Raw genomic sequence first — 133,537 nt, 5'->3', positions numbered from 1 at the left:
AAGATTTTGAGCAGGATGGACTGAAGTGTCACAAGTGTCTCTTGTTTTTTTGCTCTCCGTCCCGCACAGGCCAGAGAGCTGGCGGAAGATGAGATTGACGGTAAGGCGAACGCTCCTCATATTTTTCCTGCAGGAAGTGGGTTTGCTTTCTTCGGGTTTGGGTTTTAAGGCGATCTCCACACGCTTGTGCATCTCCGCAGAGCTTCGCGATGCCTTCAACGAGTTCGACAAAGACAAGGACGGGCTGATCAGCTGTAAGGATCTGGGCAACCTGATGAGGACGATGGGCTACATGCCCACGGAGATGGAGCTGATCGAACTGGGACAAAACATCAACATGAATCGTGAGTCCCCTTATTTAAAGAAAACGCGGCGCCGCTCCCGACCCGGGAGACGTTTCTGACTCGGTATCTTCCCCAGTTGGGGGCAGGGTGGACTTCGAGGACTTCGTGGAGCTGATGGCCCCGAAGCTTCTGGCGGAGACGGCCGGGATGATCGGCATGAAGGAGCTGAAAGACGCCTTCAAGGAGGTGGGTGTCGAACGGCCTCCTAAAAAGGAGGAGCCGCTCCGGCTTCGTCCGTTCACGTTCCCCTCTCTTTCTGCAAAAGTTTGACACGGACGGCGACGGCGAGATCACGACCGAGGAGCTTCGCTCGGCCATGATCAAGCTGATGGGCCAGCACATGAGCCGGACGGAGATCGACGCCATCGTGAAAGAAGCGGACGACAACGGAGACGGCACGGTGGATTTCGAAGGTACGAACTTCTGAACCTCCCCGCCATCTTCACCGAACCCCGAGAACGGCGTGACTCACCCGGCTGTCCGTCCCCTCCCCCCCCGCAGAGTTTGTCAGAATGATGTCCCACGAATGACGGGAAGCCGCCTCTGCACCTTCACGCCGTTACGCTCATCCCGTCTTCCTGAACAACGAGATCTACTTTGTATATATTGAACAGAATTCTCTCCGAATAAAGTGACGGCAGGCGACCTGGAGCTGTTGTGAAATGGCCTGGAATGGTCTCTACTGTATATAGTGGCAGCTAAAACGGGGTGGTTTTGTTTTTCGCCGTGTATATTCACCGAAGGGACGCGTCCGTTCTCCCGTCCATCGTTCTCCCGTAACTCCGACCGCAGCAGCCGACCTCGCGGCAGCCTGGACGCGGCGAGCTTTTCCCCGCGGGCTCGTTGTGCATGAAACCGATCGCATCGTTTATTATCGGATCGAAATTCACGGTTTATTCACCGATTCCAGAAATCAACTTTTCTCTGACGAGGAGCAAAATAAAAAGGCTGAAATACCAACCTCTCACGGCGTTTCTGATTATTGCACAAAGATTTTCCGTCCGGAGTGAATTCTACCTTCTGCATTGCAACTTATGAGTTACAGAACCGTGCGGTTGCATCATTTATCCAATGAAAGTGGAACGGGATTCAAGCGCAATCTGTTCTTCCTGTGTGGCATCAACTTCTGAAATCATTGCATAATAATGTTGTGAGACGGCGAAGCCGCCGACGGACCTCCCGAAACTCAGGACTCTGAACCTTTCTGCTCCGATTTGGACGGAAACGTGGATTTGCCGCCCGCCAAACATCATCTGAGAGTTATGACATCACGACATATGCATAACTCCCTTCAGATGGTCCAATTAAAAGGGGATTTATTCTGCAAATTTCTCTGTAAAGCTGTCAACTTCATGGAGATCCATTTAATCTCCTGCGTTCAGGTCCTCTGCTGATCTGCCTGTTGAATAAAATGTAGTTTCCATATGACTAGTTCTTGCATGTTCTAAAGTATAGGTATATACTTTCATTTCATTTAATTTCGGGACTATAAGCCGCTACATTTTCCACACGCTTTGAACAAGGCGGCTTAAACAACAACAATGCAGCTAATTTATAGATTTTTTTTGTGCTAACGAGCTTCACGCCGTCAAAACATTTATCCTGGTCACATCAAACCCATGAAATGACTGTGAAATTGTGAGGACGTTCAATTCCGACAGCGAAGAAAGACGACTTTAACGGTTTGAGTGCGCAGGAGGAAGATCAAGATAGACATCAGCTGGAGGAGGACAAGGAAAATGGACGGTTGGATGGACTTGGCCTTGTCTTATTTATTATTCATCTTTTTCATCGGCCGTGTTACAGGCACTGTTTGGAAACATTTCCAGTACGTATTTGTGTAATTAAAAGTAAAAAAATAAGTTTCTGTGTAAATATCTCATGTTACAACGTGGACGCTTGCGGCTTAGAGACCTACATATATATATATGAGTTCAGCCTATAAATCTTCACATATGTCTATTTTTTGCCTGTGCGGTTTATATTCAGGTGCACTTAATAGAAATTACGTTATACACACACTGCTCTAAAAAATAAAGGCAACACTTAAACAACACCGTGGAAATCCAAGCGTCCACTCAGGAAGCAACGCTGATTCTTTCGGACTTGTTTTAAGGACGTTACATCCACGTGGAATCAGCCTGTAGTGTGTTTTTACACTTTCATTTGGAGTGTAACTCCATTCATCCTGGTTTAGATGTTTGATTTCCACTGATCATTTTTGTGATTTTGTTGTCAGCACATTCAACGACGTAAAGAACAAAGTATTTGATATTTTATTCACTCAGATATAGGATGTGCTGTTTTAGAGTTCCCTTTGTTTTTGTGAGCAGTTTATATACACTGCTCAAAAAAATAAAGGGAACACTTAAAAAACACATCCTAGATCTAAATGAATGAAATACTCTTATGAAATACTTTGCTCTTTACACAGTTGAATGTGCTGACAACAAAATCACACAAAAACGATCAATGGAAATCAACTGTATCAACCCATGGAGGTCTGGATTAGGAATCACACTCCAAATTAAAGTGTAAAAACAAACTCCAGGCTGATCCAACTTTGATGTAATGTCCTTAAAACAAGTCCAAATGAATCTGTGTCGCTTCCTGAGTGGACACTATGATTTCACACAAGTGTGATTGACTTGGAGTTACATTGTGTTGTTCAAGTGTTCCCTTTATTTTTTTGAGCAGTATATTTCATATTGCGTTGTTGAGCCGCAAACACAAAACAAATTTATATAATTATCACTCCCTTCCGACACGTTCACGTCGTGGTTTCAACCCTGAAATAATCCCGGGAAAATAAATCCGAAACCATGATCGAATTTCTTTTCAATGAGCAGACGGATGTGGAATTCTGAGAAAAGTCCGACGAAAACCCGCACGTAAGAACCGAGCATTAACGGCGAGTCACGTTTTCCCGTGCCGTTTCTTCCCGGCCTGAAGAACGGGGGGGTTGAACGGCGGCCCGGGTGAAGCGGTGCAGCTCGGGTCAAGTCGTACCTGGGATGTTCTGTGCCCTGGCAGCAGACAGATGCAGGGCTGGCAGAACCTAAAATGGACGGACAGATGGTGGAAACAGACTTATAGTACCAATTAACAAAAACTAAGCCGTTCCCTCTCTGATTATTAAAGCCTAATATTAAAGAGCACATCTGTCGGCAGCACTCGGCAGATTGGATTTGTTTGCCAGCGGCGTTAATATGTTTAAGGAGCCGGACGACACGTTCGCGGCTTTCGGATGTTCCCGCCGGGCCTGTCGGACGGAGTCCACTTTAGCCGCGGCGACACCGAGGAGTCCAAAAGAAGAAGCGGATGATGTAATGCGAGCGGCCGGGCCTTTTCCCTGATCCTTCTCTGATCCCTCCGACATCCAGCGTTGACCTTTATGGCATTAATCCCAAATAATCTCTCTCTGGGTCGCTTTTTGACCCCGCCTCGGTTCTGAGGTAGCCACTCGGCGCAGCGGCTTACTGCCCGGCACGTAATGAGCGCCGCCGTTCGAACCCTCGACCCCCCCCGACGGCATTGTTAGACTTCCGTACCGTTTTTGGTTTTCGTCCGCACGGATTTAATTTGTTTCTTCCAACAGTCGCGGTAATCCTTCGGAGAAATGGCGTGGTGGTCTCCTCGCCGACCACCTGCCCCGCATGACTTAATACAGCTTATCAATGGAATCCTGTTCACATTAATCTGTGTGTTTGCTTTAAAACATTACATATGATCAGCGTTGCGTAATACAAACAGATGTACGACTATTTCTATCCGTCCATCCATATAGATTTAGGAATTGATGATTTTTACGTGACGTGATTTATTGGTAGGATTTTCATCCCAGTCGGACGAATGGGCTCGATCGTCTTGTTGTGTTTTCGAGGTTTATTTTGGTTAAATCCAAAATCTAAACTACACCCCATTGGTTCGACTGTTTTTATCCTCTTGCTATCAAAAGAGAAAGACGGACGGATCGGACGCGCAACCACACATTTCAAAAAACCCCGTGCAGATCCGGGGAGAGACTGAAAGCTGATAAGAAAGTTTGAAATGACCTCAGAGGGGAATTTCTCTTATTTTTCCCGTCGGGTCTTTGCAGCCACAGTTTTTCCAGCCTCATTGGAGTTGCAATAAGCCTTAATACCGCTCGGTGATTAAGCTCGATGTTGTTTGCTGCGGGAAGCATTGAATTTTTGAATGTATAATCATTTGTTTTTAAGGCGAATTTTTTTTATTTCTATTGAACATAAATAATACAACCAAATATACATATGTACAAATAAACATGGCAAGGTAAAACTGAATGTCAATGGGATGAGGAAGCAAAGGACATAAGGACATTCGTTCTGTATGTAATCAGAAGTTAATAGTGTTAACGGTTTGTGAGAAATGTTTAATGCGAGACGAAAAAGAAAGTACAAGGAAATACTTGAATAAATAGATAGACAAATAAAATTAAAAAGAAAAGGGGAAAAAAAACTTGCAAGGGGAATATAACATGTAATTAAGTTGGTGGTTCACTGACACATAGTTCATCTCTTTTGTAGCTTAAAAGTAAACCAAATGTTATGTCATCTCTTGAGAAGGAAACTGGTGACGATGGAAAATTATCTTTAACCCATTTTTGAGTTTTAGCCCGAAAGCCCTGTACTTTTTCGCATGAGAAAAATATATGATCAGTGGTTTCAACGTTGTCTTCACAAAATGTACAAATATTATCTTCAAAATTAAAGCGTATCCTCAATATTCCTTAGATGAGTAGATGTCATTCATTATTTTGAAGTGGTTCTCTTTTGCCTTGGGGGGGTTTGGGTGGAGTCAGATACATAGTTTCAGCATGGCAATCGATTCCTTATCAAATTTATTTAAAATATTATTTTTGTCTTGAGCGAAGATGCGCTGCAGCGCTTGATCACGTGAGCTACGGAAGCCCGGAAGGGACAAACTGCACGGACAAACACCGGTGAGCGCTGCTAGCTGGTATGCTAACTATTCCAGTTAGCGACTCTACATTATTTACTTGCAAATCTAGCAAAACTATCATCATTCATGCATTTGTTAGAAATATAGAATTGGATTTAACCCGATGAATATGTTGAGTTTCTCGTGTTTCACCTTGCAATGACGATAAAGTTGTTCTATTTGTATTTTAGCTAGTGCTAGCTTAGCTGTTAGCAGCCCATGCTGTCTGAGTTGAGGGTTGAACTTCGCTTCAGGATGAAGATGATCGATGGTCTGGAAACCGGTCGAAATGATCGATCGTCCGATCGGGTTCTAGAGGCGTGCATTTTAACGGTCATCACCTGTGGATATGATGTCAGGCGGCGAAGCAATGCGGGCTTCTTTGTTTATGTGTTGGCATTCAAACGGGCAGCCCTTGTATGCCACAAATATTGATTTCGTTATTGATCAGTTGGTTAATGAGTCATATTTCTCACCTGTCATCGATTTGCCGTGTGCATGAGAACCTGGCTGATACGGGATCTGAGGTGTAGATGTTTGAATGTCATTGAATCAGCCGATATTTTAGCTGCATTCAAACAGCTGGTCAGAGCAGAGATCAACCAAGGGCACAATTGAATGTTATATAACAAGTTGTATTTGCCGCAGAGGTCAGTTTAACTCACCGTATCAGAGCCAAGGAGGTGGAAATAAAGCCAGGTGACTGGTAAACCCCTGCACACAGAACCATATCGGCTGTTGCCGGTGATCGAACCCTGCATGGAACCACATATTAAGGACCGGATGGAGCTCAGAGCCTGATTTATATCAAGTTTTCTCTGGAAAGTTTCTTTGCAAAAGGGGAAAAAGCCCAGTGAGGAGACAGAAGAAGAGCCGATGAAGTAAAAGAAAGCTGCATTTAACGGACAACACCAGGAGACGGACCTCAGATATGGTGACGGCGGCCCGCTCTGCAGAACATGTGGCGACCGGCTCTCCGATGAAGCAATGAAGCCTTCAAAACTGCGTTGAGCACCCCGCATTAAAAAAAGCATTTTAAAAGAAAAAAGCAGGACTATTTTTATGTGTGAAAATATTGCATGAAACCAGAAAAAGTTGTGGACCGCTGATTTAGGTCACAGTTTATAGAATTAGAAATGATTTCTTGAAGGGGTATCAGAAGAGAGAATACCGTTCCAAGTTTTCAGAAAGTAACCGCTTATATTTTTCCCCATTGTTGAGAAGATAAAGCTTCAGTATTGCGTTCTTCTCGGACGCGAATGACTGCTAAAAGAGAAGCGCTGTTCTCTTTCCCCAGATGTTGGCCGGATGCCGGAGACTTTCACCCCCGGCCTGCGTTCGGATCAAGCGGATTGCGATCTCAGCGTCGCCTCTCCGCTCCTTCACCTCGACGACGACCGACATGGAGCTGAAGGACGTCCTGCGGGTCCTGGAGCAGCTGGCTCCTCTCTCGCTGGCCGAGCCGTGGGACAACGTGGGGCTGCTGGTGGAACCCGGACGTTCTCGGCCCGTTAAAAACATCCTCCTCACCAACGACCTGACGGACGCCGTCATGGACGAAGCGGAAAGCGTGAACTGCGATCTGATCGTCTCCTATCACCCTCCCTTGTTCCGGCCCATCAAACGTCTGGTCCAGAAGGACTGGAAGCAGCGATTGGCCGTCCGGGCCGTGGAGGCCGGGATAGCGGTCTTCTCCCCCCACACTTCGTGGGACAGCGTGAAAGGCGGCGTGAACGATTGGCTGGCGGGAGGCCTCGGTAAGACGCCGCTCGCAATGGAAACCGCGGTATATTGCATATTTAATGCCGGAACGCCGGGACACCCGAGATTCGGTGAGACGCGTTTTTCCGTCTCCGTTTCCGTCCCGCAGGCGGCGGCCAGGTGTCGGTGCTGAACCAGGCCCTCAGCGGCGCCGCGCACAGCCACAAAGTGGAATTCACCGTCAGGAACGGCGAAGAGCTGAACGCCGTCGTGGAGGAACTGAAGGACTGCGGCGTCGCGCCGCAACGTTCGCTCAGGTTGTGCACGGATCGCCTGCCTGCCGGGAAAAATATTAGATTCTTCACCTCTCCACCTTCTCCGTGCAACCTTCTTCTCTGGGGTTAGGATTAGGGTTATGGGATGTCAAAAGAAAATGGACTGTGGTTTTTAATAACCATCACGTGATTTAAGAAGCGGAAGGAGGAGGAGGAGAAAACCTGGAGCCTCCAGCTGGGTGACCTTCGCCTACTGGTCCCGTTGAGTCGAGCTAATACGCTAATGCTAAGATCACAACAATCTTCTTCTTTCAGGGTCTCCATAGCAAACCCACCTTCTCCAGCTAACCCTATTTTCTGGATCCTCCTCTCTAACTTCATATCCTCTCTCACTTTTGTCCATCAATTCTCTTTGGTCTTCCTCAAATTCCAGAACCAGTCTACCATTATATTATCTGTCCAAAACCATCTCTCCAAAACATCTCGGAGTTCCCATCAGTGAAATAATCTTATCAAACGGGAACGTTCAAGCTATATTTGAACATCTGGAGGGCCGTGTTTAACCGACGCTCGTGTTCATCCCCCGCACAGAGCCGACAACGGCGAGGTCCACGTCAGCTTCGCCTGCGGTGACTCGGCGCTGACGCCGGCTGTCCAGAAGCTGCTACGGCCCGGCGCTCCCGGCCAGTCCCTCAGCATCGTCCAGCTGGAGAAGGTACGACGTCGACGCCGTTGAAAATTCCAAATTTCGGAAATCTTCTTATCGTGGCGACCCGAGAATCCTCCGGGATGAGGAGGGGAAACGTCTTCGAGTGAAGAAGTCCAAGTCCGGTTGCCACGACAAGAAGATTCGGACACCGTGACCTGGACGACGGAGAACTTCCGCAGACACGTTCCTTTATATTGGATGAAATTGGAGGATTCTGATCTCGCGTTTTCACCGGTGGCTTCCGACCCCGAAGCCTCCTCTCCCAGGCCACGGCCAGGGGCGACTCAGCGTGTTGGAGCAGCCGGTATCCGTGGCGACGGCCGTCCAGAAGATGAAGTCCCACTTGGGTTTGAGTCACCTCCGCCTGGCTCTGGGACGAGGACGCACGGCAGGTGAAGACGTCGCACAGGTGGAGGGAGGAGGAGTTTTGAACTTCTATTTTGTATTTTAGACCTAGAAAAAGCATAGGACAGGATGCCAAGAGAGGAGCTCTGGTATTGTATGAGGAAGTCTGGAGTGGCAGAGAAGTATGTTAGACTGGTGCAGGACATGTATGCCCGCTGTGAGACACTGGTACGGTGTGCTGTAGGGGTAACAGAGAAGTTCAAGGTGGAGGTGGGACTCCATCAGGGATCAGCTCTGAGCCCCTTCTTGTTCGCAATGGTGATGGACAGGCTGACAGATGAGGTTAGACAGGAATCCCCATGGACCATGATGTTTGCGGATGACATTGCGATCTGTTGTGAGAGCAGACAACAGGTAGAGGAACATCTAGAGAGGTGGAGGTATGTTCTGGAAAGGAGAGGAATGAAAGTTAGTCGCAGCAAGACAGAATATATGTGAGTGAATGAGAGGAACTCGGGTGGAACGGTGAGGCTACAGGGAGTGGAGATCAAGAAGCTGGAGGATTTCAGGCACTTGGGGTCAACAGTCCAGAGCGTAGGAGACCATGGATAAGAGACGGGTTCCAGCAGGTTGGAATGGGTGGAGAAAAGTGTCAGGGGTACCAAGAGATAGAAGACTTTCAGCCAGAATAAAAGGAAAGGTGTACAAGTCAGTGGTGAGACCAGCGATGATGTTTGGACTAGAAACTGTTACAATGACCGAAAGACAGCAGGCAGAACTAGAGGTTGCAGAGATGAAGATGTTGAGGTTCTCTTTGGGAGTGACCAGGATGGAGAGGATCAGGAATGAGTCTATCAGAGGAACAGCACATGTTCGATGTTTTGGAGAGAAGGTCAGAGAAGCCAGACTGAGATGGTTGGAATATATTGGTAGACGGATGCTGGAATTGGAGCTGCCAGGCAAGAGGTCTGGAGGAAGACCAAAGAGAAGATTTATGGACGTCGTGAGAGAAGATATGAAGGTAGTTGGTGTGAGAGAGGAGGATCCAGAGAATAGGGTTAGATGGAGGAAGTTGACTCGCTGTGGCGACACCTGAAGGGAAAAGCCAAAAGAAGAAGAATAATTTTGTAATGTTTTCCTTTTGCTCTGCCAGAGTCGCTTGTGTTCACCGCCGCCGTGTGTGCCGGCTCCGGAGGGTCCGTCCTGAGCGCGGCGCGAGCGGACCTCTTCGTCACAGGTGCGGGGGTCGGAATCCCCCTCGTGCACGACGCCGCCGTTTTGTTTTTCGCGCCGCCGGTTGAGCTTCGTTATCTCCCTCCAGGCGAGATGTCCCACCATGAAGTCCTGGACGCCGTGGCCAAGGGAACCAGCGTCATCCTGAGCGACCACAGCAACAGCGAGCGCGGGTTTCTGAGCGTGTTCAGGGAGCGGCTGGCCGTGCGGATGCCCGAGGGCGTGCACGTGGCCGTGTCCAAGGCGGACAGAGATCCCCTGGAGGTCGTCTGACGGAGCTCCACGCCACCGATGGAGCTCCACGCCACTCCTGGATGAGGACGTAGAGGAACGTCGGGTCGGCAAACTGAGCCGCGTGGATTGGAAACACGCAAAGACGGTGTTCCAGCGGCGGCTGGGAGGTTTTTTACTGTGGTGGAAAAATGGGAAATAAATTCAAAACGCACGGAGACGTGTTTCCATCGGCGTTCTTTAACGCGAGCGGTCGACATCTTGGGGCGTTTCTCCGGAGGGAGGACGCTCGGGACGTGACAGATGAAGATAAATCTTCTGCTCGGGCTGTGAATTGCTTCTGCGTGGAGTGGATTTTTGTTAAACAGTTTTTTAAATCCTAATGCTCAGACACGTCGGCGGGGCGAGAGGAGGGAGGGGGACGAATGTTCCTTAAAAAGGAAGAGAAGGAACAAAAAAGCTTATGGGATTAAAAGGCTGGGTCGGGCGGCGGGTCTGAGGACAGGAGATGAAGTCCCGATGCAGATCTTCTCCTCGGCCGGTCGTCCGCCTCCATCTAACCATCTCCAACTCACGTCCTGACCTCCTCCACCCTCAGCATCCTTCTACCAACATCTACACCATCCAGGAACATCTACCATGTGGTGTCCATCCTCTCCGTCCTCCTCGTTCCACAAAGTGGGGTCTTCACCTCTGCTGCCTCCTGTCTTCTCTCACCTCCATCTTCTCCAAGCCAATGAGAAAGCAAAGCTCTGATGGACAGAGAGGACGAGATGATCGGCTTCTCCGGAGGTTTGGAGGACAGCGACGCTCCAAGAAGAGTCCAGGGTTTTTCAGAGAATTGACCCGAAGACCTCGATGAGCAAACGTTAGCGGACATCAAGCCACTTAGCACGTGGCTGCCAAAGAGCACGGCTTTGGTGACGCTTAATGCACTGTAAACACACACACACACACACACACACACACACGGCGGCGGAAAAGAAAACACACACACAAGTGCCAATCCTCATTCCAGGCTGTTAGAGAGTCTGCTGCTGCTGCAGGAGCCCAAACACACCTGTCGCTCCTGCGTAAAAGCGTTGATCGCTCGCCGCCCCCGTCGAGGTAATGACCTTTTTCTTGCATGGCGTTCACACCTCTACTTCCCCTCAGGGGCCCACGCCGGCTTTCATCCCCTCACACACACACACACACACATGTGGACACAAATGGAGAAGGAAAACAACAACTAGAACAACATTTAGATTCTCCTCCTGTTAAGTGGCTCCAGTTGTCGCTCAGCGAGAGCGTGCAGGTGAGTTTGCAGGACGACGGCGCGCAGGTCGGCGACAGGACGGCTTCAGGACGGCCCGGCGGCGCCCGGAGAAGATGGCCGACGGCGGCCTGGACGTGCGAGGCTGCAGGGGTGAATCCTGAGAGCGAGACCAGAAGGTCGTCGCAGGTTAGTGTCGAGGAGAGAAAGGGAGCGCTGGGATCTACCTTTGTTTTTGTAAAGGCCAAACTGCAGCCGCGGGCCAGCTGGCTTCCTCCTACAGCAGAGGTGCTGGACTCCCTGCTGAGGAGGCCTAATACACACACTCACACTCACACACACACACTGTGGAGAGGAAGGAACCTGTCATCAAGTCATCACGCAGCCACAGGGGAGCGGCCGGTAAACGGCTTCTCCACCGGGAGGTCGGAGATGAGGAAGAGCGTTTGTGGATAATATTTCCCTCGGTCGTGATCTGTAGTCCTTATTCAGAAACTACAATAAAACACGCCATCTTGGAAACGGTGGACGGGATGGTGCTTTTTGGGAAGCGGAGATGATCGCACACAGCTTTTTGCAGAAGATCACAGTTCTGAAAATGTGGAGGAAAAAAGAAATCAAATTTCAATTTCCAGTCGTCTTGCAAAAACACATTTGCTCGCTTGCATTTGTGTTCCTGCAAATGTTTATTTATCATTCACCCGGACCAGGACGAATCACGGGGAAATCCTCGTTTCCGCCAGGAGAGCGTCTGTGGGCCGTAAATGCGACCGAATGAAAGTTAAGGAATTAAAGACGGATAACGGCTGCAGAAAGACAGGCCGAGACACAACGTGTTTACGGGGCGTCGGAGGCCCCGCAGGCCTGAGAGGGGGACGGTGTGAAAGTGAAGCCATTTGGCTTTCACGCGTGAAGACCCGCACACCTATTTAACCGAGCCGGCCGCCGCCGCCGCCGCAGACGCTCCACGTGACGGACGCTCGTGATGTTGCTCTGAGGAGAAGAAGTGCAGGAGAATGCTCAGCGTGGAGATGTTCCCCAGCCTGGCCCTGGGGCCGCAGAGGATCGGGGACTGCTTCTACAGGGGTGAGTGGACGCTTTTCTTCTTTCCGATCCGTAGTCGTCCTGAAACGCTCAGTTATCCGGCTAACGGTAGAAGGCAAGGTAGTGAGGACGACAGAGGATGAAGGAAGCAAGGCTTCTTCTTCTGCTTCCTCCACGGCGAAGCCACCTCCTCCGTCCAACCCTGATCTCTGCATCCTTTTCGTCCTTGAGCGATCTCTCTCTACCATCTAACCTCTTCTCCTAACCATCTGACGTGTCCGTCATCAACATCTCCAACATCTCCAAAGCACGCGGCGTCACGGTCCTTCCGCCGTCTTCTCCACCTTTCCTTTCATACTCTTCACTTTTCTCCGCCTCGAACATGTTTCTTCTGCCGTTCCCGCCCTCCCCTGCAGAGCGGGAGCCCCATTTGCCGCTGTTCCCCCCGACGTGCGAGGCCGCCAAGAGCCAGAAAGACGAGGTGAAGATGGAGCTGGAGAACTCGTCCCTGTGGAAGCAGTTCAGCTCGGTGGGGACGGAGATGATCATCACCAAGAAGGGCAGGTGAGAGGAGGTCGGTCCCGGGAGGAGGACGCCGGACGCGTGAATCTGACGGCGACGAATCCCTCTCCCCCTCCCAGGCGGATGTTTCCGGGCTTGAGGCTGAAGTTGTCCGGGCTGGACCCGTCCCTGCGCTACATCCTGCTCCTGGACGTCCTCCCCGTGGACACGTCCAGGTACCGCTTCCAGGGCGGAGGCTGGCAGGTGGTGGGAGGCGCCGAGGCCCGGCTGCCGGACAGGGTGTTCATCCACCCGGACTCCCCCGCGACCGGCGCCCACTGGCAGAGCCGCACCGTCTCCTTTCACCACGCCAAGCTCACCAATAACACCCTGGACACGCAGGGGCACGTAAGTCGCCCCCCGACCTCCCTCGCCGTGAGACCCGGTCGCGCCCCGAACCTCACGACGGCCGCCTTCCGCTCGCAGATCATCCTGCACTCGCTGCATCGCTACCAGCCGCGGGTGCACGTGATCGAGGCCAGGGACGTGCTGCGCTGGGGCGGAGGACGACACTCCTTCGTGTTCCCCGAGACCCAGTTCATCACGGTCACCGCCTACCAGAACAATAAGGTACGGGCCGCCGGCGCCCCTCAACCCTCCGGACCACCCGAGCCCCCGATGACGGGTTTGTTTGCCTCCAGATCACGGAGCTGAAGATCAACGCCAACCCCTTCGCCAAAGGCTTTCGTGAGGAGGGCATGAACAGCAAGAAGTAAGTCCAGTCCTGACGGATCCGCGTCTCGTTCTCCGTCGGCGTCCTGACACCTTCTCCTCCGCAGGCAACGGGACGCCAGACAGAAGCGCAAGATGGCCGTCCTGACGGAGACGTTGGACATAGGTGACCCGGAAGACCTTCCCGGAAGCCACGACCGGCGGGGGAAGACGCCGACCCCCTTCTTGTCTTCCTCGGCGAGCTGCGATCCGTGTGAAGCCCTGGCTCTGGCCTCGCTGCCGCCGTTACCGGGCCGGCCCTGCGGCTACGGCGCCGAGGACGCCGCCTACCGGGACGCGCTGGTGCCCGAGCAGCCTCTGGACCTGGGAGAGGCGTTCATGGCGCCGCAGATGACCCAGATCAGCGAGGTCGCCGACGGCATGATGGAGAGGTGGGTGTGGAGAACCGGGGGTTCCGGAAGGCGAGTCACTTAAAAGCGTCCGTAACCGCCATCTTTTCTCCGCAGGTCTGAGAACCCGGAGGACCGGACGTACCCCTCTTTCCCCGCCGCCCCCTTAACCCAACCGCCCCCGACCTTCCCCCCCGACGCCGCCGACCCTCAGTCCTCCATCCCCGCCATCGACTACCCCGCCATCCTGTCCTCCTCGCCGGCGCTGACCTCCTCCACGCCGTCGTCTCACCAGCAGACGTCCTTCACCTTCCCCACTCCGCCCCCGTCCAACTCCTCCTCGCCGCAGCCGCTCGTCTCCCCGCCCGCCTCCGCCTACCAGCCCGTCGCCGCCGCCGCCGCCGACCACGCCATGATCCCCCCCCAAGCCTGCGCGCCGCTGCTGCCGGCCCAGCCCGGCCCGGAGGAGCCTCTCCAGGCCCAAATCCAAGCCGGCTTCGCGTATCCCAACCTGCCGCCCGTAAACGCGGATCCCCAGGTTCTGTGCGCGCCGAACCAGCCCACGCCGGCTCAGAGCGCCGCTTTCGCTTTCCCCGCGCACGTGCAGAACCTGTCCTACCCCAACGGCGGGGGGCTGAACCCCTCCCACCCCCACCCGGCCCTGCACCTCCCGAACCTGAGCCACCAAACCCAGGCGGCAACCTTCCCCCCGTCCTCGCTCCCTCACCCTCCCTTCCAGCAGCCCCCGGCGCCCCAACCCCTGCCCGCCTCCTCCTACGCCCCGGTGGATCTGGGCGCCAACCCGTACCGCTCCGACGTGATGCTGCACCACCCGTCGCTCCTCCCCCAGCTGGACGCGCCCCTCACTTCCTGCCTCCAGGCTTCCCCCGCCGCCCCGCCGCTCTACCCCGCCTTCTCCTCCTATCCCCTCCGGCTGTGCCAGGACCCCCACGCCTCCATCCCCATCCCGCTCAGGCACCTGTACAGGCACCAGCACGCCCACGCCCAGGCGTCCTACCTGGACCTGGGCGCCAGAACCGTCTTCTAGAAGCCATCGGTGATCCCCCCCCCCCCCCCCCCCCCCCCCACAGCGTTCGTGTGCCCCCCCCCCTTCCCAGTAGACGATAGCAGCTGTAAATAGGTTTGATGATCTTCTGTCTATTTCAGAGGGAAGTAGGAAAATAAAATGCTTGAAAACGGCTCCGGTTTGGTTATTTTCACCAGGAGGAGCTGCTGGGCCTCCACCTCGAGACGATCGGCCATGAAAAACCTCCTTGAGAAGAAATCAGAATGACATCGGTGTGTGTGTGTGTGTGTGTGTGTGAGATAAAAACCGAAATGCGATGGTGAGGGTTTCTGGGAGCTTCTCAGAGGTCAGAAAAGCAGCGAGGGCCTCGTTACATCACATCCCAGTCATTTGTAAGTTGTTTTTATCCAAAACGACTTACAAAAAGTGCAATTCAGTCACCGAAGATCTGAAGTAACAGTCGGAAGTCAGAAGTGACCCCTCAACCGAGTAGCCATCTCACAACCACATACTCATTTATTTGTTTTTTTTTGTTTTTTTTCCGGGGGTGTCTAAGTGGGGTTAGTAGTGTAGTGGTTGGTGAAGCGTTACGTCCCGATGCTAAGGGTCAACTCGCTGTTTGCTCACCCGTCCCGCCGGTCACTCATTAGCCAGAGGGTAAACCAGAGCGTCCTGGATTCCGGGGGAGCCTCGCAGCCGAGCTTCTCCGCTTAGGACGGGTTTCTTCCCTGGACAGAAGGTAAGGTGTCCCTCCAGAAGCTCCTTCAGACGTCCGGAGGAAATGAACTCTCACCGTGTATCCTACCAGTTCTGGAGATGATCTTCTCCGCGTTGCGCCCGTCGCTCTCGGGCCTGTGTCTGCTGAGGCGTCCGAGCTGGACCTCCTGCAGGACGGCGGCGAGCAAACCCCCGGGCTGCCTGTCCACGGCCCTGACCTTCCAGGAGCCCGGGGCCTTCAGCGTGAAGACCTCCGGGGAGCTGCTCCGCGCCCTATTTGTCTTCCGCTTCTGCTCCTACCCCGTGCTGGTGGACAACTGCGGCAAGGTGAGAGGAGGTCCTGCCGCAGAGGCCTTCACAAGGCCACATCTCCTCCCGGTCCATCTTAGCACGAAGGTGTGAAACCCGAGGAGCTTCCTCTCGCCGACCTTCTCCCTTCTGGTCCTCCAGCTGATGTCGGTGGCTCGCTCGCTGCTGGGGAGGAGGTTGTTCTCCATGCTTCTGCGCCCCACCGTTTACGCCCAGTTCGTGGCCGGGGAGAACGAGCGGGAGATCTCCAGGTCCCTGGAGAAGATGAGCTCGCTGGGCTTGAGGCCCATGCTGGCCGTGCCCATCGAGGAGGACCTGGGAGAAAGCTCTGGGTACGAGAAGAAAACAGTCAGTTCATCTTCTCCACGACAACAACCTTAACGCACCACCTTCTCAGATCCTTCTAGACACACACACACACACACATATATATGCTCTCGCCGTGCTCTTTGACACCTCCAGGGAAAAAAGGTATGATGACAACATGAAGATCATGCTGGACTGCGTGAGGATGTCCCACAGCAACGCCTGGAGCAAAGACCCCATGATGCAGCTGAAGATCACCGCCCTGCTCAGCCCGGAGCTGTGTGTAAGGCCTCCTGGAAGCACCGTCTTAGATATTATCTTACGGGCCATATTTTAGATGATACAAGCCAACAAGATGATCTAAAAATGACTTTATCACCAATACATGCCAGCACCGCCCCCAGTCTGGATTACGCAATTATATGTTGGGAAACGAGTATTTTTAGCAAAACGACTGTTAGGAAATCATGAGATAAAATATGAATATGTTTGAGCTGGTAGGCGCCATCTTGAGGAGAAAGGAAATGACTATAATTTGACAGTAATTATTCGATGGAAACCAGCCTCCTGCCTTTTGCTGCGGCGACACTTGAATTTCTTCGAATTTCATTTCAGTGAAGGTGCGCAAAAGCGCTGTTTTTCCCGCTCTCTGAACCGTCTCTCTGTTTGCAAAGGTGAAACTCAGCGACCTCATTGGCGAGCGGCCGTACGACCCGGCTCTCCTGGTCAGAGCGCTGGACGGGGAGGTGAGTCCCCCCCCCCCAAGGGTCACGGGGTCACGGAGCGGCGGAAGCAGTTTCATAATAAAATTTTTTTAAAAATCACCCTTCAACTTGGCCTTCCAGACGGTCGCCTTTCCGGGTTTAAGCGACGGCGAAGCCTCGCACTTCCTGTGCGGCCTGAGGAGGCTCAACGCCATCGCAGAGGTGCTCTTCATTAGCGTCGAGCTGAAGACGCGCATTCTCACGCCGGGTTAAAATACAGTCGCGCTTTTTTTTTCTTCCCCCAAACCCGCTCCCCAGGCCGGCGTGGACAAAGTCCGCATCCTGGTCGACGCCGAGTACACCTACATGAACCCGGCCCTGTCCCTCGTTACCATGGCGATGATGATGAAGTTCAACAAAGACGGCGCCTGGATCTGGAACACATACCAGTGTTACCTGAAGGTGACTGACCTCGGGGGTCTCCTCGGTCGCGTCCGGCGCGGGTTTTCTGAACGCGGCGTTCCGGTAAGCTGTATGTCGGGCCCGTCAGGAGTCGGGGTCCCTGCTGCTGGAGGCCCTGCGTCTGTCCGAGGCCCGGGGTTTCTGTCTGGGGGTCAAGCTGGTTCGGGGCGCCTACATGGACAAAGAGAGGAAGCTGGCGGATAAGGAGGGCCGTGAGGACCCCGTCCATAAGAGCTGGGGGGACACCAACGACAGGTGGGCAGAACACAACCACCACACAGGGGTGTTGTGGGTCAGACGCCTTCACCGTTTCTGTTATTTTTGTGTGTGTGTGTGTGTGTGTTGTTACAGTTACAACGGCGCCATGGGAGTGATGCTGGAGGCCATCGCCAAGAAGCCCGAGCGCTACAGGATCATCGTGGCCACGCACAACGAGGAGTCCGTGCGAAAAGCCGCAGAATGGTTCGACACACACACACACAGACACACACACACACACACACTAGAAAAGTACCACTCTTGGAACTACAACTTCTAACTGTATATTTTAACATGATGTCAATCATTCGTTTGAAAGGAAATCAGCTAAACAGTAATTGAATGAGCCTTTGCACGACTTTTAAAAATTTGCACCCCTCAGTGATTATTTAAAATTTGATTCTTTATGCAAATAATGTCTAAAAGTGGCAAAAATATAAATAGCTGTGTAAACCGGACACAACAGGAGGGATATCTGTGATATAATCTGATGAATTACGAGCCTGCACGGCGGCTGAAAAGCCTTATATAACCACGGAGATGATCCTGAGGTCTCAACTCCTGGTCCTAAAATAATAAAACGACGTTTGCATCTCTCCTCCTAGGATCGCTGAAAAGGGCATAAACAAAACCGGGGGATCCGTGTGCTTCGGCCAGCTGCTGGGGATGTGTGACCACGTGTCCCTCACCCTCGGTAAGACGTCCCACGTCCACGCCAGGAGCTCCAGGGTTCATACTAGAGGGGTTTGACTTCAACCAGGAAAGACCTCATACATTGAATCACACAGTCACACTGGTAATAACGAGAGTATAAAACTATGTTGAGCTTGGACGCGCCGCGATCTTCCCCCTCTCCCCAGCTAAGGAGGGTTACGCCGTTTACAAGTCGGTGCCGTACGGCTCCGTGGAGGAGACGCTGCCCTACCTGGTGCGCCGGGCTCAGGAGAACCGCACCGTGCTGCAGGGAATCCGCAAAGAGCGCGACTTGCTGAGGCGGGAGCTGCGTCGCAGACTCCGTCTGAGGCCGTGAAGAAGGGAAACCGTGAATGATCACATCCCCTGCTGCTGAACCGCTGAACACACGTCGGAAGAAGGCGGCGAAAACCTAATCGGGACCTCCAGACATCACCGATTGGAGGCGTACGGAATAAAACAATGTGAATTAGGAAAGGCGTGGAAGAACATGTAACCCCGCGGGAGAGCGGGTCCATCGGAAAACACCAGGCGGGGTTTTATCTCAGCACATTTACCCCTTGTTGTAATAAAACCCAGGGATGAACGAAGCGTCTGTTCGCGCCTGCTGGATCGATGCACCGGTTTAACTTGACTAATGTGACAACCTGTTAGGATTTAGCAGCGGGTCCTTTTTGTCTCCTCTTGCGAGTCGCTCCGGACAGCGTTCGCTTGAACAGACCCGGCAGATGAACCTGTCATTTGGGGCGTTTTCAAGGTGGCGTTCTGAAGGACAATGACAGGAGATTCTGCTTCAAAACAATTTATTTCTGTTCGATTGACCGACTACAATGAGTGTTACCAGGATGATGACAAATCAACTGCACTGCTAGTTATGTTATTCAGCCGACGGTAGCCTGGGGGAGCTGTTGCAGGTTTTCCAGACGTGCGGTCCACTGAGGGGGGGATGCAGACGGCCGTTCACAAAAAGCTGAGTTGGCGGTGAAGGAATGAGAGCTGGCTGGAGCTGCAGAGCTCAGTAGTTGCTATGGTTTTGATTCCTGTAGCCTCCTCGCTGGTAGCCGGACTGTTTCTGCGAGTAACCGCCTTTCTGGTCTGCGGACGGGAGAAGAAACCGTCTCATATTTTGAACTTCAATTCAGAGAGCCGATTTTTCCCCCATCCTTCTTTTTCACCTACCTCTCTGGTAAGACTGCTTATTTTGGTATCCACCTTTCTGGTCTGGAATGCAAGAAAGAGAGAGAAGATAATTCATCTTTTCCTCGTACGAACTGTTGAGCTGCGATGAACCCGGACGCGGGTTGAATCCCACCTCTGTTGAAGTAGCCGCCGTAGACGCCCTGCTTCAGGTCGAACACGCGCTCGTTGTTCTCCACCAAGCCGCCCAGCTTCTCGGCCAGCTGCAGGGCCATGTTCTGCAGGGAGGTAGGCTCCGTGCGGTGCATCACCACCGTCTGCGTGGGCTGGTCGAGAGACGCCTGCAACGCACAGAACATCGCTTGGACTCAAAACCGTGAGGAGAACAACAAGTTCAAATCAGCTTCACTGTGATTTTAATAACAGGAGGAGGACCGGACTCACCATCAGCTCCTCGTTGATGATCATCTTGCTGATAATGCTATGAACTGTGTGTATTTCCAGCTGGAACATCTCCGCGAGGGTTTCCATGCTGTAGCAGACACACACACACACACACAAAATCAGGTGAAAACCGGTTGCCGCAACAACATTCGGGTTGCAAATATCCTCGCAAAGCGGCGACGGCGCGCTCACCTGATGGAGTCGTACACGCTGCTGTACGTGAACAGGTACGTCCTCAGAGACTCCTCCTGGATCTTCCTGCAGAGGAAACATCCGATCGCGCTGGATTAATACACGGGGCGCGACTGGACGGGTATTTCGGGGAAAAGCGAAAGAACGGGAATAAACAGACCTGACCAGCATGTCGCGAACCCGCTGCGTCTCGGGGAAAAGGTCCCAAACCTTACAGTTCATCTTCTCGTTGATGATGAAGGAGTGGCAGGTACGCCAGTCTCCCATCTTCATGGCTTTGCTGGCGGCCACCACGTGCTCCCTCATGCTCTCCGGTGGTCCTGAGGGACAAACGGGTAGCCGGTCGTCAGCTCGGGTTGTTCTGCCGAGCTGACGGAGGGTTGCGAGGCGAGGCGGCGCTCACCTAACAGCGGCTGCCTCTCTCCCACCCGCAGCTGGTGGTGGAACTGCTTGCTGATCATTCGGCGGCGGGCGTCGAACTCGTGGGCCGCCATGTAGGGGATTTCCAGCAGCATTGCGGAAACCAGGTACACGCACTCCAGCAGCTCCAGGTTGATGTGCATGTGGAACGGAACCTGTCAGAGATGTCAGATCCACGTCACCGACCGAGGACGACGCCAAGTCTGCTTTTCCGGCCGAATCGTGCGGCTTACTTGTCGCCTCTTTTCGATCTTCTCCTGCTCGGCGTTCCTCTCCTGCATGTTCCTCATGAGCAGACCCTGACCGAGCAGCTCCTTGGCGCGTCCGGAGGACTGGATGTCCAGCAGGGCGTTGTGGGCATCCTTGATCATTCCCTGCCTGAAGGCGCAGATGCCGAGCTGAACCATGGTTCTGTTGTACAGGATCTGGGGAGGAAAAGGGGCGGAGTCAGGTCTTGAGGATCCGGCGTTCCGCGACCGTTTGCGCGCGTCTTCGTCTCCGGACGCCGACCTGCACGGGAGGATCGGCGTGCTGGATGTTGTCCTGAAGGTGGCTCATCAGCATCAGGTCCCGGGCCTGGTACCAGCGGGAATGCAGGGCGTGGTGGTAGATGTGGCAGAGGATGGCGCACGTGCGGATGCGGTCGGTGCGATCCTTGGCGTAGATGAACTTGCAGAGGCGGTCCATCAACACGGCGCTGTCCTCGCCCTCGCTCTCCTCCTGGTCCTGCTCCGACTGCCGAGCCAAAGGAAAGACACGTTCTCTCGAATTTGTCGAAAAAGGGAAAACGTTTCCTCCTTCGCGCGCGGCGGCGATTCCTCACCTTGGACTCTCCCTGCACGCCGATGGTGCGTCGGTGAGCCTTGTAGTCGAACTTGTAGTAGGTGTGCATGATTCTACGCAGGTACACGCGGCAGATCTCCTCCGTGCTCCCCTTGTTCTCCAAGTAGTTCAGCAGCCGGTCGACGATGCCACACACCCGCCCCTCGTCTTTGAGATTGTCCACGTATTCTGCAATGAGAGGCGGACGCAAACGGAAGGCTAGTTTTAAACCTGAGATATTGTTTTTGGGTCACGTTCAGGATCCAGAAATGTTTCCAGACCTTGCGAGTGAGGATCGGTGTTCTGCATGATCTTGGTGAACTCCTCGTCCATCCTCTCCACCAGCGTCAGGATGCAGCCGCGCACCCTGAAAGGCTGATCCCCGTGCAAACGTCACACAAGTTAAGTTTGCAATCTAAATTCTCTGGAAACGAACAGCTCGGTCATTCTGAAGTCATTCTTTCAAACCACAGCGGTTGGGCTACCTGGTCCGAGATGGCCAGGTTCTCACTGTCCTCCGCGATGTTCTCCCCGATGAAGATGTTGCTGTTGGCGAACAGGATGTCCAGCAGCTCGTCTATGCAGTCCAGACACTTCTTCCACATCTCCGACTGGGCGGGAAGGCGAACGTATCCGGATTACGTTAATAACACCAGGACGTGTGTTTACGCATTGTTTTAGCAACATTATTTTCCTGAATCAGGTGTGTAACAACTCAAGACCATGGCAGCTGCTGTGATTGAGGCGGCAATGGAATTAGCATTACTAGCAGTAAGACTGCATAGAATACAATTTGGGAAAAAACAGACTGAAGTGAACCACACTCGGTGACAAAAAAGAACGTGGTCTCCTACCTTCATGTAAGCGGCTAAATTGGGATTGTAGTCATACAGGGAGGCGATGATGTTGAACTTAATCTTGACCAGGACACCTTCCCCCAAGTTATGCTCGGCGGCGATGGCTGCCAGAGCGTGAAACAGTTCAATCTGAGCGGCCCTGTCCGAGAGGAGGGGGAGAGGCCGTCACAAACAAAACAACGGAACTAATGTTTCGCTAAATCGTTCCTGTATTAGCATCGTTCGACGCCCTCTGGGTTGCGGATGAAGGACGTACCCCGATTAACTATGAGTATAACACTCTCACTCTCACACGTTTGAAACTGACCTCCGAGGATCTACAGAAACCTGATATTGCTATTCGGTTAGCTGGATTGCGTGACCGGCCGTCTGGACGGCACTCAATCGTTCATCTGTGCCGCCACAACCTCACTACCTCAGCCATCCACACGTGTCACACCCTGACTTCGTTGTCTATTTTCATCCTTGTTGGTCTCAGCCCATTCGCATCCTGCTTATTTTTTATTTACGTCTGTCATTGCTATTGTCACTGTTTTTGTTCCTATACTGGTTGGTCGTTTTGGCGATTTTCAATTGGTTGTCTATTCTGTTGTCAATTTTTATCCTTAATGATGTTGTTGTTGCTCTCTCTGCTGTCTATCTTCTAATTGCCTCTTTATTAATATTCATAATTCTTGATATTATAACTGTTACACTGCTGTGACACCAGAATTTCCCCTATGGCAGGGGTCGGCAACCCGCGGCTCTTTCATCGTGACACTGCGGCTCCGAGTGGCTTGGGAAAATATATCATAAATATTTAATTGAAGAATATTTCCTTTGTGTTGATTCATTTTTTTAACTTTTAGTTCTAAGTTGGAAGATTATTGTGATCTTGAAATATTAAATAAAATCATATTTATTATTTTTCGCCGCTCAAAATAACGTCACACTGGCGGAAGCCGGTATACCCGCCGGCCGGTAAAGTCCCGATTTGCAGATGCTATGGGCAGAAGTTCAGGAGCAGAAGTCCCATAAACCAGGTAAAAGAAATATTTATGAAGATATTTTGCAAATATTTATTTTTCTTGTTTACTGACACAGTGATTTTTTCCCGATTTATGTTTGAAATTCAAGTCAAGGCTCCGCTACACGCTCTGAAAGGCCAAAGCTCAAAATGGGTTCATTACATAAATAAAATTTAACTTTCTCTGTAATACTTTGTGAATTTCAGAAGCAACACACTACACACTTGTTTATACAAAGTGTAAAGGTAATAAAAAGCAATATATACAGTGGTACCTTTATTTTAAACGTCAAAAAGTAATTGCGGCTCAATAAAGATTTTTTATCTTATGAAGCCACGCTGTTTGGACTGACACAGCGACGGCTGCCGCTCGCCTAACCCTGCAAAATCTGTGCGTTTGCTTCTTAATTCTTCAGATCCCTTGCAAGTAAAGACAGAGCACAACCGACCGTCTCGACGCGGTGTTTTTGTCAGGAGTGGTTCTGAGTGCGCAGACGGAGCTCCACCGAGGGCCGGACGGTACCTGTCTGTGCCCTTTTTGCCTCTTGCTTGGAGGATCTCATTCAGCTTCTTCACCACCACGGGGGTGTTGATCTCGGTGCCCTTGGCAAACATCTTGGGCTTCTCCTGGTGAAATCAGGGGAGATTCATTCGTGATGATAATTTAGGATAAGGTGTTCCACCTGCATATGCTGACTGGTACACACAACATTTCCGTTGTAATTTCTTTTGTGTAAATACTTAAAGACCAGGTATTACTTTAATTCAAATACTGCTCGTACGTGTCATTAGAGACTTTCTTAATCTTTCCTTGTTTGCGTGTGCTTATTTTACATTGGTCGGGTTCTTTGCTGAGTGATTGATATCAAAGTATCGATCCTGAAAACCCTTATTTGAGGTGTTAGAATACGCAGCGTGTCTCAGTATTTTGCAGACATTCTGAAAGTGGTGTTGTGTTCATGAGCTCTGCAGGATTTTTACCTTGACCAGCGGCACTCCGCCCTTCACTTTCTCCCAGCCGCCCTCAACCTCCTCCCCGCCCTCCTCCTCGGCCTCCTCCTCCAGCCGCTCTTTCTTCTTCAGCTTCTTCTTTTTGGTACCCTTATCCACGGCCTTATCTTGCATCTGGGGCCTGGACAGAGCGCGTTCATACGCTATCACACGTCAAGCGCAGCGGATGTTCCTCTCTGCCGCTGCATAGTGGAAACCACAAGCACATCGTGGAAAACGCAGGAATGTCCCGACTTACTTTTTGAGAAAGTGGGTGGCCAGGGAAGCGCTCTTTCCCTCCCCGTCGTCAGAGCTCTCGCTTCTATTATCCACAGAGTCTGAGCTCCAATCTTCATCGTCATCGTCGCTGTCGCTGGAGGAAGACCCATCCTGTCGTCAGGACGCCGGCAGGTTTGAGAGAAGTCGATTAAAGTCTTCACTTAATATTGACACGCCAAATCATTTCAAACTAAGCTTATTATTTCAGAGAGTTGCCACAAATAAGAGACACTTTTCTTCAGCACCAGACGACATCTTCACATCCCTTGAAGAGCAATCCTTGGAGGAATTCTAACACGTCATCTGATGCTTATCAGAGCCGGGGGGGGGACGTTTGGCCTTTTAAACTCAACCTTTTCTATTTGGTCCTCTTACCCCAGATCCTTTGGCGGACTTAAGGAACTTGCTGGCATCGGGGGCACCCTCGGATTTTTTCTTCAGGAAGGCTTTGGCTGTCAAACCTTCTCCACCTTCCATGTTGCTATCAGAGGAGGAGCCTTACGGAAAAAGAAATGGATGAATTTTACCTTCTCATTGGAATCACTCGGGCCACAGCTTAACTACTTTCCTCAAAATAATCCTAAATAAGCTATTCATCGTGATCGTTATCTTCGACCTTTGCATCAGACGTTTATCGGCAGTCCTACCTGAATACTCTGGTCCCTTCTCTTCCTCCTCATCTGCAGACTCCTGGGGGTTCTTGGAGAAAACACATTGAAATTCTTTTTATTTTCACTTTTCTTTGGAGCTGTGACTTTGTAAAAAGTGCAGCTCAGATAGAGATCAAGCTGAACAAACACAATTGGGTAAGAAGCAGAGATTACACACTCAATTCACAAAAAGTGATTAAAAAAGTGTTTGGTTTTTTTATTACCTCCTTGTAGGCAGAAATTTCTGTTTCATAATCTCTGTTGTACTTGCGGATCTTCTGACGCAGCGTGCTGAGGGCCTTTGCATTGTTTTTATTCATTTTCTTCTTGCCCTCTTTGTCCTCCCAAAGCTGCAAAGATATAACATTGCCAAATTTAATGATATTAAAATCACCAACCTACTTAAGGTGTTATCTGAATGCACACTCAAAAAACTTGAGTGATTATGTTTATATGGCGCATTTGGACGTCTGACCTGGTTCAGGTAATCCTCCAGGTCGGCCAGAAGTCTGATATAGAAAGAAGGAACCCCTTCTTTATCAACTATAGTCTTGCTTTTGAGGAAAGCTCGACATAACTGCTCAAACTCCTCCAGACATTTGGCCATGTCTCGGATCTTCATGGCATTGCGGATGGTCTTGATAAGGTTGGTCAGCTCCTCAAATCTAAGGATCAAGAGTATTTGTATTTAAAACATGGACGTAACCTGCGTAGTTTTACAGACGTGCTGTTGAAAGACGGAGAATCAATTCACATCGAAAACAGCCCCACAAACCTTTTGTCTTTGGCGCTGCGCACCACTCTCTTGGTGTCCTCTTCATCATCGCTGAGCAGCAAGGACCTACGAAAACGGCAACGGGTTTGTAAAATTAGACACATTATATATACAAATCTCCACTTTTATGACTGGATTAGGCATTAATGGCGCTGACTGCTTGAAAGTTGTCCCCGGTGCTTTGACGGGGAGCTCATCTGCGGACGAGGACTCCTCTGACTCGCTGTCAGACCCGGTGGCGAAGAAACGAGACATTGCTGAAGATTAGCTGTCAATCTGTGCAGAAAGAATACAAAGGTTTTAATGTCAAGCGCGGACAGTCTTGGCTCCGGTTAGGAAAAAATTCTGTGATACAATTCTTTGACAAATGACAGGGAAAAAGACATTGAATTGCTGTCCATGTTCAACTATGCGTCGGTGAACAAATGTGCTGCTTTAGCCAAACTGGATGTTGGTTTAAGGCAATCAGATAAAGACAGTGGCGTAGTTTGATGCGGTTCAAGAAGAAACACCTTATGGTACGGTGTGGTTTTTAACCTGTCTTTGGCAAAACTAATATTCATTTGGATTATTCAGAGTGAGCCTGTCTGTAAGATTAAAGGAAATTTAATGATGTGATCAAAGCGCTAACAGTACAAGGCAAATATATATTACCGGCGGCAAATTGGAAACGGCACATCATTTGCATTGAACAGAAACGGTTAAAATTGTTTTACACAACTATCACAATTTATAAACACTGTCGTATTTATTCCAACGGGGATGCTAACCATCAGAAGCTAACCCACCCGGCGGGGCCGGCTAAGCTACGGCTAGCATCTCCAGGGAGCACCGGGCCTCTCCGCTCCCCACCAGCCGGTGAATAACCTCGGACACAGCCGTCAATACCCTGTCATTTCCGAGTAATGGCTCGGAAAACAACTCACCCGCGTTTCTGGGTTGTTGTGCGGTGAACCTGTCAGTTAAGAATCGCTTTAAATATCCAGCATTGGCAGAAGCGCTGCGCTGGCCGGAGAATCACGTCTCGCCGGGGACTCGCCTCGGAGAAAGGAAGTGCTCTTCTTCTGGGTCTTTTGGCGGATCGTGCGCCACCGAATATCAGCACAGCGCCACCTAGTGGATGGGAGGATTAAATTGTGATGTTTACATTATTAAATGCAACATCTCTTGTCTGTTTGCTCTTCATAACCCCGTATTTTTCCATCCTACCATCTTCTGCTGCTTATCCTGCATTAACTATCCCAACTGTCATCTGACGAAAGGCGGGGCACACCCTGGCCAGTCAATTGCAGGGCCACATACAAAGACAGACAATATCTACTCATTTTTGAAAGCGATTTTCCCATTTTTTTTCCCAAAAAGCTTTTTGAAACGTGAGAGGAAACTGAAGAGAACCCAGTGGAAACTCTTGCAGACATGGGGAGAACATGCAAACTCCATACAAACTCAAGCCAGGGTCCTTCATGCTGTGAGGGTGAAGCCCTAACCACTGATCCACCGTACCAACCCGGTATTTTTCATATTCTGTTATTCAATTTTTTGTTAAATGTATATTAAATGCCAACAAGTGTTCCCTTTTTTAACTTTTTAGTACACAAGAATGACTTTTTATATAATTTATATACCGCATTTAGAAAAAAAAATTATGTGTTGATGCAATTGACCTGTGTCTGCACCGGAACCTGTTCTTTTCCTGCTGGCTGGAAAACAGGATGGCATTTACTGAATTTAGAGCCTGTTTTTACCACTGGATTTGAAATGGCTACAGTGGAAAGGCCTATTGAAGGGGTTGCATCAGTGCGTGGTCATTCTTCAAGATTCAAAGTGTTTGGTGCCATGTGTGTGTGCAGTGTGGAAACACGTTTCCCTGTACAATGAAATTATTATTTTGCTGTCCACAGTACATTTTGATGTGAACATGATAATAAATAATAGTAGCGATAAACATACAGTTATAATCCATAAGGGTTGGAGGGAAATGAAGAAGATAGCGCAGGAGAATGTAATTATCATAAATATGAACAGTTTTTGTGTGCATGTAAACACGCATGCGGTATCTCAAAAGGCAAATCTCACATTTTATGTCTGCAAGCCAGAATCCCTCGACCGGCCTGTTCAATGTCACGTGACTGAGGACATTTCATTATTTGGTTCTCAACAGATGAACCAAATTTTGCCTTTGAAAACAAACGCTTACTTTCAAGCATCATTTGTAGTGGCGACAACAGGTTCAGCACAAGAGTCATTAACATTAAAATGTCCTTATTTGCTTTAAAAGGGTGAGTGCCCTGATGCCGTACCTTGTGTCTCACCGGAGTGGATGTGACCCGTTACGGCTTGTCAAACAGTCAGCTAGAAAAAGGGACAATCTTTTCAAGGAAGGATTCCGGTGAAGCAGCGTTTCCTTTTATTATCATTAAGATCATGTGGCACAGTCTGGTTAATATACCTCAAAACAGATATTCATGCACAGATGAGATCATATCAGTACAATCAGTCTTATTATCTAATTCAACATTCTTCATATTTTTTTGTTCTTCCGAAGCTCTGGAAAGAAGGGAAAAGCACAAATGAGAAGGGGTTAATAACATTTCAACCTGCAACAAAGACCATTATAGAAATAAGTAAAATACTAAATGAACTGAAGTTGTTTTTCCAGGGGATTTGTTTGCACACTTTGAGTGACGTGTGAATAAAGTCATTCTGAACCGCCCTCAGACACAGGACCACAATCCAGTTGAAGTAAAAGCTATTTCTCAAACAAACACACACACTTGCTGTTTATCCATGTGAATGAACCATTTGGAAAACATGCAAAAGAAGTTGCTGGCTTGTCATGCACAACGTATCCACAGGAGCCATACCTTCTTTCAGTCGCTGTATTTCCTTGGATTGCATTTTCAATTTTTCCTCGAGTTCGGCACAATTGGCACAGACTGCAGAACAAATCGATCAAATTACCGATCACAAATCCGATCATCTGCTAATCCAGGGGTCGGCAACCCATGCGGCTCTTTCATCTTTACACTGCAGCTCCGAGTGGCTTGGGAAAATAAATTATGAATATTTAATTGAAGTGTATTTCATTTGCGTTCATTCCTTTTTTTAACTTTTAGTTCTAAGTTGGAAGATTATTGTGATCTTGAAATATTAAATAAAATTATATTTATTATTTTTTGCCCCTCAAAATAACGTCACACTCGCCGAAGCCGGTATACCCGCCAGCCGGTAAAGTCCCGCTTTGCAGATGCTGTACGCAGAAGTTCAGGAGCAGAAGTCCCATAAACCAGGTAAAAGAAATATTTATGAAGATATTTTGCAAATATTTATTTTTTATTGTTTACTGACACAGTGATTTTTTCCTGATTTATTTTTGAAATTCAGGTCAAGGCTCCGCTACACGCTCTGAAAGCCCAAAGCTCAAAATGAGTTCATTACAGAAATAAAATTTAATTTTCTCCGTAATACTTTGTGCATTTCAGAAGCAACACACTTCACACTTGTTTATACAAAGTGTAAAGGTAATAAAAAGCAATAAATACAGTGCTACCTTTATCATAGACGTCAAATAGTAATTGCGGCTCCCGGTGTTTTCTTTGGGTGTTCAGGGTTGCCGACCCCTGTGCTCGGCGGAACAGGTGGAACTTTGCTGCACCGCCAGTGGTGGTGTAGCAAAACTGAACCTTTTTTACACTGAATGTACATGAAAAATGAGAGCAAACAGGCTTTTTTTCTGAACGTACCCTCTCTTGGGGTCTTGGATTGTGAAGCCTTCTGACATGCAGCAGGCTTTGGAACATTACTGGCCGAGTCGGCGGCGTCACAGCTGGAGGCTTCGGCTTCGCACAGAGGAGCATCTGCAGGGATCACATGAAGACAACGGTTACTGCTATGAGATTGGTTGTTATTTTGCTTTTCTTTAAAAAGGTGCCAGCAGCACACGTCTCGATGCCGTGGTACCGAAGAAGAAGCTGACTGGCTCGTCTACTGCAAGGTTTTGAGGTTAAACGTGTCACTGGGAAAACTCTACACCTACCCGTCTTCTTTTTCTTTGCCACTGGTAAAAGTTCACACCGGGTTAAAGGATGCCTCTTAGTTTGGGAAGTCTTGGATGGAATATTAGAAGTGGTCACTGCGTAAAGGGGCAAAAATGGGAAACCGGTGATGCGTTTGTCAGCTCATACGGGAGACAAAGGGCTTCCACCCCTTTTCATTCACATCGAAGAAGTGACCGCAACTATACTGGGACATAAAGCAACTCTTTGCAGAAAGACCGAGCAGTCCCTTTAATTCTTACACTGCCGTAACTAAGCAACAGAAATCCTAAAATGAAAAGGCGCTAACCTGTCGACACGTTTTTCACGGCCGGTGGCCTGAGACCCGCCGCCGCTCTCTGCGCGCCACACGGCCTCCCGCCCAGCTGACGCTTCTGCAGGCCAGAGCTGGGCTGCTTGGATGCTGGGCGTGACACACACACACACACACACACACACACACACACACACACACACACACACACACACACAATTCCATTTACTGTAGATTCAGGACACCACTTCCATCCCCCAACTATAACCCCGGTGCCATAAAACCTACCTTCGGTCGCGGATCGCAGCTTGTAAGACGTCAAAACGCCGGAGGTCTTAAATGAACACAACAGGTGAACAAATATTGTGCGTTTGTCAGTAACACCATTTGTAGAATTCATGGCAAAATAAGACCATTATAAAACTAATAAGGTGTTCAATTAAATTAAAAAGCACTGAAATGACCAGAGTTCCCCATACTTCTCAAACTAATTTCAGTTGTTTCTTGCCATTCAGGACAAAAAGGTATCAGTATCATAGCAGCACAATAACCCCCCCCATTATGAAATACTCTAAATACAAACAGAACACAGATACGGCGAAGAACACGGCTCGGTCTGTTTTACCGAGCCAAAGACAATCAACATTTTTCTATACTTCGCTTTGACAGCAAGGACATATTCCAAGTGTACCTCCTGGGAAGCAGCGGGCGCAGCTGCGCTCAGAGCTTTCGCCTGAAGCCTCCGCCTGGTCACGGGCAAACCGGAAACCGGGGGCTCGGTCCGCCCGGGGAGCGCGGCGGACGTTTTGTATCGTAACAGCTGGGACACGGGTTTTGAGGCGGGCAGCAGAGATTTAGCGGCGGACGGTTTGAAGAACGTCTGTCGATCGGAGACGATGTTTGACGGAATGTCTGAGGCCGCGGTGTCGCGTCTAGCGATGGAGTTGGTTATTCTACCGTTTGTCATCGGCGTGGACGTCAGCAGGGAGGCGGCCTTCAGATCGAGGGTGTCATCCAAGTTGAATGTATTGACTTTGTTATCGTTCTCCATGTCCATGCTCTGATGTGCCAAAGAGTCAGAGAGGCCATACGTCATCAACAGCGATTGATCCTTCGGCTCAGATCTATCAGCTCCGGGGTTCGGGTTTATCATTGGATCGGCCTCAGACGGGCTGGGTTCGGGGTTAACCACCTTGGGACTCGTCTCTGTGCCATCGGGCCTGCCCTTCCCGTCCGACAGCGGAGGACGTTTCTCATCAGATGCGTCGTCTTCAGAGTGTGTTATTGCATTAACCACCTCAGGAGAGGCTTTATCATTCTGGTGACTTTCACTGGACTTAGGAGCTTGACCATCAAAAGTGCTGTTATCGACACAGAAAGTTCCACCTGCTCCACCCAAAGCAGCATTATTACTAGATTTTTGAATCTCGTTACTATCCAGAGTGGTGTGCTGGACATCCTGCAAGCCAGTAGCTTTTACAGCTGGACCCAGAACGGGACTTTCAGCCGCGGCGCTGCTTTTATGAACTGAACTGGTCGCATCCGTGGACCCGCTGGCCAAAGTCGGCCCACTGACATCCGATGAAGTCAGATCCAACGTTTTATTCTGACGACCACATATTTTGGACGAGGAGTCTAAATCTGTGGTAACACTCAGCTGGTCGGACTGAGGAAACTCACATGCTTTTTGGGCAGGCCGTGCCACCTCGCTGGACAATTCTGCATCACGGCTGGTTTGAGGCACTCCGGCGGCAGCATCTTTTGGATTTGAGGCCTCCTCGGGTTCAGGGTTAGGCTGCTGAGAGGAGAGGTTCTTTGAACTGTTGCTGTCTTCCAGCTGGAAGCTCTGTGCTCGTGAGGGAGGACACGAAGCGGACATGTCATGAGACGAGTTTATGTCACAGGTTATGTTAGCAGGTCGGGTAGCAGCTGCGCCTTCAACCGTGTTTTTTCCACTGAGCTCCAGTGACCCGGTGCCGTTCAAAGAAGAAGACACAGAAATATCTCGAGTCACTTCTAAACAAGCCGTTGCTTTTTTCCCCTCCACAGACTTTAGATCAGACCGTTCGCTGAATGAAATTGTGGTGTTGTTCCCATTGCAGGTAGAAGTACTTGACAATTCTTCTGCCGAAGTTTGAATTATATCCACCGTGGCCCCTTCCGCCCCGGTACGTCCGCCGGGAGCCGAGGAGGATGTGTTGTTTTTAGAAACGTCCAATGTGGAAATATTTGACGTGACCTGTGAGGAGGACAGTTCGCCTCCTTGCGATAGCGCTGATTCAAGCTCCAATTTAGGGATTTGAGCAGAGCTTAACTTTGAGTTCAGTTTCATATCAGCAACCTGCTCCGTCTTCTTGATAAACTCCCTCCGATTTACCGGAGTCGCAGGTAGACTGACGGGAAGAGTTAGTTCATTTCCAGACAAACACATCGTGGAATCAGTTGTGACATCAAGCAGCGTAATCTCCGGAAAGAATTCATCATCCAGCCATTTCACAGGAGCGGTCGGTCCTGAATGTTGGCCGGCATTTCCGATCGGCTTCAGACAATTGGCTGCGGTATTGCCAAAGGGAAAAAAAGATACAGTCTGATGAGCTCTGTATCCGTTATTTCCACCAGACCGTGCATTTTGATGTTCTTCCATACGGACCGATGGCTTCCCAGTCCTGGACGGGTATGTGTCTGCAGGCGGAATATTTTCTTGGCATTTGTCGGCCTCTAGGTTTTCCCCAATATTCAAAGTGTGCATTGTTGCCTTATTATCCATGCTATCATGCGTTGCAGAACCTGCTGAACGAGATTGCCAGGACACGTTTCTTTTCTGACTTCTGAGATTAGTGACTGCAGCCTGCGAATGAAATGACTGAAGATTAATTGATGTCAATATTTCAGTTGACACTATCTCATCTAACTATAGTCATGAAAACGGTGTTTGACCCTGTGTAATAAACACCACAGATGCTAAGTGAATTAGGTTAAGAGGAACCAAATGCTACCAGTATTCATTACTGAACGCTAGCTGCGTAATGTGACGCGAAATTGCGTTATAACATGATTTATGAATTTACTAAGGTATAAAGACACTCTTCTCGAGATCTTTTCAATCACAGACGACCCAGATGACTAAGACCTTTAACATAAAATTAAACCGTTAGCGTTGGAACGTGAACTAGCTTAAAGTTGCTGTCATAACTCTAGCTAACCGCTCGCTAGCCTTAACTTGGTAATAAATCGACATCGACAGGTTCTACTTACTCTTCTGAGCAGTCAATAAAAACTGCAGATCCGTGAATTAACATGAAAATTCGCATAGATTTGACTCCATGAGTTCGGATGTTTCATCTGGAAAGAATAAATTACACGAACTCGTCACCAAAACCACTTCTGGACGTCACACAGTCCGGCTGGATTTGAAATTCCGTTCCGGTCACTGATTGGACAGTAGGTTCCAGCCAATCAGCATCGACCTTGTCTTCTTCTTCGGTTTGTCGGAGCGACAACCAAAACAACAGCAAACCGCCAGCTTTTAACAGCTGTTTTTCAAGAGTTTTAGTAATTTACTTTGTACAGGGGCTCTTTTTAAAATGTTACAGTTAAGAAATGATATACTGCCTCCTGCTGCCTTGGAAGACCAAGTGAGATAAAAAAAAAAACACACACACACTTTCATATGATGACATGATGACAAAGATCATCATCATTGCTATTTTAATGATTTTGATCCCACCATCAGCAAAAATCTATTCATATTATTTAGCTGTGATTTTAAAAATAAGAATAAGAATGGGAACAACTTTATTTATCACGAAGGAAATTGTTGTGCCAGAGTTTCAAGTAAAACATAACAATAATAAATAACAGTAGGAAATTGTATAAACAGTATAAAAAAGGGGGAGAATAAGAAAGACAAATAAAAGCATGAAGCGTCTAAGTAACAAGTCAAGGCTTTAAAGTGTCTAAAGGTCTTAAGTACAAAGATTTTGAGATTCCCTGCGGCTGAAGGGAGAGGAATTAAAAAGATTTTCCCCTAAATTGTGACAACTGCGTATTCTCTCATGCTTCCAGCGACTACTCCCTCTTTAAAAAGAAATCAAGAGAAACTTGCTCTTAAGCATCTTTACATGCGCTTTAACCAAAACTAATTCAGCCTAACTCATTGTTTTTGTGACAAATTTACAATTTTTTGTACGTTTGCACCGTGGGTCTGAGAGTAATGCCATTTCAATGATCTGTATGAGTGAAGGTATGGTAGTATTGACAATAGAGTTGACTTTGACAATGAATTCGTGACAGATGAGAGCTCAAATTATGGTCCATAAAAACAAAATATTCTTTATTTTGTTGCTTTGGTCTTTGCTTGCAGAACCACGGCACATCTCACCACGCACTAAGAGGATGTACTTACGATGGTTAAACCTTAAAGTCGAAGTTCTGAGGACAGCGGTCAAACCTTGTTGCAAACCTTTTTTTATTTCAGTACAATATTTTGTTTAAAAAAATCATTTTGAAATTCTGTTTTTAAAAATCATTCCACCAAGATTAATGATTTCCAGTCGGACTTTAATACAAAAATGTCACGCATGACTGTACTACGTTTGGTCGATATCTCAAATCAAAGTATAATATATACACACAAAATCATTTCATTTCTCTTCTCAGTCTTTTGAGGTTTTCTTTAATTTGTGCTTGAGTTCCGACATCAGCGGATTTCCAAATCTGAAAAGAAAAGACAACCGATTGAAGAGACAACTCTTCTGTGTACAAAAAAAACCCGTCATCACGACATGTTTCACTTGTGGTTCCTGGATATAATTTACCCCGGGTGTCTCGGTGGCAGCCATCTTGGTGCTTTCACCGCCTCTTCTTGTGCAGGAGTGTCACCTTCCTCCTCCGATGTTGTCTCGGCTGCCTGTTGATCAAATTCGAATTGAGCAAATTTCTCAACGAAACAGAAAAGAAAAGCGGCATTTCAAAGGGGACCAATACCTGCCGGGTGCTTTCAGGGTCACGGCTTTCTGTCTCCGCCCTCTGCGTACGCTTCAAAACCGGAATTCCACCACCGAGACCTTGAAAATACGACCGCAAACAGACCGTTAAGAGTGAGCCTGAGGTTTTATCGCGATCTCCGAAACAATCCATCGTCCTTAAAGACCTACCGGGAAGTTTTATTCCAATGCCCAAGCCTCCTAGAGGCACAGCTGCGAAGGCTTTTCCAGGCCCGTGTGGAGAGGCGGCGACTGGATCCACCGAAGGCTTGTGTAAAAGAGTCCGGGGATCTTTGGGAGGTCGAACGTGAGGGTTTTTCACCGCAATTCTTGCCCTCTGAGCTGAGAAGTCCAATGCAAAACCATCAACCTGCAAAGTGGAAGACAGCTACGTTGACTTACACATCTATTTAAGTTATTCACTTTTCTTTTATACGTGCCAATCTGTTAAGTGGTAAGTGATACCTCGGCCTTTCTGGGCACAGGTGCCGTTTCGGTCTGTTTCAGCCATTCGGCGGTCGGTTCATCTGATGACCTTTCCTGGAATCCATCCACGGCGTCTGTCCGTGTGACCCCCTGCTCCGACAAAACCGCCGAAGCCTCTCCGTCAGTTGCGTTGATACTGGACGCATTTATCTCAAGAGGTTGATCTTCAGCGTCCGTTCCTTCTCCGTCATAAAGAGACGCCGTTCTCGCTGGAGACGAAACGTCCGCATCTTCGGCCGAACACAAGGATTCGGTTTCATCTTGCTCCTCAAGAGCTTCCTCTTGGGTGACGCTCAGCCCTTCTTCTGGCTGCGCTGTCTGAATCCACAGGTCGAGGAGATCTTCTCCGATCACATCGCGCTGCCCGGTGGTTTCTTCATCTTTCTCCTCCGTGCAGCGATCATCCGACTGATGTCTCTGCGTTTGCTCTGGTGATTCCATCTCATATCCGCCTGTCGTTAGATCTTCGGCCGCTCCAGCGTCCGTCCAAATGTCCCCCTTGGGTGTTTCCGTTATCGTATCTTTAACCTGAAATTGGGTTTCTAACTCCGTCTCAGTTGGTGTGAGGCTCACATCTGCTGCTCTATCTGGCCGAGGGTGAACTTCATCTGGTAGGAGCCGGTTCTCGAAGCCAAACCTAGCTTCTTCCATGTCTATTCCGTGATCTCGCAGGTCCACTGTTGATTCTACGAGCAATTCAGGCTCCGTTTCACCCGAGAGGAACTCTGAGTCGGGGAAGTCTTCCGGCAGACTCGAAGCCCCGCTGCTATCTTGCTCCGGGTCTAAGGCGTTTACCAGATCATCGTGGAAGGAGGTCTGTGTTAGGTCCAGGACTTCGGCATCGTGAGGGACTGCAGCCACGGCACCCGCTGCGACGCACGTGGAAGCTGCCGCCTCTTTCAAACACCACAACCCTTCACCCATTTCCAGTCCAACCAGTTCTCCGGACTCTTCTTTTTGCTCTTCTGTCTCCTCGGATTCTATATCAGAAGGCTCCTCGTCCAAAAGTCCAGTCCCTGTCTTCACCGAAGCGTCCACTAGCTCATGCGTAAATATTATCCCTGATCCTTGAACGCCTGGTTCGGCACCTGGTTCCTCGGCCTGCGGTTCAGCGCCGGTAACGCTCTTCATGCCAGCATCTGTGAAGGCATCACATATTTCCCCCCCGGTCTCTGTGGTGGCAGGTCTTCCGTCTTGTCGCTCCTCCGAATGCCGAACCTCGAGAAAACAGTCGCTGTTTTTAAGGCTCTCCGGCTCCTCGCTCTCCTCCTCTTCTGATAATTGGGTGGTCCAGCTTTCCCCAGTACCTCCTGATTCCAGGAACCATTGTGTAGTATTTTCCTCCGTTCCGGACGTATTGTTGTAATCAGGAACTGCCTCCTGGGTTTCCTCACGCTCTTCTGCGTTCGGCTCCTGCTCCTCCTCCTCCTCCGGCCCTCCGCGGTTCACGGTCGATACGTCGGTCGTACGTATCCGTTCCACGTCATCTTCCGGGTCGCCGTCGGGATCCGGACCCCCGTCTTCCATCGCACCCCAGGACTTCACCCGCTCGTTGCGTTTAACCTCATTTACATTTGTTGTTTCTCTTATTTCGGTTTGCGCTTCGGTGTCGGTCGCCGTGTTGACGTCCGTTAGAGGGGGAGATCCAGCGAGGCGTCCCGTCGCGGCATCGTGGAAACCGTCTTCCTCCGGCGTGGATCCGACAGGGGGTTCCTCCTCGGGGCTTTGGGGCGTCGGCAGCTTGTTTCGCGCGTCCACCGGCTCACCGCCAGCCTCTTCTCCGGGCCGCGCTCGTCCCTGAAGATCTCGACTGTCCGGCCCGTCGCGGGTTTGGCCGCGGGTCAGAGTCGAGTCGGACGAGGTCACGACGTCTCCGCCGAGAGCCGATAACTCGCCACATCCAGGGGAGCGGTCTTCTGCTTGTCCTGCTCGTGCGGCGAGATCTTCTCCAGACCTGTGGATGCTTTCAGAAGCCCGCAGATTTCCGCGGTCGTATTTGTTTACTCCTCCGTACTCGTCCGTGCTCGCGTCACCTTCCCCTCCTGGAGTCAGATGTGGACCCACATCTTCTGGGCCGCTCGCATATCGGACTTCCTTCACAGCCTCGATCGTCATTTCTCCGTCTTCTTCTCGTTCTGGGATATTTCTGATGGCGTCGTTGGGTTTCGACTGACCCTTTTCTGGCATTTCCTCCTCTTCAGCGTTTGCTTTTTCTGTGGTTTCCTCCGCTTCTTCTGCAAAGTTTACCGACCCGGCATTTGCGCGGATGTTCACGGTCAAATCCTTCTTTTCCTCTTGACGCTGTTTTGTTTGTGCATCTTCCACGGTGCTCCAGCCTGCACCTGCCAAGATCTCCTCCACCTCCTTCTCATCAGCGGCTTCTGAGGCTGAGCTTTCATCGCTTCTAACCGTCCTGGCTTGACTGTCTAGACCTTCACCGAAGCTAATGTCTGCGGTGGATGTATTCCAGAAGGCCGGCGTGGAGCCGCTCGATCCCGAGTCCGCCGCAGGAAGCCGTTTCTCCTCGAGTTCCCCGACGCCGGGTTCCTCCTCGACGCCATCGTAGTCGCCGGCTTCGACCGCGGGATCGCAAGGAGGATTCAGGTCATCGCCGGCGCCGTCGACGGGCTCTGCTCGCAAAAATCTGCTCACCGCTCCGGTGATGTAGTACTGGGAAAAAAGATAGAAAGAAAGAGGGATAGTAAAATATCCCTTCATCACATTGTTTATTTGACCGATGAAACTTTCGCTGCATTCTATCGTTACAAGGAATGTCGATCAATACAGCGACTACTTAACCCTAGAATAACATCGGATGATTTTCACCCACACAATTCTTGTCATGCGATTTTCATTTTGTTGCCATTGTCTGAGTTTACGAGTCCTTGTGTAGCTTCAGGCTGCTCACTGATACTATTAATTGTATACTGCTCAAAAAAATAAAGGGAACACTTGAACAACACAATGTAACTCCAAGTCAATCACACTTGTGTGAAATCATAGTGTCCACTCAGGAAGCAACACAGATTCATTTGGACTTGTTTTAAGGACATTACATCAAAGTTGGATCAGCCTGGAGTTTGTTTTTACACTTTAATTTTGAGTGTGATTCCTAATCCAGACCTCCATGGGTTGATACAATTGATTTCCATGGATCATTTTTGTGTGATTTTGTTGTCAGCACATTCAACTGTGTAAAGAGCAAAGTATTTCATAAGAATATTTCATTCATTTAGATCTAGGATGTGTTTTTTAAGTGTTCCCTTTATTTTTTTGAGCAGTGTATGTTTGTTCCCCTCCTCCCATTGGCCATCTATAAATTGATGAAAACTGTATTTTATCCAGGATTGGGTAAAATATACCCAACGTTAGTGATGGTGTTACTTATATGTGTTATGAATTTTTTTTTTTACAAATGTTAAGACTCCAGCAAATGTTATCCTTGAAATACAAAAAAAAAAAAAAAGCAAAAGGAATCGATAAAGGCAATGAGACCTTCCAAGGGAGTCACTTTTATGTCGCTAAAACCGACATCTCTTCATGACGACATGGAAAAACTGCTTCTGATGTGGGTGAAGGACAAATACCATAACGCAGACAATCAGAAGTGAGAAAGCCTGCTCTGTATATCGTGATTTAAAACGGAGTTTTAGAGGAGAAAGTTTTCTGAAATTCATTTAAATTCCCATCTCAAGGGGCCTCCTGGGGTTTGAAGCTCCAGGCGGAGGCCGGGTTTCCCATCCCTTCCACAGGATGCTGAAGCAGCTACTTCCGCCCTGCTGCTGCTGCTGCTGCTGCTGCTGCTGGCTCAGGGTTTAAAGATCCATTTTGAGAGGCAACACTTCCGCTTCCAGTGCAACAATAGAGCGGTTTAAAAACCGAGAAGTACAAATATAGTCCCACCGGCCTGACTCGCAAAAGCGTGACTCATCGGCGTTCGGAGCACAACCCCTTTTAAAAGCGCTAATCGTTCATCACACGGCGGCCTTATCTTCCTTATCTTCCTTGTCTTCCTTTTCCACGCAAGTCTGTCCTCAACAAGTCCAACGGGAAACGGGGGCATGGTTTTCCAAAGATGCGGGCCGGTTCCGGAAAGTTTTCTTGGACCGATAAAAGCCGTAGCGAGGGAGTTACTGACACTGCCTTGTTGAAAATACACATTTGCATGGGTTTGGATGAATAAATCATATCGTGTACGACGGCTGTTCTGGCAGTAAATCAGAAATACAAGTCTTGTTCCTTCCTCAAAATCCACATGTCTTTCACAAGCGCTTGTTTTTCCCCATCCTGGGTCGGCGTTGCACTTCTGATTTCTGGGTTTGCAGAGCCAACAGAGAGGCTGCCGTCCGGCGCAGCCTGACGAGTTTAGAAAAAAAATAAGCGAGCTACTTCCTCTTCGGGTTCACCTCAGACCTGCTGGGATCACACGAACTTCAAGGGAGTATTGATGCACCACGACCTTCGGAGGCGACCTGGGTGACCCACCACCCCCACCAGCAGATTGAGTTGCCCAGCTGCACCTGAGCCATGAAGGTCCTGGATGGACACACTCCTTTCACTCTACACTGAAAATGCACTAATATTTGCAAGGAAGCAGAACAGAAAACAGTTGGGCCTCTGTGTGTGTGTGTGTGTGTGTGTGTGTGTGTGTGTGTGCATTTCTGCAGCCAAACTCACCCAAAAGTCCCAGAGGGTCCTCTCCACCCTGGCTGCGGGGCTGTCGGGCTCCATCTCCGCACTCCGCGCTCCGTGCCCGCCTCTCCCGTCGTGGACGCGCAGCACCCGCGGCTGCAGACCGGAGGTGAGTCGCTTCAACTGCGGACTCGGTTTCCGCACTCGGCCGGCAGGCGTGGTTCTCTCATAACGCCGTGTCCGCGTCGGTAGGAGGAAGAGGAGACCGCGGGTGGGCGTGCGTGTACGTGCGTGCTCGGAACCGACGTGAAGTGCGTCGTTGCAGCTGCGCCCGCCCGTGCAGGTGTCGGAGAGAACCGAGCAGAAGAGCTCAGGTGTGGAGTTTAAAGATAAATATACTGTAAATCTGACAGGACTCTGTTGTGAGATGTGAAGATACACGTGGACGTGAAGGTGGAGGCTTCAGGAAGGAGAGCACCTGGTGCATATCTGCTTGGGTTTTCCCTTCAGGGTCTCCACAGAGAACCCACCTTCTCCATCTAACCCTCTTCTCTGGATCCTCCTCACTCACGACGTCCATCCATCTTCTCTTTGGTCCTCATCTAGACCTCCAATTCCAGCTTCCGTCTACCAATATCTTCACTCTCCCTCCTCTGTCCAGGACCCAACCATCTCTGACCTTCTCTCCAAAACATCTACCATGTGTCGTCCCTCTGATGGACTCATTCCTGATCCTCTCCATCCTGGTTGCTCTAAAGAGAACCTCCACATCTTCATCTCCGCGACCTCCAGCTCTTGTTTTTTCCCCCCAAAAAGGACTCTTGTCTTCACTTTTTCCTGGTGTTTCTTCTTCTTCTTCTTCTTCTCCTCCTTTCATAGGTCTCCACAGCCAATCATCTGGCTCCTCTAACCCTCTCCTCTGCTTCCTCCTTCCTGTGATCCAGAAATCACGTCTCTGGTCGTCCTCCAGATGTCCTGCGAGGAAGCAGTCCTGCCATCCACATCTCCACCATCCCACCTCTGTCCATGACATGACCATCTCAGTCCGACTTGATCTCCAAAACATGTGTCGTCCCTCTGATGGGCTCATTCCTGATCCTCTCCATCCTGGTCGCTCCCAAAGAGAACCTCCACATCTTCATCTCTGCGACCTCCAGCTCTGCCTCCTGTCTTCTGGTCATTGTCAGTGTTTGTAGACCATCTCACCTCCGTCTCCTCCACCTTTCCTTTCCTTCTGGCTGATGTTCTTCTATCTCTTCGTCGCCCCGACACTTTTCTCCACCCGTTCCGACCTGCTGGAACCCGTCTCTTCTCCACGCTCTGCTTCGCTCTGGACTGTTGACCCTAAGCACTTGAAATCCTCCACCTTCTTGACCTCCACTCCCTGCAGCCTCAGCGTTCCACCAGGGTTCTTCTCATTCACACACATTCACTCTGTCTTGTTGCAACTGAGCAAGTTTCTTATCTCTTTTCCACATGTGAAGTGCAGCTTGTGTTCATCCAGGTTTGATATTTGCGTCCGCTGCTCCGGGTGGAAGCTCTTCAACCTGGAGGTGAAGCTACGGAGGAGCTCCTCGCCCTCCTGAGGCTCCTGCCGCTGTGGATCTCTGACAGGAGAAACCCAGGAGGAACCCTTCTCGAAGACGGCAGCGAAAGAAAAGCACAAACTTCCACCACTTTATTACGTCCCATTCTGTTTTTTTGACGTGAAGAAGCAGAGCTGATGTTTTCGTCCATCTTGTCCAGAAGTGTTGGTGTTCCGCTTTCATACATTCACTTATTATTTACAAACATGCAACCGCTCGCCCTCCCACCAACATCTGGACACCAAAGTGTCTCCAATGAACCTCCCGCAACCTCTGCGGAGGAGCCGCGAGAACCTGGAAGACCCTCCTGCGGCCACGTTGAGAACATGGAGATTCCAACCAGGGACCTTCTCGCTGTGAGGCGGAAGCGCTCGCAGACCTCCTGCAGTATTTGGAGTATCTGATCCTCTGGTCTCATGAACATCCTCTCTGGTCTCCTTCCAGACCTCCTCCGGCCTCAGCATCCTTCTACCCAGATCTCCACCGCCCCTCCTCGGTCCGATTTGACCTCCGCTCGGTGTGATCTTCTCAGAAGAGGAAGTCGGAGCGGCTAAAAACCACGACATTTGACATCCTGTGAGAGGCTGCGAAATGTGTGTCGCGCGTGCGGTCAGAATTAAAAAATACAAACCGTGTGAAGAAGAAGAGGAAGAAGAAGAAGAAGAAGAAGTGTGTTTTGAAATGAGAAGTTGTTTCAGATCCAGCGTTGGGGAGATTGAGTAAAGCTAACGTGCGTTCACGGTGAAGGAAAATGGACGCGTCTTTTTAAAATGAGATTTAATTCCCCGCCTCGTGCCGCGTCATAAAACCCACAGTGAGATTATTAACATATCTGTACAAAAATATAGAGTGTAATAAATTAGGAGAGAAAACAAAAGGCGCCAAACCAGATTCGATCGCGTAAAAAAGGTGTGATCAGATAGCTAGTTTTAAATGTACACACACACACACACACACACGCACTGCCGCGCTTTACCGACGTCCTCACGCCGCCGTTTCCTCCCCGGGTTCTGAAAGAAGAGACACAAAGGTGGAGTTGGAGAAGGTTCTGCCCGTTCAGAAGGACACGTTTCCATCAGCGACGGAGGCCGAGAAGCAGAAGAGATGACTCCTCTCACCCGTCCAGGTGCGATAAGCGGGCATCTTGAAGGCGGGGTGTGTGACCTCCACACACACTCTCAGACGCCCGCCACTCCTCCGGTCCACCCTGTTGATGTGCAGCGCCCCGGATCCCGGCTCGCCTTCGCCGCCGCTGTCCTCCTCCGGATCCGACTTCGTTTCCTCCTCCCTCTCGATGTTGTTGTTCTCGCCGTCCTCCCTCTCGTCGATGTAGGCTATCCCCTCGGCGTCCGGGTCTGTGACGGCGGACTTCGTCTCTAAGTGAGAAAGGGTCGATGTTCAGATGTCGGGTTTTACGGACGTGACCCTGAAAGCGGCGGCTCTTCGGAAGAGACAGAAAACGTTCGTTCGTCCATTTTTTCACTCAGGGTTCACCACACCGCGGACTGAACGTAGGGCCACATATAGAGACATACAACTATTCACCCTCTCTTATAATGAAAAACAGACATTCACCCTGTCAGTCACGTGTCATTTTGAGACATGCAATATTCACCCTCTCATTCAAGTCAAAGAAAAAACATTCACTCATTCATTCAAACGTCATGCAGCCATTTACTGTCCCATTCACACATTATTTAGAGAAATTCATCCATTTACTCTCTAATTCACTCATCATATAGTGACATCCGGCTATCCACCCTCTCATTCATACAGACGCACAACAATTCACTCATTCATTCAAACATCACACAGAGAAATTCATCCATTCACCCTCTCATTAAGTCTCATATAGAGAAATAAACTATTCCTTCCCATTCACACCTCATAAAGAAAAAACAACATTCACTCATTCATTTAAAAATCAGAGAAATTCATCCATTCACCCTCCCATTAACTCGTCATGTAGAAAAATAAACTATTCCTTCTCATTCACGTCTCATTAAGAAAAACAGCTATTCACTCATTCATTCAAAAATCAGAGAAATTCATCCATTCACCCTCCCATTAACTCGTCATGTAGAAAAATAAACTATTCCTTCTCATTCACGTCTCATTAAGAAAAACAGCTATTCACTCATTTATTCAAAAATCAGAGAAATTCATCCATTCACCCTTTCATTAAGCCTCCTATAAATACATACAGCCGTTCACCCTTTCATTAACTCATCATATAGAGAAATAAACTATTCCTTCTCATTCACACCTCATAAAGAAAAAACAACATTCACCCATTCATTCAAAAATCAGAGAAATTCATCCATTCACCCTCCCATTAACTCGTCATGTAGAAAAATAAACTATTCCTTCTCATTCACGTCTCATTAAGAAAAACAACTATTCACTCATTCATTCAAAAATCAGAGAAATTCATCCATTCACCCTTTCATTAAGCCTCCTATAAATACATACAGCCGTTCACCCTCTTGTTAACTCGTCATATAGAGAAATAAACTATTCCTTCTCATTCACACCTCATAAAGAAAAACAACCATTCACTCATTCATTCAAACATCAGAGAAATTCATCCATTCACCCTCCCATTAACTCGTCATGTAGAAAAATAAACTATTCCTTCTCATTCACGTCTCATTAAGAAAAACAACTATTCACTCATTCATTCAAACCTCATATAAAGACATGCAACCATTCACTTTTCTATTCACGCATCATCCATCCATTCACTCTTTAACTCTTCACCGTCTCATTCCAACACCCCATAAAGACATACAAGCTTTCCCTTTCCCATCCAGAAATCCATCCGTTCGCTCTCGTCATGGAGACGTCACATCGAGACATGCGGCATGCAGGAACGTGTCCTGGATTTAAGCGACAGTTACTTATTGCGTGTCCGTTCTTCTGCCTCTCCGGTCGGACGTTCCTCTCCAGGGCGCAGACGCTCTTCATCTCCCTCTGGCCGTCGTCTCCGATCTCCTCCGTCTCGCTGGACGCCAGCGGCGCCAGGGTGGCTGCGCCCGCCGTCCACAGCAGCGCCGCCCTGGGGTGACCTCCCTTCAGCAGGAGGGAGAAGACGCCGACCCCCTCGCTGCTCCAGCACACCGAGATGGATGGAGGGACGGAGGGGGCGACTGCAGGAGAGAAGAAGATACGCGAGGAGGTTGAGGTTAGCTTGCGAAGGTGGCGCGTGACGGCGGCGCGTGGCGATCCGCACCGATGTCCACGTTCCTCCAGCGCCTCTCGATGGGTTCCTGCAGGGAGCAGTGCTCCACCCTGCAGACGATCCCACCTCCTCGCTCTCTTTTCTCCTGGCCGGAGGTCCTCCTGGTCAGCGTGGCCGTGGTCCTGTAGAGTCTGGGACGGGTCTCGAAGGGACCCCAGGTCTCCCCGCCTTCGAGGACCTCCTCCTCTCTGTCGTCTCGCTCGCCGTCCCTCAGCTTCAACCAGGTGATGGATATTTTCGGAGGGTAGAAGTCCGTGATCTCGCACCCCAGGGAGAGGATCTGGTCCGAAGAGGCGGAGGAGATGATCTCGGACACGCCGGGCCTCCTGATGAATCCTGCGTGGACGCAAAACGGAGGCCGGAGCTCTCGTTTCTCCAGGAACGGAAGCGGCGTTCGGTTCCCGCGTTCTTCTCACCTCTGGTTTCCCGAGTGACCGGCTGCTTCAGCGCGACGTGATGCACGCTGACCCAGACCTTGGTGCCTCCGCGCTCCAGCTCGCCGCGCGGCAGCTTGCACTGGCTGAAGGCCGAGAAGAAGCCCTCGGAGTTGGGTCGGGGCGCCGAGGAGGCCTGGGAGGCCACGGGGCTCAGCTCTCCGCCCTGGCAGAACCAGCGGAACGTGATGACGTCCGGGTGGAAATGGGACGCTCGCACCGTCAGGCTCATGACATCTGGGACGAGAAGAAGTACGGCCGTCAACTTCTACTTCGTCATCAATTCATTCATTCATTCATTCATTATCTATTACGCTTGTCCTTCAATTCAGCCCGGATTGGTCCGTCACAGGCTCACACACAGCGGCGTTCACTCGGTCATTCACACATCACATATTGACAGTCGTTCACTCATTCATTCAAACATTCATCATAAAGTGGCACAGCCATCCACTCATTTATTTGAATATAATACATAGATATAAGGCCATGCACTCATTCACTTATATGTCATAAAGTGACACAGCCATTCATTCATTCATTCATTCATTCATTCATTCATTCACATGTCATATAGAACCATACAGCAATTCATTCATGCATCCATCCATTCATTCATTCATTTACATATCATATGCAGACATGCAGTCATTCACTCATTCATTCATTTAATCATTATAGACAAAGGATCGCTCACTCATTCATTCACATGTCATATAGAAATATACCATTCATTACGATATACCATTCATACGATTCATTCAATCACTCATTCATTCACATCATACAGCCATTCATTCACATGTCAAATATAGACATACAGTCATTCACTCATTCATTTCAACATAATATATAGATATAAGGCCATTCACCCATTCATTCACATGTCATATAGAAACATAAGCCATTCATCCATTTGTTCATTTATATTGTTCATATATAGACACACAGTCATTCACTCATTCATTTAATCATTATAGACAAAGGGTAATTTACTTATTCATTCCCATGTCATATAGAAACAACAGTCATTCATTCATTCATTCATTCATTCACATCATATGGTGGCATACAGCTATTCATTCACATGTCATATATAAACATACAGCTGTTGCCATGTACAGACAAAGCCATTCACTCCTTCACTCACGCATCATAAAGTGACACATTCATTCATTCATTCATTCATTCGTTCATTAATTCACATTTCATATAGAAACATTCATTCATTCATTCATTTACATTTCATTTGTAGATATACAGTCATTCACTCATTCATTTAATCATTATAGACAAGGGGTCGTTCACTCATTCATTCACATGTCATATAGAAACATCCAGCCATTCATTCAATCATTCATTCATTCATGCATTCACATCATATGGTGGCATACAGCCATTCATTCACATGTCAAATATAGATATACAGTCATCCACTCATTCATTTAAACATAATATATAGATATACAGTCATTCACCCATTCATTTAAATATAATATATAGACATAAGGCCTTTCACTCATTCATTCACATGTCTAATATAGACACACAACCATTCACTCATTCATTCACGCGTCTGGTCAATGAAGGGTCTCCAGTGAGGATCCATCATGTCTCTGGAGTGCGGGAGGAACCCGGAGAACCCTGAGGAACCCTGAGGAACCCTGAGGAACCCTGAGGAACCCCACGCAGACACAGGGAGAACATGGCGACTCCACGCAGGAAGGAAGACCTCCTGTTGGGATCCAAGCAGGGACCTTCTGCTGTGAGGAGGAAGCTCTATAGATCCAGAGCGGTGGATGTGTCCCACCTGAGTCACTGGGCGTCTCTGCCAGCTGGATTTCAGACACTTCCGGAGCAGCTGCAGGGGGAGAAGATACAAACCTTCAAACCTTCAAACTTCTGCGCTCGCAGATCCAAAAAAACCAAATAACAGCAAGACGTCTTACACAGGATGGTGAATTTCTCCGACACTCTCTCCACAACGATCTTATCCTTGCCCAGGTAGGACACCTGACACTTGAACACGGCCCCTTTGTGGACGGAGATCTGCGGGACGAAGGTCAGCGAGGAGACGAGCTGCTGGGCGCCGCTGCCGGAGGAGTGCAGCGGCCCGTGGGAGTGCAGCTTGTAGTAGCCCATCTCCCCTCTGGATGACAGCAGAGGACCTTTCTCCGACGCTGGGGATTTGAGAGTTAGACCGTAGGGGAGATGGATGGTGGTTAGAGGAGTGTGAAGGCAGTTAAAGCTGGCTTTGGAGGACACACCATCTTGACGTTGTTAGTAGAATTAAAATGTTCGAGGGGAAAACACAGCAGATTTAGAGGCGAGCGCTCATTTCACATTGTGTTTCTTCTCGTTTAAGAACTACGGATGGGTTTTTATTTCGATTGATATCTACGATTATTGAAACCCGCCCTCCTGCCCGGCTTAGAGGAGACCTCGTTGCATCTGCAACCACGAATACCACGGACACCTCTGCTGCTGCTGCTGCTGCTGCTCACACGCGTCGCAAAAATAATCTCCAGCCACCACATCCTGTGCAAAATTATATTCATTTTAATTTTAATTTTATCGCATTTTATTTCATTATTATTATCTATCTATTCTATTCTATTTTATTTCATTATTATTATCTATCTATTCTATTCTATTTTATTCTATTTTATTTTATTTCATTATTATCTATCTATTTTATTTTATTCTATTTTATTTTATTTCATTATTATCTATCTATTTTATTTTATTCTATTTGATTTCATTTTATTTTATTTTATTCTATTTTATCTTATTTTATTTTATTTTATATCCCCTGCACAAGGTATTTCTTTATTTCTTTTTTTCTATTTTTCTATTTCCTATTCTGTTGTAGCTATTTTACATAGATTTGCTTTATTTGTATATATAATTACTATTTGCACATTTTTCTACCCTCATGTTGCAGTGACAAGCGAATTTCCCCAATGTGGGATCAATCAGATCTTATAAGAATAAGAACAACTTTATTTATCCCGAAGGAAATTGTTGTGCCAGAGTTTCAAATAAAACATAACAATAATAGATAATAGTAGGAAGGAGGGAGGATAAGAAATACAAATAAAATATAAAGTGTCAAAGTTAAGGCTATATATCTTATGTTATGCCATGTTATGTTATGTTATGTTATGTTATATTATCTTATAAGAGCTTCATGGCTCCTCTGTGCATCATAAACAGGAAGACAGTCTTCTACAGCGTGGCAATGGATCTTCACGCCGTGAAGCTTCATCGTGCAGAAGATCTCCTCTGAGTGCAAGTCTAGCAGCTTCTCAGACAATATCAGAGATGATTTTCCTCCTCTGGACGCACGGCGGTGGATTCCTCGTGCTCTCCGGGTCGCCGACCTTTGAGGAGGCCGACCCGAGGTCATCTGGACGCTACCGGACGTCCTACCTGTGAGCGAGGTGTCGGAGATGGGGGTGTCGTTGAGGAACCAGGCGGCGTGGACTCGGTCCACCCTCCGGCCCTCGATGCTCAGCGTCACCCTGCCTTTCTGCCCGACGACCACCCGCGGCGGGAGGATGATCCCCGACACGCTCAGCGACTTCTGCTTCTCTGCGGAGAAGAACCGAGAAGAAGCCGATGGAAGGCGGACCCGGAAGGGAACGACGACGAGCGACGTTTTGGACTCACCGTCCCGTCTCCTCCACGAAAAGCCGAAGCAGAGCAGGAAGACCAGGACCAGAGAGATGCACATCAGCGCCACGGAGGCTTTGGCCGATTTGGTCAACACCGGAGACTGATCTGGGGGAGGAACTCGTCAGCGCCGCCGTCTTCTCCTCACGGATTCCAGAAGAAGAACCTCACCCTTCGGGTCCAGGATTTCCAGGTCTGCGAATCCACGCGCCGGCTCGGCGTCCCCGGGCTGATGGACGGCGCACTCCACCTCCCCTCCCCGGGCTCGCTGCTCCGAGTCCAGAGTGTAGTAGCGCCGGGTTCTGTAGGTCCCGTCCGGGTTCTGCTCGGCCGCCGGCTCCTCTGGGAGGACGGTTCCGTTCTGCAGCCACGACACCGACACGTCCTCCGGGTAGAAGCGCTCCAGGTCGCAGTAAAGAGTCAGGGGAACGCCGGGCGAGGCGGACGGCGCCGCCGACAGACGGACGATGGCGGGATCTGAAAGGAGAAAAGACGATTCTTCTTATTTTCCTTTGGGTTTCAGCGAATCCACCGTCTCCGTCTCTCACACCAACAACCTTCATGTCCATCCATCCTCTCTTTGTCCTTCAAGCGAGCTTCACCATCAGGGCAGCCTATGATGTCCTGCCTTCTCCTGCAAATCTAAACCAGTGGTATGGCAAAGACCCTACATGCCCTCTATGCTCAAGCACATTGAAGCACATCCCAGTGGGATGCAAGTGGGTTGAGTGTCTCACCCTGAGATACTTCGGCATGCAGACAGGAGCAGGTGGGGATCAAACCAACAACCTTCTGATTGAAGGGACTCCCGCTCTACAAGCCGGGACTCAACCGCCTCAAACCAGCACTTAACAAGTAGTAATCGATGACTTTTAACGAGCCTGTATCAGGGATATGCAGTGAGGTTCATGGCCGGTGAGGCAGGAGAACTGCGTGCCTCACTCATGGCTCTTTGCAGACTTTTTTTCTGGTCGCTCAGCACAAGAAACTAGTAACACACGTACAAATTAGAAATGTAGTTGATCTAGTAAAAGTGTGTAAACATTTTAATAGCGACATATAGAGAGACGGCAGTCCGGTCTCAGTGCAGAGCATGCCGGCATTCAGCTATCAATGAGGCTCAACAGTCGGCAGCCTCACCGGTATATGAACAGTAAAAACAGTAAATGTGAAAATCCAGCCGTTTTGAATAAAAAAAAAAACCAAAACATCTAAATACAGTGATCCCTCTCTATAACGCCGTTTACTTTTCACGGTTTCGCTACTTCACGGATTTGCATGGTGCATTGTGTTCTGCATTCTGATTGGCTAAAAGGTCACTCCGCTTCTTCTCTACCTGTGCGTCAATAACGTTGCAGTTTAATATGTACACGTACCTAAAACAGCTTGCCAAATTTACATGACGTACGTGCAAATTCTCTTGCGATTTCGAGTTTCTCTAAAACCCATAATGTTGACAAAACGCTCTGGAGCGACAAAAGGGTCCAAAAGGCAGCGGAAGATGCTATCTATGGCAGATAAAATTAAACTTCTGGACATGCTAAGGGAAGGTAGAAGCTATGTGGCTGTAGGTCGGCATGACGGAATGAATGAATCTTCCGTTCGTTCCATAAAGAAGGAAGAAAAAAACATAAGGACGACAGCGGCAATAAGTTTCAATAAGGATGCAAAAAGGGTTGCAACTGTCTGCAACAAGACTATGGTAAGGATGGAGTCTGCATTAGCTGTGGATTAATGACTGCAGGAAAAAAAACATTACGTTGGATACAAACGTTATCTGCCCAAAAGCGAGAATACTGTATCAAAACTTTGCTGACAGTGACAGGGTATTTAATTGTATATTAATTGTAAAAAAAAAAAAAAAATGAAGGCTTCTACTACGGATTTTGCCTATCACGGGTTCTTTTTGGAACGTAACCCAGGGAAAAACAAGGGTTTACTGTACCACTGAAATACCTAAAACACCATCGCAGCGCAAATCGCTAATAAACATAACCATTAAATTCTTTGTTTCATTTGACATGTTTTTCCTTTCAAGATTAGCAGGTGAGGCACGACCTCTCCTGCCTCACCTGCCTGCACGGCGTACACACTTACGTGTGATATTGAGGTGAAAGTGAAGTTCTGTTGAGGAACCGTTGACGGACGCTCTGCAGCCGAAAGTGGCGTTCTGGTCCTGGAGGGAAGGGATGAGCGTGATGTTGCCCACCGCCCTGTAGGACCCGGCGGGGGTCGGCTCGCCGTCCAGCCGCTGGGGGTCGCTTATCACCCGCCCCTCTTTGGTCCAGGTGAAGGAAACAGGCGGGGGGTAGAAACCATCTGCAAGGCATTCGAGCCGGCTCTCTTTCTCCAACACCGCCCACTGCTGGGGGACGGACAGGGAAGGCAGCGCTGCAGGGGGGAGAAGATGGAGAAGGGATGAAGGTTCGCTTCAGGCTGCGCCGAGGAGTTCCAATCGCCGGTTTTACCGAGGACGCTGAGCTCCACGGAGCTGTTGTAGGTGGTGGCGTCTCCTCTGACGGAGCATTCATAAACCCCCCGCAGGTCTGGGGTCGTCCTGAGGACGCTCACGGAAAAGTCTCCGTCGTGGAAAAGGCTCGTGTTCCAGCCGAAGGCCGGGTCGGTGCGCGATACGCCCTCCGCAAACGAGGCCACGTGGGAGCCGCTTCGCGTCCAGCTGACCGCGACCAGAGCTTCGTCTTTGTCCAGCTCCACCCGGCAGGGCAGCGTGGCGGCTTCATTCAGGCCCGCCTGGACTCCGGCTGCAGACGCTTCGAGCGGGAACGCCAAAGACAAAATAAGGACATGACTGAGCATCGAGGAGAGGCTGGACTCTGAGCTCAGAACACTGGATTTATTTGTCCGACTTGACAGAATGAATGAATGAATGAATGAGTGAACGCTTGAGACGCTCCTTTGTGCTCGCCGCCATCAGACTGTCCAACAGCAGTCTGGACGGCGCACAACTCTCACCCATTCACGTGTCATGACCTAAAACCGCTGGCTTTTTTATCCTTGTCGTCCCCGGCTAGCATAAGAATAAGAACAACTTTATTAATCCCGAAGGAAATTGCTGTGCCAGAGTTACAGAAAATAAAACAGTAATAAATAATAAAAGGCAGAATTAGAAATAAAAATAAACTATGAACTATAAAGTGTCTCAGTGAAACTATAAGTGTCTTAGTAACAAGTGAGGTAAGGAGTGCACAATAGTATGATAGAAGGAAAAGTTGTAGTGTAGCTGTTATGAGATGATGGCATGCATCTGCCTATTTGTGTTTCTTTATTTTATTCATCACTATTGACACGCTATTTATATTGTCGTTTAGTTTTTCATCCTCACTCTTGCAGTTCTCCCTGCTGTCTGTTTAGTCATGGATGTCTTTGCTATTTTCTGTCTACAATTTGTCTGTCTATTTATTTTTGACGGTATAAACTTGTATAAACTGTAATGCTGCTGGGTCAAAATAATTTCCTCTATGGGGATCAATGAAGTTTATCTTATCTTTTTCTTATCCCGAATAAAATGCATGAAGGAATTCCCTGTCACACCTTCACGGTCATCCAGGTAATTTTTCTCTGCGCAATAATTCACCGTCGTGACCCCAAAGTCTAAATATGCCGACCATTTGTCTTATAAATAGTCAATACTTTTGTGTCTGCGGACGTTGATTGTGAATTCTCATTGGTTTTATAGGTCATTAGGGATAAATAAAGTTGCTCTTATTCTCATTACAACTGAATGTCTTCAAGTGAAGAAATTCAAGTCCGGTTGCCAAAACAAGAAGATTTCAACTATACTTTCCTTTTTCCAACCCTTTATTCCATATCGAGCTTCATTAAAATGTAATCTTTTGTTTTTAATATCGATCTTTCTATCGCAAACATAGGTTTTATGTTTATTTACGTCGAACGAAACAAACGACAATACCGCCGACGCGCCGCTTTTATTTGAAGTCCCTGTTTGACTTTCACCACCTCCTTCAAGTTCCCCGTCTTTTCTTTTCATCCCAACTCAAACACGCATCTCCTGGAATCGGCTCGGCTCCGGACGGACCGTCAGTTTAATCAGTAACCGCAACAATAAATACCCGCGGCTGCGCTGGGGTGAAAACTTTCTTTGTCACCCTTTTTTTTGTGTGGCACCTGTCGCTGACAGTGATGGATTTGAAAGGTGAGGTTGGAGGACGAGGAGCCGGGGGGGGTTTTGTTGTCCCTGTCTGGTTAGATGTGACGCTGAAAACCTATTTCAACATTGTTTTGAAAGACTATTAGTTTAGGTTGGGAGTAAAATAGCGATGGAGCCGCTGGTGTTACGGATGATGGATGAATGAATGCGAGTCATTTGCTTTTTATACACAATATTATAAGAATTAACCACGACCTGGGTGACCGAGAAGCTCCATAGACATATAAGAACAATATATCTGATCATATCTTTTCAAAATAATTCCATATACAGCGGACCCTCGATAATTTGCACTACTCACAATTTCTTTTTGTAATTTGGTTCTCGCCATTTATCTTTCTGTAGCGTTTTTTTTTTTTTTTTTTTTTTTGCAGTACAGTGATCCCTCGCTAGAACGCGGTTTACTTTTCACGGTTTCGCTACTTCACGGATTTGCATGGTGCATTGTGTTCTGCATTCTGATTGGCTCTGATTGGATTTTGTCTATCACGGGTTCTTTTTGGAACGTAACCCCCGCGAAAAACAAGGGTTTACTGTATTTGAACATTTTTGGGGGAATAAATAGCCATATTCTAGCCTAAGAAGAAAAAAAAAAAAACAGTAAAAATAACGTAAAATTAAACTAAAATTGATTTTATGAAATAAATAAAAAACAAGATCTCCTTTGCTAAACCGAAATAGCCAGCATCATAAATTCTCACTCCTACAGTTGTAACCACGCGGAATAACATTGGCTGAGTCGATCCGTCCTCGGCACGCTATTGGCCGATTGAGCTCCGTTCCTCAAGCTGATTGGTTCACACAGAACCAGCAACCTTGCAGGTCGTGGCCGGCATACAAGGTCCTGATCCACTTCGCCGCCGTTAGCGTGAGCGTGAACGCTGTCCACTTTGTGCTATTTAGTTTGTGAAAGACCATCGCTGAAAAGATAAAACTTCTCAGTACGTTAAAAGAGTTGGCAAAAGAGTTGCAAAGCTCTCATTGGCTGTGCGGCGCCTTTGCGGTTCGAAAAAGGGTTGAGTTATATCTGCAAATACCATCAAAATGATCAGGAAATTCACTTTTCGCAAAAAAGTGAGGTTGCGCCGTAAACGGACAAATAAGTCATTTAGCATTTACTGGTTTCCCCAGAAAGGCTTAAGACACGTGGTGTCATCTTGGCAGATGCGGAATATTTCCCCCCCGGGGACGAGGGTGTCAGTAAACGCACCGTGGAACGACCCGTGTCATCGTATACGCCGATGACAAAAAGCTTTTCTACAAAGTCGGTAAAGTCGTCGCTGCGAGCGGAGGAGGGGGCGGGGCGGCGGGGCAGACTTACGCAAAATGAAATAAGCGGTAAAAATGTTACGCAGGAGCAGACGTGCTCAGTATAATCTAGCAAATGCAGAGATAGAGCTTTAGCGATATGATGCTAAAACGTCCCCGGCTTTCATACGTGCCATCAAGAAGAATGTGGATTGAAACGAAACTCCACAGTTGAGTAAAATTCAGAATAAAACTCAAAACACCGAGATTCTCAGAAGCGAGCGACTCGCAATAAACCTCCAAAGAAAACAGTTTTGAAATTGTGCAACTTGGGTGGGGAAACGGCGATGCAATCAAGCCCGTGACGGTATCGGCATTCTACTCACCTCGCTTTACGAGAGCCAGGAGGACGAAACGTACGAGGACTTTACACTGCATGGCCGGGCTTGTCTTCACACCAACTCCTTATCATCAGGGCCCTCTGCTTTTATACGCCGCCGCGAGCCGACAGTGGGTGGGTTTGTCCCGCCGGAAGGGGGGGAAGCAAGAAATATTGTCCCCGGGCCCGACGGCAGAAAAAGGAGGCCCCTGTTATGTGCATGCTGACCTAAATAGGCGATGGGGCAAGAGAGAGACTTAAAGAAAAAAAAAAAAAAAAAAAAAAAGCTGGGAAAGGAGTGAGATGTGCAGGGAAGCACAAGTGCAGAACAGAAAGCGGGTGATTAAAATTCAGTCGGGCCGCGGGCCAAGGCTCCGGGGCTACTTTACATTGGCGCGGCGTCGCCCAGAACAAACGGCGAGGGCCGTCCAACCGAGCTTATGTGGGCAAACACTCGGCCGAGACCCCGGCCCTTTTCTTTCAACGCCGGGAAAATTATGGCGGCGGTGCATTCAGGGGGGGAGAAGGAGGAGGAGGAGGAGGGTGAACCAGAACGCCGGTTGTTTATTTCGCTTTTCACAAGCCGCGGCGAGCGTCCGAGGTGGCCTTTCCCCTTCGCCGCGGCTTGTTTGGCGGTTTGCGTTTGGAACAATGGGCTTTGAAGACGAGCCGTCGCCCTCCCGGCCAATCATTAACAGCGTTATCTGTTTGGGTTTGTTTGACTTTGCGCGCTAATTATTTGTCACGCACATCAATCTCTAAACATTGCTTCAATCCCCTGTTTGGAGAGCGTCGGGGATGTGTGCGTCCAAAGGCCTCCCTTTCACCCCCCGCCTCGGAAAAAAACGTCCAAATCTGAGGACGGTTTGTCCGATTCTCCGCGAAACCTCGCTAGACGGCGTCACCCGGAGCGAAAATGCAAGTCAGCGTTGTTGATTTGCCCGAGTGGAATTTTTCACAATCTTACACCGGCGTGGCTTTTCTTATGTGCGAGACGTCAAGTGGTCGGAGGCGACGGCCGAACAAAGAGGCGGAAAGACGTGTGCGGAAAGAAGAGGCGCCGTCACATTCGGGATTCAGAACTGGACTTTGAAACGTATCCGGAACTCAGATTCCACCACAACCCCACGTTGCCGAGGAAGAAACGGTCGAGTGTGTATTCGGAGTCGTGAAAACGTTGAAATCTGCCGTTCTTGTAGACGCACGAGACCAGAGCAAAGCTTGTTTGGTCTGCTTTTTAATTCAAATCATTATGTTATGCATGCTAGATTTTCTGTCTGTTAGTTTGCTCCAATTCCTCCTCCCATGTTTCTAATATTATTCTACATATATTCTACACTGTATGCTGAAGCCCTTCCATCAAGAAGGCTATTTTTTAGTCCCCGTATCGGTATACAGGTATCTGTACATATGAGGGAAAGTATTGTTTTCTTGGTTTAGCTCTCAAATAGCGCTGAAGCTAATGCTATGATGCTAAAATGTAAATATAATATATCCAACAAAAGGAGACTCCATCAGATGGTCATTCTCATTAAAAATGGCGCCACAATAATACGTTTGTTGACACGCATCTCCGGTAGGCATCCGAGGAGGCGCCTATGTTTTGCTCGAAACGTCACGCATGTGAGAATATGTTTTTTCTATTATACATATAAAATAAACCATCTTTCTTTTCGGAGCACTTTTGCTGTGCAGATTTGTTCCAACTCTACTGCTTCAGGTCTTCAGACACCCTCGTCCAGGCGAGCTGGCCGGAGATGATCACACCCCAACTCGTGTCCTGCTAGCTAACTGTGCTACTGCTAACTGCGCTACTGCTAACTGCGCTACTGCTAACTGCGCTACTGGTCAGATGGGTTGAGCTGGGAACTTCAGCTGTCTTTCATTCACACGTCATACAACTGTTGGCGTGTCTGGACAACGCGTGAGGAAGGAAACCTGGAGGAACCTCACGCAGAAGCAAGGAGAACATGGAGACTCCACACCAGAAGAATCCAGCTGGAGACTTTCTGGACGTGAAGGGGAATCAGGAGTCCTGCAGTCCAGCTTCTTGTTTGTTTGCAGGCCTTCAACCAAGCAAGCTTCTTCTTCTTCTCCTTTGGTCTTTTCCCTTCAGGGTCTCCAAGGTGAATCCACCTTCTCCATCTGACCCTCTTCTCTGGATCCTCCTCTCAAACTTCCAATCCTCTCTCTCTATATATCCATCCATCTTCTCTTTGGTCTTCTAGACCTCCAATTCCAGCATCCGTCCACCAATATATTCACCCTCCCTCCTCTGTCCATGACCCAACCATCTCTGACCTTCTCTCCAAAACATCTACGATGCGTCGTCTCAGGAATGGACTCCTTCCTGATCCTCCCCATCCTGGTCGCTCCCAGAGAGAACCTCCACATCTTCATCTCTGCCACCTCCGAGCAGCCGGGCGACTTCGCCGGCTGAGATGATGTCATACGTGAGGGAGCAGAAGAGTACCCGCATCCTCTCTTGCCGGCAAGAAAAATATGGCATCGGTACAAAGAGCAGGAAAGCAATCTGTGGCATTAAGACAAACAGGTTTGTTATTATTTCAATACAATGAAGACACACACACACACACACACACACACACACACACACACATATTTATATTGTCAGGCAAAGAAAGCAGCTCACTCAATCAGATTTGCTCGTCAGCTGCAAGTGATGGCACCCTGGAGGACGCTGGCTCTTCTGGTCTGTGGGCTTCTCGTGGAGCACGGTGAGCTGCTTATTTACACACACACACACACACACACACACACACATACAGATGTTGAGAGATTTGGCGAGAAAGGGCGGCGAGGTCACTGGAGAATGTCGTATCATCATTTCATTGAAAGTGTGAATTTGTGTGTGTGAGCCTGCCGAAGGAAGACTTTTTATCGCGTCGTCCTCCTGGCAGAGCCCGTTCTGCATCAGGAGGCCAAAAAAACATCTAGTTATAAAGTGGAGGCGGACATTTATTTCTTTTATTTTTTTTTATTCTCACTTCAATTTGACCTTTTTTGGTTTTTTAACAGTACATGTATTGTATGCTCCCTCCATATGGAGCTGTACTGCTCTGTAGCCTTGTGACTGCAGTCATACTGTATCGAACACACACACACACACACACACACACACATACAGGAAGCATTTGCTGTTACGATACTGTTCAAAAAAATAAAGGGAACACTTGAACAACACAATGTAACTCCAAGTGAATCCCACTTGTGTGAAATCATAGCGTCCACTCAGGAAGCGACACAGATTCATTTTGACTTGTTTTAAGGACATTACATCAAAGTTGGATCAGCCTGGAGTTTGTTTTTACACTTTAATTTGGAGTGTGATTCCTAATCCAGACCTCCATGGGTTGATACAATTGATTTCCATTGATCATTTTTGTGTGATTTTGTCGTCAGCACATTCAACTGTGTAAAGAGCAAAGTATTTCATAAGAATATTTCATTCATTTAGATCTAGGATGTGTTTTTTAAGTGTTCCCTTTATTTTTTTGAGCAGTGTATAATTCTTATGTCTCTCTGCCCGCAGGCTCGAGAGCCCAGGGTAAGTATGTTTAGCTTGTATGACCATCGGTTTTAGCGTGGCGCATGAACATACGTGAGCTGCGACGCGCTCTGCTGTCGTCAGATTGCGGCGAGGCGCCTCTGAACCCCAGGATCGTTGGCGGGGAGGCGGCCGGAGCCGGTTGGTGGCCCTGGCAGGTCAGCGTGCAGGGCCAGGGAATCTTCTGCGGGGGGACCCTGATCAGCAATCAGTGGGTTCTCACTGCGGCTCACTGCATTGTGGTGTAAGACACACACACACACACACACACACACACACACCTCCTTAAACTCGTACGTCTGGTTTCCTGTGCAGGAAAGAGAGCCAAACACTCTGAGCCACGCCTTTAGGATTGAAATGATCGCAGACTTGAATTAAATAATCCAATTTCTCGGACGAAGCCCGGAGCTAAACCCGGTCTAACTAACGGTCTCGGCAGTTTGCCTCACAGAATGATTTATAAATATTTAAGAAGTTCAGGAGCAGAAGTCCCATAAACCAGGTAAAATAAATATTTATGAAGATATTTTGCAAATAATTATTTTTTGTTTACTGACGGTGATTTTTTCCCGATTTATTTTTAAAATTCAGGTCAAGGCTCCGCTAAACGCTCTAAAGCCCAAAGCTCAAAATGAGTTCATTACATAAATAAAATTTAATTTTCTCCGTAAAACTTTGTGAATTTCAGAAGCAACACACTACACACTTGTTTATACAAAGTGTAAAGGTAAAAAAAAGCAATAAATACAGTGATACTTTAATTTTAGACGTCAAAAAGTAATTGCGGCTCCCAGTGTTTTCTTTTCCGAGGAAACCGGGTCCAAATGACTCTTTTGGTGTTACGGGTTGCCGACCCCTGGTTTAGGGTTATGGTTGGTTGTCGCATAACGGCAAGAGTTGATCTGCAGAGACGAGGTGTAAGGCGGTTGGCAGGCTGATGAGGGTGTTGTTCGTTGGAACAAAAGAGCAATTTTGTGGATTGGAATGTGAAAAGGTAAAGCTAAACAAAGGAGACACAACTGGGATCTATACCAAGATGGATTTGCACACAAGGACCAGGACCTTCTGCACCCTCCAAACAACCAGGAAAGACCCACCACCAGAAGGAGAACAGGTTTCGCTCCTTTGTTTATCTTTAGCTTTTCACATTCCATACAGGACGTTAGAAGCGAAGAAGCCTCTGGGATGAGGGGCGAAAGGTCTCCGAGTAGAAGACTTGACAAGACGATAAGATTTCGACAACCGTTCACCCTCACGTTGACCCATCTGGGTGAAAGAGTCTCCGGTTCTCTTGCTGCATGCGTTTGGACGTTGGGAGGAACCCAAGCAGGCAGGGTTTAGGGTTAATGTCAACAGATCTGTTTGAAGATCCAACCTGTACTTCCACTTCTGCAGTGACGGCGATGATAAAAATCGAATATGAACTGAGTTCTTTACCAGCTTATCTCTTTTGGTTCTATTTAATCTAGAACAACCCCCTCGGTGTGGAGGGTGTACCTGGGAAAACAAAACCTGACGGGCCCCGACGTCAACGAGGTCGTCAGCGCCGTGTCGCAGATCCACGTCCACCCCGACTACAACGAAATATCGATCGACAACGACGTCGCCTTGATGAAGCTGAGAGACCCCGTCACGTTCACGGACTTCATCAGACCCATCTGCTTGGCGAGCAACTCCAGCCGGGTGCACGGCAACACCACCTGCTGGTCCACCGGCTGGGGTCAACTCGGGGTCGATGGTAAAAACAACCCGCTCCGGTCAACTTCGCAAAAATCCGAAGCCCGTGAACCAAAAGACGTCCCGCCTCTCCTCCGCAGACCCCTTGTCGGAGATGCTGCAGGAGCTGGAGGTCTCCGTGGTCGGGGAACGGCAGTGTCGCTGCAGTTACAGCATCGCCTCCCAGCCGATCACCGACAGCATGATCTGCGCAGGGGGAGCAGGTCAAGGAGTTTGCCAGGTTGAACAATGACTCACTGTTTGGGCATCTGAAGAAACATGCATGTCTTGTTCTGAAGTATTAATCACTTCCTTGATGTAGCGTTGATTAGAAACTCAGAGAACAATACATAGTTGTCACCCGGTAGGTGTTGCTGGAGAATCTGCTCAGACAGAACGATCCCTGAGCCGTCCTTGTTTCCCCTCTTGGTTCTCAGGGGGACTCCGGCGGGCTGCTGCAATGCAAACAAGGCTCGGTGTGGATTCAAACGGGCGTTACCAGTTTCACCGTGCCTTGCGGCGTGCGCGGCTTCCCCGACGTCTACGCTCGAGTGTCACGGTTCCAGACGTGGATCACAAGCAAGGTGGACGAGGCCGGAGTGACCTTCGTGACCTTCGACTCCCCCGGCTCTGACCCAGACTCCAGCTTTGTGTGCCAGAACGCAGATGCAGATGCAGATGCAGATGCAAACTCCAAGTCCACGACCAACCGGCTCCCGTTTCTCTCCGTGGCGCTGGCAGTGTCTCTTGGTGGTTTCGGTATGCTGTTAGACTGACCTTGTGCGTCGTATCTTAGATTTGTAATGTGGGCTAAGTCTATTTGTAGTGAGCAAGGAGATCTTCTTGTGCTTTGGGCTTTTCCCTTCAAGGTTCGCAACAGCAAAACACCGTCAATTTGTCGAGACTATCAACCCCAGGTTGGCAAAATATGGAGAAATATAAGCAAAGAAAAATATTTGAAGAAAATAGAACATTTTGTAATACTTGCATTATCTCTGACGTGAGTGGCCTACCAGTATGCCTAATTTGTGGAGAAGAACTGGCTAACAAGATACAATGGTCCCTTTATCTTAGACGTCAAAAAGTAATTGCGGCTCCCAGTGTTTTCTTTTCTGTGGAAACTGGGTCCACATGGCTCTTTGGGTGTTCAAGGTTGCCGAGCCCTGCTCCAGACCTCCAATTCCGGCATCCGTCTACCAAAACAGTGGGGCAAAAAAGTATGTAGTCAGCTACCAATTGTGAAAGTTCTCCCTCTTAAGAAGATGATAGAGGCCCGTAACTTTCATCATAGGTACACGTCAACTATAAGAGACAGAATGCGAAAAAAAAAAGAAAATCACTTTGTCTGATTTTAAATAATTTATTTGTAAATGATAGTGGAAAATAAGTATTTGGTCAAGAACAAAAGTTCATCTCAATACTTTCTTATATGCCCTTTGTTGGCAATGACAGGTCAAATGTTTCCCGTAAGTCTTCACAAGGTTCTCGCACACTGTTGCAGGCGTTTTGTCCCATTCCTCCATGCAGATCTCCTCTAGAGCAGTGATGTTTTGGGGCTGTCGCTGGGCAACACGGATTTTCAACTCCCTCCAAAGATTTTCATGGGGTTGAGATCTGGAGACCGGCTAGGCCACTCTTACGAAGCCACTCCTTCGTTGCCGGGCGCTGTGTTTGGGATCATTGTCTTGCTGAAAGACCCGGCCGTGATTCATCTTCAGTGCCCTTGCTGATGGAAGGTGGTTTTCACTCAAAATCTCAGCATACATGGGCTCGTTCATTCTTTCCTTTACAGGGATCAGTCTTGCAGAAAAACAGCTCCAAAGCGTGACGTTTCCACCGCCGTGCTTCACAGTAGCTATGCCGTTATTCAGATGCAACTCCCTTCTCCTCCAAACACGACAAGTTGAGTTTTTACCAAAAACTATTTTGGTTTCTTTTGACCATAGGACATTCTCCCAGTCCTCTTCTGGATCAACCAAATGCTCTCTAGCAACCTTCAGACGGGCCTGGACTTGTACTGTCTTAAGCAGGAGGACACATCCGGCACTGCAGGGTTTGAGTCCCTGGCGGTGCAGTGTGTTACTGATGGTAGCCTCTTTGGTCCCAGCTCTCTGCGGGTCCTTCACTAGGTCCCCTAGTGTGTTTCTGGGATTTTTGCTCACTGCTCTTGTGATCATTTTGACCCCACGGGTGAGATCTTGCATGGAGCCCCGGATGGAGGGAGATCATCAGTGCTCTTGTATGTCTTCCGTTGTCTAATAATTGCTCCCACAGTTGATTTCTTCACACCAAGCTGCTTAGCTGTTGCAGATTCACTCTTCCCAGCTGGTGCAGGTTTACAATTTTGTTTCTGGTATCCTTTGACAGCTCTTTGGTCTCGGCCATAGTGGAGTTTGGAGTGTGACTGTTTGAGGTTGTGGACAGGCGTCATTTATTCTGACAACCAGTTCAAACAGGTGCCATTAATACAGGTAGCATGTGCAGGACTAAGGCGCCTCTTACAAAAGAAGTTACAGGACTGTGAGAGACAGAAATCTTGCTTGTTTGTAGGTGAACAAATACTTATTTTCCACCACCATTTGCAAATAAATTATGCAAAAATCAGATAATGTGACTGTCTGGATTTTTTTTTTTTCTGCATTCTGTCTCTCATAGTTGAAGTGCACCTATGATGAAAATAGCGAGCCCACGATCAGAACCTACCACTTCCTCCTAGGATGTGGCAGGTCCTGTTTGTGGGCTGGTTACAAAATAGTGTGAATTGACGCAAGACGCAGACAGAGGCATTCGGTTGAAATAATTAGCGCTAAAACCAGATGGATTTGTAAGGTGACATATAAAATGCACGAGGGTTGACTCAAATGACCACTCTTCTGCTATGTATGCCAATTAAAGTGCTTTAACCTCTTAGACGACATTCACATAAAACACCTTTACTTACCCATAACGCTGCTCAAAGGTCTAGAAATGAACGAGGCGCACTGGGGTTGGACTGGAAGGCGAAAATGTTCTTGTTGGCGTACGGAGAGAGAGGAGAAGTTCCTGTTCCATCACACCTGCTAGCTTGAACCGTGACACCATGCAAATGCTGCCCCCTAGAGGCCCGGAGCCTCTCGGAAGCCGCTGGAAACACTGGCGAGCGCTGAGAGCCGGAGGAATAAACCAATCGGTGGCGCTGAAAGCAGAACTTGCTCTTGTGTCATCGACCGTTCGGAGGATTCGTAAACGTCGCCTCGTAATTCACTGGTTCATTATCTCCACCGCTCGTCCAGCAGTCGGGGTTACGAGCCAATCCCGGGCCATCGTTGGGCGAGAGGCGGGTCCAGTCTGGACCAATCGCAGGGCCGCAAACAGAGACGTACAACCGTTCAATGTATGTCATATTGAGACAAAGAGGCCGTTCCCCTCTCGTCCACACCTGTGGAGGGTCTCCTGAGAACCTCCTGCAAGGTTTGGAGTGGTTGGAAATCCAACCACTGACCTTCTGGCTGTTAGGAGGAAGCGCTAATCCCTGCGCCGCCAGACACCTAGCGTTAGATCAAATAAGCAACTCCTCAGTTTTTCGCCGGCGTCCACGGCTCCGGTGAGCCCTTTAAGTTTGGCGGAAAATAATATGCGACTCATTTTCATACGTATTTTTGAATGCGGTCTCCGCATCTCTCACTATCTGATATACTTCACAACAAATCAGGTGGTTTCCTGTCTTAAGAAATATCTCTGATTTATTTGATTCAAATGTAGTTGTCCGTTGCTTTCATGAGAAGATAAGAGGGAAGTGAAACAGGAGCTGAGGGTAAATAGTTTATTTCATTGTCGAAGTATGAAACTTGTGTTGCACTTGGTGAAATCCGATGTGTGAGAAAATCATACGACTCGTGTAAAACTATTTTTTGGGGGGAATCTTCACCTGAAAAAAGGTGTTTAGAAAAAAAAAAATTAAAAAGGAAAGGGAATGGAGGCAGAACAGTTTCCCGAAATCTCCTTCCAGTTGCAACAGCCCACCGTCCACCAGGACGCTTTTGATAAGTGACGCTATTCTCACATGTTGTGGTGAAGAATAAGAACACGACATGTTTTCCACCGCGATGTAATGACGAGAGGGCGGAGGACGGTCACGCTTAGTAAGCGTGGTTGGCCACATACAGCGACTCTCCTCCGGCAGCGCTGCTTCCACTGCTGGTGTATTTGCCCTGGCAAGCCTGGCTGTTGGCCTGCAAGAGAAGGAAACAAGCGACTCTTGAGTACCGCGACCCAAAGCTGCCCTACAACTACCTCGCGTGAGGACGCTCGCGTACCAGAGCTCTCTTGATGAACTCCTCCTGGCAAGCCTTTCCGTTCTCCTTCTTGCCTCCCCAGGCTTTGAGGGCGGAGGCCTGCAGGGCACGGCCATACGAGAAGGTCAGGGCCCAGGGCCTGTGCAGGGGGCACTGGTTCATGGCGTTCAGGTTGACGGAGGCTTCCTCCTCACTCTGACCGCCAGACAGGAAAGTGATACCTTCGAGAAAGAACGTCGGAGACGTTTACCGAGTGGCCCTCGGGGATACGGCGCGCAAAAGTGTTGCCGGTTCGTGCGTCCGGCTTACCGGGGACCGCGGGGGGCACTGTGCGGCGCAGGGCGGTCACGGTCGCCATGGCGATCTCCTGGTTGCTGTACTTGTGTGAGCAGGAGTGTCCGGCGGTGACCATGTTGGGCTTGAGCAGGGTGCCCTCCAGGTAGACGTGGTGGTCAGACAGAGCCTTGTAGACGGCAGCCAGCACCTTCTCGGTGACGTACTGGCAGCGCTTCAGGTCGTGGTCGCCGTCGGGGAGAATCTCGGGCTCCACGATGGGCACGATTCCATGCTGGAAAGTGGAGTGTGTGCAGGATTGTCAAGAGAAAAGGAACTCATCAATCAAGATGTCCAGTATCACCGGGTGAAAAGGTGTTTGTCTGCACTCTCCGCCCTCAGCATTCCTTCGCTCTCACTCAGTTTCGGTCCGTTGTGACGTACCATCTGGCAGATGCTGGCGTAGCGGGCCAGCACGTTGGCGTTCTCAAGAATGGCCAGCTTGGAGGGGGTGGTCTGGGTGATCTTCAGCACGCAGCGCCACTTGGCGAAGTCGGCGCCGTCCTTCTTGTACTGGGCGCAGCGCTCGTACAGTCCGTCAAGACCTGGAGGCCAGAGGGTCACAAAATGGGTCGTCCGGACCGGTATTTGCCGGACGTCCCGGTCCGTTCTCAACTCACCTTGGGTAGTTGTCTCGCCGTTGGTTCCGGCCAGAGGGACGACACCTTTGTCGACCTTGATGCCGACCACCATGTTGCGCTCCTTCAGGTACTGGGGGAAAGTCTTGCCGTTGTCAGCCTTCTGGTACATGGTCTCGTGGAAGAGGATGACGCCACCGATGCATGGGTTGATGCGGTCGTCAGCGGTGAAGAGGAGCTGACGGTACAGCCTCCTGTTCTCCTCAGTGTTCTCAGCATTGATGCTCTGGAAGCGTTTGGCTACGCTACCTGGAGTTGCAGGGGGAAATAAGAGCGTGCGTTGACCAGACTTTTTGACACGTCAGCCATTCAGTCTTCAAATCGAATCAAATTCTTCCAAAAAAGTGACCGACTTTTAGAGGCGTGTCTCCAAAAGCTCTTATTTCTGGTGCATTGGATTATTTTCAGGAAAGAACATGCTTAAAGAACATGGTGGTTATGGTGGACCGATGCTTTTCCGAGGGCTTCTGTCCTCTGGCACTACACCCGCATCACTGACATACCAAGTTTCTCGCCGATCTTTCAAACTGCCGGTCGGCAAACCATCTAAAACTAACATTCACCAAACACAAGAGCCATAGTTGTATGCTCGAGGTCGGTCATTTACCGGTGGACTCATCTGCAGCAAGGATTCCCTTGCCGGGTGCGACGATCTTGTGAGCGATGTCACTGAGCTCCTTCTTCTGCTCAGGAGTGAGGAAGGGGTATGCGTGAGGCATCTTGTCTCTGGTCGGGAGGAGAAGGACAGGGATGAGCTTACATAAGGACGTCTCGATCGCCCGTTAAGTTCACCTAAACACCTACTGGGGTTTGTCCTGCCAATAAGGCGAGCGGCGTTATGTACTCGGTGTTCTGGACAACCCGGATCCGGTGTCAGGCGGCCTCTGCCCCGCCCCCCTCGTCAAGACCGCCGCAACCAGGCGCGTGACCTTTTCCCTATCCTCGCCTCTTATCTGTGACCTTTCCCGGCAACTTCCTGGGTACTCCTGTGCATTCCAGCCCCTTCCCCCCGCTCCTTGTTCTTTCAATGGGCCGCACTAAATATAAAACGTACAACTGCAAAGCCCCGGCGGCTGAAGGAACTCTGGTGTCGTTCCCGGCACTCTGGTACGAACAAGCTGGAAAACATGCGGGTTCTTTTGAAAAATAATCTTAGTCACGCCGGCTGAAACTTTTAATCTAATGGAGGTAAAGCATGATGCGTCGAGTGGGATGATACGCGGCGCTCGAGGAATCAGGCGTATTTATAATTTCACTGTTGTTACTGATAATCGAAGATTGTTTTAATTTATTAAAAAGTTGCCACGGATTGGCTGCGACACCCCATAATGCTCTCAAATAGAAGCTAACTATTACATCCTTATGTGAGAAAGCCCATGCATTACAATCCTTCATTATTATTACTATTTTGGACCCCAAAAAGTCCAAATATGATGTTTTTCCGCGCCCCGGTCGTCAATAAAATACGTCCTTTTACCTTCGAGTTCAGAAGGAGAGCTGGGAGAAGTGAGAGGGGAGAAGATCCGGCCTTCGTCTGCGACGCCCCTCCGGCTCGCCGGCCCTCGTATTTATCCTCCCATTGTGACCCCTCACATTTCAGCTGCTCAACTATAAAAAGAAAAGGGTGCAACCAGAGACGGCTCGTGACATTCAGAGTGGCCGGGGCCGGAGTAACGTGGCGGTGAGCAGCCGGTGAAAGGGCAAAGAGCGCTTCAGTCTCTGGGAGGAGGAGGAAAAAAAAAGAAAAAAAAAAAAATCATATCAGGGGAAAATGACAAACGGGAAAAAGGCGTGAAGTCAAAATATCAATGTGGAAACTATTTGTCGGGATAAAATCATCAGAAATCGAACGCGGGTGATCGGTGCGACTGTACGCTTTGACCGAGAGGAACCTAGACTTTTCGGACTTTATTCCGATGCGTCGAGTTTGAAATCCGTCATCTCAGCATTTGGAAAGCTCTGCGGGGACAGACGGCGTCTATACGTGACGCGCCGATGTTAAAAACACACTTTCTGACAGACGCACGGGGAGAGCATGTGACCGCATTGCTAACCTGCCCTTAGAAATCCAATCTAGACACACGGACACAGACCGTGGATCCTGACCTTTTCTTGACCTTTCTTGATCGTCTTTTGCGCCGCGAGGAAGGTTAGGCCACTGGGCTCCCCACACACACACACACACACACACACACACACACACTGGGGTTGCCCGCAGCCTTATATTCGATCCACTTAATTACCGAGCTGCATCAGCAAAAAGTAGAAGTCGCATCTTTGGGGGAGGGGATCTGCATTGCGTTGGAAATTATTGTGCAGTCGGAATCAGAAAGGTTTTTTTGTCCGGTTTGACGGCCAGGAAGTCGATATGCACGACGAATACGGGAAACAGATATGATCTCATCAGCCCACTCGCATCCTGCCTCTTTCTGTTTGTTTATTTTATTTTTGTCATCGCTATCGTCACTCTGTGTTTCGTCATTCTGTGTTTCGTCTCGTCGATGTTTCTATGTTTGGTCTTTTTTATTTTTTCATTATTATTTTTGTTTGTTATTATTATTATTATTATTTTAATTATTTTTCATTTTTTTATTTCATTTTTGTCATCGCTATTGTCACCCTGTTTGTGTTTCGTCTCGTCGATGTTTCTAATAATGTTAAGTCTTTTTTTATTTTTCTATTATTTTTTTCATTATTTTTCATTTTTTTATTTTCATTTTGTCATCGCTATCGTCACTCTGTTTGTGTTTCATCTCGTCGATGTTTCCATCTATGTTTAGTCTATGTCGTCTATTTTTCACCCTCACTTCCTTTTTTTCCCCTCCATTCTGTTGTCCGTTATTTCAATTTTTTAATCTTATTTAATCTATTTTAGTTTATGCTTGTCATTGCTATCGTCACTCTGTGTTTAGTCTCTTCGACGTTTCTATCTATCTTTATTCTTTTATATTTTTTTAATAATTTTTCAATTATTTTTTTTTAATTATTATTTTTCATAATTATTTTTTATTTTATTTTTTTTTAATTTTTTAAAAAAAAAATTGTTTCTATTTTCATTTATTTTATTTTTGTCATCGCTATCATCACCCTGTTTGTGTTTTGTCTCGTCGATGTTTCTATCTATGTTTAGTCTTTTTTATTTTTTTATTATTTTTTAAAAAATGATTTTTCTCATATTTTTTTTTATTATTCGTTATTTTATTTATTTATTTATTTGTTTATTAATTTATTTTTAATTTACTTTATTTTACTTTTGTCATCGCTATCGTCACTGTGTTTCATGTCATCGATGTTTCTATCTATGTTTAGTCTTTTTTATTTTTTTATTTTTTTTTCTTTTTTTTTCTTTTTATTTTTAATTTTTAATTTTTATCTTTTAATTTTTTATTTCTATCTTTATTTTTATTTTATTTATTTTATGTTTGTCATCGCTATCGTCACTGTTTTTTGTCTGGTCAATGTTTCTATCTATGTTTGGTCTATGTCGTCTATTTTCCACCCTGACTTTCTTTTTTTCCCTCCATTCTGTTGTCCGTTATTTTCCTTTATCTTCTGTTTTCTCTCTGCTGTCTATTTGTTTGTGGATGTCCCCTAAAGATAAGATAAACTTTATTGATCCTCATAGGGGAAATTCCTTTGTCACAGCAGCGTAACAGTTATGATGTCAAAAAAAAAAAAAAGGGAATAATGAGTATAAATATGAATAGAAAAGCAGAAGACAGGGAAGAGCAAGACAAAAAAAAAATCCACAAATAAATAGTCAGCGGATAAATAGACAACAACATCAGGGATGACAATGGGCAACATCAACGAACAGTGAGGGTGAAAAATACACAACTGAAATTGTCTAATTAACAACTAATTGTCTCTCTTTTTATATCTATATTCATATTTATTGACACAATAACCGTTTCGCTGCTGTGACAAAAACATTTCGTGTATGGGGATCAATAAAGTTTGTCATATCTTATCTTATTGGATCTTAAAAGAGTCGTGTTACTTCAGCAGACTCATGTTTTCCTGTGTGTGTGTGAGGACATTTGTAAAGCCGGACGAGCGCTTCATCAAACTTCTGCAATTAAACACGTACAACGGAAAAACTAATTCCGCAACGCCTTGATTCAACCTCGACAGATCCGTCGCGCGGTCGAACAAAGACCAGCGGACATGCAAATGTGGGCGTGGAGGTTTTCTTGCATGCAAATGATTTTAAGGACTGTCCCCTTGACATTGTTGCATATCCAAATTTGGCGCTGCTGTCAACACTTTGCTCGCTTCGCTTCACGTTCACGACGTTTTGTTCCTCCTGTTGGAAAACGAACGGTGTCTTCGCGCATACCTTCCAGTCAACTTGAGAGGTTGTGGAACCTAGATTTGCTTGCAGAGAGGAAGTAAAGACAAAAAGAGGAAACGGTCTGTCTTGTTTATCACCGAGGCAGCGGCTGTCCGGTCTGGAGAGGTGCATCACCTGTCACTTACAGCGACAAAGAAAAGGATCTGAACAGAACCTGAATTTCCTTTGTCATGTCATCATTTTTTTGCTTAAAAGTGACCGATGGCCGAAGGGTCGGCCTCCGGAGAACGACACGTGAAAAAATACACTGAAAAATACAGCTTTTTCTGCAAACCGGGTCACCGACTGCCGCCGTTTTAGCAGAGCAACACATGTAGAAGTAGAACCTACTCATTCACAGGTCATATAGAGACACACAACCGTTGCCTCTTTGGACGTCTCGGCTTCCTCAGCTTCCCAACGATGGACTTGCAAAGCAGGAAGCGTCTTTCTGTGAGCCAAAGCGTGAAAAAGCGTGATGCTTCACAGAAAGCGCTGCCCCTCCCACTTGTCACCCACCAGCCTTCGACAAGAGTTCTGCAATCTTCTCTCAACATCTTACTACTTGTCAACTCCCCGCTATAACCGTCTGGTGAGGGCGGCATGAAGGTACATGGGTGGATCACGATGGACTCGGTCCTTTCTGCAGCCACGCTCTTGTCAGGTAAGGTGGTTATTTTGTTAATTCGTCGGCCGACTCGTGCCGAATGAAGACGATCGTGCGTTAAATTCTCGGTCGCCTTATTTTCTGGTGTCCTTTGCTACTCTGCCACCATGCAGAGCTTTAAAAAGAGTGTCTTTGAATAAAGCAAAATAAATCCCAAGAGGTTGGATTCTGACAGCGATCAAAATACCGAGCATTTTTCTTGCCATGAAACAATCATGGGGAACATTTTTCGAAATGCAATCAAATAAATGAGTGACCGTGTGTTCATGTTTTAAAGCTAAGTTAGACCGAGAAGCCCTGCTTTCATGAGTCGTGCAATTACTCCGTATGTTGTCAAGGGATTCGTCATTTCACAAAATTCCGATGTTGCAATGAAACGCATTCTAAAAAAGGGAAGAAACCGCAGGAAAAAAAACCTTCACGAAATGATGAGCGACAAGAGGAAGAATCCCAGACAAACTCAGTAGATCAACAGATGTGAGGGCACAGAAAAGAAACAAGAAACAGGCAGGAAACCAAATACAGGTTTGACCAATTTTTGGGTTCGGGGTTGGTTCGGCCTCTCCTCCGCACGGAAAGTAGAGCAAACTTATCCTCGAATCTTTGGCCATCGATCCTGCATTTGCAAAGTTGCAATGCCCAGAGCGCCAATCAGGTTTCCTCCCGTTCTATCCTTCAGCGTTGAACGCGGCGCTGTGCTTCAACATTGACCCGGTGGCCTGGAAGTCCCTGCAGAACCCTGCAGCGGGCTTCGGATACCAAGTGGTGCAAAGACCACCGTTGTGAGTAAACACGCCGCGGGATTTTCTACCACGGCCGCCGGCTCGCCGCCTCCGAACCCGCCTGTCGACCCCCGCCCACCGCAAACCCGCTCGATGCTTCACACCCGGTTCACAGGATCAGTCTTGATGACAGGTTTTACTTCCTCAGCTTACTCATAAGTGCCCCGCTGGAACAGCACTCACGAGACAGAAAGGGGAAATTATTCCGATGTACCACAAATGTCTGCACTGACCTGCCGGTCCAAGGTGAGCTCTTGGAATTCCTCTATCTGACATTGCCACCTCTTTTTCTGATGAAATTGTCCACTTGCGGAGCGCGAGAAAGTCGTCCGGCGCTGCAGTGAGACCTCGGGGTAGATGTTTGTGCCGGTAACCGACCGAATCTCTATCGAAACGCAGTACCGGACTTTGCAGTCAACATGTCCCTGGGTCTGTCCATGACCAGCGACCCCGTCACGCAGAACGCTGTGGTAAGTAGCTTCGCCTGAAGCGACAATGCAAACAACCCAACCACCACGCAGGCTCAAACAGACAACATGGTGGTGGATTACAGTTCACTTGATTCAGAAAAAAATAATAAAATATCTGAACCGGACCATCGCCGACGGCTCCACCATCCTGGAGGATGTTATAAAACCTTGCATTCAGAGAGTTTTATTTCTATCGATAGCGATGATGCTGTCAAACCCTTCCTTCTCCCCAGGCGTGTGGTCCAACCATCCCGAAGGCCTGCAGCAGCATCACCATGTACCAGGGTGTGTGTGTCCACATCGACCAGAAGGATACTATCACAGGCCCTTATCCTTCTGCTCTCGAAGGTGTGTCTTTTTGTCTGCTTTCATTTCCTGTAGATGGAAGCGGTTTACGTACGTAGATCTTTTATCACCTGTGCTTGTCAACCGCCAGAGTGTCCGGCCCTGGCAGACATCGCCTTCCTGCTGGACGGCTCGGGCAGTGTGGTCCAACAAGACTTTACGAGGATGAAGGATTTTGTGAAAAGCATGGTCACATCGTTTCTGGGGAAGGATGTTCGGGTAGGACGGGAACGCCCTTCCTGGGTTGTCGGAGGAACGGACTCCTACCCGCCTCCATCGCTTGTGACAGATTTTACATTTCTTCCCCCAGTTCTCCATTACGCAGTTTTCACAATACACCACCATCCATTCCTACTTCAGCAATTTCTTTGACGGGAATTGGAAAAGAAAGATTGATGGAATTAAGCAGTTGACAGGGCTCACTAACACGGCTGCTGCCATCAGGCGTGTTGTGTAAGTGACGTTGCTTCCTCGGTCCCAAGGAGAAGGATACCTTACTTACAGTTATTTTACAACCCTCAGAAACAAACACTTATTTTAGACCTCTTCTCGAACAGCAACGACGTCTTCGATCCTAAGGCCGGGTCCAGGTCAGGTGTGACCAAGGTCTTGCTGGTCATTACGGACGGGGAGTCCACTGACTCTCAGTTCTTGAACTCGGCAGTATCCCTGGCTAACCGAAAAAACATTGTTCGATTTGCTATCGGGGTGAGTTTAATCCACGCATTTCTGGTGCCCCCCCCCCCGCGCCACAGCCAATCATCTACCTCCATTGAACCCTACAGCCAATCGACAGCCTCCGTTGTTTGCTTTTGCTAGATCTATGAATGCCCAGCGCTAAGTCAACATATCCATCATATCAGCAGCGCATTTCTTCTTGATTTACACCGATAAAGCATTGCTAAAGCCTCTTTTTGGTCAAATTTACAATTGTTGACTTTTCTAATCACTTCTCTTTATATGGAAGTTGTGATTTTGGAAGCTTCGCTCACAGAGGGGAATTTCTGTGCTGCAAAAAATGAAAAACCGTAATAGCTTTTCTCCACATCCTCAGGTAGGAAACGCATTTTCTCATTCCAAGGCAAGAGAAGAACTGGAAACCATAGCTTCGTCAGTAAATAACGTCTTCCAGGTGGACAACTTTGCTGCTCTTGACCAAATTAAGAACACTTTGCAGGATCGGATCTTTGCAATTGAAGGTACGTTTTGATTTTTTAAGTTTATTAACGGGAAAAAAAAACAAAAACGCATCCCTACACATTGACCCCCGATCAGAGACGCCGGCCCAGGCAAAGGGTTTCGTGGCCTCAAGTTGGGCAAAAAAAAATTAACCTTCAAAAATAAGAAAAACGAGTTGCTACTATTGACTCTTAAAAATGGAAAAGTTGATGCAAATGTAAAGCAATGTCCAATTTATATTACTACAGATGAAAATACCAAAAAGTTCCCCTCGCTACCTGCTTGCAAATCATCATTTATCATTATTAGGGTATTTATCACTTTTCAGATTTTTTTTCTTAAGCATTACAATTGAATGCTGTGCATTATAAATTAAATACGACGTTAAAAAACAATGCTATTTCATCTGTTTTGCAAGTGTACGGAAATTGCCGACGGAGGTGGGGCCCATATACAGGACTGTCTCAGAAAATTAGAATATTGTGATAAAGTTCTTTATCTTCTGTAATGCAATTACAAAAACAAAAATGTCATACATTCTGGATTCAGTACAAATCAACTGAAATATTGCAAGCATTTAATTACTTTAATATTGCTGGTTATGGCTTAAATCTTAAGAAAACGGTAAGAAAAAATCCGATCTCAAAATATTAGAATATTATGAAAAAGTAGTTTTTGTTTTTTTTTATCGCAGTATAGAAGATAAAGAACTTCATCACAATATTCTAATTTTCGTCCATTTGGACCTGAACTCACCAAGAGAGATTTACCAGATATTTCCCAATAATCCAATTTATAATTTTGCACATTTTGTTGCTGCAGGGTCTAAAACGGGCGGAGCGACTCTGAGGACGGAAATGGCCCAGCTGGGATTCAGCGCAGCCTTCCTGCTCGGGGTGATTAAAAAAAAAACCTCACACACAAGATACTGGAGTGTGTTTGCCACCTTTTACGTCCACGAAGCGGAAACATCCGTATTTGATGCGTCGGCTCAACGTTTCAGGCCTTCCAGCTGGCTGTCGTCGGAGCCAACCAATGGAGCGGAGGGTTCATGGAATACACACTGCAAGGCGGCAAGATGAAGTCCTACATGCCCGCGGACCTGCAGGCCGACAGTTATATGGGTAGGACCAGAAGATCGAACGCGTGATGTGACGGAGTTTGGAGGTTTCCTTTTTGTAAATAGCACATTTTGAGACATATTTACCGTCTGGCACGGTTTGCCCGTTCTAACCGGACGTCCAGGTTACTCCATGGCGGTCGCAAAAACGCAACAGGGCCCGCTGACCGTCACCGGCGCTCCTCGATACCAACACAGGGGCATCGCGATCGCGGTCGACCGCGACCTTCAGGAGCAGAGGATCGATCCCTTTCAGTGGGAGGTAAAAGTCGGACGTCGGGACGAGGCGAAGCTCCCGCAGGAGGGCCTTTGACTTGAAACTCTTGAATCTGTTTCTTTGCTCGACAGTTTCAGGTGGGGGAATATTTCGGGGCGGTGGTTCTCGCCATGAACGTGGATCAGGATCGGTTTAGCGACGCGGTTCTGATATCTGCCCCCATGTTCATGGAGGACAACGGGGAGGGAAGGGTTTACGCTTGCAGTCTGGTTGTTACGGTGAGCGGCGCCGCAAATCGGATTCTTTTATTCCCACCTCGGCTCAAACTCTGACTCTTACCGCTACACTTTCACCAGAAAGTGGACTGTCACTTCGATACGCCGACGATACTGAGAGGAGATCCGTCAGAGATGGGAAGGTTCGGCTCTTCTCTGGCTGAACTGCCTGATCTCAACGCCGATGGTTTCAGGGATTTGGCGGTCGGGGCACCGCTGGAGAACGACGGCCAAGGGAGTATCTACATATTCCAGGGCGAAGGGAGAGCGAGGATAAGTCCGTCTTACTCACAGGTCAGCCCAGCTTCGGTTTGCCGTCTCCAAATGACATGTACCTTTTGTAAATTTAGATTCTGAAATACAGGACAAAACAGAGTAAAGGAAGTTCCCGGATTCTGCAGCCAGGGTTTAAGATTTTAAAAAACGGTTTTTAACTTTCATGATTTAAATGCCTTCATGCCCCAAAGTCTGTCATTATGTAGTTGCACAGCACTTCACACACACACACACACTCACACACAGACAGAGGCAGAGCTGCCACGCAAGATCATCTGGAGCATCTGCAGCCAGGAGGAGCTGCCATGAAACCGCCAACCTTCCAGTTGGATGGAAACCTTCTCTACGGGGCGAAGCATGGCCTGTGAGCCTGCAAAGGGGGGAAAACAGTCCCTTTTTTTTTTTTTTAAATGTAGAAATAAATAGCTTTAGTGCCACTGTAAACGACAAAGTTCCATAGTTTGATTCTTGAAGATCCTTTCACCTCCTCAGAGAATCGCTGGCTCGGAGGTGGAGGCGGGGCTGAAGTTCTTCGGCCTGTCCATCAGCCAGTCGTCTTTTGACCTGAGCTTGGACGGTCTGCCGGACCTGGCTGTGGGATCCAAGGGAGCAGTGGTCCTGCTCAGGTCAGTCCAAGATCCTCCCTGCTCCGCGAACTAATAGATTGACCTTCATCGCGGTCTGAAGTCGAGACTCATTTCAGACCGTGGACGATGTCAAGGAGAAGATAGCTGCTCCTAACAAGAAGATAGAGTCCTGACATGTACCTCCGTTTTCAGATCGCAGCCCATCGTGATGGTTGAAGCTAAGGTGTCCTTTCAGCCGGACAAGATCCCAGTTCAGACCACCGACTGCTCACAACCACTGAGAGCAGAGGCCAGGCTCACCTTCATAATGTCCCGACCCTTGCAAAACTTCTTGGGCGCGCGAGATGGTTATTTTCCCTTCCGCCTACGTCCCTGTATCTTGGCCGACATACGAGACTTTTGAAATACCGTTTTCCATCTCTTCCAGGCAAGGCGAGGATTAATTATACTTTCACGGTGGACGCCACGCGCACGCCTCCCAACAATCGAGCGTACATCCAACCGAAGAACCAGAGGGACGACGGGTCATTGATACTCAGCTCGGCGAAGCCTGAGGTCGCAGGCGTGACGTTCTTCATTGAGGTGAGCCCTTTGAACCGATCGCAAACATCGATGCAAGGGAAAGAGTTTCATCATTCGGTGGCGATGTGATTCCCGAACACTTCGTCCTCGCAGGCTTGCCCGGTAGATGCTCTGAATCCACTTAACAACGAGCTGAGATTCACCTTCGAGGGTTTACCTTCGGCCGAAAATCTCCGCCCCAGTCTTGCCCAACAAGCTCAGATGACAAGCCATCACCTTGTGAGTTGTTTTTGGAGACGCCGTTTCTCAATGAGCAGCAGCCTCTGCTGGCAGAGTGGAGTAGGAGATGGGATTGCAGAGAGTGACTGTACTGTAGTGGCCGAGGTCTAGTTTTCCATCGGTAAAAGACAGAAGGTCACTTGCTGATCTGCTGTCGTAGTCGTGTCTGACTTGTATGCTTACGGTGGAAGAGGAGTTGCTGCGAAGATGAAGAAGAACGGGGGCTTTGAGTTTCGGAGTGTTGCAAAATATGAAAATGACCCAAGTTTCTTTAAAAATCGGCAGCATATGAAAATTTCATTTCTCTTTGAAACGCTCTATTATCACTCTTTTTGCGCAACAGTAAAATGCAAGATTGAGTCTGAAGTATGTCCCAGAAAGGTCTTACTATTTAATCGAAGTTGCTCAGTCTTTGCTGAATGACTGTTACTGACAGGATTCAAGGGTTTTGAGATGGTTCAAGTGCATACAGTTGAAAAACAGCCGACGTGCTTATTTAAAAACTACAAATTCATCACAATGGCTCAAGGACTTCAGTTGGCAGTGACACCAATCATTAGTATACAAAGACTCTGTGACGTCTACTTCATACTTGTGTGATTTCACTGTATTTGTGTTTCTCAAACTTCCACGTTTCCCTTCCTTCTGACCTGCGTAGTTAGGATTTGAAAGGAACTGTGGCACCGACAACAAATGTGAAGATAACCTGAGGGTGGACTTTAATTTCACAAGGTGAGGCAGTCGCTCTCTGCACGGTTCCCCTTCTGCTTCCTGAGCTACAGTTGCAAAAACTCCGCCTCCACCTTCGCGTCTCTCAGGTCCACGGAGGTCAGGGTGGGCATCGACGAACTGCTGAACATCACCGTGTCTTTGGAGAACATCGGGGAAAACTCTTACAACACCCGTGTCCTCCTGAATTATCCGTCAGGGCTCTCGTACAGGAAGTTTGAAAGCCTCCTGGTGAGAAGCGAACCGTTCCGATATTTGGTTCGCTGCCTCAGAGCGATAGAATCGGTTATTTTACTACTGGTTGTTTGTTTATTACAAAGGGAAGGAGTGAGTGCACCTCCTTGGACAGCAGCACGAGCGCAAACCCAGGAAGGACCACGTGCACCATCGACAGACCCATTTTCAAGAGCAACTCAAAGGTTGAAAACCGCCTGTCCAAATCGCGCTCATGAAAAAATCTGCTTTTTTGTTTTGAGCTTCATAAAAGGTCCGAATGAAATTCTTTCATTTGAAAAACCTCCAGAACGTCTTCATCGTATCCTACGGGATCGAGGCCGATATCCTGCTGGAGAGACAGATTTTCATCAACGCCTCGGCCGAAAGGTAGCTCTCCTGTCCGCAAGAGGAGATACCAACATGCCCACGTGCACGCGTGATCTTTCCACCTCTATTCCAGTGGGAACCAGGAACATGCTCCGTCGAGCAAACTCTCCAAGACGGAGGTCATAGCCGTGAAGCACAGCATCTATGTCACCATGGAGAGGTTTGTGTTGTTGAAGATATGAAGGGTTAGGATCATCGAAGAGCAAAGGGTGGTTAATCTCAAGATGAAACATCTGCTCAGCTCCCACAGCTACACCAACTTCACCTTCGGAAAGAACAAGTTACAGAAACCGACGCGGCAATCGATATTGGTAATATATTGAGCGATATCAGTCATTTGGACTCCTTCGGGCTTCAGCCGTTCCACCGAGCGTGACCACTTACATCCCTTTCTTCAGGTGTCTAATGTTGTCAGAGCGGTGAATTTGACCCTGGTGATTAGGGTGCCAATAAAGCTGGGCCGTGAAGACATCTGGTCAGATGCCAGCAGTTTGGAGGTAAAATCTTGGGGAAGGAGACCAGCGAGTCCAGGACAAAGAGTGTCAAATGATGTCGATTTAAAGGAACCGTAGCCTCCTGGGTGGGCGGAGATAAAGAAGGAGGGGGATCTTTAAGACCAAGCCATGTTAGATGGTCAAGGAGATCAAGTCAGATAAAAGTGTTTTGGGCCTGGACTGAGGAGGGACCGTGAAGATCTGGGCAGAAGGATGCTGAGGTTGGAGGGCCAGAGGAAGACCAGATAGCAGATTTATGGATGGTGGGAAAGAAGACATGGAGTTAGCTGGTGTGAGAACAGCAGGTTAGATGGAGGCAGGGGATTCGCTGTGGCCGCTGAAGGCAGCAGAAAGGCAGGTAGTCCAAGCCTCCTGAGTGGACACGGGAATCAAGTTTCCGCCAAATTTGACATCAATCTACTGTCTTTCAGATCCCAGAGTGCAAAATACACAGCGATGAGGATCCTACGGTCACAGATTTTGTTCCCAAGATAAAGAAAGACAAAATAGTGGTAAGCTTGTCTGGTACCTACAGTCTGGTACCGCTGGAGTGTGTTCCCAAATACCAGTCCCTTCTCTTCACTACAGGACTGCTCTGTGGCCAGATGCAGGGTCTTCAACTGCAACAGGTTCATGGGGCGACAGGAGAGAAAACAATATGAAATCAGCGCCAACGTTAGTTCAGGATGGATAGAGCAGGTATTTATCCGGCGCATATCAATAATCGGAAATGACGGCCATGTTTAACCGACGGAGACGAAGAGGTAGCTGAGTTCTTATTTGTCCTCCGTCTCCACCGCCATCCAATAGATCGGACTTCAGACAGCTAAGTTTGTTTTGACCAGCACGGCCACTCTGCAGTACGACAACACGCGGTACATCTTCTACTCGACGGGCTCCAGTAGTAAATCTCCTTTACACAAGGTAGTTACACAACAGATTCCCACAGTGGACCGAGCCGGTACGTGGGATTTGATAAGAGCTTCCCACCTCTCAGATCGAGGCGGAGGTGCAAGTGTATCCCGAAGTGGATTTCACCAAGGAGATCGTTGGGGGATCCCTAGGAGGCCTTGTTTTGGTCGCCCTGCTCACCGCCGGCCTGTACAAGGCGAGATCCCTTTTTGTACACTTCTTCAGTTAAAGTCTTACATTGCAAATGTGTCTATTTGTTGTATAAATCTGTTTCCTCTCCCCTCATAGGCTGGATTTTTCAACAGCAAATACAAACAGTTGATGGATGAAGGAGCGAATGCAGGCAACACAACATCCGCTGAAAACCCTCAAGGACTGGAGACGCAAACATGAAACCCATTTAAAAACAACCACTTTGCCAGCGTCACCATTTGCAGCCGGAGCGCACGTTTCATGAATTACCAAGTATTTTCACTTAATTCGAGTTTTGCAATAGTTTTCAGCAGCAGCAGAGACATGATCCCAAGTGTCTTACGTAGATACTGTATTAACATGAGCCAATACAGCCAATCTTTACAGGCGCCACGAGTTCGGAGACCCAAAAGCAGTTCGGAAAACAAAACTAGCGTGAAAATGTCGAGCGCTTGGAATATTGTATGCAGTCTGTGACTGCCTGTCCGGTCCTATGACACCTAAAAGTGCAGCCTTGTTTCCCCTCCCTGCCTTCAGATGAAGCAAAAGTCGCCAGCTAACCAAGAAACCATCCAGTCAAAAATAAAGGGAATTATAAAATATATGTACACAGTATGTTCAGACAGTATTTCGACCCCCTCCATTTGACCAAACCTTGCTCCTTTGCACACGATTTCTAAAAACAATCAACTTCATTTGTTCCCCTCATCAATTGACGGTAATCATCTCCTCAGAAAAACCAAAAAAACCCCATGGACAAGAGTAAACATACCAAACTGTTTATCCGTGGAAGTGCCTTTTGATGTAAGACAGTCACCAGTCCTTTTGGGAATGACGCCCAATTTTTTTTCCCATACCTGGATTTGGGGATTTTCCAGCCACTCTTCCTTGCGCACCCTCTCCTCTCCTGGGATGGCTGGGGAACATTGGAGCTGAGATGTTGAAAGGTCTCCCCGGAGGTGTTCAATGGGGTTGAAGTCAGAACTCTGGCTGGGCCATTCAAGAAAATTCACTGAGCTGGTCCTAAGCCTCCCCTGGGGTAATTTGGCTGGGCTTGGGGTCATTGTCCTGTGGGACAGTGAACCTTCAGCCCAGTCTGAGCGGACTGCACTAGCTTTTCTTCCAGGATCTTCCCATTTCACTGCATTCATGTCCCTCAGCATGAAGCTGCCACCATCATGCTTCAGTGCTGGAGTAGTATTTGGCAGGTGATGAGTGGTGCCTTGTTTCCTCCACACAAACTGCTTAGAACTGAAGCAAAAGACTTCAATTTTGGCCTCATCTGACCAGATAATCTTGTTTTCTCACAGTCTGGGAGTCTTTTTGGTGCTTTTTTTTTTTGTTGCAAATTCTATGTGGGCGTCCATGTGTTTTGCATGAAGGAGCTTTCATTGGGCCACCTCAGCAAGAGTCCTGGTTCTTCTTCTTCTTTCGGTCTTCCCTTGAGATGTCACCACAGCGAGTCAACTTTCTCCATCTAACCCTATTCTCTGGATCCTCCTCTCTCACACCAACTACCTTCATATCCTCTCTCACGACATCCATAAATCTTCTCTTTGGTCTTCCTCCAGACCTCTTGCCTGGCAGCTCCAATTCCAGCATCCGTCTACCAATATATTCTCTATCCCTCCTCTGTCCATGACCCAACCATCTCAGTCTGGCTTCTCTGACCTTCTCTCCAAAACATCTAACATGTGCCGTTCTTCTGATAGACTCATTCCTGATCCTCTCCATCCTGGTCACTCCCAAAGAGAACCTCAACATCTTCATCTCTGCAACCTCTACTTCTGCCTGCTGTCTTTTGGTCATTGGAACAGTTTCTAGTCCAAACATCATCGCTGGTCTCACCACTGTCTTGTACACCTTTCCTTTTATTCTGGCTGATGTTCTTCTATCACATAGTTGCCCCGCACTAATTCCATTTCATAATGATGGAGGCCACGGTGTTCTTTGGACAGAAATTTTTGAAGCGCCGACCATATCTGTGCCCTGCCGTGGATTCATCTGAGCTGTGAGGCCTTGTGAGGCAGGTGCTCGCCTTTCCCGATCACGTCCAATCAGTCTAATGGAACACAGCTGGACTCCGATGGCTGATCTCGATGTTGCTGGAAAAGCAACAGAGTTAAACAGCGTGGGGTCTGAACAGCTTTGCTTATTAAAAAAAATGCAAAAATGTCTATAATCTGTTTTTGATGTCACTATGGGATGTTCACCGTGCACTGATGAGGAAAAGGTGAAAAATCGCAGGGGGGTCTGAGTACTTCCCAAATGTACCTGTATATATACAACAAGCACATATATTAGAGATATACTATACAGAATTTAAATGCCCCAACAGTGACTTCGGAAGATGAAGGTCAGAGTGGCGACAGTTTACACTTCAGCCACAAGTGGAATAACTTTTAGATGTTCAAAGCTATATTTGTGTATTTATTCAGTCCAGAGTGTACACACACACACACACACACACACAGTACATTGGAGCTAACCAAATACTTGCATGTACCGGCAAATAAAAAATTCTTTAGAATCTACAAGTGCAATGAAATACTCAATGCTGGCATGAAATAAACACCAAGTTTCAAACACAATGCTTCATCAACATTTTTTACCCGTTGTTCACTCATGTCAGAGGTCAAGAGGTGGTGTTTTCTTGATGCCGACATGAGTAATAATGCAATAAAGATAAATAGGACTGTTTGAAGGTCTGGTTCACCTCGACGGTTAAATACAAAGATGGGAGAACACGCATGGAAAAAGGAACGTTGAGGCAATAGCCACAAAGAAAGGGAAGACTGAGAAGGAACGGCATGAAGGGCCTCCTGACGCAGTGCCTGCAGGAGACGGCATGTCGGCTACGGTCTCTTTTATGAACGATCCAAAGTTCGAAGTCTTGGCAAAGACCTGAACATCGGCACGCTGAGATCGACCCGCCCCTGATGTCACGACAGCCGCCAGGTACCAAGATGCATCCGACTTGCACAGCAATGGACCTCCAAGATCTCCCTGCAGAAGGGAATAGAAGGCGTTGGAGAAGATCTCGGCGCAGAAAGCGATTGTCCTCGAAAGCAGTGAAGAATAACACGAATCTAAAACAGTTGAGAAACATCTATGAATAGGATAAATGATGTGAATACCTGCTGAAGGTCCATGCCGTCAGTGCATATGTTCCTGGATTCTGACACATTTCCACACTTTACGACACTGGTTTGAAGGTCTCGAAGCCCCTTGCCGGCTTGATCAGTGCCCGGAAAAATCCCAGCTATTCATGCCGAGACAGATATCTCTATTTACCATCAAGCCACATGATGAGGTTACCATAAAGATGCAGTAAATATGACCTGCATCACCATGTAAGCCAGATATTTCTTCGCTCTTACCGTCCCTCTTGCTCATGTCCCCCCAGCCTGCAATCCAGCATTGAGTTCCAGCTGGGAAGGTCCCGGTGTCGGTAGTATCCACGCACACAGGCTGAACGTAATCTTGGTAGGTGACCGGTCTGTCCAGCTGAAGCAGTGCAATATTGGAGCTGGTCATTTTGCTCACTGTAATGTTCACAGTTGCCAAAGACATGGAAAATGTTTCCAAGGCGTTTGTTGAGCGTTGATGGCCCAGATATACGGTCCATTCACCGACATCGGGATTCGGCCTGTTGGGTGTATGGATTGTATTACCGCAGGGTCAGCTTCCTTCCACTGGATACAGATGAAATACAAAGGGTTTGTATACTCACTCCGAGAAGCACTGGGCAGAAGTGAGGACAAAGTTGTCAGAAATTAGGCTTCCTGCACATGTAAAATCACCATTTTTATGAATACGAGCAATCCATGGCCATGTTCCCCCGGGAACGATGCCGCTGTCGCCTACTGCTCGACTGTTCATGGGTGCATCACCACAGATTGCCTCTGAAAGAGACAAGAGGTACGAAAAATAAAATGTATTAATTTTGGGGAATTCTAGACAAAACATGTATGTCTTCTTTAATTCAAACACATGAAGGACACCCAAAACATGGATGGGCGATTGTACTTTGGCTCGTTGTCGGAGAAACTGGTAGACCGGGACAGGTGAAGCTGCTGTCCGTGTCCGACCCGCCAGAGAAAAACTGGACAAAGCCTGGCTTATCAGAGCGGATGTGGGAGTTGATCCAGGACTGGTAGCTGGACACTCTGGAATAGACTCCTGGCAGGTTGGGACGAGCACAGCCAAAACCAAAACTGACAATGCCGGACTGGACCCAGACAGGGCCCTGCTTGCTCATCATTGGACCCCCAGAGTCACCCTGCACATATGGACATAAACACATTGCCAAATATCCAAGAAACGCAGGTGTACTCAATCAATAGTGGACATACTGGTAGAAGAAGTAGCCTACCTGACAGGAGTCTTTCCCTCCTTCCAGAAGCCCTGCACAGATCATGTTGTCGGTGACTGTTCCCACTCCGTTGAGACACTTACACTGTCGGTCTCCCACAACGGGCACCTCCACCTCTTGCAGGGTTTGAGGGAAGGGGAGCAATACTGATGGGCCAACCGCAAGACAAACACATCAGACATTGTCCAAGGGATGCTTGAAGGTACCAAGGCTAAAAGAAAACCTGAGAGATCAAGTCAAGCCTTCCCACCTCCCTCCCTGACGGTGCCCCAGCCAGTGACCCAGCTGTCTGTTCCACTGTTGAACACACTGCCACTGGCTGCCAGACACACTGGTCTGATGTAATCTGTGAACTGGACTGGTGAGGAGAGCCGCAGCAGAGCGATGTCATTGTCGTTGGTGTCAGAGTCGTACTTTGGATGTAAAATGATTTGAGCCACAGTCCTGGACACTTCGTTTGGGTTTTCACCCAGCAGGTTCTGACGGCCCACAGAAACACTCCATCTTGTTATTCTATAGAAAAAGAAAAAGAGTCCAGGAGTATACAGGACATAATGTCCGATGATAGCTTATCTTTAGGAGTGCTATGGTGGCTCATTTCAGACTTTCCTACCTGAAGAAGCAGTGGGCAGCAGACATCACCCACTCCCTGTTGATGAGGGAACCACCACAAAAATGTCGTCCAAAGCTTTGCAGACTAACTTGCCAGGGCCAACTCCCTGCCGGTGCATCCTCACCTCCGACTATCCTGCTGTTCAGTGGAGTGATGCCACATACTGCAAAAATGATATAGTGTTACTTGTATGAAGATACCTATTGCTTGTTTTATGCCTATCTGCCTCACTCAGTAGGCCGGTGGGTTTGTCTGAGCATCACCTTGACGTCAACAAAATGTACATCTCCTGTTGAACTGACTTCTACAATTGCCATCGATTCCCTTTTTGGGGTGGGTTACCTCACTCGCAGCCCTCTTAGAAACTATGTTTGGAATTTCTAATTGGTCTTTTAGATGCTGACCAGAGGTCAAGGCTTCATCTGTTGTAACCATGCTAAAGTGCTCGTCCTTTCTTTGGAAGTAGTTGCTTTCACTGACCGACCTGGAACCTTAACACCAGGGATGGAATGTTTATGCTTATGCTGAAAGTCTCATCTGCAGCCTAATTTGGGAACGTTGGCAGTGGCTTGGCTGGAGGGCAAGTATGCTAAGGGTTGACCGATGAAGGGGAAAACAATGAGGATGAGGAAGACAAACGTACACTCAGCCCTTGATACGTAGGGTGGTAGTTCGGAAGTTGTCGTTGGTTCTGCAGTACCAGGAACACTCGTGACTGGAGGAGGTAGACCGGGACAGGTGAAGCTGATGTCCGAGTCCGACCCGCCAGAGAAAAACTGGACAAAGCCTGGCTTATCAGAATGGATGTGGGAGTCGATCCAGGACTGGTGGCTGGACACTCTGGAATAGACTCCTGGCAGGTTGGGACGAGCACAGCCAAAACCAAAACTGACAATGCCGGACTGGACCCAGACAGGGCCCTGCTTGCTCATCATTGGACCCCCAGAGTAACCCTGCACACATGGACATAAACGCATTGCCAAATTTCCAAGAGACGCAGGTGTGCTCATTCAATAGTGGACATACTGGTAGAAGAAGTAGCCTACATGACAGGGGCCTTTCCCTCCTTCCAGAAGTCCTGCACAGATCATGTTGTCGGTGACTTTTCCCACTCCGTTGAGACACTTACACTGTCGGTCTCCCACAACGGGCACCTCCACCTCTTGCAGGGTTTGAGGGAAGGGGAGCGACACTGATGGGCCAACTGCAAGACAAACACATCAGACATTGTCCAAGGGATGCTTGAAGGTACCAAGGCTAAAAGAAAAGCTGAGAGATCAAGTCAAGCCTTCCCACCTCCCTCCCTGACGGTGCCCCAGCCAGTGACCCAGCTGTCTGTTCCACTGTTGAACACACTGCCACTGGCTGCCAGACACACTGGTCTGATGTAATCTGTGAACTGGACTGGTGAGGAGAGCCGCAGCAGAGCGATGTCATTGCCGTTGGTGTAAGTGTCGTACTTTGGATGTAAAATGATTTGAGCCACAGTCCTGGACACTTCGTTTGGGTTTTCACCCTGCAGGTTTTGGCGGCCCACAGAAACACTCCATCTTGTTATTCTATAGAAAAAGAAAAAGAGTCCAGGAGTATACAGGACATAATGTCCAATGATAGCTTATCTTTAGGAGTGCTATGGTGGCTCATTTCAGACTTTCCTACCTGGAGAAGCAGTGGGCAGCAGACATCACCCACTCCCTGTTGATGAGGGAACCACCACAAATATGTCCTCCAAACCTTTGCAGACTAACTTGCCAGGGCCAACTCCCTGCCGGTGCATCCTCACCTCCGACTATCCTGCTGTTCAGTGGACTGATGCCACATACTGCAAAATGATATAGTGTTACTTGTATGAAGATACCTATTGCTTGTTTTATGCCTGTCTGCCTCACTCAGTAGGCCGGTGGGTTTGTCTGAGCACCACCTTGACGTCAACAAAATGTACATCTCCTGTTGAACTGACTTCTACAATTGCCATCAATTCCCTTTTTGGGGTGGGTTACCTCACTCGCAGCCCTCTTAGAAACTATGTTTGGAATTTTTCTAATTGGCCTTTTAGATGCTGACCAGAGGTCAAGGCTTCATCTGTTGTAACCATGCTAAAGTGCTCGTCCTTTCTTTGGAAGTAGTTGCTTTCACTGACCGACCTGGAACCTTAACACCAGGGATGGAATGTTTATGCTTATGCTGGAAGTCTCATCTGCAGCCTAATTTGGGAACGTTGGCAGTGGCTTGGCTGGAGGGCAAGTATGCTAAGGGTTGACCGATGAAGGAGAAAACAATGAGGATGAGGAAGACAAACGTACACTCAGCACTTGATACGTAGGGTGGTAGTTCGGAAGTTGTCGTTGGTTCTGCAGTACCAGGAACACTCGTGACTGGAGGAGGTAGACCGGTACAGGTGAAGCTGCTGTCCGAGTCCGACCCGCCAGAGAAAAACTGGACAAAGCCTGGCTTATCAGAGTGGATATGGGAGTTGATCCAGGACTGGTAGCTGGACACTCTGGAATAGACTCCTGGCAGGTTGGGACGAGCACAGCCAAAACCAAAACTGACAATGCCGGACTGGACCCAGACAGGGCCCTGCTTGCTCATCATTGGACCCCCAGAGTCACCCTGCACATATGGACATAAACGCATTGCCAAATATCCAAGAAACGCAGGTGTGCTCATTCAATAGTGGACATACTGGTAGAAGAAGTAGCCTACCTGACAGGAGTCTTTCCCTCCTTCCAGAAGCCCTGCACAGATCATGTTGTCGGTGACTTTTCCCACTCCGTTGAGACACTTACACTGTCGGTCTCCCACAACGGGCACCTCCACCTCTTGCAGGGTTTGAGGGAAGGGGAGCGACACTGATGGGCCAACCACAAGACAAACACATCAGACATTGTCCAAGGGATGCTTGAAGGTACCAAGGCTAAAAGAGAAGCTGAGAGATCAAGTCAAGCCTTCCCACCTCCCTCCCTGACGGTGCCCCAGCCAGTGACCCAGCTGTCTGTTCCACTGTTGAACACACTGCCACTGGCTGCCAGACACACTGGTCTGATGTAATCTGTGAACTGGACTGGTGAGGAGAGCCGCAGCAGAGCGATGTCATTGTCGTTGGTGTCAGAGTCGTACTTTGGATGTAAAATGATTTGAGCCACAGTCCTGGACACTTCGTTTGGGTTTTCACCCAGCAGGTTCTGACGGCCCACAGAAACACTCCATCTTGTTATTCTATAGAAAAAGAAAAAGAGTCCAGGAGTATACAGGACATAATGTCCGATGATAGCTTATCTTTAGGAGTGCTATGGTGGCTCATTTCAGACTTTCCTACCTGGAGAAGCAGTGGGCAGCAGACATCACCCACTCCCTGTTGATGAGGGAACCACCACAAACATGTCTTCCAAAGCTTTGCAGACTAACTTGCCAGGGCCAACTCCCTGCCGGTGCATCCTCACCTCCGACTATCCTGCTGTTCAGTGGACTGATGCCACATACTGCGAATATCGCAGACAACTTTAAAGAATTGAAAAATCTTCATCTTTAAAATTAATATGAGAGTAAAGTTTGTGTTTTTAAATATTGAACTTGAAGTTTCAGGTGAAGACGGGCTACTCACCGTCAAGCTGGCCGTCTGCTTCTGCAACAAAGACAATTCAACAACCTCAATAATAGCCTTTCACATCTTTCCAATGTAAATTTCAATTTTTACTTTACTTTTCAAGTATAATTATTTGCATTCAGAAAAATACAAATAAAACTGATGATCAACTCCGAAAGGATATTTAAAGTTGAAAGATTGAATTCACTTTTAACTAGAATTCTAGAATCCTCATTTCCGAGCGGCCCGTTTTTTTTTTCTCCCTTTTTAGTTTTGTTTGCATTTCAATTTATTCTTCTCGCTTTCAATTTCTCTCCCACTCTCTTCGGTCAGTATTAGTCCTGCTTCCTCACGATCTTCCTGCTTCCTCATTGATACGATGCCGGACAAAAGGGCGATTTTGACCAGCCTTCATCGAGTTCCTACAGCAAACACAGTTGTTTCCGCAAGAATGACTTACTTGCAGGCAACAAGGCTGCCAGAGTCCAAGCCCAGATCCACGTCCTCAACGCCATCGTGTGAACAAACAAGTCTTTTTTGGTCTTGCTTTATATTCTTGGTCTGACCTGTCAACCGCCACGACTTTGCCCTTCCCAGCATGCGCCGTTTACCGTGACATCTCATCCCATGAACCGTTTCCTTGTTCCTTCTCTCAGTTATTTTACTACAATAGGCAAAACTCTGATATCGATCTGTGATGTAACTTCAAACGTATTTTCGATGCCGCTGAAAAGGATTGGAAGGTTGTTATGATAGTCTGATCGAATAATATAAAGTCAAAGTCGGCTTTATCGTCAATTTCTCCGCGTGATCTGGACATGCAGAGGAATCCAGATGACATTTCTCACAATCCAACGGTAAAGTGCATGAAAATGAAGATTGATATTTGAGCAGCAGCAGAATCCTTTTTTTTTCTTTTACATTATGTGTAATTTATACTGCTTCAAAAAATAAAGGGAACACTTGAACAACACAATGTAACTCCAAGTCAATCACACTTGTGTGAAATCATAGTGTCCACTCAGGAAGCAACACAGATTCATTTTGACTTGTTTTAAGGACGTTACATCAAAGTTGGATCAGCCTGGAGTTTGTTTTTACACTTTAATTTTGAGTGTGATTCCTAATCCAGACCTCCATGGGGTAATACATTTGATTTCCATTGATCATTTTGGTGTGATTTTGTTGTCAGCACATTCAACTGTGTCAAGAGCAAAGTATTTCATAAGAATATTTCATTCATTTAGATCTAGGATGTGTTTTTTAAGTGTTCCCTTAATTTTTTTGAGCAGTGTATATGCAGATGCCGGGAAAATCAATTTCGTGTGGCCTTTGAAAGACAGTTCAGATGACATCCAACCCCACTTATCGAACATCTCAATTTAAGAATTCCAGAATTTCGTAAACCGTGTAAAACCCCGCGCTTGGGAACCAGCCGGTCATGGAACGCTTTCACCAGGTGCGGCAGGAATCTCCTTTGTTTGCGGCACAATCGTGTATTTCAGCGCCTCAGTTTAGAGATAATGGGGTTTCGTGAACAAAACACCTCCGAGGGTGACGGCGTTACGTCAATATGGAGGCCGTCTTGACACCTGCTGAAATGTAGTTATGTGATGATGTCATGGCTTGTGTGTTAAAAATCTACATTAAAAAATAAAAAAAAAAAATCACATTGTGGGCTAAGCTTGAAACGGGTTGTTTCTAAATCAATCCTCCTTAATCGGTTCAATTCTCACATGTCCAAATAGCTCTTGGTGACAAGTTGTCATTGATCCGATAAGAGAAAAAATACCCACATGTGTATATATGTATATATTTATATATAAATACACATATATATATCTATATATACACAGTCAGGTCAATGACTGTTTGATCCCCCTGTGATTTTGCAAGTTGTCCCACTTAGAAATCATGGCGGGTCTAAAAGTTCATCATTGGTGTATTTCCAACGCGAGAGACAATAAAATAAAATTTAAAAAAAAAAACAATAAAAAACCATTTATTTCAAATTTATCATAAATTACAGGGTCATATTAGTATTTGATCCCTTGCTTATCAGCTAGATTTCTTACCGTGAAAGACGTGTTCCTCTGCTTTTAAAGAGCCCAACAACACTCCGCTCATCATTCTAACTGAGTCGCACCAATTTGAGGTTGCTTTCTTAAAGACACCTGTGCACCCCAAAATCCGTCAAAAGTGTAGCAGCCGACATGAAAAAAACCAAAGAGCTGTCAAAAGACACAAGAGACAAAATTGTTGACCTTCACAAGCAGCTTGGTGAAAAAAGAACAACTGTTGGAGCCATTGCCAGAAAATGGAAGAGGCTAATGATGATTGTCAGTGTCCTTCGGACCGGGGCGCCACGCAAGATCTCTCCTCGTGGGGTATCAGTGATGCTAAGAAAGGTGAAGAATCAGCCCAGAACTCAACGTGAGGAGCCGGTCGATGACCTGAAGACAGCTGGGACCACCGTTTCCAAGGCTACTATCAGTAATAACACTGAGACGTCAGGGTTTCAGATCATGCAAGGTTCCCCTGCTTGGGTCGGCACGTGTCAACGCCCGTCTGAAGTTCGCCAGGAACCATCTGGATGATCCAGAGATGAGACCAAAATAGAGCTTTTTGGTCTGAACTCCATTCGCAGTGTTTGGAGGAAGAAGAAGGATGAGTATCATCCCAACAGTGAAGCACAATGCTCCCTCAGTCAGGAGTGTTGAAGATGGGTCGTGGCTGGTCTTCCGACAACGACCCGAAGCACTCGTCCAGGAAACCAAGGAGTGGCTCTGTAAGAAGCATATCGAGGTTCTGGAGCGGCCCGGCCGATCTCCAGACTCCTATCTCCAATAGGATTTGTTCGGCGACCCAAAACCTGAGAGATCTAGACAAGGTCTGGATGGAGGAGTGGGCCAGAATCCCTGCTGCAGTGTTTGCAAACCTGGTGAAGACCTGGTGAAGACCTACTGGAATTGTTATCAAAGGCTTCTGCACCAAATATTATAATTGTTTGAGTCAAGGGATTAAATAATTATTTGACCCCATGATTTACAAATAAATAGGTAAAAAAAAAATCATACAATGTGATTTCCGATCTTTTTTTTTTTTATTCTGTCTCTCACGGTGGAAATGCACTAATGATGAAAATTTTAGACCCATCCATGATTTCTAAGTGGGAGAACTTGCAAATCACTAGGGAATCAAATACTTATTGTCCTGACTGTGTGTATGTATGTATATTTAAATACATATATGCATACATATATGTGTGTATATATATATATACACACATATATATATATATTTTGTTAGTTTTTTTATATTTTTGTTTTTTTAATTGCATTACAGAAGATAAAGAATTTTATCACAATATTCTAATTTGAATCCATATATATATATACACATATATAAGAATAAGAATAAGAATAGGAACAACTTTATTGATCCCGAAGGAAATTGTTGTGCCAGAGTTTCAAGTAAAACATAACAATAATAAATAATAGTAGGAAATTGTAAAAAACTGTAAAAAAAAGGGGGGAGAATAAGAAATACAAATAAAACTATAAATACACACACACACACACACATATATGTATATACATAGAAACTGTCTCAGAAAATTAAAATATTGTGATAAAGTTCTTTATCTTCTGTAATGCAATTAAAAAAAACAAAAGTTACTTTTTCATAATATTCTAATATTTTGAGATAAGATTTTTGAGTTTTCTTAACATTTAAGCCATAATCAGCAATATTAATTAATGAAAGGCTTGCAATATTTTAGTTAATTTGTAATGAATCCAGAATGTATGACATTTTTGTTTTTGTAATTGCATTACAGAAGATAAAGAACTTTATCACTATGGTCTTATTTTCTGGGACAATCCTGTATATACACATTTCTAGGTATATATGTGCATATGTATATATATACACAAATATATATGTACATCCAGGCATTCCGTGTTGTACCTCATGGATCATGTATTGTGCACACTTCAAGCGGAGGTATGCATCTGGCAGTGAGAAGAGACACTTTGAATAGACGTTACATAAGATTCAACGCATGGCTTTTTACTTACACCGGTTTTCAACACTTCCTTCGTGAAGAATCGGTTCTCATGCGACTTCTGATGACGTCTCAGCGAGGGGCCGCACTTGGAGGTTGATGTGAGTCACCGCTGGTTACGGACAAATCTGCTCAGAAGAGTCCGGTTTGACACGAGTGTCTACAACACCTGTGGATACACTCTAGCGTGGAAACACGCACGCGAAGGGTTCGGCTAAATGACCTCTGCGGCCGCAGCTGAATCCTGCGGAAGAGAGGCGAAGTTGTTTACGGCTGAAATAAACTGCAAACCCAAGCAGGATGAGGAAACTCAAAAGAAAAAGGATCTTTAGGATTATTTAGGCGGTTGATTTGTAGGTAAGTTATGCCAGAACAGGAGGCATCAGGCAGTGACTTCATATCACACAGTGAGGAAAGTGTCGACCACAACCTTGCTGTTTTACAAATATCTTCTTGTTTGCTTTGGGCTTTTCCCTTCAGGGGTGGCCACCTTCTCCAGCTGACCCTCTTCTCTGGAACCTCCTCTTTCACACCAACTAGCAATATATTCCCCCTCCCTCTTCCGTCCTAAACATCTACCACGTGCCGTCCCTCTGATGGACTCATTCCTGATCCTATCTGTCCTCATCACTCTTGATTTTATACAAACATATGTGGCTGTTTCACAATACCCCCCGTACCAGTGGTCTATATTTGGCCTGAAGAGGATGTGTTAGTCACCGCTTTTCCTCCCAACAGAGCAGCAGCTGCGGAGGTTACGTTTTTAGTCGAGCTGAATCGGCGATTTTATAGTATTGGAACATGTTACGCGTCAAAACATCCTTTCGTTTTGCTCTTTTGCTGTCTTTTGCGTGGTGGATTCTGCACTAGTGAGCGGTCTTCCAGGACATCACGCTTTTAAGAGCGTTGCATGGAATTCCTGGCCGTGACGGGACGGAAACAAATAAAATAATAATAATAATAATACATAGGATTTGTATGGCGCTCTTCATGGAACTCAAAGACGCATTAGTGAAAGACAGAAGACACAGTAATATCCCTACATACGGCTAGTACCGGGTGGTTTGGAGATGCCGGCCCTCCGGCTTCTGGTGCGTGATGATTTAAACGTACGGCGCCGGTCCCAAGGCTGGAGAGGAGGAAAACCACCTCCCCTGGTGGACACTCTGCACCCTGGTCTGTGGGAAGGAGTGAGATGGGCGAGTTTGATGCCTCCGGAACCCTGCAACTCTGTTTGGAAGGAGTTCGATTTATACCGCTCAAAAAAATAAAGGGAACACTTGAACAACACAATGTAACTCCAAGTGAATCACACTTGTGTGAAATCATAGTGTCCACTCAGGAAGCAACACAGATTCATTTGGACTTGTTTTAAGGACATTACATCAAAGTTGGATCAGCCTGGAGTTTGTTTTTACACTTTAATTTTGAGTGTGATCCCTAATCCAGACCTCCATGGGTTGATACAATTGATTTCCATTGATCATTTTTGTGTGATTTTGTTGTCAGCACATTCAACTGTGTAAAGAGCAAAGTATTTCATGAGAATATTTCATTCATTTAGATCTAGGATGTGTTTTTTAAGTGTTCCCTTTATTTTTTTGAGCAGTGTATTTACTTGGATTAACATTGATTGATTATCTCCACAGCTTATCCTGCAGTGAAGGGTGCAGATGTTCCTGGGCGAGAGGCCGGGTTCACCCTGGACCACGTGGAGGTGCACAACCATCCACCCAGACCACCACGCGTCCTCTCACTCACATCTGGACCACCTGGGTCTCCAGCCAGTGAAGCTCCTGCATGTGTTCAATCCGTGGGAGGAACCCTGAGGAACCCCACGGGGACAAACCGGGGACCTTCTCGCTTTGAGGAGGAAGCTTAAACCGCGTGATATAAACACATTTGCAAAACACTGAAAATAAATTCCATTTTATTCATAGATTGATTTCAGTTTGGTTGATAATAATCGATATTTCATGTTTTTTTTTTTTCTTCTATCATACTATCAGCTCACTTCGTTGCTCCTCATTCACGGTGAATCAGAAAGTAAAAGAACAAAGAAATATGAAGGACTTGATCTTAACATATAAAAACTAAACACGCGTGGAATACGGCGATGAAATTGTCATCCGACCAAAACCAAACTGTGCGTGAATTTCACATTAGCGCTTCGAATTCGGAAACTTTTATTACCCCGATGAGAACATCTCCGGCGCCAGGAGGTCTCGGATGCAGGATTTACGTCGGTCCACTGGAGAAGGACACGAAACCCCGATGACCAAGGAGGAGGAGCTGCGTCGACACAACCGTGGACTCGCAGCGCCGGCTGCTGGTGGAGCTGCTTCATCACAGATGTGACAGCGGGGCGTCCCTCGCTTGGAGGCGGTGGATTTGAAGCGTATATTTGGAACGGCCGTTGGATTCTAAAGTTATCACATGGCAATTTAAAATGATCCGATCGAATTAACAGCGGGAGAATTTTCTGTTGCTTCATTGAGACAAAAACGGTCTCTTGGATCTTCGGACGGATCTCCGTTCTTTGAAAAGTCTGGTCGAGATCAGACGACGGGCCCTTGGATCCAGAGTTGCGGAGAAGGCCTGGTGGTGATTTTTGCATTTAAAAACAAATAACGTATTTTTTATCTGGCTTTTTGCTTCTGTCCTTCGATCCCGCGCCTTCGTTTCAGGTTGGTGAAGAGCAGGGCAAAGTTTACGATGTAAGTCGACACGCAGACCATGCAGAAATCCCCGAGGACAAAGACCAGAATGGAGGCCAGATAGATGGAACCGGCCACAGACACCCAGGAAGAAAAGACCAAAAACATGGCGGCCGTCTTGGACAGGGACAAACCTGCAAGAACAAACACGCAAGAGATGAACCCAACGTATGATTATAGAGCGGTTCGGTCCGAAATTACTCCGGAGCATGTGGCACGCATTTTGAAATTCCTCGAGTGAAAAGTTGTGATTAAATCTCTTTTCTTTTTCTTCTAAGTAGCGCTGAATTCAGCTCGGACGTTGACCGACATTCTGGATTACACGTCCGTCTGGGAGACGGTGTCCTGCAGAGACGGACTCACCCAGGCCCAGCTGCAGGGTGTAGAAGATGATGCCAAGTATGCTGTTGGGCTGGTTCAGAAAGTTATCTTTGGCCACGAAGAGCTGGACCAGACCAAAACCGCGTCCCCATCTGCAAAAATAAAACCGAATAAGAGGGAAAGTGGACATAAATGTGAAAGACAAGGGCTTGGAATGAGCTGTTCAAGGGGGGCCCAACGGTGCAGGGACGAGCCTCAAACGTGGCACTGGAGGGAGAAGGACCCGACGCAGGCCACGCTTCTCCGAGGGAATGCACGGACTGAACCCCCAAGAAAACACCCCTACGGTCCGTTTGATGCATATCTGGTTAGAAGAAGAGGTAGAAGATAAAGAGGGATACCTGGAGGTGAAGACCTTGGAGCAGCTCACAGAGTCCGCCAGGTCGCACATCGCCGTGTACTCGGGGTCGCTCTCCTTGGAAAGCTCGACGTGGAGCGCGTACACGGACAGGATCACACCCAACGTGCACAGCAATACGCGCACTTTCCTCTCCCAGCTCGGTACACCCTGCGTGGTCGCCGCCATTCTCACTCCGGGATAGTTTTTTTTTGGGGGGGAAAATAATAAAAGTGCACCGGCAGGCTGGATGAGACAGGCGGCGCCGCGGCGGGCCGCTGGGCCTTTAAAGCCTCGGCTGCTCCGCTCACTGGTTCTCACTTGTGATTGGCTGCTCGGATTTTAACACTCGCCTCTGATTGGTCGGTTCGGTGCAGATGTTGCACCGGAGGTGGACCGCGAGGTGGACTTTCGATCACTACTCTTCTGTTTACTGAAAAGTTTCGCAACACATTTAGATTTTAATCTGACGAATAACCAAATGAAGAGAGAGATTAAATCACATAAAGTATTTGTGTATTCCAAGAATAAAATCAGTCGTAAGTGGTTTATTTCCATGAATTAGAGATGGATCTACATCGAAATCCATATATCGATTCAGCTCGATATAACAATACACACACACACACACACACACACACACACACACACACACACACACACACACACACACACACACACACACACCTGGAAAATTACGGCGTCACCTGAAAAGAAAAGCTCCCTTATCTGCTCCGAAGTCCCGCCTCTCTCAGTGTTCTTCACTCCTATTGGTCGATTGCCATCGCGCGGCCCCACTTCATTGGTTCGCGGAGTGTCACTCAAACGCAACATGGACCCGGACAAGGAAACGGCAAACAAAAACAAGAGATAGCATGTTACCGCGGCTCTGAGAATCACGTTTACCACAAACGTGGTTCACTGACAAGATGTAATAATGATCCGTTACATAGAAACATGTCTCCGTTTTTTGTTGTCTCTGAAGTTTCGGACCAGGACATGGTTTTACGTCACACGTTCTTTGAACGGCCGAGCCTGAGGTGTCGTTAACTAGCCTACGCCCCTGCGTCAAAAAGTGGGTAAGGCTCCCTTTACCATGTTGTAAGTTCAATTCCTCTCCGTTTATACTAAACCAGCAATGCTCAAAGGCCGTCTGCGGCGAAAAACGTCCCGTCAGTTTAATCCGGCACTTATCTAGAAATCGATTTATTAGAAACCTCGTTGTTTGGGCGTCAGGTAACAGAGTACCCGGATGGATGGGAAGTTGTCAAGATGAGGCTGCCGATGCTCGATCTTCTTCTGTCTCTTCACGATACGCGTTTAAGTCTTTCCCCGTTTAATCGTAGTCTGGCCCGAGATAACGATTTGTTTCCCGCATTGTGCTGTGGGGAGCACGGTTTGTCCCGAGAGTCTTTCTGTGCCCAATTCATTTCATCCATTAGTGGTTAAGATGGCGCTGCAGGGACCTGTGTCTGCTCAGGTATCCTGCACGTCTACCTTCAATTTCCTGCAACACTGCCAGGCACAACTGGCTGAAACAGACAGAATTATATCCTCCTATTGACATTTCTTCTTCATGACCTTTCAACCGCTCCCCTCAGGGGATCAAGCTCCTCCATCTAACCCTGCTCCTCGTGACATCCTCCCTCACGCCATCGGACTTAATGTCCTCTTTCTGTACATCTGTAAATCTTCTCCTCGGTGTTCCTCCAGGCCTCCTGCCTGGCACTTCCAACCCCAGCATCCCTTCTCTCCCAGCATCCCAAACTCTTGCCTTTCTGTTCTCTCAGGTTTCAGGGGTGAATTGAATAATAGGTACACTAACAGTAGCTAATGAGTTGTGATTTTACCCGTCCAACCTGCTTGAGAGTAGATTTTCCTCCATGTGGCTCCTGAGATAAATGAGATGACAACCCCGCTGGAGGTTGTCGTGGTTGTTCGCGAGGGTCTGGACTGGTCCGTTAGGAACGTAGAAGGTTCGATCGTATGCGTTATTCGCTTTTGGCGTAAGTTTTACGCCGCATGCAGCCCTCAGCATTAACCGTGCTCGGGAAAGACGCTGGCTTGTGGCCCCCCTGAGGCTGCGGTACTTTATGAATAAAAATTCCACCAATGCTGACCGTCAATCACACCTTTTCGGCTTTCTTCCAGAAAAAGATGTCGACTCAGGAAGTGGGAGATGGTAAGAACGGTCAGCCCGTTTCCGCCGAAAGCATGTCTGCCGAGAAAAGCGCAGACAACCATAACCGGCGAGGAGCGGAGGCCGCGGGCGGCAGCGCCGACACCAGCACGGCGGCCAAGAACCTGGCTTTGCTTAAAGCCCACTCCCTGGATGTGAGGTTTGACGTAGGAGAGGAGTATGATATCATCGAAACCATCGGCACCGGGGCCTACGGCGTGGTTTCGTCCGCCCGGAGACGGGACAACGGTACGGCATCGTTTTTCAGTTCATCATCCCGCGTTCGGTTTACCGCGAAGCTGCGTGATGCAGATTATCGCTCGACGTCGCCGTCCGAACGGGTTTCCCCGTCGCGTTCGCTCATCCGATCCCGTTCTTCATTCCTCAGGCCAGCAGGTGGCGATAAAGAAGATCTCCAACGCGTTCGAGGTGGTGACAAACGCCAAGCGCACCTTGCGAGAGCTCAAGATTCTAAAGCACTTCAAGCACGACAACATTATCGCCATAAAAGACATCCTCCAGCCCAACCTCCCTCACTCCGCCTTCAAGTCTGTGTGCGTACGCTTTCATTCCTACCCGCGAGCAACACCAACGCGGTCGGCTTCTGAACAATTACAATCGTCCCAGTTATCGATCCGGCGGTGTTTCGTACAGGTAGTTGCCACAGGGCAGTGTTGTGACTCATCCGGCCCGTAAGCTTACCGTAACCTTTGAACAAGACGAGTAAAACCTCAGACTTATTCCATCTCTATGTGTTTGGGTCAACTTCCTATCATCCGCCCATATCGTCTCACTGAAATGCTTTCGCCGGTGTCGCTGCGGGTGGATTTTGGAAACGCTTCACGACACCGTCGCGCTTTTAGTCGTCTTTCGGCAGGGAACGTCCTATTCCATAGTCCGTCTGTTAAGCGCCGCTCTCACGGATGTGTTTCTCGTGTGTGTGTGTGTGTAGGTATGTGGTGCTGGACCTCATGGAGAGTGACCTGCACCAGATCATCCACTCCGCCCAGACACTCACACCAGAGCACACGCGCTACTTTCTCTACCAGCTCCTCCGTGGCCTTAAGTATGTGCACTCCGCCAACGTCATCCACCGAGACCTCAAACCCTCCAACCTGTTGGTGAATGAGAACTGCGAGCTGAAAATCGGCGACTTCGGCATGGCGCGGGGCCTGAGCTCGCACCCCGAGGAATCTCATTCCTTCATGACCGAGTACGTGGCGACGCGCTGGTACCGCGCCCCCGAGCTGCTGCTGTCGCTCAATCACTACAGTTTGGCGATTGACTTGTGGTCTGTCGGCTGCATCTTCGCCGAAATGCTGGGGAGGAAGCAGCTCTTTCCGGGGAAGCACTACGTCCACCAGCTGCAGCTGATCCTGTCAGTGTTGGGCACTCCTCCCGAGGGCTTGATCGGTGCTATTCGAGCCGACAGAGTTCGCTCTTACGTTCGTAGTCTTCCTTCCCGAGCCGCCGTTCCGCTGTCTAAAGTCTACCCGCAAGCTGAGCCGGAGGCTTTGGACCTGCTGGGGGCCATGCTTCGCTTCGACCCTCGGGAGCGGATCGGCGTGACTCAAGCGCTGGAGCACCCTTATCTGGCCAAGTACCACGACCCGGACGACGAGCCCATCTGCGTGCCGGCGTTCGACTTTGAATTCGACAAGCTCCCGATGAGCAAGGAACAAATTAAAGAAGCCATCCTGATGGAGATCCAAGACTTCCACAGGAACAAACAGAGTTCTCGTCAAAGACTGCAGTTCAGGCCTTTGGCGAGGGCCAACGGCAGAGCGGGAGGGGCGGCGGCGGCGGCGGCGGAGAGCGGCGGCCAGTGCAGCGCTCAGGCCGCCGGTGTCGGCCGGGCCAAGTCGACGATAATTCCCATGGCGCAGCACTCGCAAGCTGCACAGATGCAGCGACGGCAAATTGGAGAAATGAAATCTCAACAGCGACAAGACGGCGGGATTCATGCGGCGGCGGAGGGGAGCCGCACATTCGCGAATCAGATCCGGCCCTTCGACAAAGAAGTGACCCATAATTTACCTTGCCTGACTAAAAACGAAAGCGGCCCGGTCGACGTGGACATGCCGAGCGCCAGCTCAGACGGCGGTCAGCCAGAAACCATCGACTTGACAACGCCGGTGTCCGGTCAGGACACGCCATCAGAAACAATGAGGGAGGCGAAGGCGCGGGAGCGGCTGGCCGGCGGTCGGGGTCTGACTCAGCCGGCCGAGAGCCAGCCCATGACCCCGGAGTCCACCTCCGTTCCTTCGAGGCCGGCTCAGACCGTGACGCCCTCGCCAGCCGCCGTGCCTTCGCTGTCCCTGTCCGCCGCCCAGGCTCAGTCGCTCTCGCAGTCGCTCTCGCAGTCGCTGTCGAAGAACACCAGGCCTCACGCGGCTCCCGGAGAGGGGGCCCGGAAAGAAGGCGCCATATCGGAAGACACCAAAGCTGCTCTTAAAGCCGCTTTGTTCCGAAACAAAGCCAGGGGCGGTAAGTTCGGTTTCCCCGGGACTCTCGCGGCGGCGCGATCCGACGTCTCCGTCTAAATGTGGGTTTCTCCGTTGCAGATGGCAGCACCTCCGCGCTGGGCGTGGACTCCAACGCAGGCGGCGGCGCGCCGTCTTGTCTCTCCTCCGTGTCGGAGCTGCGCCGGCCCGTCACCGCCCAGGAGCGACAGCGGGAAAGGGAGGAGAAAAGGCGGAAGAGGCAGGAACGGGCGAGAGAGAGGGAGAAGAAGATGAAGGAGAAGGAGAGGAGAGAGGGAAAGCAGGGGGACTCGTTGGGCGGCGTTCTGCTGAGCGACAACGACAAAAGCCTCCTGCAACGTTGGACGAAGATGATGGACAGCTGCAGCGAGAAAACTCACCCCTCCAGCACCAACGGAGCCAAGACCAAGGACTGCGGCGTCAACTCCCACCACGCCCTGGTCCTGAACGAGAACGCTCCCAACAATAAACCCGACAAAGAATCCAGAAAGTTCGAGTCTCCCGAACAGTTGATTTCCCAAGTTAAGTCCAACCAGCCCGCTTTGTTCCATCCTCCAAACGCTCACCAGCCATCCTTACTGTTCTCCATAAGCCAGAGGAAACCTGCGGCGGACATGGTGGTCGCCGTGGGCGGAGGAATAGACATGATGTCCGGCTACGTTAAGAACAACCTGCTCAAACCTCACAACGAGAACAACGGCCAAGGCGCCTACTGTTTGGGTAATTGGAACGGACAGCAATTAGAGACACGGCCTTCACAACAGCAACAACCGAACAGAACACCTCAGCCTCCGCTCGCAAACTTTCTCCAGGCGCAAGGTCAGGCCCTGGCCGACCCTCAGGCTCAGCTGCTTCCTCTGGAGAGTTTTTTGACAAAGGCCCCGTCGCTAACGCCCACGGAGACGAACGGGAACGTGGATATCGGATGCCAGAACGACCTGACGTCGCACTCTAACCCCTCCGGTCGGGGATCCATAGAGAAGCTCTGCTCCTCCGGGGGGGACAAGTCCGGGCCGCAGGCCTCAAACTCCCTCTGCGGGGCCTTGGGGGTCCCCTCGCAGCCTCACCCCGGCTTAGGATTCACAGATACCGGGCAGCAGGGGACCTCCATCGCTCCAGACATTCACACGGTTACGCTGCAGCTGTCCAAGTCTCAGGTGTGTCATTTCTTCTCGCCCGTCGCAGCGCTTTAGCTAAGCTCCGGGTCTCAAACGTGGGATTCCCCGCGGTCTTCTGTAGGGAGTACGTCTCAACCCGACACGGCAGTGGCGCACATCCTCTGCCTTCTTGAACGAAAACAAAAATGATTTTATTTTGTGTCTCCCGTCACTTTCCTTTGGCAGGTGGAGGACGTTTTGCCACCCGTGTTCTCGGTCACGCCTAAAGGCAGCGGCGCGGGGTACGGCGTGGGATTTGACCTGGATGACCTCCTCAACCAGTCCCTCACAGAACTGCAGCAGTGTGACCGAGACAGGTGAAAAATGTGCTTTTCGCATGAAATTTAAGATCGAGTTCCGACCCTGCCGCCGCTCAGGAGTTTGACCGCTAAAACATTACGTAAGCAAGAAGTCCTGAATGGATGTTTTGTAGTTTTCCATGACAATGATTTTATTTTGAAATATTTTGGAATAATTAATAGAATTTTTCAACGGGTTTCCCTGGTATTTGTCTCCAAAAATCCACAAGATAAAAATCTTCCCTGACCATAGTGGGCACAAGCAAGCACCGGGTCAGGACACTATTTAAAGCTGAAAAACAAATGAGAATTATAGGACAGGCTTATATTATACCTTTATTTTCCATTTTTTTAAGAAGGCTGAATATTCAGATCGGTTTAAAATCAAACCTTTTGTTTAGCAGTGGTTCTTTTTAGACATTGGCATCACCAGGCAGGTGTTTTTTTTTGTCAGCAGTCGTTTGCCTCTCAGTAAAATAATCCGGCACCTCATGATTATTATTACCAGATCCGGAAACTGTCAGCATTTCAGCAGCAGCACTTTGGTGCCCGACGCCACGCGTTTCACAAACAGCACTAAATATTTCCCCTTCCTCTTTCTCTCGATCAGCTCGGACTCGGCGCCGCTCTCAGCCTCGCTCCTATCAGATTGGAGTGAAGTCCACCGCATGACTCCAGCTGATCTGGAGTCTCTGCAGCAGGAACTCCAGCTGGGCTCTCCCATGATCCTTTCTGATACCATCCCCCCCGACGCCTGACTTCCCCTGTCCTGGAATTCAAAGGAACTGTTGTATCTTTTTTTTTTTTTTTTTTAACATGACAACCTCGACAAATGACTAAAATTTATTTAAAAAGCTAGCTTTTATAACAGGCATTACCAAGCGGTCATTTTTTTTTACCATAATGACATGCTGCACTGTCTTTTTAATTAAAACTTTTACAATCACCTCTCAGCCTTCTGAACTGTATTATAATGAACGCGTTACAGCTTAGAAATGTCATTTATATCAAAAGCGAGTTCAAACGACGAGGCCCTCAGTCACAGAGCCGACTTCAAACATCAGATAGTCATCTCACGGTTTTGAAGGCAAACATTTCCTGGATGTGCTGGACCTTCATGGTGGACGACTCACTTTTAAGCTACATGTCTTTATGAAAAGTGGAACAGAAATGGGTCACAAAGAATATTATAAATACCTGCTCAGGTTTTTCGGTGCACATTATACCTCTGCAGGTGTGCTCAGGTGTTTGCCACCAAAAGGTTGGCTGCAGATCCTTCAAGTGGTGAGACGGGGCTTCGTGGATCAACTTCTACCAGCACGTTCTACGGATGCTTTACTGAAATGACACCTTGAACGGCTCGTGTCCCTCAGGTCTTTCCTGAACCCGGCAGCACACAGCCATCATGAAATGAGGATTTTAGATTTCCCCGCCAGAACTTTGCTTAAATGATCACAATGGCTTTGCAAGATCACCCCCCCCCCCCCTCCTGCAGATCATCCGTACAACGTAGGAGACACGATTCATCAGATCGACCCACCTTCCGTGGTTGCGTCGAAGGTCCGGCTCTGATCGCACGCGTTCATTTTAAGCACCTGTCAGGGTCACTGAAATGACGCAGCACTTTTCTATCCGCTGCTGCATCACCACCATCATCATCATCATCATCATCATCATCATCCGGCTGTCTGACCAGCTTCTCTGCTCCGCGGGTTCAAACGCCTGCATGAAACATTAGGTAACACGTTCTCCGAAACCCATCCGAAGATGGGCATCACTCTTCTTTCTTAGGCCATTTCTTACACTAAAATCCAGAGAATCAAAGACCATTTATAAGAATCGAACCATTTATTACAAATACAAAACAGTACTTTATTATTTAAAAAAAAACCAGCATACTAAGAAAAGTATTTGGGGAATTTAAGGTTAAATTACTTTTCCTTCATACAACAGTTTAGTCTCGCTTAACTAGTCAAAACCCTTTGATCAGAGACTGTTCACATTGGCATTCATTGGATCTGTTTTGTGGTCCAGCTTTGAGAAAATAAAGATCTAGCTCTGGAGCAGGAGGAGCACAACGGTCGACAGACAGCCGACCAACGCGGCGGCTCCTCCGACCCGGTTCCGGTTGGCTCGGCCGTACAGTCGGAGGTCCGGGATTGTGCTGCGGACGAAGCCGGAGTAGCTCGTCAGTCTGGTGTACACACCTGGCTTGTTCTCCTGAGCGCAGCCCAGGCCAAAACTCACAACTCCGGCCTGCACCCAGGTTCCATTCACCATCTGGCAGACAAGGGGTCCTCCTGAATCCCCCTGGTGGACACCAAACAGCAAATACACACCTCAGAGTCGGAGAGGGAGACGGTCTTTACGGAATAAATGATAGACATTTCATTTCACTTATGTCACGCTCTCAATCTGGAGTCGGACGTCTCGGCACGCTAGGCGGCGACCGATCCAGCGGTACCTGGCAGGAGTCCTTGATGCCGCTCTGGTATCCAGCGCAGATCATGTCATTCAGGATGTCCACCTGCTCCAGGGGATCCACATTATACATCTGCTGACACGAACTCCGCGAGATGACTGGCACCTCCACTTCCTGCAGAGTTCCGACTCCCGACAGAGGCACTGCAGAACAAAGAGGAGCGAGTGTTGTGTATGAAGCATTTAAAGCTGCCGGCGGTGATATTCACCCTTCCGGTTTGTTGTTTTACTGGATTTGAGTTCTTTCTTTGAATGCATTCTTGTCTTGTTGTTTCAGGATTAAAAGGGATCGTGGCCGTCAGTCAAACAAACGCGCCGCGGCACAAAAAAAATGACATTAGCGAGTCTTTTTGCAAAGCCATTGCGAGTAAACACACACACACACACACGCGCGCTTCTTCCGAGCGACTGGGGTCACGGAATGAATGTTTTTAAATGAGAGATCCTATCATCTGTAACAGTGGGGTGAAAGGATGATGAATTCGGTCTCCGTGAGGATGGGAATTCCACTCACGTGCACTAAAACAGAAAACATGGTGTATCTTTTACCGCTTGTTTGTTCATTTTTGATGACAGAATCTTATCGCGCCTTGGCAAAATCCTTATCTGATAGGAGAGCAGACCCAATAACTCAGCAGCTCCGCTGAAAAATATTTGGGCGCTAAACCTTTAGCAAAGAACAAATCCCTCAGAAATGTAATGTCTGACATCTGACTGATTTTACATTACATTACATTGCATTTGGCAGACGCTTTTATCCAAAGCGACTTACAATAGAGGACATCGGGACTGCAAATACACGATGCACAGGAAGGATTTCACTCTGCGCGACATCAGCTCCGAGGAGAGCACGTGACACCGCGTCCGACCAGCTGATGCACATTCACCTGTCTTTGACATGAATCTAAAGACGGGGAATCCTGGGTAGTGCCTTGCAGGCCTGTCACAGCCTCATGTTTGGAGGGGACGCGGACATACCAGAGAAAAGAGCTCAGGCTGCACCTCCAGGAGAGGCAGTCAGTGCAGAAATACAAGAATGCAAAAGAAGCTAAATAGCAAGGAGGACGGAGGGAGGCACATGTTGCTTCCTCTGGTTCATAGAAGGAGCTCTGATAGAGAAACGACAGACGTTAGGAAGCACAATTCTCCGGGGAATGTTTTCCTGGCTTCTCCTCTAAGGGGAAAGCGTCAGAGAAGGAAAAACCTGATCTAAAAAGCTGTTTCAGGGGAGGATGATTAATGCCAGCCCTTTCACAACTTCCTATTGGCGTGTGAAATCTCAAAGATGTCCCAATATATACCGAAGCTTGAAACATTTCATGGCTGGAAGAATCTTCCGCAAGTGAGAAGTTTTGTGGAATCGGTCGAAGTTATAGCGCTGACTGACAGAACATTTAGCAGCTGGGTTAATAATAATAATAATTTATCCTTTATTAATCCCCGTGCGAAAATCGATTCTCTGCAATGAAGCCATCATGGATGAACGATGAGCATTAGGCTGCCATGGGTGCATTTAGTGGGTCGAGACGATTGTCACGCCGCCCCTAAGTCTCCTTCCCGCATAAAGCCATGAGGTGCACAAACAGGTTATCCTTACCGCCATCTCGGGTGTTTCCCCAGCCGGTGACATAGCACGGCATGCCGCTGGGGAACAGTGTACCGGAGGCAGGCAGGCACACCGGTTGGATCCAGTTTGACCAGGTTAGCGGGCTGGAAAGCTTCACCAGAGCGATGTCCTTCCCGCTGCCTGGCTCCACGTAGCCCGGCGGGATCACCACCAGGCTCACGGAGCGCACCAACTGGTGAGGGTTAAAGCCGTGCAGCTGGTACCTGCCTGCATACAGGGTGTAGGGTGTCACATCGGACGGACTGGGGACACACACACACACACACACACACACACACACACAGACAGACGGATGCTGGATTAGTAACATCAGACATGATATGCTTAACGTGAATGCAGGGAATGGATTCTTAGGACTGATTTGAGAGACATATTCCCTCCAGAAGGTCCCGGGGAAGCCCGGCCTCCTGCTCGTGACCGGAGGGGAGGCCGAGAACTGACTCGACAGGTAAAACGAGAGCTTCTCCTTTCGGCTCGGCGATGCGGCGTCTTGATCGGCGCCGACGCCCGCCGATTATCCTTCGCTCGCCCCTGAACGAGACCACTAGACGCCTCATCTCTGGGGGCGGAAATCATCCTTTCCCGTCCTTTATCCAACCTTTTCCGGCTGAGGACCAAGGCCTCACACTTGGAGGTGATGATTCTCAACCCAGCCGCTTCACATGCGGTTGCCAACCACTACATACACACACGTGGGTGTGTGTTGGTAGATAAACAGATGGATAAACAAATAGCAGAAGACGACTTAATGCGCAGGTTTTAATGCGCAGGAGGATGGCAAAGATGAAGTAGGACGAAGCAGGGATAGAAAACGGATGGATGAACTTTTCCTTTTGCTATTTATTATTCATATTTTTCATCAGCCGTGTTACAGCCACTGTTTGGAAAAGAGCTTTTCCAAAACGTATTTGTGGATGTTACCGGTATGGATTTAAGTTAAAAAAAAAAAAAACGAAATTTTGTGTAACTATAGCTCATATTACAACATGGACACCTGCAGTTTATAGACAAGAGCGGCCTATAAATGTGCACATATATTTATTTTGTTCTTTTTAGCTGGTGCGGCTTATATTCAGGTGTGATAATAATCCGAAAATTACAGTAATTTCTTATAATTGACAAATCAAAATACCTTGTTTCAAACAAAGTAACCTTAAAATAACAATTGCTAAAACAAGAAGCCTTTTGATTTTTTTTTTCTTAAACTTGCACTCACTGTCCACACCCTTTCTTTGGTTAATCCCAGTTACTCACCCTGCAACTTTGTGAAATAGATTAGATAGGTAGATTACATGAGATTAGATAGAAGGAAGAATGTATTAATCCCCAGGGGGACAGTAAAATGTCACAGCAGCAGGGCACTTCAGAAAACAATAAAGATAAGAACATTCAAGTACAACAGGAAAGATGTAACTACAAGAAGAAAAACCCTGGTAGAACACACAAGCAGATCGGCCAATGTGTGTTAATTAAGGCTGTGCATTAATCACACCCTCCTGGGTTTTTATGCATTTAGTGAGAGATATAATGACGCTGCAGATGCACGAAGGCCTGCTGCGAAGGACGCTGGAGAGAAAAGTGAACAGAGGGAAAAGAGTGATCCTGAATCCCTGGGATGAACGGAGCTCTTACTTGGGGAAGCAGTGAGCAGCTGACAGGACCCACAGCTCGTTGATGATGGAGCCCCCGCAGATATGACCGTCAGTGTCTCTCTGAAAGCCAAGGGACGGGCTGTCAATGAACATCTAACCCGTAAACAGAGCTTTCTTCACCTGAACTCAGACAGCAGCGGAGGAAGAGGAGAAGAAGAAGGAGAAGGTGAAGGAAACCTACCTGGATGTCCACCTGCCACGGCCAGGCCCCGTCGACGGCGTCGATTCCGCCCACGATCCTGTTCTCCACTATCGGCGGTCGGCCACATTGTTGGGCGGAAGCGGCCAAAACACCTTAACGGGGAAAATAAATAATCCTTTTTTTTCAATCCTTTATTATTTTTGAAACAGGCCGCGGAGCGGAGGGTCGGGGGACTCACCTGCCAGACACCACAAGGCGACCGGAAGTTGAAGCTTGGGGGACATTTTTGTTTTGGGTTCGCGGCTGAAACGGTTTGATTTTCGAAAGGAATAAACCGAACCGACGGGCGAGCGGGTGGTTAATAGTTTCGGTAAAATCGCATCGGGGTTTTCCTGCCGCCGGGCCCGGTGGTATCGGTCGAGGGAGCCTGCGGTTCCCGTTCCGGCTGGGCGGGTATCGGTGCGGGCAGACTCCTCCGAGGCCGCTCCAGGTAGCACTTCCGAGATCCTGAGCGGGATACCTGCGCGCGTGTGCGCTTCGACCAATCAGAAGCTCCCCCCGCCCCCGCCCGCGGATGCGTGTGAGCAATCAGATTTAAGGAATACGAGCGCGAGGGCAAAACCCCACCGCACCTGCGCGGCCGATCCAGACCCGGAAGGCGGTTCCGGTTCCGGTTTGACGGTGGACGCTTCGCGGCATGGTATTTACTTATATGTATATTTTTTTTTTGTAACTGTATTTATTTATTTTTTTACGAACCTTTAATTTTATTTTTATTTCTTTTTATATTTTTGTGTTTATTTAGTATTTTATTCATTATTTATAATGCATATATTTAAAAAGAAATATTTTTATTGACAATATTGCTGTGACAAAGGAATTTCCCCAATGGGAATGTATTTTTTATTTTATCATTACCATTTTTTGTTTTATTTTAATAATTTGCTAGTTTATTCTTTTTATATACATAATATAATATATGATATTATACTTTTTATATTTATATTTAGTCTGAGAGCAGCACCCCCTCGGGGGTCAATAAATTAGTCTGACTCTGATTCTGATTCTCAATTCAAAATGTGGAGGCCCGACTCTCCCGAGAGCTTCGATTGTGTTCTTATCATATTTCATGGAAAGAGGTACTTTCATCCTTGACGGAGCAGCAAGTGAACCGGTTCAACAAGTACTTCCTGAAGGTGAAGCGATAACAGGCCGTAAATACAAAACAACCGGGTCAAAGGTCAAACCCAGATACGGTTCGGACACGCCCGCGAGGTTCCGCGGCGCATTCGCCGACGTTACATCGGACGGACGCGGGGAAACCGCGGCATATTCCTTGCACTAGACACCAAATGTACACTCCTTCTGTCTGTCTTGTTTTCTCCCATTCTCTCATTCAGCTTCTCTCTCTCCTCCCTCCATCCCTCCATCCCTCCCTCCCTCCATCCCTCCACGCCCCAGGCAGTGTGTCTAGTTTCACAGAGCAATTGAAGGTGACAGGGACAGAGAGAGAGGGAGCGGGAGGGAGGGACAGAGGGAGGACACATCACAGTGTTGCCTGGGGCTACACAACAGTGGAGGAAGCGCGAGAGATGGAGGGACAAAGAGGAAAGATAGGAGAGACTTGTGAAAGTATTCATTGGGAAATCCATAAACAGGTAATGGGGGGGGGGAATAAAGTTATACACATGGGCGTTTGTGTGTGTGTGTCATAGATGTTTCCCTGCTAGTCGGCTAATAATCACATCTAACACTGACGGTGTATGTATTAGTATGTGTGTGTGTGTGTGTGTGTGTGTGTGTGTGTGTGTGTGTGAGGGACTCTGTCTTCCTCTGTCTCTCAGTCATAATATATGAATGCATTATAGGACTCAGTCAGTAAGAGCAATTATAATGCACTCCTGTTTGTTTTTATTTTAACGTCTTGATGAATATTTGTCGTGGCATTGTAACCATGGTGACTGCCTCCACTGCCACCCCCCCATACACATACACATGCACACACACACACACGCACGCACGCACACACACACACTCCCACCCCCTCCCCATCCCCCTTCAGCGCTGAAAAAGCAAGGGATGGTGAGAGAGAGAGGGAGAGAGAGAGAGAGAGGTGACAGGAATGAACTAACAAGATGCACTAAAAAAATGCATGTCCTGGAGCTACATGAATCTTTGCAGTGAGGCACGCGCCATCACACACACACGCACACACACACACACACACACACACGGCACTCAGCACATAGGGATCACATAGGTTAAGCCACATTCCAGCAACTGGACCACAATGAGCTGCCCCAGTCATTTTCAAATAAAGGAAAAACAACATGATTACCAGCTTGCACACAAGCAGATTGACTACAGAAGTGTGTGTGTGTGTGTGTGTGTGTGTGTGTGTGGCTCCGGTGTTTAAGTGAATCAAGCAGTTACATTGTTTAACTTTCCTCCGCTTTGCTTTTCTTTTACCGTTTTTTTTTTTTTTTACTCATTTCTAAGCAGATGTGGACAAAACAACCTGAAGGCCACGTTTTCAACGGTTCACATTTCTTCACAGAAATATGAGAACCAACATTAATTCTACATTCAGTTTTTCACAGACGCTCATGTATTTGCTGATTAAAACTTTCCAGCAATCATAAACGACCGGCCTGAACGATACATAGCACGCGGTCCTTATATGTTTACACCAAAAACACTGCTCTAACACAACATTTTTACACTGAAACTGATTTTCCTGCACGGTGAAATGTCAAGCACTGGACTTTCGCATGATGTTTTTGTTTTGGTGTTTTGCATCGGAGTACTTGTACTTGAGGTAAACGCCGGAGTACTTCTCCAGCGATTCTTACTCCCCTTTTACCTTTGAACTTGTCAAGTCCTTTCCTTTCTCCGAGGCACGTCTTGGAGGAAAGTAACAGAGGAAGAGGGGGGAGAGAGAGACAGAGCAATGGGGGCAGCGGAGAAAGAATAGCAGAGTATGAAAGAGAGAGGGAGCGACAGAGAGAAAGGGAGCGCAAAGTCTTGTCAACCGGAAATAAAACAAGCTGGCACCCTCCCCATCCCCAAGCCCCTACACCCACCCCAAAGTCACATACTTCCTCTTCACTCCCTCTATCTCACCCCTCTGCCTCTCCACTTCCATCTCCCGTTTCCTCCTGTTTTTTCGCCGCAAACAGATATATTTAAACCCCGGTTCTAATCCGCTCCGGCCGGCCCGGCTCCGCAGAACCTACCCCGGTACCTGCGTCATTACTTGCACCTTTCAGCAGACCTCATTGCAGGCGGGGGAGGTTTACTGCCCCTGAGCTTTAAGCTCGGTACAATAGCAGGACAAATACCTCTGTGGTCATGGAACAATACCCTTGTACTCGGGGGATTGGTGCAAGTGTGAGATTAAAAACATAATAGGGATGATAAAATAACCCAGGTAAGCTCACCTGTGCGCCTCAGAGGATCCACACTTTTTATTAGAAATATGCGCTCAGGGTCACGTGTTTGTCTATTGTGGATGATTTTCATAATGGTTATAAAAATGTTCTTTATTATGTTTAGATTTGCAGATTGAAATGAATCCCCAGTGCTCTAAATTGCAACTTGTAATGATAATGATGAATTATTATTATCATGAGGTTGCACTACCATGTACACATGCTGTGTTTCTTCCCCTCGCGTTCATTCAGCGGCGTAAAATAAATATAGCTGAATTTTTTATTCGTATTTATGTTTTTGTAAAGTAAGATACTTGAATCCATCATACTATTATATGACATTTTAATATGGTACAATGTCAGGTGAGCCGTATTCAAATTCATACAAAACAATGCATTATCATATTTGATCAAATTGCTATTTGTGGTGAATATGTTGATTTGCTGGGAAATGTTGGCTAAGGGATGTGTTTAAAGTTTATGCGGAGGAATAAAACAATATGGTATATTTTTAAGTGCACCATGTTCAAATTCATACTAAACAATGCATTATTATATTTGATAAAATTGTTATTCGTGGTGAATATGTTGAAATGCTGGCTAACGGATCTTTTTAAAGTTTATGCGTAGGAGTAAAATAATATGGTATATTTTCAAGTGTGCTATATTCAAATTCATACAAAACAATGCATTATTATATTTGATAAAATCGCTATTCGTGGTGAATATGTTGATTTGTGGGGAAATGTTTGCTAACTGATCTGTTTTAAAGTTTATGCGGAGGAATAAAACAATATGGTATATTTTCAAGCGCGCCATATTCAAATTCATACTAAACAATGCATTATTATATTTGATAAAATTGCTATTCTTGGTGAGTGTCTTCGACGACATGTCGAACAAAACCTCATCGATAGGGAAAGCCAGCCGATCCGTTTTTAAGTTTAAGCGGAGGAATAAAACGTCACCGAATCGATCAATTTCCCGATGGGATAAACATCGTTCACGGTGCGAACGGCGCGACACTTCATTTCCGCCCGACGTCGTCGAAAGCCTTCGATATTTATACGCAATTTATGGCAGAAATTGAGTTCCATCATCTATTTATCACCCACTATCTCTCCATTATCTGCACTTTATGCTCGACTCTCTCGGCCTCCCCTCCTCCTCTCGCTGGCATTAAGTTCAAACTTGACACTGATGTTGACTCACTTTGTCACCCCTCGGTGCCCCCCTATCTCTCTCTCTCTCTCTCTCTCTCTCTCTCTCTATCTCTCTATCTCTTTCTCTCTTTCTCTCCATTGCTCGGAGGACAAGAACGCCCGCAGACGCATTTCTCTCCAGAGCCCCCCCTTTCCCTCTTTCACTCTCTCCCACCCTCTCCAACTCTCTCCATCTCTCTCCCACTCTCTCCTCCACACACGGTATTGTCAACAAAGCTGGAGAACAAGGGACGCAGGGGGGAACCTGGGGAATTAAGGTCCACGGGGGGAAGAGCCGCCGTCGGGACCCTCGCGTCAATTCACCCCCCCGTCTCCTGGTGAGTTTGCGTCGAATATTTTACTTTTACCTGCACGGGATCGACTCGTTTTTTTTTTTAAAGACGCGAGGCCTTCGGCGTCGGCGGAGGGGGGGGGACGGGACACCCTCCGGAAGAATCCGACGTGCGGTTTGCTTCGTTTAAATTACGGGGAGTTTGACCTTTGACACGGTTGCCGTTCTACATGGAGAACTCGCGACGAAATGGGGTTTGGAGAAATTTCCGTTTGGCTGTGTTTTTTTCGGCCGCCGCGTTCGGTCGACACCCCGTTTTTTTTTTTTGTGGCGGCTGCGTAAAAACGCGACGTCTCTTCGCGCGTATGTGCACGCGTGTGCGCGCGTGCAAAGAAAGAGCTAAAAGCAAGTAGCATAATAAATGCCGCGGCTTTCGGAGTGGGTTCTAATGTACCCGAGCTCCCCGTGGCATACGAGCGTACCAATGTATAACACGCACGCGTTACGACAGCGCGCGTGTAACTAACTCCATTTCTGTCCGTCATCATGAGGCTAATTCACCACAATGCCGACCGTGTGTGAACTCATGCGATATGAACCCCTCCTTCTTCTGCTCTTCGCTCGATCTCCGGCTCCCCCCCAGGAGGAGGACAGATTGGAGGGTCAGCGGAGGGAGAGAGGAGCCCAGAGTGACAGTAAACAAGGGTGGACGCGCACGCAACAACACTCCCCCGTCTTCCTTCATGCTGGTTTGGACCCTTGTAGTATGTATGAGAAGTTAACCATGCTGAACCTACAGAGCGGCTCCAACTGGAGCGGGCCCAACAACTGGTACCACGACCCCACCGGCGTGCAGACGCAACACAGCACAGGTGAGCGAAAGCCGAACGGAAAAGTCGCGGCTCGCGTTCGGTGGAATCGTCGGCCTTCCCGCGACCGACGTCTCTTTTGTCGCCTCCGTCCGGTCCAGTGTCTGAAGGCTGTCTGCTGGACACCGAGGGCAGCATCGGGGGAGAGGCCGGCGGAGGAGGAGTGGGCAGAGGGGGAGGAGTTCCCGTGGAACGGGACGAGGGCGAGGAGTCTCAGCTCAGGCTGCAGCTCAAGAGGAAGCTGCAGAGGAACAGGACCAGCTTCACGCAGGAGCAGATCGAGGCACTGGAGAAAGGTCAGGCCACGCGAGCGCGCACCTTTCCGGCCAATCGCCGGCCTCCGTGTGGTGACGCAGCACATCCTGCCGCAGCTAGCACCTTTGTTATTGTAACGCCGTTTTTACTCGTCCGTGTTCGGACGGAAAGCTCGGGAAACAAACAAAATGAGGCGAAGCGCCGCGAGTATTCTTTGGCCTTCGTGAAAATAATACCCGTCCTCGAATCGTCTCGGAAATATCCCCGATGTGGCGGAAAAAAAACAAAAAAAAACGCCCCCGGCAGAAGAAACGCACAGTTTTTGAGCGTGCATCATTATGGCCGTTGTATTATGCGGGAAGATCTCGTCCAACGTCTACTGAGAGGGATCAGAAAACTACCCTTGACTGGATCTGGCTGCAGCAGGCCCTTGAGCTAAATAAGGACGCCGTGTCCACTGTGCAGCCGAGTGGAAATGTATCACTGTGGTCACTTCGTGCAAATGACATTAATGAGGTACGCTGACCTCAGTGCGCCGCCACGGCACAATAACAATCATGTGTTGACACAGATGCCAATTATAACTCAGCCAATTAGAGCAATTTGTGCGACGCCCTTAATTCGCCGGGCCGTCGCTGTTTTTCTTTGTGCCGCCGCACGGCTGCGAGCTCGACGCTCACCCTGCCGGCCGGGACCGGCGGTGCAGGAACGGCAACCACCTTCGTGCCGCGATCTTCCATTTCACGTTAGACGAAAACAACGACAACGCGTTAATACGGGGTAAAAATCCACCTTCTCGCTTCCCCGTGCTGATGGTTCTGGAATAATCCAGCGGGTTGGATGAGCCCGGACGTCTTCACCTGTAGATGTTTGGGATGACTCAGCCCGGGAGGTTGGAGGTCAGAGGGCGAGGCGGATGCCGGTTTTGAGCCAGTCAAAACAACGCCGCGTCCGATGGAAGTTAACCGATGTAAATCAAGATTAACAGTCAGACAGTTTCTCTACCTTTAAGGGGGGAAATACAGGAGTTCACGCCGAGTCATTTTAAAAATAAAGCGCTTCGGCAGCTCCTCGCACCCAATCCTTTCATTTGAACTTCCTGCACGCTTCGCAAAGTTAAATAATTTATTTAAAGTGCAACAGATAAATATTTCACACAGGGTTGTAAGGATACATCTCGGCTTCCCGGGTTTGCGTCGGCCACGGACGCGTAATTAACATCTGTACTCATCGTGTTAATATCAGAAAACACAAATCGGAAGGCTGCCGAACAAAAGCGTCGATTCTCTCTTGAAAAAAAAGGATGAATCCAGAATACGAGAGGAGCAAACATCACGTGCGCTCCTGTCGCCCACGATTAAGGATCCCGCTGTGCGCTTGACATTAGTTGGTATCGTCCACAGAGTTTGAAAGGACACATTACCCGGACGTCTTCGCCAGAGAGAGACTGGCGAACAAGATCGACCTACCGGAGGCCAGAATACAAGTGAGGCGTTGACCGGCCCGCGGAAAAATGGCGGAAAAATACACGGTTGCTCGCGACGTATCGGAATGACGAGAGCGCTTTGATTTCAAGGTGTGGTTCTCAAACCGAAGAGCCAAGTGGAGGAGGGAGGAGAAGCTGCGCAACCAAAGGAGGTCAGGCGGCGTAACTTCCTGCACGCAGAACCAAGCGCCGCTGACCACTTCCTTCAACACGTCCGTCTATCACCAGCAGCACGGCAGCAGCTCAGGTAGAAGCTGCGTCCGTCTCATTCACACCTTTTTCACGTCGACCGCGACGCTTTCCCGTCTCAGGGGACGAAAATTAGTCGTTTATGGCGAAACGTCACCTCGTTGGCGAGCAAAGCGCGACAGCTTTTCCATCACAGAACATCTATATTACAGCAAGGGGTGGGAACAACCGCCGAATCAATGTCTTTGTGTGTGTGTGTGTGTGTGTGTGTGTGTGTCTCCAGGGTCCATGTTGAGTCAGGCTGAGTCGTCCCTGCCAAGCTACAGCTCCCTGTCAGTTTTCTCATCTGGAGTCCAGGTGAGATCTTCATCTGCAGCTTCTCCGGCCCAGAACACACACACTTCTGTTTATCTATGAATAAACGGACTCGTTTATTGATTAAACTCGGGTCAATATCAGAATTGGAGTATTTGATTGATCGTTGAAAGGGGCTCCTGCGTCAACTGGGGAAGAATCAAAATAGAACTTTATATCAAAATAAAGAATAGAAATAGTGAATAATGAAACATAGTGAATAATAATAATAAAATAATGAAAAAAAACTGTATGATAAATTAATCAAAACAGAATAATAAAACAGTAAAGATCACAAGAAATAAATAAAGATAAAGTTAAAGGTATGTGAAAATATATGCAATGTATATACACGTGTATTTACAAGTACATGTATATGATTACATGCGGTAATTACGTGTATAATTAAGACTTTTTGTGCAGTAAAACATTTATTGCACAGAAGACAATGGAACTATTGCACATACGGAGATTTTTTGCAGACGATGACTCCACCAACAGCCAACTGACTCTCAGACTGACGACTCCGGCAGGAATGAGTTCCTATGAAATAATTTTCATAGATGAATGAATGATTTTCCTATGGAATTAATCTCCTATGGAACATTACCCCAAATATCTCCTGTGCACATGGAAAGTAAGAGTTTTTAGCGAACCGGGAAGCTAATCATATTGTGGCTGTTCAGCCTGACTGCTGCAGACACAGTGTGGGATGTTCACGTTGGTTCTCTTTTTGAAATATTTATTTGATTATATAAATAGATGCCTTCAGCCCTTCATCGACCAGGAGAACCCAAGTCTCATTTTGTCGACAGATCTAAATTATAAAAAGTACACGCTTGTCTATTAGTGCGACGACAACTTTAAAGGACAGCAAAATGGGTACACTTTCTTCTTAGACTATAATATGATTTAAGATTTTTATTTGCATCGTAAATCGATTTTTCTCCATGAAATACACGCTCACATTTAATTCCAACTAATTCATGGATCAAGTTGTTGTTGCATGTTTTACCCAGTGTGTCTGTCGTTGTTTTAAACCCAGCTCCGTAAATGCAGTCGAGTCATTCTAAAATCTGAATGGATTGCAGGATTATCCGAATAAAATAAATAGAATAGATAAGATTGACCTCTGCTTTCGTGCAGACCTGCACGGGAAGACGCCGCGTCGCTTTGGCGCCCTCTTGTGGCCATGTTGCGGTACTGCAGGCAGATGCAGGCCCCACGGCCGGCGGCTTGTTTTGCGAGTTTCTGCGTGAAATCAAATCAATGTCAACCACATCCTCCCTCGTTGAGCGTCTGCTGCGATTCCGGCTGTTTCTCAAGCGCTGACACATATTTGGTGTCACTCCTTTAAGCTGCAATCATTTCGCTACCTTGTTTTTGTGTTGACGCCCAAACCCGACTTTTGTGGCTGATGTTGTTTTGAGTTGCGTCGCACCGGTTAAGATCAGCAGAAACATCTGAAGAAGCTTGAATATGTTCAGAATATTTGCACATCTCTAAATATCTCTGTCATTTATTTGTTATTTCTCCTGTAAGCTCTCCTTTGGAGAGAACGCTGTCCGGATGCGGATTCAGCCCGGAGACCAACAGGGGTTTGAAAACCAGATCTAACCGACGTGTCTTCTCTCCATGTTGCCTCAGTCTATCCCTCCGCAGACGGCCTCCTCCTACTCCTGCATGTTGCCTCCGTCTCCTTCTGCCCCGCGCAGCTTCGACTCTTCCGCCTACTCTTCCCCTCACCTGCAAACCCCGCCGTCGGCCGGCTCCAACACCGGTGAGTGCTCCTCCGGTGGGTTTTCAGAGAAGTCCTGGGTGAGAAGATAAACCCTCCTGCAAACGCCCCGCTAACCCAGCCTGTGTTTACCTCTTCCTCCTTGGCAGGGCTGATATCGCCTGGTGTGTCAGTCCCGGTCCAGGTTCCAGGAACCGAGCAGCAGAGCATGAGTCAGAACCTCGGTCAATACTGGGCCCGATTACAGTGAGCAGATGATCACTGCCAGCGAGAGAGAGAGAGAGAGAGAGAGAGAGAATATCAAGGGCATGGTTTTTTTTTTTAATTTAAAAAAAAAGGTGTTGAGAAATCTCCAGGATTTAAAGAAACGCAGGACTGAGCGATAGAGGGGTCGGGATGAGCTGCAGACCCTGATATGCATTAAATGTTTACAAATTCAACCAAGAGCAGCTTTGGTTGCACTTGACAGTACCGTCGCCCACGCTGGCATTTTCCTAGTTACACCGAGAGGCGGCGTCCCGATGGGCAACGGGGATGGAGGGGCCGCCGACGCTAGCCCGTTAGCCCGTTAGCCCGTTAGCCCATTAGCTAATTGAATTGCAAATATGACTAGATTAGTGATTTGATAATACTGTAGGGAGCGGGTGGAGGGTCACTAAGTAAATGCCAGCAGACGTCCAATACTGCAAAGCGTGACCACAGTTCCTTGTTACATGAGCAGCTCGGTGATTAATGTGACAGCAAGCTTGTTCCCTATAAGCCGTGTGAGACTGTAAACTACTGTGAAGACTTTAGGCTTGCAAATGGCATCACTTTTACTAAAACGGAGAAAAATAACCAAAAAAAAAAAAAAACAGCAAATAACCATGTAGCATCCTCCCTCTATACCGGGTATTTTTGTACAGGCGGCTTGCGTACGATCGGGATTACCGTGGACTCGGAGCATAGCACAAATCCGGGGGTCGCCGCAGAAACGTGGACAAAAACCAGGGCGGGGGGGGGGGAGGTTACGGGTCGTTTCTTGCCGGAGGCGTACAGGAAGGCGTTCCCGTTCCGCGTGGCGTTGCGTCGACTGTTCATCGTCCGATCTCGGACGGCGAACGATCAAACATATCAGCGGCTGACAATCAAAACGGCAAAAAGAGGAAGACGGCAGCTCGCCGCACGCACTGACAATCCAAGACGGGGGAAAACTGTGAGATCGCCGCCCGGCGGATTCAGAGCGCCGCGCCAAAAACAAGCCATTAGACAATCATTGAAAGGGGAAACGGGCCGGTTACTGTACAGAAGCGTACGTCGCGGGGTTTGAGATTTCGTCACTTGGGTTTGCTTTGTTGCTACACCTCGGTTTGAACGGATATGAAATGTCTCCCGGCTCCTATTTATTTGTCTTTTCACTCGTTCACACAAGTCCTCGGTGTTGTCGTCGCGTGTCGTGTTAGTAAAGTATAGTAACCAAGAGTCAACCCTTTTGTGAAGGCCTTGGATCCCTTTAAAAGAAAAATAAAAATGTGTGTACTGACCATGAATCCGGAGTCGTGTGTTCTCCACGGCGGGTCTTATTTTACCGCCCGCTCATGATTTTACAAGCTGTGACAACCCATTAATATTTCAAACGATTGAATTCACTACAACAACAGCTATAATTCTTTTTCTACATCCGCCCCTGACGCATTTTACCGAAACTACCGACGGGGCGCTTTTCCCCCCACGGGGTCTTAAAGGACACAGTCTGCTCTTTGTGTCCCAGGACATCACACGAGCACAGGGATGAAGGACTCACAGTCAGAAGCCGGACGTTTCCGCACACAGATTTCATTCATTTATTATCTCCGCCGCTTATCGTGGCCTCAGGGTCACTGGCGGGGGGGGGGGCAGCTGTCATTGGTCGAGAGGAGGGGTTCATCCCAGACCGCTACATCACACGTTAGGAGACCTACGACCTTTAACCCCCTCATCCACTCATCCTATAGTGTCACATGACCATCCATCTTCTCATTCACATATCGTATGGAGGCGTTCATCCATTCGCTCTCATTCACTCATTATATGATATCCCATGATCATTCATGCTGCAACCACATTTCAAATGGAGACGTTCATCCATTCACACATGACATAGAGACACTCACCCTTTCACCCTCTCATTCACTCGTCATTAAACATACTTGTTCATCCGCTCATCCACACATATCATATGGAGACGATCATCCGTTCACCCTCTCATTCACACATCATTTAGAGACGTTCTTCCATTCACCACTCATTCATCCTCTCATTCACATGTGGAATGGAGACCTTCTTACATTCACTCATTCAGAACTGCAATAGTGTCATACAACCATTCACCCTCTCATTCATTCATCATATGGAGACCTTCATCCATTCACTCTTTCATTCACACATCATATGGAGACATTCATCCATTCACCACATACTCATTCACCCTCTCATTCACATGTAGAATGGACACCTTCTTACATTCACTCTCTCATTCACACATCTTTTAGGGACGTCCATCCATTCACCACATGCTCATTCATCCTGTCATTCACATGTAGAATGGAGACATTCATACATTCACACTCTCATTCACTCATCATATGGAGACGATCATCCATTCACCCTCTCATTCATACATCATTTAGAGACGTTCATCCATTCATCACATACTCATTCATCCTCTCATTCATTCATCATATGGAGACGATCATCCATTCACCCTCTCATTCACACATCATTTTGGGACGATCATCCATTCACCACAGACTCATTCATCCTCTCATTCACATGTTGAATGGACACCTTCTTACATTCACCCTCTCATTCACGCATCATTTAGGGACGTCCATCCATTCATCACATGCTCATTCATCCTGTCATTCACATGTCGAATGGAGACCTTCTTACATTCACTCATTCAGAAGTTAAATAGTGTCATACAATCATTCACCCTCTCATTCATTCATCGTATGGAGACGTTCATCCATTCACTCTGTCATTCACTCATCATGTAGTGTCATGCGATCATTCACCCTCTCATTCACACATCACTCCTTCTCCAACCATTCACTCTTTCATCCACGCGTCACATGGAGACGTTCATCCATTCACCGCGACGACCCCGACGGGGCCGGAGGACCCACCAGACCCGAACCCCTCCACCGAAGGGGGCACCTTGAACCGGACCTGCTCGCTGTCCACATGCAGCAACATAAAGTTGCCACGACGGAAATTGGCCGACCATTAGCGGGATAGCGGCTTGTGCTAATGGCATGACTCACCGGGACCCTGGGGGCTCGGCTGGAATTAAAGATGGAAGAGGAGGAAGCTGCTGGGAGGGCGTGGGGGGGCTGGAAAGATAATGCCAGAGCTGCTTCCCGGGGAGGATAAACATGTGGACGCATCACCATAATGCGGTTTCTAAGATGTTATGTGAGATGCCAATGCACTCCTGCTCAATGCAGCGTCATCGAGTCGCCGAAAACGCCTCTGATCGCCCTGGTGGAACGCTGCCTTGCAGATCTCGCTTCTTTTTCCGCTTTTTAAAAACCGAGCAAGCGATCAACCGTGAAATGAGCCGGATCCCGGACCTCCGAGGTTTGACCCGTGTTCGGGCGGAAATGAGTGGCTCAATGAGCACGTAAAGTCCGATGCAGCGATTGTGGAAAACTGTTTAAGTCTTATTTGCACAATAAAATAATTCACGGGAAACAAAGACTCAACAAAGACTCAACAAAGAGGGAAAATGTAGGTGATGTGTAGGGAGCATGTAGGGGGACATGTAGGGACATGTTGTGGACACATAAGGGGCATATAGGGGACATGTAGGGGGACATATAGGGACATGTTGTGGACATGTAAGGGACATATAGTGGACATGTAGGGGGGCATGTAGGGACATGTTGTGGACATGTAAGGGACATATAGTGGACATGTAGGGGGACATGTAAGAAAATGACTAAGGGGCCATGGAGGGGCCATGGGGGGGCCGTGTAGGGGACGTATAGAGGCCATTAGGAGACATGTAGGTGACAGAGGGGATATGTAGGGCAACATGTAAGGGACATGTAAGGGATAATTAGGGTACACGTAGGGGACATATGGGATACGTAGGGGATATGTAGGGGACATGTAGGGGATATGTAGGGGATATGTAGGGGACATGTAGGGGATATTTAGGGGCATGTAGGGTACATGTAGGGGACATGTAGGGGACATGTAGGGGATATATGGGATATGTAGGGTAACATGTAGGGGACAAGTTGGGGATATGTAGGGTACATGTAAGGGACATGTAAGTGATATGTAGGGTACATGTAGGGAACATGTAGGGGATATGTAGGGGACATGTAAGGGACATATGGGATATGTAGGGTAACATGTAGGGGACAAGTTGAGAATATGTAGGGTACATGTAAGGGACATGTAAGTGATATGTAGGGTACATGTAGGGGACAAGTTGAGAATATGTAGGGTACATGTAAGGGACATGTAAGTGATATGTAGGGTACATGTAGGGGATATGTAGGGTAACATGTAGGGGACAAGTTGGGGACAAGTTGGGGATATGTGGGGGACATGTAGGGCATATTTAGGGGCATGTAGGGTACATGTAGGGGATACGTAGGGAACATGTAGGGGACATATAGGGTATGTGTAGGGCAACATGTAGGGTACATGTACGGGACATGTAGGGCAACCGCCCCTTCTCAGGAGGACACTGTGCAGCAGTCAGGCGGCTGGAGATCGCGCTTGAGGCAGGATGTGGTTGCATCAGATGCAGTGACCTGCAGCATCCCGGCAGCAAGTGCACGCGGGTGAGAACGAGAAGTTGCGCGACTTGGGGGTGCAGGGGGGCGGAGGAGGAGGAGGAAGAAGAAGAGGCGGAGGAGGAGGAGGAAGAGGATGTCAGCTCGATCGATGAGCCCAGCCTAGTCTCTGGAGAGCTGCAGGCTCCGGAGCAGCAGCCGCGGTGAGCCCCGCCGCTCTCCCCGACACCGCGCGTCCTCGGCGGGCACCTTTACGCGGCGCCTCCCGCTGACGATGACGGATCTCTGCTTGTCCTTCTCCCCTTCTCCCCCCCAGCAGCAGGAATGGATCTGACCCTCCTCCCGTGGATCATCTGGACCCTGACGGCCAGCTCTGCGGCGGCGCCCGAGCAGTACAGCAGAGCCCTGGTAACATGCTTTTCTTTTCTTTTTCTTTGTTTTCTAACCTCACTCTTTGTTGTTTTTCTTGATTCCCCACGACTTGGAGAGTTTGAAATTGTGGATTAGGAGTTATGAGACCATCACCGCCCGTGGAAGCTATAGAGTCCTCATCTATTTCTCTTTTTTGATGGTGTTGGGTAATTAGTGGGGTTCTGTTGTCTTTGAATGAACTTCCGTTCGCCTCTTTATGGTGGTGGATATTTTTCATTTTTCCACCCACGGCCTGCAAACAAGATCCATTGTAACTCAGTAATAACATGCATGGTGTCGTGTTTCCGTAAGCTCAAGCAGAAGAGACCGTCTTGGTTCCGTGAACCGTCAAATCAAGGTTGTGAGTAGAAACCAGAAGGCGTAAATTTGTTGGCCCTCAGCCCGCAGATTTACTCCAGAGAGGCGGATGTGTGTGTGTGTTTGTGTGTGTGTGTGTGTGACCGCCCTCCCGCCTCGCCTCGGCGCAGCAGGTGTGACGGTTTCACTCGCCGTGCAGAGCCGAATACCAGAGAAGAACTTTGGGTTTTGGTTGAAACGCAGGTGTGAAACTGCACGCGACCACATTTCCTCTTCCCCCTTCCTCTCGGCGCAGGACTGGCTGAGCCGGTACGGCTACCTGCCCCCCGCCGACCCCAGGACCAGCCAGCTGCAGACCAAAGACGGCATCGAGAAAGCCATCCGCGTCATGCAGAGGTTCGGCGGCATCCCGGAGACCGGAGTGCTCGGTGAGCGACCGCCACGCCGTCCGACGTCAAGCGCTAACTTCCTGTCGTGCCGGGTTTCAACACGCGGCGTGCAACCGCTTGTTTTTCAGACAGCGACACGGTGAAGCTCATGTCCACGCCGCGGTGCTCTCTCCCGGATATTGTCGGGAGTGAAGACATGCTGAAGAGGAGGAGGAGGAGGAGGAGATACGCTCTGTCGGGGCTCAAGTGGGACAAGACGGACCTCACATGGAGGTGCGTTGACCGATCCCTGCAAATCGATGCGTTTTGAAGCTCCTACAAATGAGCGCCTTCTTCGTAGCATCCACAGCTTCCCGTCGCCGTCGCTGTCGCTCAACCTGCCCAACTCCCTGGTGGAGAACATCCTCGCCCGTGCCTTGGAGGTCTGGAGCGAGGCGGCGCCCCTGAGGTTCCGGCAGGAGCGGAGCGGCGGCGGCGGCGGCGACATCAGGGTGTCCTTTAACCGCCTGATGCACGACGACGGCTACCCCTTCGACGGGCGGGGAGGCACGCTGGCGCACGCCTTCTTCCCCGGGAGAGACCAAGTGGCCGGGGACACGCACTTCGACGACGACGAGATCTGGAGTTCCCCGGGTAAGTGCGTCCCGTTTCCGGGACGGGGAGGTCAAAGGTCAGATGGATGGAGAGCCTGAAGCGTTTCACAATGTCGTCCTCAGGTGACGGTCGCGGCACGGACTTGTTTACCGTCGCCGTGCACGAGTTCGGCCACGCGCTGGGCCTGTCCCACTCCTCCTCCGACCCCTCCATCATGAAGCCCTACTACGAAGGTCCCGTTGGAGACGTCAGCAGCTACCGGCTGGTGACGGACGACCGGCAGGCCATCCAGCAGCTGTACGGTGCGTGTCGGCCTCCGGATACATCGATAGCGTGACGGAAACGGAGACAAACAAACCCCTTTGGAAGGAAAGAAAATCTGGGAAATAAAACAAGTCTGTTTTAATTTCATACATCTCTCGTCCAATCACGGCTGGGATCGGCTCCGGCCCTCTGAGTTCGGACGATAAATACTTATCGGTCCACGCTTTGTTGAAAACTACATTCACTGGGATCTTTCTTTAGTCGGCCCGAGCGGACACTTGGACGGCTAACGTTTTAGTAGACCAGGAGTCAACAAAGTTTTTGCAAAGAGGGCCAAACATGCAGCCATTAACATTAAATATAAATGAACCATTTCATGACGTTTTTCTGTTGCAAATGGCAAATTTTCATGTCTTAACGCACATCTAAAGTTCCTCTTCTATATCTGAATACCACATAAAACAAGGAAAAAGTCTGTCTGGAAAACAATCAAACGTATCATTTGAAACATTACATATTATCCCCTATTAAATGCTTAGAATGATCCTCTAAATTCAAAACATGTGAACAGAAAAATAACACTAACAAACAGAAGTTTGTGGCCTTATAATTGACTAGCGACCAGTCCAGGTGAACTCTCTCTCGCCCAATCGGCTCCAAAACAATGATGATCATACGACTCCTTGCATTGCACCGTGCTGTGCGGTAACATTGCTGGCGGACGCATATTGTTGATTTTATGGCAAAAGCTGCAGGCTGTGTGTGAATTTGAAAAACGGGCCTCGTTTGGCCCGCGCCCCGACCGTTGGACGTGCCTGGTGGAGCCCCGTTGATTATTCAATCCGTCCAATGAACCTCACACGGTCACGATTCTACTGTTCCCTGTGTTTGGTAAAAGCGGAGTAGATAAAGAATCTCCGTTCTTTGACTCGCCGCAGGTGTGAAAGACGGCCGGTCACCCGGCGACGGTGCGCCGGCCCCCCCGCGCCTTCCCAGCCCGCCTCCGCCCCGACCCACCCAGCCGTGAGTACAGAAAAAGAACATCCAACTTCAATTTCTGTCAAAGCTGATGTCGACAAACACTCGAGTAATCGTTTCCCCGCCGCCGCAGCGCCGACCCCGCGGGCAGGGAACGCTGCCAGGGAGGATTTGACGCCGTGGCCAACATCCGAGGGGAGGTGTTCTTCTTCCGAGGTGAGGCGAACGCGACGAGCGAAGACGGAACATCCGCCGGTGACGTCGAACCCCGACTTTTCTTTCAGGTTCCAAGTTCTGGAGAACCAAGAGCGACGGGTCGCTGATATCCTTCCACCCGGCCGAGATCGAGAACTTCTGGACGGGCCTCCCTGCGGACATCCGCAAGATCGACGCCGTGTACGAGAGGAAGGGCGACAACCATATCGTCTTCTTCATCGGTGAGGAAAAACCACCCTTCGTCCATCGGGGGTCGGGAAGAGCGTAGATGGTTGGAAGTGGAGCGGACAAGAACATCGTACCTACAAGCGCGTCGCCGTGAACATCATCCACCCGCTGAGTGGATTCTTTTAGATCAGGGGTCGGCAACCCGCGGCTCTTCCATCTTTACACCGCGGCTCCGAGTGGCTGGGAAAATAAATTATGAATATTTAATTGGAGTATTTTTCATTTGTGTTAATTCCTTTTTTTTAACTTTTAGTTCTAAGTTGGAAGATTATTGTGATCTTGAAATATTAAATAAAATTATATTTATTATTTTTCGCCGCTCAAAATAACGTCACACTGGCGGAAGCCGGTAAAGTCCCGATTTGCAGATGCTGTGCGCAGAAGTTCAGGAGCAGAAGTCCCATTAAAATAAATATTTATGAAGATATTTTGCAAATATTTATTTTTTGTTTACCGACAGTGATTTTTTCCCGATTTATTTTTAAAATTAAGGTCAAGGCTCCGCTAAACGCTCGAAAGCCCAAAGCTCAAAATGGGTTCATTCCATAAATAGAATTTAATTTTCTCTGTTATACTTTGTGAATTTCAGAAGCAACACACTTGTTTATACAAAATGTAAAGGAAGAAAAAAGCAATATATACACAGTGGTACCTTTATTTTAGACGTCAAAAAGTAATCGTGGCTCCGAGGAAACCGGGTCCAAAAGGCTCTTTGGGTGTTACGGGTTGCCGACCCCTGTCTTAGATATCCGTGCGTTTCCTTCTGCAGGATCTCAGTACTGGGTGTTCAAGGACACGGCGGCGATGAGCGGTTACCCGCGGCCGCTGTCCGAGTGGGGGATGAGGACGCCGTCCGGGGCGCCGGTGGCCAAAGTGGACGCGGCTTTCGTCTGGGCTCACAACGGCCAGACCTACCTGTTCAGCGGCGGCCTGTTTTGGAGGTTCGACGAAAGCCGCACGAGTGCGCACGGCCCCAGGCGGCCGGAGGTGAACTACCCGCGGGACAACAAGCTCTGGACCGGCATCCCGCCGGACATGGACGACGTCATAACCTGGGGAGAAGGTAAGGCGGTTCGGTAGACCTGGCGCACCTGGCGAGAAGCTGAGAGTGACCTCCTGGCCGCTGCTCCTCAGGTGACGCCTACTTCTTCAAGGATGACTTCTACTGGGTGCTGAAGAACGGGCGACTGGACCAAGACGTCATCGCCCCCAAATCCATCGGCGTGGACTGGCTGCACTGCCCGGCTTCCGCCGCCACCTCCGCCCCGCGCAGGCCCGGTTTCCCCGACGACTGCCGCTGTGACCTCCGGGCGTCGTCTCGGCTCCCGCGAGGCGGCGCGCCGCTCGTCCTCGCGGCGCTGCTGCTCGTCAGCGCCGCGATCAGACCGTAGAGGTTTCCGGGAGCCGCTGGTTTCTGCGCCACCAGGGGGCAGCAGAGGGTTTCCAGACGTCCTGAAGCTCAGATCACGACGAGCCTTCCAGAGGGTCGTGGAGGAGAATCCAATCATCCGAGCTCCTTTTCTACTCCTTCCCCATATTTGCATTTTGTTATGAATAAGGGAACTTATCTATTCTGTTGAAATCTGCGCTGGTCTGTGTATTTATAAGAATTAAATCCAATCTACTTTTGAGAATCCAAAGCGGATTTTCACCGTCTTAACTGGATTATCAGCGCATTTTCTTCTAATTTGGCTATTTTCACTCAAATAAGAAGAATCTCCCTGGAACCGCTTTAGAATAAAACTCAGATACCCGAATGGTGTGTTTGAGTTTGTTTCCTGACCCGGTCAGAAGCAGCCGTCCGTTCAAACCGCGTGACGTCGCTTTTCAATGCACACTTCTCGTCTTCTTTGCAGAAGAACAACAACAAAAAAAAACATAGGTTTGTCTCCACCCTGCTATAGAATGTCCCCCTCACTTCTACCTGCTCAGGGTATTCGCTTTCACACAGATTACATAGGAAGAATGGATGGAAACTCAACATGACCATCATGTTCTCAGGGCCTCCCCTGAAGAACGCGCTAAACACAGTTTCCTTGTTCCTTCATTCACAGTCACCGCTGATTAAACCGGTCCCGAAATCAAAACCGACGGTAGCATTTTCTCCACGTTTTTGGATTTCGCTCAGTCATTCGGCCCGGGGAGGGCCGGGAGATCAGTTGCTCGATCTAGATTTTAAGATAAAATGTAAACTTTAGGTGTAACGTTTGCATTGCCGCTATGTTGGCTTACTTACTTAAAGAGCCTCAAGCACACAGCGACCAGCCCCCCCGAGCAAAGATCTACCTGAAACTCCACACTCTTTAGCTCAACATCAGGGTTGATTCATCTAACTTCCGTCAGCATGTGACCTGCACTATATGGACAAAGTATTTCCACCTGCCTGCACTCGCTTATGAACTTCAGTGAATCTTGTTCCTAAACCCTGGGGTTCAATATGACGTTGGTCCACCTTTTGCAGCGAGAACAGCTTCAGCTCTTCTAGGAAGGCTGTCCACAAGCTTCACCAGGACGTTTACGGAAAGTTTTAGCATTCTTTCAGAAGCACGTTTGTGATGTTGGCCAAGAAGACCTGGCTCTTGGTCTCCGCTCTCAATCATCCTGAAGGTGTTCTACAGGGTTGAGGTCAGGACTTGGTCCTCCATGTCTTCGTGGTCCTTGCTTCGTGCTCTGGTGCACAGTCGTGTTGGAGAAGGAAGGGTCCGAACTGTTGGGAGCATGGAATTGTCCAACATGTGTTGCTTTGCTGAAGCTTTCAGAGTTCCTTTCACTGGAAAGAAGGTCCCAAAAACAAACCCGCACCATGATCCCCCTCCAGACAACTTCACGCATGGAACAATGTGGTCAGACAGGCAGCGTTCTCCTGGAGACCTCCAGACCCAAACTCGTCCATCGGATTGCCAGATGGAGAAGCGTGATCGTTCACTTCAGAGAAGTGAGTCCGGTGTCGGCGTGCTTTACGCCTCTGCATCCCACGCTTTGCATTCTCTGAAGCTCTCTGCTCGCTGTTCTTCAGCTCATCTGAAGGCCACGTGAAGCTTGGAGGTCTGTAGCCACGGACTCTGCAGAAAGTCGGCCACCTCTTGGCACGATGCGCCTCGGCATCCGCTGACCCCGTCAGTTTACGTGGCCTAACACTTGGTGGCTGAGATGCTTCCATGTTCTTCTAATCCAGCTGACAGTGGACTGTGGAATATTTAGAAGTGACTGGTTTTGTCCCACAGCTGCATCCTATCACAGCTCCACGCTGGAATTCACCTCCAGCTCCTGAGAGCCACCCGTTCTGCCACAAATATTTGTCAAAAACATGCCGAGGCGCTTGATGTGACACACCTGAGGCCGTGGAGGTGATCGCAACACCTGATTCCCATTACTTGGATTGGTGAACCAATACCAGTGGAACCCCAGTGAAAAGTGAATTTCCACGAAGTAGAGGTGTGATCATTGTGATATTTACAGATATATTAACCCTCAATGAAGCTCCCTGCACAGGTGTTTGTTTTACTGGTTTTTTTTTGTTTCTTCAGAAACATCATTATAGGCAGTCGCTGCCTCTGCTGTTTTTCTGGTTGAAAATGCTTTTAGAAACTGCCACGTTCTCGTCCATCAAGTTACAAAAGTGGACCGACCGCATTGTATCATGATGCCGATCTTCTGAAGTATTGTCACATCTGCAAGCTGCCGGCGCTGGAAACCGCCAGCAAACTTCATCACCTCGGCGAAATCCTCGTCCCTCGACGGATCCGAATGTCGGCCTATTAAACCATCGATGTCGTCGGGAGTCATGTCGGAGGAGCCGCGTCCTCCAAGAATACAAAGTATTTTATAAAATTCATTTTAGTTTAATTCTATTTCTTACTGTTTTTGTTCGTCTTAGGCTAGAATAGGGCTATTTCACAATGAAAAATATCCCAATACTGCAAATAAGTGCTAAAGAGAACCGATTTCCCCCCCAAAAAAAATCTGCGATGTTACGAAAGCCAAAACTTGAGGTAGCGAAGGTCCACTGCTGAGTGTATCTGGCGTCCTGCTGCCGCCGCAGATGGGCGGCGCCGACCGCCATTCCGGCCCGAGGGCTTCTGGAACCAACCCTTGCACTCTTAAGGACATTTCTTTCATGCACGGTCAAAACACACAAGGACGTTTGCACAGAAATATTTATTCAGGTCCTGAGGGGCGCGACGGGACATTAAACATCAACCAGCTGAGTGGCGAACAAACACTTGGAAGGGATTGTGACCTCTATAATTAATATTTACGGTCATCCTTTAAATAACCGGCTTAAAAGGCTCAGTTTAGTGTCCTGCACTTTTGGCCATTGTTGCCAAAGTTTCAAGGGATTTCCACTCAGTGCTGCCATTTACGCGAAATAACGCCGGCTGACGAGGAAACAGCAGTGCAGTTGGTCAAAGGAGGCGGTGAAGACGGACCGCTGGGAAACCCTTCCGCCGCCGCCGCCGCCGCCGCCAAGGAGATCAAAACGGCAAGTTCAACAATACACGTCGTAAAAAAATAAAATCTTCCTTCATTTGGGCGGGAGTATTCAGGAAACCTGAAAGCTACTTGACACATCCGACTTGTCAAAAGAGCTAAAGTGACGCATCTTATTCTAGACGATGAACCTTAAAAAGGCGAGGATTGCAAATCATTTAACACTCGATTACAGACAATTCATTTTCAAAAAAATCATCCCCTGAGAGAAGTAGATAACATACAAAATTTAAAATCAGTGTTCTTCAAATTAGTTCAACAAAGTCCACGTCGCTCAAGAGCGTTCCTCGTGAAGCGTCAAGCTAGGCGTCACATCTGGCGAGGAGGTGCGAGTCTGGACTTCGGAATTAGCCGGGGGGTCGAAAACAGGTTTATCAGAAAGCAAAAAGTGGAAGCCGGAGTGACACTTAGCTCCTCCAGAGGGCGAGGCCCAGGGCCAACAGCCCCAGCGAGTAGCCCATTTTGGAGAAGGGCTTGCTTGCGCTGCTCTTAGCTTGAGTCATGACAGCTTGTTTGGGCTGGAGGTTTCGATACACGTTTATCATGAAAGGTGAATCGTCCCCAAAGATTCTTACGCTGTGGCTGAACTTGTCGATCTACGAATCGAACACAGGGAAAGTGAGCGCCGCGACAACATAGGGAACGGGAAACTCTGCCCCCCCCCCCCAAAAAAAAAAAAACAACTCACCAGATCCCTGCTGACTTTGACGGTGTCCTTGAACACCGTCCAGATCACAATTTCGTTGCAGGTGGGAGTGGTGAGGGAACCCATGTATCTGTAGTATCTGCTGCGGTCCACCCCCACCAGGAGGTCATCCAGGGAAATCTTGGCCGTCATGTTCATGAGCGTTCCTGCGGACGAGAGGAAAATGAGCCACCGCCGGCAAAACGGCGTCACGAAAAACCCGAGGATCTCAAGTCGGTGATTCCGGAGAGGCGACGGAAGGATGTGAGCGAGATGCTAACGTGCTAATTGTCAGCGGGGACGACGAACCGTCACCGTTAGATTCAAGATTCAAAGCCTTTATCGTCACGCGTACAATGAAATTCCTGCTTTGCTGAAAAAAAAAAAAAAAAAATTGCAACAAGACGTCAAGGTTGCAGAAAAAGAACGTAAATGGTTTTAAAAGCACGACCGAGTTGAGAAGACGTGGACTGACGTCAAGAAAAGTAGCCTACCGTTTGTGGTGATGTTGTCAAGGTAGGACGTCAGCGCTTTCCAGCTGTCGGGCTTCCCGTCCACGTCGGTCCTCTCCTGCGGTTCACAGATGCTTTCAGATGTTTCACTCGCGCCGGATCTTTCCGTCGGCCGGCGCGGGAGCTCACCTCGATCAGAAAACCAAGAGCCGCCAGGCCCTCCGGGTCTTCACTCGCCCGGGAGAAGTTCCCCTCGTAGATGGACTTCATGTTCACGATGTGAAACTGCAGGAGAAGAAAAAAAAAAGAAATAAGCGCCCATATTTGTACACTAAAGAGAAGATATTAAAAATAGAAAGGAGAGGGTTCCACCTCCATGGGGAAGCGATGGCCGTCCACGGTGTGCTCGGAGCCGGGCATGGAGGTGCCGTTGCCCCAGTGCAGGTGGAACTGCAGGCTGTCGTAGGTGTCGGGCAACCCGCCACCGGAGACCTTCACGCCGGACCGAAAGTTCACTTTGACTGGAAGACGGAGACAAAGGTATAAGGGCGGAGACGGGCGGGAAACCCAGCGACGCCCGATGAGACGAGCGAATCTCCAACCTGTCTTGCCGGTGTTGGTGATTTCCTTCAGGACGGAGTCGTTGTCGTAGTTCTCGAAGGTGAAATCCGTCAGCGAGGCGTTGCCGGTGACCTCGGACGATTCGATGTTGATGGGCGACTGACGGCTGCCGGCGCAGAATTCCTCAGCGATTTCGGCCCAGGTTGCGTCGTCTGAGGAGACCGAGGCGGATCTCAATCGCAGCGCAAATAATGTAAAAACGGCATCCGGATTTTTATTTCGGACGACGTGCCGATTGACGGTCAAGTTACTCACTGCAGCTTTCGTCGTAGTAGCACCATTCTGCGGGAGGAGGGAGGACACGGTTTGAGACAAATATCAACCAAAGATAAGATCTACTTTATTCATCCCCACAGGGGAAATAAAGGACTGTCTCAGAAAATTAGAATCCGGTGATAAAGTTCTTTATCTTCTGTAATGCAATTACAGAAACAAAAATGTCATACATTCTGGATTCATTGCAAATCAACTGAGTGGCTTAAGAATCTTAAGAAAACTCAAAATTCCTATCTCAAAATATTTGAATATCACGAAAAAGTCATTTTTGTTTTTTTTTAATCCCATTACAGAAGATAAAGAACTTTATCACAATATTCTAATTTATTAAGACAGTCCTGTACTCTTGTCGCAGCAGCGTAACAGTTATAACTTATAACAACAACAACAACAACAACATCGAGGATAAACCTTTAGTCATGGAGAAAAGTGTGTGTGTGTGTGTGTGTGTGTGTGTGTGTGTTTGTCTCACCAATGTCGTCGGCGGCAGAACGGACGCCGGTGAACAGGGCGCACACAGCAAGTGCAGACACAAGCCACTTCATCTGGAGTGAGAAAATATTAAATATTTTATGAAAATATGATTAAAATGCCGTTATTATTAAGATTCGTTCATTTTCCTGGATCGAAAGCAAACGAATCCTCGGAGGATGAAAATAATGCGTTGTTTGGCGATTGATTGACCGCTACTACGTCTAACTCCGACCACACACACACACACACACACACACACACACACACACGCATACAAATCCTCGAAAAAAAACTTTTTTTTCACCGCAAAAAAAAAAGAAAAAAATAAGTAGGAACTGGAATGAACAGTCCAGTTATTTCCCAGAGAGAAGCGGCGGGTCTCACCTTTGCAGCCTCTCCTCCCGCCGGATGATGCGTGCAGCCCGGACTCGGCCCTTTTGAGGGAGTTGAACTTCCACCCTCCTCCCTCCAACCTCCACCTGTCCACGGAGAACTTCCGCCCGCCCCGCCCTCCACCGCCAAAGGAGGGACAGAGAGAGAAAAAAAGGGGAAAGTGCATGAATGGTTTGTCCCAGATCTGCGTTTGCGGCAAACCTGCTACTCAGGTGACATGGAAGAGCAGCTGGGGAAGAGATGAATAATCCCGGTGGAGGTCCACCTAGTACGTGGAGGAGCTCCAAGTCCTTGCAGAGATCCTGCAGAGCTGTGGGGTGTCCTGTGGAGTGTCCCGAGGGGTGTCCTAAGGGGTGTCCTGAAGGGTGTCCTGCAGGGATGTCCTGAGGAGTGTCCTGAGGGGTGTCCTGTGGAGTGTTCTGAGCGGTGTCCTAAGGGGATGTCCTGTGGTGTGTCCTGAAGGGTGTCCTGCAGGGGTATCCTGTGGGGTGTCCTGTGGGGTGTCCTGAGGGCTGTCCTTAGGGGTGTCCTACAGGGGTGCCCTGTGGGATGTCCTGTGGGGTGTCCTGAAGAGTGTCGTGCAGGGGTATCCTGTGGGGTGTCCTGTGGGGTGTCCTGAAG

The 133,537-nt window shown here is 48.4% G+C and overlaps 18 protein-coding genes across 31 annotated transcripts in view; 9 read left to right on the top strand and 9 right to left on the bottom strand.

The window, feature by feature from the left end:
* The window catches only part of cabp5a (calcium binding protein 5a), a 2,634-nt gene extending 466 nt beyond the window's left edge, over nucleotides 1-2,168 (top strand). Inside the window, exons 3-7 of the mRNA XM_086140933.1 lie at nucleotides 70-100; nucleotides 201-344; nucleotides 421-530; nucleotides 610-757; nucleotides 846-2,168. Of these exons, the coding sequence (XP_085997059.1) occupies nucleotides 70-100; nucleotides 201-344; nucleotides 421-530; nucleotides 610-757; nucleotides 846-874 (462 nt within the window). The 3' untranslated portion in view covers nucleotides 875-2,168. The remainder of the gene's footprint in view (nucleotides 1-69; nucleotides 101-200; nucleotides 345-420; nucleotides 531-609; nucleotides 758-845) is intronic.
* Nucleotides 2,169-5,264: 3,096 nt separating this feature from the next.
* Nucleotides 5,265-10,018, top strand: nif3l1 (NIF3 NGG1 interacting factor 3-like 1 (S. cerevisiae)). Of its 5 annotated transcripts, none has more exons than XM_086140929.1 (7): nucleotides 5,265-5,307; nucleotides 6,604-7,063; nucleotides 7,177-7,324; nucleotides 7,874-7,997; nucleotides 8,245-8,383; nucleotides 9,490-9,573; nucleotides 9,658-10,018. In XM_086140929.1, the coding sequence occupies exons 2-7, from the start codon at nucleotides 6,604-6,606 to the stop codon at nucleotides 9,840-9,842; spliced, it is 1,140 nt and encodes a 379-aa protein (XP_085997055.1). In that variant the 5' UTR covers nucleotides 5,265-5,307; the 3' UTR covers nucleotides 9,843-10,018. The 5 variants fall into 5 exon arrangements, with proteins under 5 accessions (XP_085997055.1, XP_085997054.1, XP_085997057.1 ...); XM_086140928.1 differs by having other exon boundaries at nucleotides 5,276-5,324; XM_086140931.1 differs by lacking the exon at nucleotides 5,265-5,307 and adding an exon at nucleotides 5,513-6,240 and having other exon boundaries at nucleotides 8,245-8,379.
* Nucleotides 10,019-12,071: 2,053 nt separating this feature from the next.
* Nucleotides 12,072-14,769, top strand: tbx6 (T-box transcription factor 6). Its single transcript, XM_086140926.1, is given in 6 exon segments — nucleotides 12,072-12,141; nucleotides 12,516-12,663; nucleotides 12,741-13,008; nucleotides 13,087-13,230; nucleotides 13,302-13,372; nucleotides 13,440-14,769. Coding segments are annotated over 6 exon segments (2,031 nt in total).
* A 615-nt stretch (nucleotides 14,770-15,384) lies between these two features.
* prodh2 (proline dehydrogenase 2) lies at nucleotides 15,385-18,787 on the top strand. Its single transcript, XM_086140925.1, has 11 exons — nucleotides 15,385-15,487; nucleotides 15,557-15,792; nucleotides 15,916-16,106; nucleotides 16,237-16,363; nucleotides 16,755-16,826; nucleotides 16,926-17,006; nucleotides 17,103-17,246; nucleotides 17,335-17,501; nucleotides 17,598-17,708; nucleotides 18,110-18,198; nucleotides 18,365-18,787. The coding sequence occupies exons 2-11, from the start codon at nucleotides 15,565-15,567 to the stop codon at nucleotides 18,532-18,534; spliced, it is 1,380 nt and encodes a 459-aa protein (XP_085997051.1). The 5' UTR covers nucleotides 15,385-15,487; nucleotides 15,557-15,564; the 3' UTR covers nucleotides 18,535-18,787.
* A 196-nt stretch (nucleotides 18,788-18,983) lies between these two features.
* Nucleotides 18,984-26,834, bottom strand: eif3c (eukaryotic translation initiation factor 3, subunit C). Its single transcript, XM_086140924.1, has 23 exons — nucleotides 26,696-26,834; nucleotides 25,927-26,045; nucleotides 25,770-25,835; nucleotides 25,470-25,659; nucleotides 25,219-25,344; nucleotides 24,992-25,043; nucleotides 24,720-24,841; nucleotides 24,325-24,455; nucleotides 24,057-24,207; nucleotides 23,599-23,702; nucleotides 22,067-22,208; nucleotides 21,698-21,823; nucleotides 21,494-21,587; nucleotides 21,214-21,401; nucleotides 20,901-21,125; nucleotides 20,624-20,815; nucleotides 20,374-20,545; nucleotides 20,131-20,290; nucleotides 19,971-20,036; nucleotides 19,779-19,866; nucleotides 19,510-19,675; nucleotides 19,377-19,418; nucleotides 18,984-19,292 (listed from the first exon to the last, which is right to left on the bottom strand). The coding sequence occupies exons 2-23, from the start codon at nucleotides 26,022-26,024 to the stop codon at nucleotides 19,213-19,215; spliced, it is 2,781 nt and encodes a 926-aa protein (XP_085997050.1). The 5' UTR covers nucleotides 26,025-26,045; nucleotides 26,696-26,834; the 3' UTR covers nucleotides 18,984-19,212.
* Nucleotides 26,835-28,164: 1,330 nt separating this feature from the next.
* Nucleotides 28,165-33,470, bottom strand: LOC147215020 (uncharacterized). Its single transcript, XM_086140787.1, has 8 exons — nucleotides 33,333-33,470; nucleotides 30,769-32,925; nucleotides 30,366-30,411; nucleotides 30,114-30,227; nucleotides 29,806-29,901; nucleotides 29,513-29,626; nucleotides 28,634-28,705; nucleotides 28,165-28,316 (listed from the first exon to the last, which is right to left on the bottom strand). The coding sequence occupies exons 2-8, from the start codon at nucleotides 32,842-32,844 to the stop codon at nucleotides 28,291-28,293; spliced, it is 2,544 nt and encodes an 847-aa protein (XP_085996913.1). The 5' UTR covers nucleotides 32,845-32,925; nucleotides 33,333-33,470; the 3' UTR covers nucleotides 28,165-28,290.
* Nucleotides 33,471-34,620: 1,150 nt separating this feature from the next.
* On the bottom strand, nucleotides 34,621-40,363 carry LOC147215019 (uncharacterized). Its single transcript, XM_086140923.1, has 6 exons — nucleotides 40,226-40,363; nucleotides 35,528-38,218; nucleotides 35,234-35,432; nucleotides 35,064-35,143; nucleotides 34,895-34,986; nucleotides 34,621-34,793 (listed from the first exon to the last, which is right to left on the bottom strand). Exons 1-6 carry the CDS (start codon nucleotides 40,277-40,279, stop codon nucleotides 34,733-34,735), a joined length of 3,177 nt encoding a protein of 1,058 aa, XP_085997049.1. The 5' UTR covers nucleotides 40,280-40,363; the 3' UTR covers nucleotides 34,621-34,732.
* A 2,165-nt stretch (nucleotides 40,364-42,528) lies between these two features.
* On the bottom strand, nucleotides 42,529-55,220 carry LOC147215018 (uncharacterized). Of its 8 annotated transcripts, none has more exons than XM_086140922.1 (13): nucleotides 54,940-55,220; nucleotides 51,585-51,887; nucleotides 51,214-51,507; nucleotides 49,288-49,593; nucleotides 49,114-49,224; nucleotides 48,874-49,035; nucleotides 47,391-47,621; nucleotides 47,252-47,302; nucleotides 45,424-45,678; nucleotides 44,999-45,343; nucleotides 44,667-44,915; nucleotides 42,885-43,142; nucleotides 42,529-42,776 (listed from the first exon to the last, which is right to left on the bottom strand). In XM_086140922.1, the coding sequence occupies exons 1-13, from the start codon at nucleotides 54,989-54,991 to the stop codon at nucleotides 42,751-42,753; spliced, it is 2,643 nt and encodes an 880-aa protein (XP_085997048.1). In that variant the 5' UTR covers nucleotides 54,992-55,220; the 3' UTR covers nucleotides 42,529-42,750. The 8 variants fall into 8 exon arrangements, with proteins under 8 accessions (XP_085997048.1, XP_085997047.1, XP_085997045.1 ...); XM_086140921.1 differs by having other exon boundaries at nucleotides 44,999-45,287; XM_086140919.1 differs by having other exon boundaries at nucleotides 47,391-47,711; nucleotides 54,940-55,218.
* Nucleotides 55,221-57,575: 2,355 nt separating this feature from the next.
* LOC147215017 (chymotrypsin-like protease CTRL-1) lies at nucleotides 57,576-61,169 on the top strand. The gene is made up of 6 exons (XM_086140914.1): nucleotides 57,576-57,670; nucleotides 58,486-58,500; nucleotides 58,585-58,744; nucleotides 59,970-60,238; nucleotides 60,318-60,457; nucleotides 60,654-61,169. Exons 1-6 carry the CDS (start codon nucleotides 57,616-57,618, stop codon nucleotides 60,990-60,992), a joined length of 978 nt encoding a protein of 325 aa, XP_085997040.1. The 5' UTR covers nucleotides 57,576-57,615; the 3' UTR covers nucleotides 60,993-61,169.
* Nucleotides 61,170-64,004: 2,835 nt separating this feature from the next.
* On the bottom strand, nucleotides 64,005-67,665 carry aldoab (aldolase a, fructose-bisphosphate, b). Of its 2 annotated transcripts, none has more exons than XM_086140913.1 (8): nucleotides 67,555-67,665; nucleotides 66,939-67,180; nucleotides 66,069-66,187; nucleotides 65,444-65,710; nucleotides 65,208-65,368; nucleotides 64,800-65,058; nucleotides 64,512-64,711; nucleotides 64,005-64,427 (listed from the first exon to the last, which is right to left on the bottom strand). In XM_086140913.1, exons 3-8 carry the CDS (start codon nucleotides 66,178-66,180, stop codon nucleotides 64,335-64,337), a joined length of 1,092 nt encoding a protein of 363 aa, XP_085997039.1. In that variant the 5' UTR covers nucleotides 66,181-66,187; nucleotides 66,939-67,180; nucleotides 67,555-67,665; the 3' UTR covers nucleotides 64,005-64,334. The 2 variants fall into 2 exon arrangements, with proteins under 2 accessions (XP_085997039.1, XP_085997038.1); XM_086140912.1 differs by having other exon boundaries at nucleotides 67,568-67,660.
* A 2,565-nt stretch (nucleotides 67,666-70,230) lies between these two features.
* LOC147215015 (integrin alpha-M-like) lies at nucleotides 70,231-80,045 on the top strand. The gene is made up of 30 exons (XM_086140906.1): nucleotides 70,231-70,458; nucleotides 71,141-71,243; nucleotides 71,392-71,489; nucleotides 71,643-71,713; nucleotides 71,947-72,061; nucleotides 72,150-72,277; nucleotides 72,369-72,511; nucleotides 72,616-72,766; nucleotides 73,113-73,257; nucleotides 74,060-74,133; nucleotides 74,241-74,361; nucleotides 74,483-74,619; nucleotides 74,706-74,852; nucleotides 74,931-75,143; nucleotides 75,618-75,751; nucleotides 75,905-76,059; nucleotides 76,140-76,294; nucleotides 76,388-76,513; nucleotides 77,172-77,245; nucleotides 77,332-77,473; nucleotides 77,563-77,661; nucleotides 77,766-77,845; nucleotides 77,919-78,005; nucleotides 78,087-78,156; nucleotides 78,244-78,342; nucleotides 78,771-78,851; nucleotides 78,928-79,038; nucleotides 79,150-79,263; nucleotides 79,337-79,447; nucleotides 79,540-80,045. Exons 1-30 carry the CDS (start codon nucleotides 70,398-70,400, stop codon nucleotides 79,642-79,644), a joined length of 3,450 nt encoding a protein of 1,149 aa, XP_085997032.1. The 5' UTR covers nucleotides 70,231-70,397; the 3' UTR covers nucleotides 79,645-80,045.
* A 3,127-nt stretch (nucleotides 80,046-83,172) lies between these two features.
* Nucleotides 83,173-87,776, bottom strand: LOC147215014 (transmembrane protease serine 9-like). The gene is made up of 13 exons (XM_086140251.1): nucleotides 87,751-87,776; nucleotides 87,388-87,650; nucleotides 87,138-87,283; nucleotides 86,744-87,044; nucleotides 86,091-86,253; nucleotides 85,728-85,975; nucleotides 85,478-85,623; nucleotides 85,075-85,384; nucleotides 84,432-84,594; nucleotides 84,069-84,331; nucleotides 83,819-83,964; nucleotides 83,473-83,725; nucleotides 83,173-83,348 (listed from the first exon to the last, which is right to left on the bottom strand). The coding sequence occupies exons 1-13, from the start codon at nucleotides 87,774-87,776 to the stop codon at nucleotides 83,173-83,175; spliced, it is 2,604 nt and encodes an 867-aa protein (XP_085996377.1).
* Nucleotides 87,777-93,996: 6,220 nt separating this feature from the next.
* vkorc1 (vitamin K epoxide reductase complex, subunit 1) lies at nucleotides 93,997-95,877 on the bottom strand. The gene is made up of 3 exons (XM_086140911.1): nucleotides 95,523-95,877; nucleotides 95,164-95,273; nucleotides 93,997-94,934 (listed from the first exon to the last, which is right to left on the bottom strand). The coding sequence occupies exons 1-3, from the start codon at nucleotides 95,705-95,707 to the stop codon at nucleotides 94,723-94,725; spliced, it is 507 nt and encodes a 168-aa protein (XP_085997037.1). The 5' UTR covers nucleotides 95,708-95,877; the 3' UTR covers nucleotides 93,997-94,722.
* A 389-nt stretch (nucleotides 95,878-96,266) lies between these two features.
* Nucleotides 96,267-102,581, top strand: mapk7 (mitogen-activated protein kinase 7). 2 transcript variants are annotated; one of them, XM_086140908.1, is made up of 7 exons: nucleotides 96,267-96,593; nucleotides 97,670-97,946; nucleotides 98,086-98,251; nucleotides 98,650-100,184; nucleotides 100,262-101,337; nucleotides 101,524-101,654; nucleotides 102,247-102,581. In XM_086140908.1, the coding sequence occupies exons 2-7, from the start codon at nucleotides 97,676-97,678 to the stop codon at nucleotides 102,392-102,394; spliced, it is 3,327 nt and encodes a 1,108-aa protein (XP_085997034.1). In that variant the 5' UTR covers nucleotides 96,267-96,593; nucleotides 97,670-97,675; the 3' UTR covers nucleotides 102,395-102,581. The 2 variants fall into 2 exon arrangements, with proteins under 2 accessions (XP_085997034.1, XP_085997033.1); XM_086140907.1 differs by having other exon boundaries at nucleotides 96,267-96,597.
* Nucleotides 102,582-103,465: 884 nt separating this feature from the next.
* LOC147215011 (serine protease 27) lies at nucleotides 103,466-108,033 on the bottom strand. Its single transcript, XM_086140909.1, has 6 exons — nucleotides 107,777-108,033; nucleotides 107,578-107,690; nucleotides 107,377-107,456; nucleotides 105,715-105,986; nucleotides 104,101-104,261; nucleotides 103,466-103,946 (listed from the first exon to the last, which is right to left on the bottom strand). The coding sequence occupies exons 1-6, from the start codon at nucleotides 107,820-107,822 to the stop codon at nucleotides 103,689-103,691; spliced, it is 930 nt and encodes a 309-aa protein (XP_085997035.1). The 5' UTR covers nucleotides 107,823-108,033; the 3' UTR covers nucleotides 103,466-103,688.
* A 4,272-nt stretch (nucleotides 108,034-112,305) lies between these two features.
* Nucleotides 112,306-118,871, top strand: pax10 (paired box 10). The gene is made up of 8 exons (XM_086140905.1): nucleotides 112,306-112,509; nucleotides 113,107-113,335; nucleotides 113,434-113,628; nucleotides 114,991-115,073; nucleotides 115,164-115,320; nucleotides 115,546-115,619; nucleotides 117,264-117,396; nucleotides 117,504-118,871. Exons 2-8 carry the CDS (start codon nucleotides 113,230-113,232, stop codon nucleotides 117,602-117,604), a joined length of 849 nt encoding a protein of 282 aa, XP_085997031.1. The 5' UTR covers nucleotides 112,306-112,509; nucleotides 113,107-113,229; the 3' UTR covers nucleotides 117,605-118,871.
* A 3,362-nt stretch (nucleotides 118,872-122,233) lies between these two features.
* Nucleotides 122,234-127,276, top strand: mmp25b (matrix metallopeptidase 25b). The gene is made up of 11 exons (XM_086140904.1): nucleotides 122,234-122,329; nucleotides 122,443-122,534; nucleotides 123,151-123,283; nucleotides 123,373-123,517; nucleotides 123,585-123,877; nucleotides 123,961-124,140; nucleotides 125,041-125,125; nucleotides 125,214-125,296; nucleotides 125,365-125,517; nucleotides 126,294-126,587; nucleotides 126,659-127,276. Exons 2-11 carry the CDS (start codon nucleotides 122,451-122,453, stop codon nucleotides 126,913-126,915), a joined length of 1,707 nt encoding a protein of 568 aa, XP_085997030.1. The 5' UTR covers nucleotides 122,234-122,329; nucleotides 122,443-122,450; the 3' UTR covers nucleotides 126,916-127,276.
* Nucleotides 127,277-129,663: 2,387 nt separating this feature from the next.
* Nucleotides 129,664-132,994, bottom strand: LOC147215008 (carbonic anhydrase 4-like). Its single transcript, XM_086140903.1, has 9 exons — nucleotides 132,908-132,994; nucleotides 132,522-132,594; nucleotides 132,029-132,055; nucleotides 131,755-131,925; nucleotides 131,525-131,673; nucleotides 131,342-131,437; nucleotides 131,195-131,270; nucleotides 130,704-130,867; nucleotides 129,664-130,611 (listed from the first exon to the last, which is right to left on the bottom strand). The coding sequence occupies exons 2-9, from the start codon at nucleotides 132,592-132,594 to the stop codon at nucleotides 130,423-130,425; spliced, it is 945 nt and encodes a 314-aa protein (XP_085997029.1). The 5' UTR covers nucleotides 132,908-132,994; the 3' UTR covers nucleotides 129,664-130,422.
* Nucleotides 132,995-133,537: the final 543 nt, after the last annotated feature.

This window comes from Fistularia commersonii, chromosome 33, assembly GCF_037954325.1.
Source record: "Fistularia commersonii isolate RoL2024-O1a breed Wild chromosome 33, RoL_Fcom_v1.0, whole genome shotgun sequence".
NCBI classification, from domain to species: domain Eukaryota; kingdom Metazoa; phylum Chordata; class Actinopteri; order Syngnathiformes; family Fistulariidae; genus Fistularia; species Fistularia commersonii.
Note: the sequence above shows the minus strand (reverse complement) of the source record. Positions and strands in the feature narration are given on the sequence as shown.

Coding starts and splice junctions, on each gene's coding strand:
- vkorc1 (XM_086140911.1), bottom strand. CDS start 95,707: ATGGCGGCGACCACGCAGGGTGTACCGAGCTGGGAGAGGAAAGTGCGC. Junction 95,274..95,522: donor TCCAAGGTCTTCACCTCCAG/GTATCCCTCTTT, acceptor TTATTTTTGCAG/ATGGGGACGCGGTTTTGGTC. Junction 94,935..95,163: donor CACCCTGCAGCTGGGCCTGG/GTGAGTCCGTCT, acceptor TTGTTCTTGCAG/GTTTGTCCCTGTCCAAGACG.
- aldoab (XM_086140913.1), bottom strand. CDS start 66,180: ATGCCTCACGCATACCCCTTCCTCACTCCTGAGCAGAAGAAGGAGCTC. Junction 65,369..65,443: donor CGGCGAGACAACTACCCAAG/GTGAGTTGAGAA, acceptor TCTGGCCTCCAG/GTCTTGACGGACTGTACGAG. Junction 64,428..64,511: donor AGTTCATCAAGAGAGCTCTG/GTACGCGAGCGT, acceptor CTTCTCTTGCAG/GCCAACAGCCAGGCTTGCCA.
- LOC147215008 (XM_086140903.1), bottom strand. CDS start 132,594: ATGAAGTGGCTTGTGTCTGCACTTGCTGTGTGCGCCCTGTTCACCGGC. Junction 131,926..132,028: donor CTACTACGACGAAAGCTGCA/GTGAGTAACTTG, acceptor CGGTCTCCTCAG/ACGACGCAACCTGGGCCGAA. Junction 131,674..131,754: donor CACCAACACCGGCAAGACAG/GTTGGAGATTCG, acceptor TCCGTCTTCCAG/TCAAAGTGAACTTTCGGTCC.
- mmp25b (XM_086140904.1), top strand. CDS start 122,451: ATGGATCTGACCCTCCTCCCGTGGATCATCTGGACCCTGACGGCCAGC. Junction 123,878..123,960: donor CGAGATCTGGAGTTCCCCGG/GTAAGTGCGTCC, acceptor TGTCGTCCTCAG/GTGACGGTCGCGGCACGGAC. Junction 126,588..126,658: donor CGTCATAACCTGGGGAGAAG/GTAAGGCGGTTC, acceptor GCTGCTCCTCAG/GTGACGCCTACTTCTTCAAG.
- eif3c (XM_086140924.1), bottom strand. CDS start 26,024: ATGTCTCGTTTCTTCGCCACCGGGTCTGACAGCGAGTCAGAGGAGTCC. Junction 20,816..20,900: donor ACGCCGATCCTCCCGTGCAG/GTCGGCGTCCGG, acceptor TTTCCTCCCCAG/ATCCTGTACAACAGAACCAT. Junction 19,676..19,778: donor TCATCAACGAGGAGCTGATG/GTGAGTCCGGTC, acceptor TGTGCGTTGCAG/GCGTCTCTCGACCAGCCCAC.
- LOC147215017 (XM_086140914.1), top strand. CDS start 57,616: ATGGCACCCTGGAGGACGCTGGCTCTTCTGGTCTGTGGGCTTCTCGTG. Junction 60,239..60,317: donor GGGTCAACTCGGGGTCGATG/GTAAAAACAACC, acceptor TCTCCTCCGCAG/ACCCCTTGTCGGAGATGCTG. Junction 60,458..60,653: donor CAGGTCAAGGAGTTTGCCAG/GTTGAACAATGA, acceptor CTTGGTTCTCAG/GGGGACTCCGGCGGGCTGCT.
- mapk7 (XM_086140908.1), top strand. CDS start 97,676: ATGTCGACTCAGGAAGTGGGAGATGGTAAGAACGGTCAGCCCGTTTCC. Junction 100,185..100,261: donor CCGAAACAAAGCCAGGGGCG/GTAAGTTCGGTT, acceptor TCTCCGTTGCAG/ATGGCAGCACCTCCGCGCTG. Junction 101,338..101,523: donor TGCAGCTGTCCAAGTCTCAG/GTGTGTCATTTC, acceptor TTCCTTTGGCAG/GTGGAGGACGTTTTGCCACC.
- nif3l1 (XM_086140927.1), top strand. Junction 7,064..7,176: donor TTGGCTGGCGGGAGGCCTCG/GTAAGACGCCGC, acceptor TCCGTCCCGCAG/GCGGCGGCCAGGTGTCGGTG. Junction 7,325..7,873: donor GCGCCGCAACGTTCGCTCAG/GTTGTGCACGGA, acceptor TCCCCCGCACAG/AGCCGACAACGGCGAGGTCC.
- LOC147215019 (XM_086140923.1), bottom strand. CDS start 40,279: ATGGAGCCCGACAGCCCCGCAGCCAGGGTGGAGAGGACCCTCTGGGAC. Junction 34,987..35,063: donor ACCCTGAAAGCACCCGGCAG/GTATTGGTCCCC, acceptor TTTGATCAACAG/GCAGCCGAGACAACATCGGA. Junction 34,794..34,894: donor CTGCCACCGAGACACCCGGG/GTAAATTATATC, acceptor TTTTCTTTTCAG/ATTTGGAAATCCGCTGATGT.
- LOC147215015 (XM_086140906.1), top strand. CDS start 70,398: ATGAAGGTACATGGGTGGATCACGATGGACTCGGTCCTTTCTGCAGCC. Junction 75,144..75,617: donor TAAGTCCGTCTTACTCACAG/GTCAGCCCAGCT, acceptor TCACCTCCTCAG/AGAATCGCTGGCTCGGAGGT. Junction 76,514..77,171: donor AGATGACAAGCCATCACCTT/GTGAGTTGTTTT, acceptor TGACCTGCGTAG/TTAGGATTTGAAAGGAACTG.
- LOC147215018 (XM_086140915.1), bottom strand. CDS start 54,991: ATGCAGTGTAAAGTCCTCGTACGTTTCGTCCTCCTGGCTCTCGTAAAG. Junction 51,888..54,939: donor CCTGGCTCTCGTAAAGCGAG/GTGAGTAGAATG, acceptor TCCCGCTCGAAG/CGTCTGCAGCCGGAGTCCAG. Junction 49,225..49,287: donor GGAAATCCTGGACCCGAAGG/GTGAGGTTCTTC, acceptor TTCCTCCCCCAG/ATCAGTCTCCGGTGTTGACC.
- LOC147215011 (XM_086140909.1), bottom strand. CDS start 107,822: ATGTCCCCCAAGCTTCAACTTCCGGTCGCCTTGTGGTGTCTGGCAG. Junction 107,691..107,776: donor CGCCTTGTGGTGTCTGGCAG/GTGAGTCCCCCG, acceptor TTCCCCGTTAAG/GTGTTTTGGCCGCTTCCGCC. Junction 104,262..105,714: donor GGGAAACACCCGAGATGGCG/GTAAGGATAACC, acceptor TTTGTTCTGCAG/TGCCTCTGTCGGGAGTCGGA.
- LOC147215020 (XM_086140787.1), bottom strand. CDS start 32,844: ATGGATAATAAGGCAACAATGCACACTTTGAATATTGGGGAAAACCTA. Junction 30,228..30,365: donor GCTGCGATCCGCGACCGAAG/GTAGGTTTTATG, acceptor TGTCACGCCCAG/CATCCAAGCAGCCCAGCTCT. Junction 28,317..28,633: donor AATACAGCGACTGAAAGAAG/GTATGGCTCCTG, acceptor CCTTCTTTCCAG/AGCTTCGGAAGAACAAAAAA.
- pax10 (XM_086140905.1), top strand. CDS start 113,230: ATGTATGAGAAGTTAACCATGCTGAACCTACAGAGCGGCTCCAACTGG. Junction 115,074..115,163: donor TACCGGAGGCCAGAATACAA/GTGAGGCGTTGA, acceptor TTTGATTTCAAG/GTGTGGTTCTCAAACCGAAG. Junction 117,397..117,503: donor GTCGGCCGGCTCCAACACCG/GTGAGTGCTCCT, acceptor CCTCCTTGGCAG/GGCTGATATCGCCTGGTGTG.
- prodh2 (XM_086140925.1), top strand. CDS start 15,565: ATGATCTTCTCCGCGTTGCGCCCGTCGCTCTCGGGCCTGTGTCTGCTG. Junction 15,793..15,915: donor TGGTGGACAACTGCGGCAAG/GTGAGAGGAGGT, acceptor CTGGTCCTCCAG/CTGATGTCGGTGGCTCGCTC. Junction 17,007..17,102: donor GGCTCAACGCCATCGCAGAG/GTGCTCTTCATT, acceptor CCCGCTCCCCAG/GCCGGCGTGGACAAAGTCCG.
- LOC147215014 (XM_086140251.1), bottom strand. CDS start 87,776: ATGTCTGCTGCCCACTGCTTCTCCAG. Junction 87,284..87,387: donor GGGCACCGTCAGGGAGGGAG/GTGGGAAGGCTT, acceptor TTGGCCCATCAG/TGTCGCTCCCCTTCCCTCAA. Junction 85,624..85,727: donor GGGCACCGTCAGGGAGGGAG/GTGGGAAGGCTT, acceptor TTGGCCCATCAG/TGTCGCTCCCCTTCCCTCAA.